Source organism: Sander lucioperca, chromosome 17 (genome assembly GCF_008315115.2).
Source record: "Sander lucioperca isolate FBNREF2018 chromosome 17, SLUC_FBN_1.2, whole genome shotgun sequence".
Taxonomy (NCBI): domain Eukaryota; kingdom Metazoa; phylum Chordata; class Actinopteri; order Perciformes; family Percidae; genus Sander; species Sander lucioperca.
The window spans coordinates 25,280,133-25,402,948 of NC_050189.1; the positions used below are offsets into that span (position 1 = coordinate 25,280,133).

At 40.2% G+C, this 122,816-nt stretch overlaps 4 protein-coding genes across 20 annotated transcripts; 3 read left to right on the top strand and 1 right to left on the bottom strand.

Moving 5' to 3' along the window:
• Positions 1–5,604: 5,604 nt before the first annotated feature.
• On the bottom strand, positions 5,605–29,679 carry LOC116039942 (B-cell scaffold protein with ankyrin repeats). Of its 5 annotated transcripts, none has more exons than XM_031285150.2 (17): positions 29,565–29,679; positions 28,306–28,412; positions 27,475–27,870; positions 25,471–25,613; positions 25,233–25,371; positions 24,965–25,107; positions 23,531–23,645; positions 22,456–22,652; positions 15,774–15,837; positions 15,309–15,524; positions 13,521–13,586; positions 11,067–11,251; positions 7,057–7,120; positions 6,825–6,854; positions 6,504–6,583; positions 6,298–6,332; positions 5,607–6,230 (listed from the first exon to the last, which is right to left on the bottom strand). In XM_031285150.2, exons 2-16 carry the CDS (start codon positions 28,316–28,318, stop codon positions 6,300–6,302), a joined length of 1,884 nt encoding a protein of 627 aa, XP_031141010.1. In that variant the 5' UTR covers positions 28,319–28,412; positions 29,565–29,679; the 3' UTR covers positions 5,607–6,230; positions 6,298–6,299. The 5 variants fall into 5 exon arrangements, with proteins under 5 accessions (XP_031141012.1, XP_031141011.1, XP_031141010.1 ...); XM_031285148.2 differs by having other exon boundaries at positions 5,609–6,185; XM_031285149.2 differs by lacking the exon at positions 29,565–29,679 and adding an exon at positions 29,011–29,129 and having other exon boundaries at positions 5,609–6,185.
• Positions 29,680–30,860: 1,181 nt separating this feature from the next.
• Positions 30,861–110,242, top strand: LOC116039874 (serine/threonine-protein phosphatase 2B catalytic subunit alpha isoform). Of its 13 annotated transcripts, XM_035993618.1 has the most exons (17): positions 30,861–31,146; positions 59,029–59,229; positions 70,040–70,164; positions 70,709–70,820; positions 71,272–71,417; positions 72,245–72,384; positions 75,895–75,972; positions 77,047–77,141; positions 85,418–85,543; positions 86,224–86,295; positions 87,953–87,979; positions 88,985–89,069; positions 89,647–89,744; positions 90,806–90,814; positions 93,328–93,357; positions 96,615–96,813; positions 108,738–110,242. In XM_035993618.1, exons 1-17 carry the CDS (start codon positions 31,086–31,088, stop codon positions 108,799–108,801), a joined length of 1,668 nt encoding a protein of 555 aa, XP_035849511.1. In that variant the 5' UTR covers positions 30,861–31,085; the 3' UTR covers positions 108,802–110,242. The 13 variants fall into 13 exon arrangements, with proteins under 13 accessions (XP_035849511.1, XP_035849514.1, XP_035849512.1 ...); XM_035993621.1 differs by lacking the exon at positions 93,328–93,357; XM_035993619.1 differs by lacking the exon at positions 90,806–90,814.
• On the top strand, positions 100,020–109,309 carry LOC116039875 (endochitinase A-like). Its single transcript, XM_035993628.1, has 10 exons — positions 100,020–100,326; positions 103,039–103,089; positions 103,381–103,656; positions 104,553–104,633; positions 105,947–105,985; positions 106,639–106,680; positions 107,181–107,279; positions 107,442–107,466; positions 107,558–107,640; positions 108,700–109,309. Exons 1-10 carry the CDS (start codon positions 100,266–100,268, stop codon positions 108,711–108,713), a joined length of 771 nt encoding a protein of 256 aa, XP_035849521.1. The 5' UTR covers positions 100,020–100,265; the 3' UTR covers positions 108,714–109,309.
• A 4,734-nt stretch (positions 110,243–114,976) lies between the features above and the next one.
• Positions 114,977–117,461, top strand: LOC116039935 (DNA damage-inducible transcript 4-like protein). The gene is made up of 3 exons (XM_031285138.2): positions 114,977–115,145; positions 115,400–115,544; positions 116,181–117,461. The coding sequence occupies exons 2-3, from the start codon at positions 115,454–115,456 to the stop codon at positions 116,669–116,671; spliced, it is 582 nt and encodes a 193-aa protein (XP_031140998.1). The 5' UTR covers positions 114,977–115,145; positions 115,400–115,453; the 3' UTR covers positions 116,672–117,461.
• The last annotated feature ends 5,355 nt before the right edge of the window (positions 117,462–122,816 follow it).

Below are 122,816 nucleotides of genomic sequence, written 5' to 3' on the forward strand. Positions count from 1 at the left end.
AACATAATACGATAGTCTGCCTGTTCATCTGCTACACACTGGTGACAGGCCTTCACTGAAATGTGAAGTCGTGTCTTGTGTTCATATTCTTAATTTTTTTTATTGTCAACAAATCCAAGAAAAAGACCAAAACCAACAATGAATTGATGCTACTAAAAAGTATTGTATATGTCTTGATATATCTTATTTCTCTGTGACATAGCAATTCATTCACAGGCCAACATTTGGGTATAGATGGTAGGGACATGTCCCTTAGTGGCATAGTGGTTGGTCAGACAAAAAAATGTCCCTACAATTAATGTCCAAAAACTATTAAAAACACATCAATGAGCCACTGTGTTGCACTGAGTAACACGTTCCTTCATTATAATGAACAGGGGCACTTCAGTTTATGTGTCAATCTAACGTACACCGGCCTGCTGCAAGAAATGCTCACAAGCACACCAAATATGTATTAATCCACAGCTGAAAATAGTCCCCAAAAATGCACTTTACTCCTGTTAAGTAATGTTTCCTAAAAACTACAGTGCCCAGCTGTTTTAGGAAATTACAGAGCACTTTAAATAAAGGAAACAATATAGTTGTGAGACATTTTTGTAGGAACCAGTTGGCCAGGGTAGGGGAAATCAAAGTATTTAGAAACAGGCGCATTCATGGGATTTCTTGACAATAAGAAAAATATAGAATAACACCAACCTTATTCTTTGAAATTAAATTCATAATACTTTCTTTTTTTTTTTAACAAATTTTATCACAAACAGGAGCAGGTAGATTGAGACACATTGTGTCACTAGAGTTGACGTATAGACACTATTGAGTTTGTGTAACAGCCCTCAACAATAAATGACACTGTCAATAAATTACACAGAAACATAACACAATGTCCTCAACATGTGCAATCTGTAGCAGAGAAGCATTTTTATGCTCTGTGAAAAGTACAACAACACCATCTGGACACAATTCACACAGAATGCACAGAACCTCAGAATTATTGGAGGCTCCAGGAAAGCAGAGGCTTAATTTTAATGTTGCTTCCTTTATGAAATGATATTAATACATACCTGTATGCATGGTTCAAAAGGTGTATTTTAAAATATAACTCATCACATAAACCTATTACGCTCCTCCTACCATGTTCAGTAACATAATAGTAATGTAATCTGATTATTCCCAAGCCCTGGCACATGCATTCTCATGGGGAGTCTGGGACTAATACCAGTTTCCTACCAGTCACAGGGGTGCAGTTTTGAATCCTAAACTTTGATCTCTGCTGAGGAGGTGACGGGAAACCAGCGTTTCACTTTGGAGATCAAAAAAAAGATTTCACATTGTTAATAAATCTCTACATCCATTAACCATTTCAAAGCGTAGGAAATATAGGCAAGGTGCTGCTCTCTTTGAGAGAGCTTTCCAAACTCTCTGCATAAATCAGAAGTAAAAGAAGGGAGAAGACTCTGTGCTCTCGAGTCATTTATCAACAGAAAGCTGTGATTTAAAATCTCGTGTTTCAATATTTTACTCCCAGGATGTGAACAACGGTTTGCTCTTATCTCGCCAGAATACATTTGTCCTTATTCACAAGTCAACATTTCTAAAATCAAAAACAATAATCACATTTTCCACAGTTGTTAATGCTCAAACAGCAAGCAGGAAACTTTCTATTTAACTTGATTACCTATACATCGTCTGAAAGCAAAACCACGAAATGATCCTGGTATCGTGTTAAAGCTTCAGCATCCTTCCGCCGGGTCTATTGCCTGTTAAACAAATAGAGCTTGCTCGGGCTTTTCAGTGTGTGTAAGGACTTGTCAGAATAGATGTACCCTGCTGTGGCTGCTGCTCTTTTCACCCCACAGCCTGCGAGGACCAAACAGAGCTCTACTGTGCCTCAGCGGACATTGAAAATTCCCCCAGCGTTTGTACAGTGAATTCCATTTCCTTGCCTTTTGATTCATACTTTTTTTTTTTCTCCCTTCTCTTTTTTTTTTTTGCTGTGAAGTACCTTTTTGTCCCCTGTTTGAACTTCATTGAAGAATTACTCTTCAAATGGAGGTTGGGGTCAGACAAAATGGATGAAATGAATTACTTGAGAAGGGGGAAAACTTTGAAAAATAATGGCATGCAATGACTTAAAGTCTGTAAAAACAAGGGCTACTCCTGTCAAGGCTGTGACGAGGAATGGGCTGTTTACACAAGTGCAAAATGTATTTTAAAATGATTTAAATGTGCAACCAATAATGAGTCCTGAAATTTAGTTTTTATTGACATTCTGAAAATCCAACCTATTAGTTGAATCTCAGAAACCATTATTCACAAAAACTGAATTTACTTTACTGCATTAGCTGTGATCCTTGCTTGCAAGACTGATGGCTGTTGATCGACACATAATTAATTAATTAGTGGGTTAAAAAGGAAGTGGAAGTCAACATGCTGCATTGGACCGGGCACTTCTTTCTGCACCCTACAGTTGGGCCGCTCAATGTCTCTATAGCCAATCGAAGGTGTCCACGTTGACCAAGGGGGTCAGCTCAGAACAGCTTGTTCTCATCGCAGTGAGGCTCATCTATACTGTATGCGGGGTGTGGATTAGGGGATGAAAGAATGCCACTGACTGTGAAATTGCCTGATTTTTATCAGGGATGTTGGGGAGCAGCTGTGCACAATCCTCTGCCCTAATCCTGGAGTCGGAGAGAGGACCGAGCAAGAAGGGGAGGTGTGTACGTGTGTTTTTGCCTCCCTGTGTTTGTTACATGCATGCCAAGGTGTATAATGGGGAAGTTCCGAAAGGTTGTGTTTATCCATGCTCCTTCAGTAGACTAGTTATCCCTGATAACGTATCCCAGTGTTTGTACTCTCGTGAGTGTTTTTGCAGCAGTGTGGAACCAGCGGCATCACTGGGATGCAGGAAGGATTCAGCAGATGACTGAGGCGACAGCTAGGCTTTTCATGTTTCAATTGGTAGAGGCCATCACCAGTTAAGAACTGTGTCATAACAATATTATTGATGCGTTGACGGTATAAGCCTGTCTCTCCACTATCTGAACAAGCCTGCTGCTGGAATAGAGAGGAAGAGGAAATCCAATTAAGAAGTTTGTCGAATTTTCAATTCTTCTATTCCCTGCTGAAGGGAAACTTAAAGCTGTAGTATCTTTTTTTATATTAACAATGGGTCAAATGACTGAATGATGTGTAATGTGAAATGAGACAAACCCACAAATAATTATCACTCAACTCTGCAGTTTTCCTCAGATCTATGGAGCGTTTTACGTTACCTGCTAGAGCCAGATATTTGTCTCAGGAGTCGGTGGAGACCAAACAACTAAGCTAAAAAGAGAGTGAATATTGGACTTTCTTTCATCTGGTTAAAGGGGAACTATGTTTTATGAACTAGTTTTTTTAGCTTAATTTACCTTAACTGAACAGCTTCGGAGTCATTGGAATGGTTATATGACTTTTTTTTCGAGTTGAATGGTGGTCATCTCGCTCCCCCCTAGAGCCTGTGAGCGGGAAAAAACACCCTTTGCAACTTTTGGCCAGCGAGCCGCCAGCCTCAGCATCAGGAAGTATCGCGTAATATCAGGTCTCGCGATGTAACGAATTGCTTCACGGCACTGCACACATACGCCCATTCAGGAAACGGCTAACAAGGTAGTGATGGAGTTTTTCACACTATTGTCGTGGCTGAGCCGGCAAAAAAGAAGCAGAAAGCTAGGAAAGCATTGTCGGAGGAACAGAGAAAGAGGAAACGGGAGACTGTCCGAGCAAGGAGTCAGACACAAGTAAACATAGAAGCTGCCAAATATCTATTCCGAAGCTGTAGGGGGAGCTCTATAGAGAAACCTGCGAGCAAAAACAGAGAAAACAGCGAATAAAAGGCCAAAACTGCATAGAGCCCCTTTAACAGGCCCTACTTTGAATGAATGCTAATGTTGCCCCGTGATTTCTGGATGTGTAAATGGGCAACTCCTCGCCATATCAACATTATATGGTGACATGATAAGTAAATATTTCATTTACAGCTTGTTCCACTGCTGTAAAGGTGCCAAAAAGTCAGTAAACACTGCTCTGTCATTTTATTTTAAAATATAAATCAAAAGTTGATTCAATTCAGAACTAAAGTGAGTCATCCATACAGGTTCATACTGTATGGTGGAACGTTTTAAAAACGTTTACTAAAGATAAAGTTACAATACCATAATGGCATACACCATTAAAAGTAAATCGTACGTAATCACAATAAAATAAACCTTTCATATTACCTATCATAACCCTTTTAGATGTATTAGTTGTAAAGTTTTAGAAAATATAGATGTGGAATAGAAAAAAGTCTCCCAAAATGAAAAAAAAAAACGTTGTACCTAAATAAAATACTTGAATAAATGCACTTTGTTGTAAAAACACATTTACAGGACGGAAAGACCAAATGATATCATAATTAGAGTTTGTTTGTGGATATTCAGCTCAGGGTTTTGAAAAACAGTGAATCTTTGATCCCTTATCTTTGATGTAGCGCTGCCCACATATTGAAGCATGTTTGGTGTGGGTGACACATGCCGCTGAAGCTGCAACTGACTAACCCTCTGCGACTGGGGAATCATTCCTTGGTGCGGTGCTCAGATGTTTGTATACACGATAAATCGAGGCCTATCTCGGTGACCATGCCTGACGCACAGACTGAAATATACTCAGCAGGTGACAGGCAAACATATGCCTCAAATGCCATGGGGTCCTGAAGCCGGATCATCTCCAAAGGCTAACTGGCAGGTCTAAGTAGGGATGGCATTAATACATATTATTCACAAAGAGCATGATTGAACAAAAAAATTTGCCCGGCGTGTACCCAGCTGCTTTGTTGGCACACAGCTCAGCCTCTGCCTGGGTTTCAAGACTGAGCTTGGATTTAGCCATGCATTCACTGAATTCCCCATGCAGCTCTTATTCATTCATTCAGGCCCGGGCTGGGCTGTACCAACAAACTGGTATCTGTGTGTGTGAGACAGACCGTGTGCATTTGTGCCAACTCTTGAATAGTTTTGTAAATCACAGCAAATTCTGATTTTTGACAAGTATATAGAGGAAATGTTTATTATTCCGAAATTCAACGAATGCGATTTAAGAAGGCCTCTTTAAGCTTTATTTATCAAGTGATTGTAAAGCTGTTTGTCACACACAGATGCTTGCACTATACAGCGGCGGAACAGAATGAGTTTTTCCAGGAAAGTTAAGCCTTTGACCTTTAATTGTACACACACTTGCTGTTACAGCACCCCTTCTGTGGACATTTCTATTCACCCCAGTGAGCTGAGTCATAATAGTCCTTTCATTTTATTTCAATCATACCTAACTAGTAGACTCGATTTGACATGTCTCGGGCTGATGCAAACCAAGACTAAACACGTTTCCTGTTTGTAACCAGACACAGTGAGAAGCACTGCATTGCTGTTCTCATCTGCTGCATGAGTATTTTAACATTCCGTTCACATTCATAAACATGTATGGATACTTTTTGTTTTTTTTGTTTTTTATACCATAGCTTGCCTTTAAGCCATCAGGAGGTCAGCAGGTGCTTCTGGGCTTGCCAGATGTCTTTGGTTGCTTCACACAGTGAGTGTGATGAATATATTTAGTGATACAGCGCCCTCTAGAGGTAAAGATGTAAAGGCTTTTCAGGCCAAGAAATTAATTCCCTTTCCCTGGAACACAGACCCATGGAAAGCTATTACACTTTTTAGATGTTGATTACTTTAATTTTTTCACTGTGTGAAAGATTTATGAATGTATTACAATTTCAGTATTGCCAATAGTGTTCAATGTACAAGAAATAGCTTTAATATGAGTAGTTTACTTTTCAGAATTAACATGGTAGTTGTTGACATAGAAACTTTCATGAGAGACACAAAATGAAGATAAAATGATACTGATTATGTAGATTTTTTTCAAAAGTAGAATTAGACATATTATACATTATATTTGTGATACTTTTTTACTTAAACCAGAATGTGCTTCCATAATATCTTATAATAGGCAATTAAAGCTAGGCAAGCAGTAGGATATACATTTAAAAAATCAGTAATTTCACTTGTTATTACTTTGACATATACAATAAAAATGACAGACTATGTATTCAAACAGATTAAACCGGATATAATTGGTGGAAGAATAGAGTCTTTGTAGACTGATGGTGCCTGTAAATATGGAAAATGTGACACAATTGATGGGCTTGAATAGATCTGAAAAGTAAGTTCAGTAGAAATGATTAATAGAAAACTAGATTAGATTGATTGATTGATGTCTTACCTTCACCGTTTGTCAGCTTTGGAGAAGAAACCTGACTGCAAAACAAGTCAGAGGGATGCTTGTTACAGGTGTGTTTGGCCTTTATGTTCGCTTACTGAAATGTCAACTCCAATAACATATCATGATCAAATATCATGTAAACGTTATATCAACACATATATGCTAACTTCTGCCAAGCTTTCCTTTGTCAAGTAAAGTAAACTCACATGCTGTCCTTTAAATGGCTTGCTGTAAAAATCTGACTCCACTGCTTTGCTTCCTCTTCGACTTTCACTCACTGTAACACCTGGAGGGAAATAATTCAATATGCTCAGCTAAACAGAGATATGCTCAGTAAAAGAAAATAAAAGACTCCCATTTAGTGCAAGTGAAACTCACTTCATCAAAACAGGGCACTGGGGATTTGATTAAATAACACTTCCCAGAGGATTAATTCCCCACCACTGCAACTGGGACTAGAGAAACTACAAAGGCATGCTAACACAGGGTTTCTCTATGCACACTGAGATACGTTTTTAAAGACTCACTTGGCATGTGATGAACGATGTTGATTTTATCTGGGGGGAGAGAAGAGTTTCTAAGTCATTTATAGTACACAGTTTGATACAGTCATTTGTAAGGTGTCTACTCGCTCCAACTTTAACTGCACTGTATACTATTTATTTTAAAGTTGAAATTCCAGGAAAGCTGAGCTCTGTGGAGCCTCTCTGTGATGACAGCAAAGCTTAACCCTCATATCCAGGATGGAGGAATATTTACCATAGACACTGTCATCATCCTCTCTGTTGTTGACGATACTGGCTCTGAGCTGACTCAACTTTTCCTGCAGAGTCAAGATCAGTGCTTGAATATTAGACCGACACACAGAAAATTGCCATTTATTTACAAGTTATGAGATTTCCATAAAGCTGTCTTTCGTTTCCACAAGCTGAGAAAAGGAACAAATCGCATATTTGCTAGCTCAGGCATTAATCTTTTGGTACCTTCATGGAGGTCGGCTGGAAAACTGACTGTCTGCAAATAATGTCTAAAATATGCAGCAACCACAGCAGCATGAAAGAGTGAAGGTAATTCCACCGATGTTTTTGATCAATAGACTCACTCGGTGGTGACAAGTACATTTACTCAAATACTGTACTGATGTACAATTTTGACATACTTGTATTTTAATTGAGTATTTCCTTTCAGAGGGAATATTGTGCATTTTACTCCACTACTTTTGTATAACAGCTATAATAACTTGTTACTTTTCCGATTTCACATGTCAAGTCAAGACAAGTCAATTTATTCATAGAGCACATTTAAAACCAACCTAGGCTGAAGAAGGTGCTGTACAAAGTTATATTATGTTATAAAAACAAAGGAAGACAATAACAATATAGACACAATGGACATCATACAAACAACACACTTCTATACAAATGTCCCTAAACTAAATCATACGCCAAAGAATTAAAATGTGTTTTAAGACGAGACTTAAAGATCTTGGCAGTAGAGGAGGACCTAATATGAATGGGAAGTTTGTTCCAGAGTCTCGGGGCCACAACAGAGAAGGCACAATCACCCTTTGTTTTCATCCGAGACTGTGGAATAGCTAAAAGGAACTGATTAGACGATCTTAGGTTCCTGGAGGAATGATGAAGGGTAAGGAGATTAGCAATATATAAAGCTTTGACAAGGCGTTGGTAGGATACCTGGTGATCTCTCAGTATCTCATAGGACACTTGCAGTTTATCTTTTTTCCATTTCCTCTCTGCTTTTCTACACTTTTGTCTAAGGGCACGAGTCTCACCGTTAAGCCAAGGTTGGGCTTTGACTTTGGGTCGCTTCAGTTTAAAAGGGGCAACAATATCACGAACATCTGTGACAGTGGTATTAAACCGAGTAACTAGCTCATCTGTAGACAGAGAGGCGGAGGTTATCTCTGTAGGACTAGCAAAAGGACAAGCTATGAAAGCATCAGAAAATTGCCTAGCAGTGGACGGGTTCAGTGCTCGGGTGTAGATTAATAAATAAATAAAGTGATGCATTAACAAATCACAGGTTTATGGTCAGATAGACTAGCAACATCCAGCTCGATATTTAAAACAGGAAAACCTAATGATAAAACAAGATTAAGTGTATGACCATGTTTGTGTGTGGGACCAGTTACAGACTGAGTCAGATTGAATGAGTCCACAAGTGTAATAAGCTATTAAGTTGTGTTAAAGATGAAACCAGTGATGTCTGGCTTGTGACGCATGTCTAGTTGGGGCTCCTTGTTGCGTTTTAGATATCTGGACCAAATTGGAATAAACTACCAAAGACATAAAGTAGTGAAAATCTCACCTCTACCATCTACAGCAGTAAAATACCAATACACTGATAAAAGTATGATTAAAAAAAAGATATTAGACTGCTTCTTTTACAAGCATAAAAGCCTCAACCTTTGACACCTTCTTCCCAGCCAAAAGATTTGACTTGTCATACCAATAACCTTAACAATGGAGCAGCTAAATGGAATTCAGCCATCATTCATTTTACTATTCACACCTGTGTTTTTCTTACTGTGATGTTACAAAAGTGTTCCATTAAAAAAAGGCCTATTAGGACAGCTGGAAGCCCAGGACTTAAATGCAAATTCACAAGCACTGTTAAGTTTATTTTTGTACCTTTTTGTGCCATTAGCCATATCTGACTGTTCTAACAACTCCTGTCATTCCCTCCACACCCAGCAGTTGTCCTCAGCTCTTCCCACCATTCCCCAACCACCTGATCGTCCCTTGCCTGCATACCTGTCCCTCATTCCCCTAATTAGCCACTTTGTTTATATACTGGCCTACTTTTAGATTGATCTTGTTTTTAAAGAGCCCCTATTATACTCCTTTTCAGCGTCCTATTTGTACTCTTGGGGTGTACTAGAATACGTTTACCTCTTTGGTGTTCAAAAAACATGCGTTTCTCATACTGCCCATTGCTGCAGCTCATCTGCCTGAAACACTCGGGCTGCGATCGAATAGTCAATTATGCTTCCTCCGTTCCTAACGGAGTGAAATGACCCAGAAGTAGTTAAGTGGCTGCCATGATAAGAGCCGTTTGAATTGTCTAAGTGATAAAGAAAAGGTGCTTTAATGCTTCCTTTATCATCTCCTTTAGCATAGGATACACTGGACCATCCTTTGTGAAAGGACAGGACATAATGCCATCCCACAAGTCCTTGCAGCAGCAAAATTTAAAGCAACGCATCACCATTTGGCTGTTCATAATCAGAATAGTTAAGGTGCGCAGTGGTGCCGGCAGCCATAATCCTGTACACACCGTGCGTACATTGTATTTTCTGTGGGACATTGCAACCCATCATATAATTATGATAATGTACTTTATACCACTGTTTGATTGGTTTAATAAACTGATTAATGCGAGAACTTTACTCTCGTCTCTGACGCATAGCAATTATAGTGAGCATGCATACAGAACTGTGAATGAATGGATCGCTAAATCCAAAGTTACACAACACAATTGTTCGCCCCTCAGTGGCTTTTTTCAATATATGTTTTGTTGAAAGTCACTACAGATATGGCTACATTATTTTGACCATGTGTGAAAGTAGGAATATTATGTGAGAATGCACAGATCAGCTCTGACGGTATCCGAATCAATTACCTTAAATCATCCACCCACACCCAGCCAAATAAATTATTTTCACTCCCCCTATTCAGTCCCTGTAGGCTATTGCTTTTTAAATGATATATTGTATTGATTTATGAGTGCTTTCTTTAAAGATTTACTTAGATGATTAGAGAGGCTGCTTTCAGTAACTGTAAACCTTTCCAAGCACGCAGTAATGTCACTGCAGCTGATAACGTGGGACATTTAAACAGCAAAACTAAAAACAGTAATTATAAACTTGACAGAGAAGGCACAACTCAACTTTTAGCTTCTGGAATAATCAATGAAGTAACGCTGTTGACTGCTGTCCTCGTGCGTAAATGTGCACAGCAACAGCGGACAGCTCTGCTCTGTTTACAGTTTAGAGAATATTGTCCTCATTAATAATGTATTTCTTTCTATATAACATATAATATGTACAATAGATTCGTAGGCCTAATACGTTCTGCTTATCTTAACAATTATTTTAATACAATAATCGGGATTCATGTAGATAAATATGAGTAGGCAGGAAAGTGAGCCTGAGCAACCAAGGTTAAGGAAAAGTGGTTGGTAAAAGACTTAGGAGATCTTTTTTTTTTTACTTTTCGACCGCAGCGCTTGGCTGGCCCCTCTCTGTTGTGATTGGTCACACAGGCCACCATAGGTGCTAAGGCAGCACTTATGGGCAGCACATATGAAAAGCTGGGCTGGCATTCTCAATCAGTGACATCACTAATTGAGGAATTTCAATCAGGAATGTGGACAAGGCGTTGCAGGCAGTTGAGAAAAAGTGCTGTATGTGGGAGATAAAGCTCCATTTGGAGTGAAATGTGTTTGTTTTTTAACTTTATACATGTATTACATACACAAGACAACGACATAACACACTGAAAGACAGGGAAATCCCAAAAACCACAATAGGGGCTCTATAAAGCAGCTAGATGTTTTAATAAATAGCCATTTTCTTTCCTCTAAGGTATATGCTTTCTTGTACCTTCATGCTCTACTTTGAGTAGATTGTTTTGCATCTTGGCATAGCTTGAGCAACAGATGGTTCTAGTTTTATTAGATTTTGGTCCTGCATGCTTTTTTCCTTCCAAGTCCAGTGTGAGTGCGATCACAGTGTGTGATAGTCCTACCTGCTGGACGCCATCCATGCCCTTCTGAACCCGCTGCCAGTCACTGAAGCGCTCCAGGGCCCCGTCCACAGTGAGTGAACCTGCCTTCACCCTCTGCTGGAGCTCAATGAGCTGCTGGAGACCGTTTATCTGGTTTGGCACAAAGGTATCATAGGTGCAAGAGATGCTGTTTTCTCGCCCGTGTGCTGCAATGAACAACAACTCAATAAAAACATCTGAAATAAATCGGACCAAAAAGTGAAGAAAAAACACAGAATAATCACCACACATGTGAGGGCACGTTAACAAGCTGGATTTCATCACCAACGTCATACATTAAACTGTTAATTTCTGTGACGGAAATAAGACAAGACAGGGTATAAAGCCACTCCAGATGGCATTCATAGAGGGGATTGGTTGGTAATGTGATTTTGCTCAGCACATCTGTAATGTCAGTGAGTCATGAAGATGGTAAAGTCATTTTGTGGGTGACTGTGATGATCTTTGGACCTGTCACTCAGTGTCACCAACAGTACAGCAAAGCAGGAAAATGGCTTTGTATCTTCATAGGTGTTCAATAGCAGCAGCAGCTCTTTCACACTATGATTTCATGATCATGGCACCCAAATGTGTTTAAATCCTTCTTTTTTATTGCTTTTGGGTTTGTGCGCCCGTTACTGCCGCAATAACTTATTTCCCCATGGTGATCACTACAATTGTAATTAATTTAACAAAGCACCACAAATGATCTAAGAATGTTAACTACATTAACTACTATTACTTAACTTAACTATTACTATTGTACTATGTGTACTATGTAAACCATTGGCACAGTAACTGTCCTGCTGTTATGAGTTAAAAATTACAATCTGCAGATCCCAAAGTAATAATACAAATTCTGCCCAGAAAGGGGAAATAAAGACAAGAAAATGGAGACAGTGAAAGCAGAAATAAATGACAACTGCCTATTGTAGCTGAAGGGGCCAGAGTGTACCTCACATTTTGTTATTTTTGCTCCAGAATTGATGGCTGCATCTGTCTTTTTGTGAATGATTGATAAAGCCAGACCACCCAGACTAGAGCAGAGTGATAATTAAAGCTTCAGTGCATTAATATGCAGATGGAAACTCTCAAGTCTGAGAAAATAATGGCATCCTGGTGGCCTACCGGTTAAGATTTTTGCAATGTCCCCAGTTTGGTTCTGACTGGGACCTTTTGTTGCATGTCTATTTCCTGTCCGCTTCTCTACTGTATCATCTAAAGGCATTTATTATAAGTCCACTGCCTCTTGCTAGTACCGAGTTGGACTCCCCTTTGCCTTCAGAACTGCCTTAAGTCTTTGTGACATAAATTCAACAAGGTGCTGAAAACATTCCTCTGAGATATGGGTCCATACATGATATGATAGTATCACGCAGTTGCTGCAGATTTATCAGCTGCACATCCATGATGTACATCTCCCGTTCCACCACATCCCAAAGGTGCTCTATTGGATTGAAATCTGGGGACTGTGGAGGCCATTTGAGGACAGTGAACTCCATGTTCAAGACACCAGTTTGAGGTGATTTGAGCTTTGTGACATGTCACATGGCGCATTATCCTGCTGGAAGTAGCCATTAGAAGATGGGTGCACTGTGCTCATTAAGAAAAGGGATGGACATGGTCAACAACAATACTTAACGTAGGCTGTGGCATTTAAATTATGCTCAATTGGTACTGAGGGGCCCAAAGTGTGCCAGGAAAAATGAACTGGTGATACAAGGCAGGATGGATGCATGCTTTTATGTTATTTATGCCAAATTCTGACCCAACCATCTGAATGTTGCAGCAAAATTTGAGAGTCATCAGACCAGGCTACATTTTCCCAGTCTTCTATTGTCCAATTCTGGAGAGCTCGTGTCAGTTGTAGCCTCAGTTTCCTGTTCTTAGCTGACAGGAGTGGCACCTGGCGTGGTCTTCTGCTGCTGCAGCCCATCTGCTTCAAGGTTCAACGTGCTGTGCATTCAGAGATGCTCCTCTGCATAACTTGGTTGTAATGAGTGGTTATTTCAGTTACTGTTGAGGGGTTAGGGTAGTCTTGTATTGCCAGACCTATCTCCACAGCACTGTGTCAGCTCCGCAGTAGGGTCTGGCTGTACTGCCTATCTATTCTGGGATAGGGGAAAAAACACTTTGGCATGTTTGTATTTTTTATTCCTCAGGGATAACACGCTTTATCACAGCACTCTACATCCGTTGAGCCAGACTAGGGTTAGGTTAGATGCTATTGAGCAATTTTGAAGCTATATCCATTCTAGGGACTAAAAGTCGAGATATGTCGGCCTCTGCTACTTTGGTATCGATCATTCTTTTTGTAATCTGTCTCTTGTGAATTCTCCAACTATATGGAAGTGCAATACTAAATGGCTGGAGTGATGTGTGTGACATTAGTTAATCAACCTTTTTTCTAGTGAGATCACATCACCTGACACTCACCTTGTTTAGTGGGAAGTGAATACAGATCAGCGTCGTGCTGTGGTGTCTTCTTCTTCTTCTGGAACACTGTAAACACAGAGGAGTTTACAATAACATTAAATAGCCTATTGCTCTTGCATTTTTACAATTCCTCCACAAGATGGCACCATACCCTAAACTTACAAACAACCTATTGACTGGAAAGCTAAAGATGAATAGCCTGAAGAAACCAACATCCAATTAATGTTTCAGAAAAATCCAATATAATTGAATCTAAATATCTGTAGAATAACAGCTATCCTGGTTGGGTTTGGCAGAGCTTAAATCTGTGTTTCTCTCAGAGAAAGACATATTGTACACATTCAGCTCTGGATTGAATTAAACACCATGAATGATGCTTTTGGTTTGGTAGTGAGGGCTCAGAATGAAAGGCTACACTGTTTAGCTGTCAGAGGCAGTGGAGCTGTGGCTGTGTGACCAACACTGGATTGAAATTCAACATCCACACCCTGCAAGATAATCCCACCTCTGACCATTTCCTCCATGACAGCGTCTCTCTTTTCCACTTCATGTTCAAACACAGCTTGCTCATAATACAAGCCTGGCTTTATGGCTTAACTCAAAATAAAATTGTGAGTGGAGTACAGCTCAGGGGCAGATCCACATGACTGTAGCTTTGCCTTGCTTTACATTTCTATCCATGTAGTTTACATGCATATTAATTCCACTCCATAAGATTGGATTTCATTTACATTATAGCATTTCAGTGTCATTGAGCTCGAGACGCTGCTGCTAACAAAAGAAAACTCCTCATTATTTCCACTTGTGCAGTGGTCTCCAATAACTGGCTCCTCGCCTAATCCTCCACCAAGCCTCATCTCTCCTCTCACATCTTTTACTGCGGCAGTGGGAGTGAGGAGCAAAATGTGATCCTTGTGTGGTTTTGAAGCTCCACTGTCTCAATAGATGGAAACCTCAAAATCCCTCTCCTTTCTCTTGTGCGCTCTGGGGACAAGGACGATGGAAAACATGTGTAATGACTTATTCTGGCTGACTTGGCCTTGGTCTGGCCAAGATTGGTTGCAGATGGCAGCCCGGTGGTTCCCTCTCTGTTAGTGAGGGGATGGTTAGGATGCAGAGAGTTCAGTGGTGCACTCAATTTCTTTTTTTGCTTTGTAGGTCCCATTGGGCAGAGACTTAGCTTACTGGATACAAGCAAGCTCAATAAAAAGCTGCATAATGGAGATGGGCGCCTGTTGCACACTTATAATCATTTGTGTGTGCTTTGAATGCGCAAGTGATGGTTAGCAAAGGACCAGTGTAATATTATCGGTGGGAATAACAATTAATTGTGGATGAATGTGTGCATGTTTGCATTTGCAAGATGAAAAAGAGAAATCACAGCCACTTTAATGATTTAAAAGCCTTAATAATACAGTCATTTTTGAATGTTTCATCTACATGAAATATTCACGCAGCCGAAATTGAACAGTTAGGGACTGTGGGCTCTGGATGCAGGTAAACGGGGCTTTCTCTTTCAGCACTTTTGTGTTTTGCAGTGGAGGGAGCGACCATGTTCGTGTGGTTTATGGGATCAAAACAAACTGCATTGCAAAAAGCATCTCGGCTCTATTCAGCAGCACTCCACTGACAATTGCACATTCCAGGCTTTTCCTCCCTCCCACATGATCTCCCAAACTCCCTTTCAATACTGTGCATAACTGTTGTTTTTACTCCAAATCAGCTCTATCATGTCTGTGCTTTGGAAAAAAAGGGAGTAAAGGATGCAACAAAAGGGTCATAAATTACCTTGGGTGATGTAAGGGGTTCCGCTCTCCATCCCTTGGGTGCTCTCAGGCCGTGGTGTGGGTGCTGGCGGGCGATTGGCAATAACCACTGCTTTTGTTGAGTTCAGGATGGTGTCATATTCATCATTCACCCTCAGTGGTGCATAGATATCCTCCTCCTCCCCCTCTTCATCCCCTCCTCGTTGTTCTGTCTGTTCATGTTTGGTGGAAGGAGTCCCTAGTGCACAAAGTGTTTACTGCACTATTGCCTGAGTGTCATGATGAAGTTCTGCATGTTGCTTTTGCTACCATCATTTCACAGCTAATCGGAAGCATTGCTACATGCTGTGCCCATCAGCAAGGGGAAAATATTCAGTGGTCGGAAATGAACAGCAACCCAGCATAATGATGTGCTGGGAGAAAAAAAACAATTCCATTACCGGCTTTCTTTTGTCCTCCTTCCACTTCCCATCAGTCCTTCACTCACCTGCAGCGCACATCATTTCGTACACACTGGCATCACCATTGTCCTTGCCTGAGTTGAACGTATTCTGCAACAACAGAGCGTGAAGAGATGTGTGTTATGCCCCATTCAAACCACAAAGAAGCAGCTCAATAGAGGCAATTTAGAATTCAAGGGAAGAAATGTTTTATCTGTTATATTGAAACCAGGGGTTTACTATGTAAGAGTGGATTTTTTTCTCAGTATTCATGCATGTTTGACAAATCTTGATACAAAACAGGTTGATTTTTGTATGAATATGAATCTCTCTTTGGCTGGCTCACTACATCCTTCCTGTTGGCTCATTTTCTCACCTGTATCCTCCTTCCAAGGCACAATAATAAAACATAAAAGCAAATATGACTAAGCCTATTTTAAGCTCTGTCACAATATAGGCTCATAGCTTCCTGAAAGCCATGGTTTAATTTTCAGTGTTTGCATGTCAGATGTGACAAAAGATTGAGATTTTTGATTGAGGTTTCTCATCGCATCTGCTAGGACTGCAGAAAGCAGTTTTCCCTCTGACAGCAAAGCTGCTGCAGAGTTGGCCTATTTGCTAATAGCATGCTGAGGGGTATGATCAGGGTAATTATGAAATCAGACAATCTTCCCCTTTCAGTCCAAACATATCATTTAGTTAGCAATTCAAGACCCTTGGCTTGATATCTAGACAGATCCGCAATTAGATTGAGATCAGATTGAGATACGGATATTAATTTACTGCCATAGTTCAGCTTCTGATAGAGATATGAAGAACTGAAGAGTTGCATCATTCATTTGGAAATAACTTACAGTGAAAATCTGCTTCTTAGAGTAGTTATTTTGACAGGGAAGCAAGAAAGGGAAAAGCAACAAAAGAAAATCCTGTTTGACGATGTACATAGATATTTTCTCAAATTTGCACAAACCACTTTGTATTTTAAATCAAAATGTATTTACTATGTATTAAAACAGACGCTGAGCTGTATTGTAGATTTTGCCTTCAAAAAGATTATGGCAACAGCATACTCTATTATAACACTAATGCCTTATGATTATATTTTATTCTTTTATCAGTTTAAAAGATATATTCTGAAATTAATGACAGAAAGCCCAGTCAGTTATATAAATCTTTGCAGAATATATGAGATACAGCTCACTTTGATCACAATATCCTCTATATAACCCGCAATGCTCTGTGTGCAGTTTCCAAGCAACACAGCCACTCATGATGACTCAATTACAATATTACACTGTTCCTAGTAGCCTACTGCAAATTACTTATTGGTTGCCATGAATGCATTACTTAACAGCGCAGGTTCATAACAAGCCTAACAGGTAGAAAGGACGGGTTAATTACCACCGCAGCTTGAACATTGAATTATAATAGTTGGATGCTGTGCTTGAGCACAGTGTGGTATTTTCAGAGGTAATTTCTGGGGAGGGGAATTTATTTACTAACCACGAATGCTAAATCATTTTACAGATGTCTGAAACTACAGGAGCCCCCGGGCATTCCAGACAAATTCAGTTTCACCGCTGCAATCCAAGCAGCAGTGCTTCAGACGAAAACAGCAGGCATGATTTTGTAGAGGGAATACAAATCTTAAAGTGAATCTAGTATAAGATAAGGAGTGTAAATCTGTTTTCAACAGCTGATATGGTCAGTTCACAGGCCGGCTAGCCTCGACTCTTAATGCCAGCATGATGAGTCTCTTCTGACAGTGGTTTCAGGATAATACTGTAGTGTTCGATGCATGGCAGATTGTTTGTTTTGGCCATGAAAGCCCAAATTTGGTGGCCTCTGGCACATTTTAATGGCACTATTCCATCATATACACTGATCTTAATTATTGCATATTTTAATGAGTTTTCCTCACTGATTGTAAATGTGGTGAATTATTGTAAAAGATAATTAGGCTTCTTGTGTGTTTTAGCCCACATAGTTTGTAAATAGCTATATTTCAAAACACGCCTATTCCTGACTGATCAGAACTTTTGTGATAAGAATCATTAGACCAGATTTATTAGCATCTAATATTAGCAACATGTATTGTTTTATATAGGTATAATACAAATGTATCAAAAATAAAAAAATAAATATGCCCCAAACGAGTCCACTGAACAGCAGTGCTCAAAGTACATACTGTACACATGCAGTGGATTGTAGAACTTGAGCCTCAGCATCTATGTCACTAAATCATAATGCCATGCAACATAAGTGTTTTATTATTAACGTGCCCTACAATTTTAAGAAAATTCACCTAACATTACCACTCGTCTTTGGACAGATAGTCTAGCTAGCTGTCTGGATTTACCCTGCAGAGATCTGAGGAGCAGTTAACTATAGTCCTCATAAATCCACCAGAGTTTAGAATGCCAACACAAACAAAGCGGAAGGTGACGGCTATCCGGCCTAAATGAGTGAAATCCGGCAGCATTTCCGTCGGCAACGGAGCAATCCCGGAAGTGGAACGTAGAGGATATAGACTAATGATTGTGTGAATCATGCTCATAATTCTGCAGCAACGGTGGGCACATAGCCTGTGATGGAAGTTTTACGACTCTGTCAAGGGAGAAAGTCTTTGCCTAAATAGCAACCTTTTCTTAAATACGGCTGGTTCTGCGATGTTGGCAATTCTAATCGGATGCACACAGTGCGCAATAGAATCAAATGAGGTGCGTCAATTATCGCTTTCAGTGCATTTGTGCCTTCATCAGCGTGAGAAATAAAAGGTGTGGCGTGTGAGCGTGTGAACATGGTGAATGCGTGAGACTTGAGAGCCCTGTTTCCCAGGATAGAGTGTTACCGAGGCCGACTAATATTTTAGCATCTTAGCATGCTAGCATTTGCTGATTAGCACTGAACACAAAGCACAGCTGAACCACAAATGTCAACCTGGTGGCACAAGAAAAGTCAGAAGATCACTAAAGTCAGTAGGCTTTGGGACCTATTTTAACGATCTAAGCGCATGGCGCAGGTGCATTTAGGGTGTGTACGAATCCACTTTTGCTAGTTTAACAGCGGAAAAAAGGGTCTGTGTGCCAGGCGCATGGTTCAAAAGGGTTGTAGTTTACTATATTAGTGTCTTAATTAATCATAGGTTTGGGCGTAACATGCAATAAACCAATCAGAGTGTCATCTCCCATTCCCTTTAAAAGCCAGGCGTGTTTGTGTAACTTGGCGCATTGCTATTATGATGGCGGATTTGCTGAGCAGGAAGGAGAGATTTTCAGGAGAAGAAACTGATCTGCTTGTGCGTGAAGTGAAAGTGTGCAAGGAGATCATATCATAATACTATTTCACCTTGTAATATTTTTATTTTTAATCTTCTGCATGTTTGTGTGCTGCTACGCGTTCCGGTGTGTGTAACAAGCATAGTGTGTGCGCGCTGTGCACGAGCCTAGGCGCATATTACTAATGCGCTGGACGGGAAATTGACAACTGCGCCAGTCTTAAACTAGCAAAGACACTTGCGTCAGGCTTTGCGCTGCGCCGGGTGCAAGATAGGGCCCAAATCTTCTGGAGAACATTGAAATACCAATCCATCTGACAATTGTTAAGATATTTTAGTCTGGAACAAAGTGGTGGACATCACATTGCCACCACGAAAACATTGCTGAAAATTCCAAATTAACCATTAACCATATTTCAGTAGTCCTGTGATACAGACGTAACATAGACTACTGAGGGATGTTTTTAACTGCGGATGGCCCTATAATTCAAATGACAAACAAATCTCTGGAATTTCCCGTTAATGATTGTGCGGTTACTAACCAAACAAACATAACATGAAAAATAAGACTTTGGCTCTCCTGCATTTGGATAGGAGTTTACTTTACACAAACACGTCATGCAGCACATAAAAACTCTTTGTAGTCTTTGGAGGACCATACATGCAAGCTGTATTTATCGAGCCCTGCTCTGTTCTATCTGTGAGCACATGATGGAATCTTGGTAGGGGCGCAGAGTCCATCTAAATGCCGAGTGCCAAATTTGTGACCCTAAATTAAAATATTAAATAAGGACAATGTGTTTGTGTTAGTAATTGTGATGATCAGGCACAATATTGCAGTCTGAGGACATTACCATGGTAGATAACAGTGGAGCATTTTCTATATTTGTATTCTAGTTATGCTCTCCCTGAATAATTTAGTTTTCCCCTCTGGAGCAGTTCACAGCTAATTAACAAAGAAGTGTGGTGCCAGGGCAGACTAGTGGATCTGACGCAGGCCCTGTGAGTGATTCAGTCTGTGTATGAAGCAGGGGACCCATCCATCTAGGATTTATTGACAGAGTGTTGCTACACTGACGCCCAAATCACTGATGCATCATGGCTTGATTAATTGGAGGTGGGGGAAACACTGCAGATAAGTTAATGAAACCGCAGTGCAAAAAAAGGAGCAAGTACAAAACCCCACCCCACATACTTCCTCTTTTATACTTCTTTTAACGCACCACACAAGCACAATATGCGTATAGTTTTAGCTTTTAATTACCCTCCATGAAAACCGAAAATGTCAGTTGCTTGTGCATGTCGAATCTGTCTGTTATGTTACATGTATAGGCTTGTTGAAGTCCCCATGGGGAGACCTCTGTTTGACTCTACCGCTCCCCTGTCAGCTCAGCCGACTCACTGCAGATTCACAGCGGGCACTTCGACTCACTAGAGCAGTCTAATCAAACCTTTCTCCATCTGCAGTCACTCTCAATTAGCAATGTTGCTAGGGGGATAGATACATTTGCAACAGCTGTTGGAATGTCTAAATTTCCCTCGAGGGGGAATTCTCTATAGGTTGATCCAAGCCATCAAGTTAAAAGTTGTCAGTATTATAAGGGAAGACGGGAGATAAGAGCAGAGCGTTTCATGAATGAAAGAGCATTATGCTACTGGATGCTACAAATTCATGGAACTCAAAAGGGGATTTTAACTGCTGATGCAAGCTTTAAAGTGTGGCCCCAAAACAATGGAGGTTAATGGAATTGCTTGTGCTCACAACATTGAACAATTACATTGAAAAACTTTTTCAAGTTCTGCAATTGAGTGCAATTGCGAGGTACTTATTTCAGAGGTACTTTTAAACTTCTCAACAGCATATAAAGTAGTTAAAAATAGCTCCACATTAACCTCCTAATACATTCAAATGCCGTTTTTATGTTAGCAAGCTATAGCACCTGCAGCCGCTTAGCTTAGCATAAAAAAATGAAACAGGGGGAAACAGTTAGCCTGGTTCTGTCCAAAAATAATAATGTCTACGCTAATTAATTAACATGTTATATACCAGTAACTTTGTGACGTTTCCCCTGGTTGCCTGGCAACCTCACGCTGACAACAAGACTCCAGAAAGTGACTGCACCTGGCGAAGAAATAGTCTGGCCATGGATGTATATTTTACATTTCAGTATTTGAATGAATTAAACAAATGAGATGTAATGTTTTAATTTAAAAGTGAGCTTTAGAGGTGCTGGTAGGTGGATTTCTTTTGCACTTTTTTAAACCATTGTACAGAGCTAGGGTAGCTTTTATGCTCTATTCAAATACAAACAGGCAGGATCTGAGGAACTGTCACTATTCTTTTTTTCCATAAAAAAGGATCCTGTGCATCTGTGATATGTAGTTAAGTATTTGGAAGACACTTTAGAAATGATATGGTGTTTACAGCCTGCCATCTTGGCTAACGTTATACCACTGGGCCGCGACATGTCTTTCTTTTAATGATAATGTCCTCACTGCCTAAGGAAATTAGCATCGGAAAATACATTTCATCGTTGTGTCTCTAGATTTATCAAATAAAGGGATGTGCATGCATGAAAGGGATCTATTAAATTTGTATTGCAGCAAATGTGCTGCTCTTGTGTTACTCTCTACACAATGAAATGGGAGGTTGAGCAGGAAGAGGCTCTTCATATTAACATGGGGAAATGGCAGCCATTATGCAAGAAAATCTCGACATTAGTGGCTGAATTAAGTGGCTGAATGTATGCTGACGACCTGCGCGCTGAGTCATTGTGCATGCATGAACAAACACAGCCTTTCTCGTCTTTGTGGGGCTGTTTCATTAGGAACCTCACTGGCCAAACATATTCAGGATGAGGGGAGGGGGACGTTGACATGAACCCACTATAACTGTGCCCTGAGCTGGATATAAAGACACTAGTTAGTAGAGAGTGAGGTCGCCCTTGACATACAGGTCACTCTCTCCCTGCTTTCCATCTTTCTATCCTCTCTATTCTGTTTATTATTGATCAAGCACTACTTAGTCACTCATAGTCCTAATGCTGTATTGGTGTAAGTAAGAGCATTCCTGAATGCTGCACTGCATCCCCTGGCTGTCAGATCTCAAGAGCCAAGGTGCATTGGGTTGTTTTCCTCAGCTGTCAGCAGGTAACCGAAAACTATGGGATTCCATTGAGGTGACATTGCATCCAGCCAGGTCTGACAAATCAATAGACAAATAATGTCATTGGGTGGATTTAATTAGCTCACAAAGCAATGAACATGACAAGCTGTCATCAGATATTGACATTTTGAGAAAGGTCTTCATTGTATGGATGCTCAATAAAGCTAATACAATATTTTCTAGAATGTTACAAGGACAAATAACAGGATCTGGAGCGGTGAAAATTTTCCAGGGGGGGGGGGGACTCTATTTAAGAGTTGCAAATAGTCAATATGGAAGTAGTTACCAGTGTTTCCTTTAATAAGACGTGAAGCTCTGTATGGCCGTGGCTCTTGGCAATCTGGGTGGGAGTCTGTCCATGGCGGTTGGCGGTGTGCAGTGCTCGCTCAGCGCCTGGACACTGCAGGAGCAGGCTGGAGACGCTCTTGAATCCATACTGGGCAGCAAAGTGGAGGAGCGACGGTGCATCTGCATGGTGAAGCTCTGATGTGGATATTTACCAGTTGAGTCAAAAATGAAAACTGACAGTACTAACAAGTCCAGTTAGGCCTAAAATTTAGCATTTGTACACATTATTTCCTCTTACAGCAACTATTTCACCACTCACCAATCACTTCCTTCGCAGGTGATAACTTGAACCCTGATGTAAGCAATCTAACACAATCAGGAGAGTCGAAGAAAGACGGCTTGGAGGCACTTATTGACCTGTTTGTCATGGAAACATTTCCCTATGCTCTTTTAGCAGAGTTAAAGATCAATCTCAGTAGCTGATGAAGCCATTAATCTCCTGCATAATGAGCCAAGAAATAGTGGAAGGCTTTCTTTTCATGGTGGATTATGTGTATCATGCAACAGGAATGCATTCCAACTGTGAGACTTATGTTCTAACCACATTGTTGCATAATGTTTGCAGGTAAAGGAGTGAATTAAATGGGCAAACTGTTGTGGTAAGGCATTTACATAAATTATGCTATAATGTCTTGTATTTAAAACAACGCATCATTTCAATTAAGCATCATCTGTAACAACATGTAAATGATAATTACTTATTGGTAGATTGCAGTAAGTGTTTCATCATAATTAGGGACTGTATAAGTTATACAGTATAACTACTCTGCTTTGAGTACCTTGTAGCCATTCATACTGCAATAATATATTTTACAGAATTCCTGTCAAGTACAAATAATTTGCGATATAATATACTGTCAGCTATATAGTTTGAAATATTTGATTATGTATCCCTGAACGTCCAGATATAATTTAAAGAAAGTTGTACCAGTTCGAATTTTTCTTTCAGTGTGATTACTCAGCAGATGTTTTTCAATGTAAAGTTCTGAGTAAGCAGTCCTACAGTGCTGTACCTCTTTCAGGTGTGTTTTCACACTGCAGTCCCCGAAATCCTCCTGTGGGCATGCCCTCCAACAACATGGAGGACAACTTCTGATCCAGCTTCTCCACAGAGGACTCCTGAAGAGCCTGACATCCAGAGAGACAGAAACTTCACAAGCAGAACACATTTTAAAATAATGTGTTGAGGCAAGGAAAGTCAGCACAAGCACAATACTTACAGCTTAAAGTTAAATTTGATGAGCAAACCCAAGCAGCACCTAAAGACTGTGGATTTGATGGTGAAATACAGTCTATAACGACGCGCACATGTCCAGCCGTGTCAGTCCAGACTTTTAGTTTGAAACTCTCTTGGCAAATTCTTCTTTTGGCATTGCCCAAGTTTGCCTCATCAGCAAAAGTGACCTAATCAAATCAAGTGTTTGTGGCACAAAACAATCAGCAAGACAAACATCAGCAGAAATACGCTGATTCAATAAATTTTCTGTTTTTCTGCGTCTTTCTAATGGCTTGAAGTGGATCGATTATAAGCAATGTTTTTGGGGCAGCAATTGACTAATTTCTATAACTGAGTTGCATAACAATGAGTCATTAAGTAACAGACGACGTTCAAAGTGCCTCAGACGCTCAGAAGAGTTGCTTTTATTGAGGAAGGAGAGAATAGAACAGCATTCAAATGTGTTTCCTACATTACTAAATCAATGATTGATTTAAGTTATGTATGTAATATATGTACATATATGTATGTGTGTGTAAGAACTTTAAAGTTTGAGGTATGCTCACTGCTTGTTCTATACAAACAATATTCTATTTACTTTTTTTTTTACCGAAAGTAACATTACATGAATAAAGTTTAGAAATATGAATGAACATCTTTATTACGATGTTGCTGTTGAAAAGTTTGGCTGTGTTGCCAGCTAGTCTGCAACTGCAGTAGCTTGAAAAACACTCAATCCTACATTTTCCATAATGCAACTCCATAGCATTTATTTGTTAGTCCCTAGTCTTGGTGATAGGTCTGGCTACACTGCCTATCTATTCTGGATAGGGGAAGAGACGATGAGAGACGATGTCACTATAAACAGATAGCTGCATGTAAATGCAAATTTTTTTTCTTTTTTTTTAAGTTAATAAAAAACTAAATTGTCGTCAGATGATGGCCAATGGGTTCCGAGATTGCATTTCGGCCAATGCATTCCGCCTCTTTTGCTCTTCAAATGGATAGTTACCTGCATGCAGCCAAAGCCCGCTCAAACTTGATTGGTCAATTACTACTCAGACTACAAATGGACTACAGTACAAACGGAAACCAGAATGCTTCCAATACCAAAATCGTGTCCCGTTGCCTACAGAATCTGCATTCATATGCAAACATCTGTTTATAAAGATTAATTAGACCCTCCCTGCCTGGTAAATACTCATTTGAAACAGCCCTTTAATGGCTTTACCTGACACATGAAATCTACAGGGTCTGCTGCCTTTGCCAGAAGGCAGGTTATTTCATCCATGTTGCTGTAGTACTGCAGCTGTGTCTTGATCAATGGCACCCCATTGCTATACACAGTCACTCTTACATATCCTGCTGGAAAATCTGCAATAGAAAACATACAGAAACTGTAAGCAGACAGGGCTAAGAAAGAATATTGGTGACTAAAGATGTTTTCGTAATAAGTAATTTAATCATACATGTATTATTTTGTTATTATTTTTGTTCACCTGGTGCATTGACACATAGGATCCGCTCATTCCAGCAGACAGGCTTCAGTCTCAGCGTCTGATTCTCACCAGTGAACTCCAGCTCAGCGTCGCTGCCAGCCGACTCATTTTTCAAAAGAATGAACACTTCCATAGAGCTCTGCCAAAGAGACAGTACAGTAAACTGCAGTGCAGTACGTGTTAGGGACGCTTTATTAAAAAAAAAAAGAAATGGCTTACTACTAACCAAGTGACTCACCCCGCATGGAACTCTGGAGGGAACGGCCACAATGCTGGATCTGACACTGTGGGCTCCAGTTGACTGCATTTGTTCCACCTTTTGCTCTGATCCTAATAGTTTACGTGTGAAGGGGTTGACATTTGCCGCTGAGGCTAACGCACCTACAACAGATGGGAGATTGAACCTCATACTTAATTATGCACCAGTGATGTCTACAAAATGGGTTTCAGAAACCATAAGCTGTCCAAGGGCATTTTTAGCCATGCTAGCAGCGTGGCTCTAAAAATGGCAATGTTGGTCAGTTGGTCCAAACAGTAATATCTCGCCAACTAAAGGATGTATTGCCAAGAAATTTGACTTTTATGGTCCCAAGAGGATGGATCCTACATACTTTAGTAATCTTTTACTTTAGCATCACCAACAACCGCTTTACAATTGCTATACAATTTGATGCACATATTTATGTCCCTGTCAGGGTAAAGTGAAATCCTTAACTTTTTTTATTGAGCACCATTAACAGGTCAAAAAAATCAGTGGACTAAATACCTGCAAAACTATTGACATTCCCATCAGCCTTTGCTGTACTACTTTGTATATATATATATATAGCAGTTTTCAGATTACATTATGTGCTTACATAATTGCAAAAGGGTTCTCCACTGTTTTCTCCGTTAGCCTTTTATAATTATATCAGATTAGTAAATGATGATGATGAATGGTTGCTGATAATGGGCAATGTAGAAATTGCATTAAAGATCAGCCACCCACTCAGATCAGCTGGTATTCTGTGTGTGTAATGGAGTGGAATGGAAATTTCTAAGTGACCCCAAACTTTTGACCGATAGTGTATATATTGGAGTTACGCAAAGAGAAAATAGAAATATAAAAGATCTTGTCATTTTCATCACTGTTGATTTAACTTCTTTGGCAGTTACCAGAGAAACCAGTCATGGAGTGCACTTTCTTCACCTGTTTACATGGAAACCCTGTCTGTTGCATGTGCTAACAAACAAAAAGCATAATCCTGAATAGGGCAGCCAGGTACTTGTGGGTTAAAATATAACTGTTTGTGGGATCCTGGCCTGAAGCACTTCATTGTATCAGTGCAATGAAGTGATGCAGAGTGCACTTGAATTTGCATGGCTCACGAAGAGTAGTCAGTGGTGGCTGAAGAGGAAAGACTGGCTATTTGCATCAGATGTTCCTCCTGCACACACACCTGTTTAAATACAAGCCCCCCTCCTCCGCTTTATAATTTTATACAAATAGTGCAATTAGGAAACACAGTGAAGGAGGCAGAGGATAATTGGCCGGGCCGATGAGGACTTGCTAGAGATACACACAGTTTCACCAGAGCAGTCTCTGCAACTGGTATTGTTATACTGCACGTCAATCTTTAGCACACACAATTTACGGGGAAAAAAGTCAGTAAACAGGTTTCCAAGCTGCTGCTCAGGCTTTCTCACCGATAATGAGCATTCTTTTCCCCTCGCGTTCATGGCAGGGGAAGGAAGGGCATGCTGAAGAGGGTGATTATGCTCTTATATTAGAGTTTCAGTGGGTGAAATAATAATGTTGGAATCTGCAGCATTCGGATTGGAATAACACTTTTCAGATTAGAATGTATTGAATATAAGTACAACATATTGGCGTTGTGGGGAAACTGAGGAGGGATTTCATAGCTCACTGGTTTCTGAAATCAGGGCAGGGACCTCCAGGATTATTTGTGGGCATCCTAGGAGGTCCCCAATAAATTGTAATAATTATAGAAAATAATTAGATTTTACTATAAATTAATTGATTCTGCAGAAGTTGGTAGAGGTGGAATAATGTGAAAGAAAGAGCATTTATTTTGCACTTTTAACTTGCTTTCTATAGCACAGCCGATACTAAATCATATCTAAAGCCAAAATCCTCTCACATGGTGCTCAAGACAAAATGTTTTCACACACAGGTGGTCAGGGATATTTGGTGGTCAACAGAAACACCAAAATAAAAAGCTTTTAGGACCCAATGCCCTACCTTTTCTCACAATATCTGTCACAGTAGACAGGTACTCATGAGCATCTTGTTCACTGGAGACCTTCAGGCACTCGTCACCGTTCAGGGGCACCAGCTCCAGCAGTGGGGTCAGACTCTCCACCCCACACAGCAGCACCACCACATGAGCTGCAGGACGCAATACACGGGCCAGGAAGAAGCGCCGCTTCTGGCACAGACCCTCCAGCATGCCCTTGGAAAGGATCAGGAGCTTGCAGGTGTAATGGGCCAGCCTGAGGAAGTCGTCCTGCCGGCTGGACACTGCGGCGATGTCATAGCAGCAGATCCCAGCCTCTGAGATTGGACCGGTGAAGACTGAATGCAAATAGGTGGCCCATTGTTCTGCCTCCGATTCATAGATGATTAACAGCTCCTCAGCTGCAAGAAAAAGTATTCACATATTCTAGGAAAGAAACTCCATATTCCTCCTACCTGAACATTGCATCTATGTTGCTTAAGTTATATTTATAGCAAAAGAGTCTCCAAACTTTTCTTCAACTGACCCACATAGATAAATGTACTCTTTGCTGTCACTCTCAGTGTTGCATCTTAAAATGTAACCTACTGTTTGTAGAGGATGCAGTAAAATGGCTTAACTGTAACACAAATCTGGTTGCTGTTGATGCTGCTGTAACATTGCCGTATACAAAACTTTTTTACTACAACATTTTTATATATTGTCCCAAGATATATATTAAATACTAATCAAAATGTTGCTCTGAGCATTGCAAACAATCACAAATCAGCAAGACTCATATTTCAAATCAATAATGTAATGGATAAATAGACTAATAATGCAAAGGGACAGCTTACCTGTCTGGCTCATGGCTACGGTGCTGTTTGTCGGAAGGTCTGACTTCACAGTGACATGGAAAACAGCACTGCTATTGTCAGGAGGAGCTCAGATAAGAGGGTGTTTCCTGCTCCACCAAAATGGACAAAGAAATGAAACAATCTTGTTTTTTTAAAGTGAACATAAAGCTGTGGTCTGGTGAGAAGGAACACGTTTGGATGTGGGGTTTTTCACAAACAAAACTTTACCACAGCACTAGTTCCATGGCAGCCATTCTAAGTAATTTAATCAGCGGACTTAAATGTATTCCATGTGATTTTAATGTGATGGAAAGTTCCCAAAACTGATTCTGTGGTTTGGATATGAAAAGCTTGTCATCCAAGTTTAGCTTTGCTGTCAACATTTTTACTGGTACTGGCACTACCAAACCTGGCATAACATGGGTAGTTATAAATGTGTAGTCATAAAAAGCCAATGTCTCGATAACGTTATTCACTAACGAGGGCGGCACAGTAAGATGACAAAATGGTCACTGTTTGTATAGTTATAATATTTTTCAGTTTTTAAAAGTGTACTTTTGGTGGAGAATTTCTGAGTGATTCCATATTTCCTCATTATATATTTGTATATATCTTTATATAATAAAAAAAACCTACTGTACAGTGGAAGTAGTCTAAACTGAAAAACATAAAAAATAACAAATAATAACAAAAATCATAGCTTACTGTTTTATGATATCCCATTAAAAAGACAGAAAAAATCTGCAAATAATAAACACAAAGGTCGCTGTCAAGCAGATCAGAAAGAAAAAAACTTGAGTCATAGACTTGACCAGAGTTTGATTAGGTTTGCAGAGCCGTGGGTGCAAAGCAGAGCACTAGAACCTAAGGTGTGTTTAAACTAATGATCTGGTGTGAATGTCTCCACTACAGGCAAAGATAAAAAGGCTGTGGGATGTTTTGACCTACTATGCACAAACACACACACACACACACACACACACACACACACACACACACACACACACACACACACACACACACACACAGTCCCTCATTGAGAGAAATGTTAAACTCAGGGCTTCATTAACTGCCTCCTTTTGCCACACAACTGACTCATACCACAACAGTGTCTCACTAATAGCAGTTTGCCTCAATTTATTTCCTTTGAGCAACCGTGGGTTAACTGAAATGCACAACTGTTGCATAAAAATGAGCAGGTGAAAGCTAAGGTGTCCTTCAGACAAATCGCCGGTACCGTGTACCTGATGAGGACTCACCATTTCCCATGCATGCAGATCCCCACTTCCACTCACTCACATTTTCTGTATGCCATACTCTGATCTGAGCACAAAGACAGGACATTCAACTCTCTTCTGGATCGGTAGTGAGTTCAACTGAGCAGGACAAGTCCTCTATAGCACACAACAAAACAATCAAAGCCAGCTACTTTTCCATACCCAGTGACATGGAAACAAATAAAATGGCAGATTAGCCATGACCTCAATAAGCAATGTTATTATCAGTGTAAACAAGCAAGACTGAAGCTGCTAATCTTGTCCTGAGGGTGGCACTACAGGAAAAGTATTTAAGAATCCTAACTAGAAAGATCAGTAGTTCACCAAAACTATCAGGATTCATCCTCTGGGAACTATGAAAATCCACAGCTAATTTTAAAGGAAATGTGGCCTTTAGGTAGAGGTTGAGATATCTTTCTACTTTCTACAGTCCTATCCGCTGATAGGACTGCTATTGTTATGTTGACTAAAAAGTAGATAAAAATGAAAATGATACAGATGATTATATTTTTGAATGGCCCTGATATACAGAACACCCATTTGGTCCAGTAAAAAAAGAAAGAAAAGTTTGTCATGACAAAAATAAAAATAATAAAAAACATATTTACTTTCTTAATTTTCTCAAAATGTTGACTGACTAATTCATAATGTTTAACTTACTATCTTAACTTTAACTTTGTATTTAATGATTTTGACTACCATCTAAATTTGACTCTTCATCTCATAATCTTTTACTTAAAATGTTTGACTTTTTAATCTCAAAATGAGTGACTTACTTTCTCATAAGTTTCCACTGTATATCTCATTAACTGGACTTGGTAAGTCAAGACTATTCAAGTTCATTGGTTTTAGAACATCTCGCCAAACACTGGCACTTACAGAAATGTTGATTAATGTATCTTTGTAAATAAAGAAATTAAATAAAGATTTACCTTTAGCATTTTCTTTTTTATTTGAAACTTGTTATCCATTTCTTCTTCTTTTTTTCTGGTGGGAATAGGCCCATACTGATAATGTATTTCTCAAATACATTCAAATACGGTCCAAATACATTTTCAATAGATAGATAATTTTTTTTTCTGTGCTCAATGTAATATATTATCTGCTTTTGTGAACAAATATTAGGTAAAAAACTATTCATACCAGGCCACATTGACACAGAAACAAAAGTGAATGTACAGGCAGAGTGGCAGCCTGCCACTCTCCACCTATAGAAAGAGTCGCTGTGAGTTGGGGGCGGGTCCTGTGGGTTAGCATGTTTGACTGCACACTGCGCTCAGACAACTTGATACAGAGTAACAGTAAATCAGACAGAGCAGCTCCTACAGCACCAGCAGTGAAATTGTAACCCCGTTGCAAGTATTTTTGGCCGCTGATAGGACCGAGTGAGATCACTGCGGTCTCTTTTCTCGGATAGACTCAAGAGTTGTTCGGCAAGAGCAACGTAGGGACCGTTTTCAGTCTCATTTCTGCTATATATCTCAATATTATATCACACTGGAAATGTCCGAAAACAAGCCGAATGATGAACCGAAGTTATCTACGACGGACAGAGTGGTGAAATGTAAGTGTAATTTTTCATGCCACGCTGAGCGAGACGCTACCACAGCTCTCTCTGTGACCACCAGCAGCACACTTGAAGAATTCTCTTTCGTAGCAGCAGCAGCAGCAGCAGCAGCAGCAGCAAATGTAGACGCAAATTGTTTGCTGGCTATGGAGGAAGAAGGGTGTTAGCCGAGCTATGACAGCAACAGTAAACTAGGAAGTGAGGGTAACTCCAGTTTGTGGACCAGAGCAAGAATATTTCTAGAAATGTGTAACATTCTGCCTGTGAGGCGTGATATAGCCGCTGCCATGTATGTGCACCGTTTTCACAACAGCCAGCAGTGTGCCAGATGCATGATCATTTGATTCATATAGTAGGCTACACAGTGCACAGCTTTACAGTATGCATGCAGATATTGTACAAGCAGTGCATTCAACCCAAGGGCGGTTTTCCCTCATTTTGCATGCATCACCAAACATAGTTTTACCAATGCTTCTTTTCTTTTTCTTTTTTACCATTGCATAATACTGCTTGATGTGTATGTTTTGTAATCTCTCATGAGTGTGTTCATCGTGTGCCTTTAGTGTTCATGCCATATGGGGTGGTTCTTCCTGCCTTCTGTGTTTACAGGTCTGACATTCCACCTTTGCAGTCTACCATAAGAATGCCATAAAGATCATAATCAAGTCGACCTACCCCGGTTTGAACAGGGAATAGGAGCAATGTAGCCTAGCCATGTTTGACTTTTAATGTTGACTCAAAGGCAGCACTCCACTTAAGTTGCAGCATTATTGCCAATTTCTGTTAAAATATGAGTCCTTAATGACATTCTAAGTGAAAATGTCCCATGTTGGAAGATAAACCCAAAGCCTTTGCTCAGAAGTGAGATGACAGAATGTGTTTATTTGTGCTGGTTGGTTGTGATCCAGCACTAGCACAACCATTATCCTCTCCAGCTCCAGTACATCACACCGGGCATGTGCAATGATCACATTGTGCACAATCACAGGAGGGAACCGTTGGGTAATTTTATTCAGGCTTAGCACAGGAATTTCCCCAGTGTGGGATTAATAACGTCTATCTTATCTATCTTATCTTAGTTGCAAGGGTTCAACCGGTTGAAATGATTAGATCATCAGGACCATTAAACATTAAGATTTTGTTGAAAGAGGAGGAAAGGCAATGCTACAGTGTTCAAAAGACCATGACTAGAATCATTGACTATATTAAAGGCAAGCCCGAGCTCTGGCTCGCCAAGCTCTATCGCAAATCTGCTTGATTGCTTTCTCAGGCTTAGCTTGTGCCATTTGAAACGTGGGGGGAAAAAAAAAAAGTTAAAAAGAAAAAATTATAACTGCAACAAAGTCTTTCATGTAGCAGGTCAAGCGCTAACCAGTTGTTTTATGGCTACATTTTGCTCAGAAAATGGGGTTCGGTGTTAAAAGCATATACTGTATATAAGAAGGTTAAAAGAGAGTCACAGAGCATGTCTTGGGTGCTTTTCGTGATGAATATTTCAAGAGATCATCCCCCTACAGTCTCCACCAACTTGAAGGGTAATGAAAAATAGATATGTCTAGTACGGGTTTGAAAGAGATTTAACATTATCACAGGGAGACTTGGCCGGTCTTGTTTATACAGATCTGAAGCTACAGACTACTTTTGGCCTTTGTCACGCTGTGGGGATGCCATCGTATTGCATCGTAGTGCTCTGCATTAGTGAAGCTCTGCTATGGGCTTAATCAGGTTAAAATGTATTGATTAGTCATTAGAGAGACTGTCAGGGAATCTGAGAGCCCAGCTTCTACTAGGGCTCACTCTTGAACCTGATGTCAAGATCAGCAAAGTAATTTAACTCATTATTCATTCAAGTTTGGTGAAGTCAGTGTTTTGGTAATGCATCAGTATTGTGACAACACAGACGCTGGCTGTGTACAAAGCACCTCTCCAAAATAACTGCAGGCTATAGGTGTGAAGTCATTTGTTTTCAGCTGCCGAGTTTGCCCTGCTACAAGGTGTCAGTCCAACTTATCGTAAGTGCTTTGCGTCCACCTGTTTTCAAAATGCATTATCATAATGCTCCTGAAAGCCAATGGTGCAGCATAGTAATTACTCATAAGAGTTTAATCAGCTGAGGCAGGTGAAGTTGCATAATGATAATCATGAACATGTCATGCCAGACAGAAAGAAACTGAAATATATGAGCCACTTTCAGCATTTAACTATTCCATTGAATGAGCTGTCACTTGTATGTGAGTGGTTTGGTATTGCTGTTGTGTAGAGTTCCTGCTCGCTGGTTAAGTGTTGCAGCTGTTTTAAGTTTACCATAAGTAACATTTGAGTAAGTAATTATGTTGTGACTCAAGTCACAATCCTGATTATTTGGTCAGATATTTATGGTCATGATTTTGTTACTAGTTATTAGCCATACGGCATCAACTATCGGCTATTTTCGTGATTAATAAACCTGTCGATTAGTCTTTGGTCCGTGAAATGTCAGAAAATACTAAAAGAAAATGAGGAAAAAAAATCGGAATTTTCCACAACCCAAATTTACATTCTGAAATTGCTTGTTGTGTCCAGCCAACAGTCTAAAACCCAAAGACGTTTACCTTATCATATAGAATTTGGAAAACCAGCAACTATTCACAAAAGACAACCTGAAACCAGTGAATTCTCTGCACTTTTGCTTTGGAAAAAAAAAATATCAAGCAATTTCTTAAACTCAAATTAGCTATTATTGTGCATCATTCATTGAACTTGTATCAACATCAGTTGTAGCTACTACAGTCTTTTGAATATATCACTATTACCAATAAACTATTCCTACTATTGAATGTGGACACAAAATATTGCTCTACAGTTGTATACTGAATGCTAGTTTGCACAAGAGCTACCCTCAGTTAGATATAAAATAAATAAATAAATAAATAAAGAGTTAGTAATATGGTCGTCATGGTGCAATCATGACAACCACCACGCTCCAAAGCAGAAGGAGCTCAGTAATGGTGTTTTTCCGTCACCAGCTAAGAAGCAGGGCCTCCGAGCCCCCGATGGTGGGTCCTTCTCTGTGAGTGGGGATGGATAACATCTGACATTTGACTTTTGAGGAGAGGCCCCCATGCTCAGACATGCGTGGGCTGGAGAGATGGTGGTGGTGGTGACAGCGGCGCAATGCCAGCCACTGATCCCAGCTGGATAGCCGAGTCATTTATAGAACAGAACATTAAGTAATGCCACATACTTGATCCTTGCCTTACATGTGATCACCTGCATACAATTCTGCTTCTTGTTCATAATCTGGCATGTGCGCCATCATAGTGTTTCTTACAAACACAGTGTAAATACAGAGATATGAAATTACCATTTGTCACGAATTTCCCTCGGGGTGTTGTCATTCTCTGTGATGTTTTTTCATTAGCATGCAAAAGCATCATCATTAGCTTTATTTGCAATACGATTTCTATTATAAAGTATGTGATTTGAATCCTGCTCTGTCGGTAATTTGTGAAGTTAAAATTTCCGTGGAAATAGCCTGCCATGTTTTTGAGAAGTCAGACGTTCATTGGTGTTACTAATCCTGGGTGACTCAGATTGTCAGTAACTACATCCTTTGTTTTTGCCACATAAATTTATACTTTTGCAAGACCATCCGTTTTAATAAAGAGTGAAACATGATGTGCATGTGCTGCTCTGTGGGACGGAGACAAAGCACAGTGACACTCTCTGTGTCTCTTTATGCAGCTGGCTTGCCAATATTCTTCGGTGGTTGCAAATAATGTGACTGGCTGCTCAAAAAAAGTGTTTATTGTGAGGAGACAAAGATACTGATCATTGATACGCAACTCTATTAAGTTGCTTTTCCTCTAATGGATCTGAATTGATCTCCTCTCTGAGAGTTGTCTAAGAATTTGATCATTCATTAATAGTAGATGCTTTAGCATTGACTTACTTCTAGAAAGTTTGAAAGGAAAAAAGAGGCACGATCACGCCTCTTTTGTTTAGTCTGATTATGGCAAAAATAATGAGGGTAATTATGAATGTCAATATTCCAATTATTAATCCATCTTTGGGAACAGAATCATTTTATTTGACCAGAACGTAATACTAGAGCTGATATGAAATCGACAGAAAATGTATTTGCAACAGTTTTGATAATTGATTACCGTCAGTCACTCAGGACTGTGGGTTTGGACAAAACAAGCAATTTAAAGATGTCTGATTGGGCTTTAGGAAATTGTGATGGGCATTTTCTGAAAATGTTATAAACGGAACTCCATTATTTAAAAACAATAATCAATCTCCAGATTAATTGATACTACAAGTAATCATAACTTGCAGCACTCAAAAATATTAATACTGCCAATAAATATTATTATGCTTCCACAGCAACAGCTAAATGGATTTAGCTGTCTATCCATGCAGGTGAAAGCGTGTTTAAGAGGCAGAGTGGTTAAATTGACCTGTGATTGGTCAGATAGTTGACCTGTGAACAGATCTGCTGCACCAGGCACTTAATTAGCAAACTGTCAATACCATACCCAATCAAGTTGCATTTTTTTGCAGGAAGAAAAATCTTGATCACAATTATTATTAATTGTGCAGCATAGTTTGCTTTTTGGCCTAGCTTTCAGCTGCTGGCCTCAATTTATTTCCAGTGTTTTCTTTCCAGGCTGCAACCTTGCCATGAACAATGAGCGTGCAAGATTTAGGTTGGTTGTGTTGCTCTGTGGATGTTTTTTCTGAATAAAAAAAAAAAAAAGTTAGTGTCATAAGTCTTCAGGGACTGCTGTCACGTCTCCTTTGCATGTGAAGAAGCCTGGGTGCTGGTGGTTGGGGGACCGGCCGCCTCCTCCTCAGCATCTTTTGACAGCAGTCCACTCAACCAGCTCGACCTGGAAATGTCGCCTACAGCAGAAACTGTAAGTTACGTGAAGATAACCAAACAAGCGATCAAAGCCGATCGAGTCGTGTACAGGATCTGCTTGCCTAGACTGCTGTGACGCGAGAGACTCTTTCAGAGATTTTTGACAATAATGTATTGCATCATGGCATGGTACTGTAGGGAAGACCTGAACTACCTCTGTTGTGATGTGATGCTCAGATACACAGTCTGTGGTATTCTGAACCTGAGTAAGTGCACCTTTACCGCTCATTAGATTAAAGAGGAATTAGGCTCTGTTGTGGATTTAGGGCACAGCAAAGCGGCGGATTTGGACAGATTAAGCTCCATATAGGGGGATAAAGGCGGCTCTGCACAGAGGTTGTAATCTGACTCCATGCATTAGCTGCTGCTCTTGCTAATTCATGTGAACAAATGGATGTTGGGTCTTGATAAAGCAATAGGTGGAGAAAAACTGTTTACCGACCTTGGCATTTTTAGGTTGTTGCCAAGCCTATGAGTACAGTTCAGGGATTTTTGCAAGCCTTTGAACTCACACTGTTGATACGTTTGGACTGGTACAGTTAGTTCAGCAGCAGTTCTGTAGCTTCTATGTCAAGGGACGGAGTTTTAATACAGCTTTGTACTATTGTGTCATAAGTACCTTACATGTGCCACATTTTTCTCTTCAACCAGAGGACCAAACTGAAAAATACCGCTCCTGATTGTCTGTACCCACAGTGGCATCCGTGAGCCATGGATCATAAAGTTGCGCTATCGTATGTGGTCAAAATCAGCCTTCGTATAAGAAAAGCGTTTTGGAACAGGGACAGGAGTCGTGTGTCATTAGGTGCCTCTCTGGAGCCGGTCACAGCACAGTCACAAATCAATCAATACATTGTCTACAACACGTGTAACTACATGTTGGACAACCAGTACAGTGAGGGTGTGTGGGGGAGGAACGGCTAACCCAGTGAACTGGGAGCAACTGGGTTGCTGGGTTACATTAGAGGCCAGTAGAGTAGTAAATCACCTCAAGTCCCAAGAAATTGGATTTTGAGGGTTGAGTATACACACTCATGTATAAATGAATGCCCATTAGCTACATGATGGGTCACTTTTTGTTCATTTAGGAAGTGGATTTTCTTCAAAATTCAAATATAGAAAACCATCTGTCACGGGATTGTTGCCAAATGCTGTTAAGCTAAAACTGAGAGCAAATGCTTTGTCAAGGGCTGTGAATCATTGGCTTAACAGAGACTCAATTCAATTACCAACTGAGTGGATTATGATTTGGGTCAGGAGCGATTTGTGATTTATTTATTTGTGCATAACTTGATTAATTATTTTGCATGGTGAATCGGAAAAAGACAACAGAATTATATTGAAAACATTATTCTGCAAGGGGAATAAATGTGTTTAAAAAGTTAGTTGGCATTTACAAAACACTGAACATTTGAGCTGAGCTTTTCCCTTGGTAATAGTACCACTAGTAGTAGTCGTGACAGCACCAATTTCACCTTAGTAGAGGGGGAGGGAGCAGGTTGGGGAGTGAAAGCCAATGAATGTGGCTGAGGGGGTGCTGTGGATGAGCAAGTGGGTATGAAGGCAGACTACTACTGCTCCAGCATCAGAAGTTAGCAAGTGGAAATACTGTGCCACCTTTACAGATAAAGATGCATAGATTTCTATCACTTACCTGTCCCATTCATTTCAGGGACAGGAAAGGCTGGGGATCTCTAACTTTAGGCATCTTTCGGTAGTTTTGTTCATCTGCAGTGCTTGTCTGTCATTATTAATAATAATTATGGTGATGTATTGACACCCAGGATGAAGGTGACCCAATGAGACAGTAAATGTATTGTTGCTGAAGCCACATTGATTCATTCTTTTTTTTTTTTTCTTTTAGCAGATTGGTGCATCATTTAAAATCAATGTATCGGTGTCCTTAAAGTAGACCCATAGCTTTATCATTAGCAAAATAATTGCAGTCTGTTTACATTTTGAATTGCCTTTTGAATTTATTTAACCCCAGCCCACAGGTATGCACACACAGCCACCTCAAACCGCATGCTAAATGTAAAACCATTTTAGCGGAACTGAATAATGTTTTGTGCCGTAGAGTAAAACGGCAATTTTTTTTTACATCAAGGACAAAACTTCTTCAGTTTGGGTGTCCGTTTTCCTGCTATACTTGTCTCTATTCCAAGGAGGAGGACGTTCCTTGTAGTGAAAACATACCTGTATGCTAAATGGGAGACTTGTCTTCATGGGTTGGGACAAGGCCCTGCATGTCGCTGTGGGACATATGCAAACATAGACACACTCCTGTGTTGTGCCAGGCGATGGTTTGTATTTAAATATGGGTAAAATGAGTAAAGCCATATGCGGGCTGCCTGTAAATGGTAGATTAGTAAGCAGAGAAAAGTCACCGCAGCGGGAGGGATGTTGTAACTCTTGTGTGAGCTCATCGACTCAGTGCATGTATAGGGGGGAATCGCATAAGGGTGCGCAATATCTCATGGCAACGGTTGAGTCGAGATTGCCTCTTCTCTGCTATCATGTAGGCATGGGTACTTGCCCACACACACACACACACACACACACATACACATACATACACACATATACACACACACACACACACACACACACACATATTGAATCGGATGCAAATGCAACCTGATGAATATGCAGATTTCTGTCATTTTCAGTATGTGGGCATGTGTGTGGGAGCACGAGCAAGAAACACAGGCAATATACAACCTGAACATTTTATTGGGCATTATGGGTGGACAAGTAAAGTCAAACCTTAGCTATGAGGGAGTTTGTTATGATGACCTTACTGTGTCTTTTTGGGGAATGACAGCCAGTGAGGCCTAATTTTCTCATTTCAGCCCAACGTTGTCTAATCATTACTCTCAATTTTTTCTTTTTTTCGTAGGGTGTTTGAGCTGAACAGTTCTATTCAGGTTGTAGCGCTTCAGTCCACTGCAGCTTTATTTTGGTGGGGGTTCGGTTTGACTGATCACTGAAGCACAGGCGCAGAGAACAGCATCAGCCAACATGGCATCAGCTCTGTGCATTCAGACGATTTGCCCAGTGGTTTCTGGCCAGTGACGGGCTTCAGGCCTTGAAATGCAGTTTGACATTTTTCAGGGCATTTTCAGCACTGGCAGCTTTTCACTATAAAGCAGGATACCTTTTTTGAAGTGAAGTATGTGTGGGACTTATAATGAATGTCATGTGTACCAGCTTGCCGGTTGTTTGCGCCACTATGAAAGAAGGCAACGGAGGGTTAACTCCACTTCCTCACCTTTTTATTTACCACTTCATCATTTCAGCTGCGGCTCGAGAAATTAATCTTATTATCAGACATAGAGAGAGATCATGTTGTATGCACAGTTCCTTTTTAATTATCAGACCAATCAATACTTTTAATCAAGTGTTATGGAATGGAATACTTCATTAAAGGCTCGAGTAACCGTGGGGGCAAGAATAAGAGAAATGTAACCACTTTTTAGTTTTAGTCTTGTATGGTGTGATTTAGTATTTTTAGGGCATTTAAGAAAAGAAATGTATTCTCACTCTCAACTGTGCAAAGCACAGGCTATTCTCAGGTTCTGGGTGGAGCCTTTTTAACCGTTTTTATTTCTCAGCTCCATTAAGCAAATGAAAAAAAATGTGCTTAATTGAGGAAAGCCCTAATTACATTTTGGTAAATAAGCGCATTATATGCCACGTTGTTTTGCCGTTGTTCATTCACTGTTGATCCTGCTCCTTTCTTTCAGGTGTTGTTAACTAACTAGCTAAAGTACCCAGTGTGTGGACGAGAGAGAAACTCCAGCTATACAAATACAGCTGGAGGTGAGTCGAGGCCCCAAGGTTTATTTACGCTCATTCACACGCGTTAATTATAGACCACCTGGCTGAAAATGAACCCTTTTATTCCACGTGGTGGTGAATTGGGTTGGTGTCTGCTTGTCTCCCATAGGGAAAAAAAATCTTTCATTGGATATCAGCTTGTTCTGTAATTGACCTGACAGGATGTTGCTTTTGGCATTTGTGTTACTAGACGAGACACTACTGGTGTTGGCTAGCATGTTTCTCATCCATATATTTATTTCCAGAATTCTAGTCAATCAGGACCTCATTTAAAAAATTGTACTTGCAAGTCTGGAAGGACATTTTGCATGAATTTACAATCAAGCCTTTTTTGAGCGAAAACCAGGCAAGCAGGGGTTAAGTTTGCCCCAGAGCTGATGATGGCAGGCCTCTCAGTCACTCCTGCCCACGAGGAGAGGAGAGGAGAGGAGAGGAGAGGAGAGGAGAGGAGAGGAGAGGAGAGGAGGACAGGACAGGACAGGACAGGACCATTCATTGCCTGGGCCCACTCACTCAAAACACACTCTGCAGAGGCTGGCCAGAGTCGTGACTGAAGTGTGTGTGTTGTGTGTGCGCGCTGTTTTGTCTGTTGAAACAGGCCCTAAGGGTCATCTCAAAAAGGACCACCAGGTGACATTTCATTCCTGGCAATAGGCCCTGAGCACTACATTTTCTCTGGGAACAGTCTGCTAGTGTTTGCAAGTTAAATTTATCTTGGTTAAAGTCAGATTTAATTTTCAATAGAGGGTTGTCTCCGATAGACTGTTGTTTGCCAACACAAGGTCGGTCACAGACAGTCACAACCCACCTGGAAGTAAAGCCGAGTCTGAGTTGGCCTCCACAGTTGCCAGGCCAAGGGGAGCGCGATGATAGTGCAAACTGATATCTCATCAGTCTGAGCTCACAGTGTGCCTCTGTTAGCCAGATTGTGGAGAGGTTAGTGTGTCCCAGGACTGTGATTGATTTTGTGCCTGTCCAAACCGCACCGGGGAGCCATAACTTACACTGATCAATGATTTGAGCGTTAATGCCGTCCAGCTCCCAATCGAACCATTAGGAGTAGAGGGAGGGCTCGTGGACTCCTATTGTATCTTTTTGCTGTCAAGTGGGCCTGCCACTTATGAGCGGTTGCATTTTGCTTTATTGATTGCATGCAGAGAGATCCTGTTTCTTAGTAGACAGTGGTTGAGTGATGCACTAGTTCAATGTTGTGCATGTTCATACATGCATCTGTGTGTTTTCATATGTGCGGTGATGACTAAAGAATGTCAAACTCAATGAAGTAGTAGGAGCCTCCCATTCCACTCATTTAACACACACATACACACACCAGACATGACAACTAACGAGCTGTAATGTTTTTTGGCATATCATGCAAGCCTTTAATAGTGGCCCAGCCCCCACAGCAACTGGCAAGGTTGAGAAGTGACACACAAGCTTACTGGCGTACTGTTACCGCTGTGAACAGAAGTATGGGTATGTCCATGACACACTGTCTCAAGAAGACTAAAGACTACAATGTCTTTGACAGCTTTTCTACTGGGGCTCGACAGTTACTTACTAGTCGACACTGTCTTTTTTCCTGTCAAACCTTTGAGACAGACTGTACGAGGCTGATTTTTTTTTTTTTTTCTTTTTCACTGGATCAACTATTTTCTATCTCTCTGTCATGTATTCCAGCCAGCCTCCAACTACATATTGCTCGTCTTTTTCCTCTGTTTAGTTTTAGCTTCGGTTCTGCCATCCCTGCTCTCAACCATGACTGCAATGCTTCCTCTAGGCAACTGTCTGCCATTCATTCAGCATTTCTTTTCATTCCTTTTTGCACAATCGCTTGCTAACGTTGCTGCTCAACTGTGTCAGACCCATGTTGTAAGACCAAAACACCCATAATGCTTCGGGCCCGTCTCCCTCTACAGAACGTAATCCGATCCCCCTGGAAGAATGTGGCAAGCCTTGGGGACACCAAATCGAGGTACAAATCTGCCAGTCAGCCGGCAGATAATGTATCTTCGAGTGATTTTAAGCCAGCACTTCGGCAGCTATTGGCAAGAATCTAATCAATTTAGCATTCCACCTCTACCAGACCAAATTCATTTTTTTTCTAACACTTGACAGTAACGTTGGCAGGCAGTAGTTGTAAGCTGTGTTAAACATTTGTTGAGAACTATCTGTTTTGTAGACCGCAGTTAAGAGGGCAGAGACTTCTTTTCAGCCTAACAGATGGTGTATATCGTACAGAGCTACGCACTTTCACAGTATTAGGCTGCCGCCCTGCATGGGATGTCTTTATAAAGCCTATTTGCTTTTGATGAAAGCAAATATAGTCTGTTTTAGAATCAGAAAACTGCCAGGATATATGGCAGCGTATGCTTTTGTGCCTCCGTTTGCATTTAGTGAAGGAAATTATTATTATTAACGTAAAATACAGTTGTTTAATACCACTTGTCCTGCATGTTCAGTCTTTTAATATACGTGTAATGGTCATGTAATAGTAATAAATGAGAGGCACCAACTGAGGCTAAGGGTAGCTCTGCAGAGGAACATACCAAGTGGGAATGTCTTTAAAAGTTCAGAAGTAAAGCCATTGAAAAAAGCTGAGCTACTGTATCTGGTCTGTAAATGTAAAAAGATATGCATGAACAGCAAAGGCCTTTGACCACAGCAGAGGAGAGTCTGGGAGTCTCCCTTCAGGCAGTCAAGCTGTCAAGTGTTCCTTCTGAGTCCTGAATTTACTCACTGACATGATCCTCAACGACACATGACCTTTGTGGCAGGCCTGTTTGGCCCAGAGGGATCAGGGGCACGACCTAGGCAGTCCTCTACAGCTTGACCCACACTACCCAGCACTACCCTGGCCCTTACTTACATCTCTTATCTTTGATCAGATGCTGACTGCAGAGATGGCTTTCGAAAGTGATGCTTTAACTGCCTTTAATCTCACGTCCGCTAGTAAAGCCTGTACAGATGGTGCCTTCAGCATAATACTCCACGAGTGAATTTTGAAAGTGCTGTCTCTGCAGTATGGAGGTCAGGCTGGCAGCAGGGAAGGATGATTTACGTTACAGTCACTTTTAGCCCAGAAGGGTTACATAATAGCAGCTACTTCAGGGGTTCCGTCACAGCTTCTCCTGATATATAGAGCTCATCCAGGGGGCCGGGAATGGCGAGGTGTGTGTGTGTGTGTGTGTTCGTGTGTGTGTGTTCGTGTGTGTGTTCCTTGCTGACTCAGAATTCCTTTGTTCATTAGAGAAGTAATTCCTCTGTTGCCCTCCCTCCCTCCTATCCCAGCCCAGTGTCATTTTCTTGCTTTTCATTCTTGGCAGTCAGGTGCCCCTGCTGGCAGGAGAACCCACCACACCCGCACAGTCATGGCCTAGAGATGGGCTTGAGAGGTGGGCGTAGGCAAGAGGGGGAAAGGAAGCAATGGCAAAGGAAGGGGACTCTTAGGGGCCTTGTTGTCTTGGCAAGAGGTGGGAGGAGGTGGCTGGCTGCGCCATCCCATTGCCTTACCACCTGTCCCTCAGAAAAACCACAGTCAGGCTGCCAGAAATTAAAACTCAACCATGGATCTCTTGGATACAAACATTTGATGCCAGAAAGATGCTTGTTACAATATTATATGTCTTATTTATACTTAAATGCTAACTCAGTACAGTTTCAACTGAGATATTTTAGCTTTATTTATTTGATTTGTGCTTGCCATTTCTGACCCTCCCTTGTCCTTTTGACACAGCATTGAGGAATGCCCTTTCACATATGTGATGGGGCTATTCTAGTATGGTTGGGAGGGTTTGCCCCAGTTTACAGATCATTGTGATAGTGGCAGAGAGGTATTCACTTTCAAGTCTAGCAGGTAACCTCCCCAGCTGAGAGGAGTAAGGGATAATTAAGGTTAATTAATAATGAGGAATGTTATCTACAGTTCAGGCAGTGTTTTTTTTTTTGGGTCAGCCTCAAGTCTTGTAGGCTCCGTTTACCAAGTGTGGGTGAAAATATAGACTGGCCTCAACCCCTCTGTATGCGTCTAGTAATTGCATTCTAGAAATGCCAACATCTCGGCTGCCAACGAGCCCTCCTTGGGAGGTGCGATCACGCCTGTTGAGGCATATTATCTCAGAGGCAAGCTGTGAATGACTACAGAAAACACTGAAGTCAGTTGGAGTTTCTGCAACATTTTCCTATTGATGTGCATATTAGAGCCCGACCGATATATCGGTGGGCCGATATTATTGGCCGATATTAGGCATTTTCCAAACTATCGGTATCAGCATCTATAATGACCGATGAATGAATATTTTAAAAAATAAAATAAAAACAGACCAAACACCCTTTAAACTTTGCTTCTTGTATTACAACCTGCCTCTGCTGGACTGGAGCTATTGAGGACTGACTGATTCAGTACACTACCTCATATACTGTATATAGTTTATATTTTGCTGTTGTTATTTATCAGAACGTATAGAACTTAACAGAATATTTTTTTCCAGTCTTGTTCAAAGTTATATTTATGAAGATTAATACAATATGTCTATTAATAATGTTGTGTTTTTGTTCAAAGGACTTTAAGTTTCATATCTTAAGTTTGTATTTTTATACATTTTATTTATCAGAACTTTAATATATTTTGATGTTCCTCTGTTCTGTTGCGAAGTTTATTTTTAAACTGCATTATCATATTATTTTAGTGAGGACTCATAAATAACTACAAATAACTAATGTTAGGGAAATCTCTTTATGTTTTGTTACGCGTTTTGGGATTTTTAATAAAAAATATATATTGCCCGATATATCAGAATATCGGATTTTTTCGATATCGGCCTTAAAAATCTTTTATCGGTTGGGCTCTAGTGCATATGTATGTTGACTGTAGCAGGCAGTGAAATTGATAAAAACAGCAACATTTAACAACAAATCCCAGGTGCAAAATGTAGAACTAATTTGCTTTTGGACCTGACCATTTTGCAAATGTTGCTGCAAAGCTGTCCAGTTTAATTGTGGTAGCATACTGCAATATATTTGTACTTTGCTGTAATGGTATCATTATAGTATTGAGTTTCACATGTTAAACTTAGTAGTCAAGCTTTTGAAGTCAAACCTTTGGTTTTGTGACAACTGCAACCCTAGCTGAACTGCACACAGCGGATCTGTATCGTGTCCAGCCACCCGTCTGTATGTCACTACACACTCATAGAACAAGCCACCAACAAGAACGCTTTGTAAAGTGGCTGTCTGTGCTCTGGTGAAGCTCTCTAGGGTTAGTGGGGACATATGTTCTCGATAGACCTGTTTCGTCAGTCCTTCCCAATACAAGTGCCAGTTGACAGCATGATGGAGAGTGGTGAAGGATTCACACAAAGGTGGTTCTGTGCACGAGTAGGGACAGGATTTTGTCCAGACTGGAATCCAAATGCGCCTCCCAATCCTTTCTTAGCTGCCTGACCTTTCTGTTTACCATCTGAAGAAAAGGTTGAAATTGTAGCCTTGAAGCCCTGCAGAAAGATGCCATCATTGAGGCCAAGACCAGACACGTGATAGCATAGACCTTATGGGGTAGCCTGATTTACTTTAATTTGATTTATGAATGACAATTTAGAGTTGTGATCAGTTGTAAAATTTGAGCTCACTGAATTTTTGACTCACTTTGTGCAGTTCCACAAAGAAAGACTAAAGCCAACAGCCAGTTGACCCAGTGAGCACATTGCTTTGCTTTGCATCAGTGTTAGCTCATGGTCTTGCTTGGGAGCAATTAAGGATAAACCAGACTAAATAGGTGCAATCTCAGATTCACTTGTCCAAACAGCAGCAGTCATATATCTTTCTCTCTTATTGTCTGTACACTGCCAATAATGGTCAGAAAATGTTAACAGCAGCTGACTGTCTGCTTGTTGTGCGAGGGCCTTAAAATGACAAGTCAAGGAATTAGTCATGTTTGTCATGATAGCAGTCTTTTAGGTGTAGTACATAACACTGGGGAATATGCAGATAAGTGTGGCTAGGAAGCTGTCTGGCTGTAATGTGCCACAGGTTCCATTTGTGGGAATAGCTTGCATACACCCGAGCATGCACCCATAGCACCCCGTCTTCCAGATCCTTTCTGCCTCCTCCATTGTTCCGTCTCTGCTATGCTCCAAAGCTGATTACAACGCCTTCTCTAATGAAAGCTAATCCTGTGTCACGGCATTGTGGAGTAGGAGGAGGGGGGCAGGCCTCAGCATGGCAAAGCTAGCAGGGAATATCTTCTTCAGGGCCTGTCAGAGTGGCTTTCAGAGGAAATGCCAGAGAGTGTTAACGTCTCCGCAAACCTGGAAAGCTGCAGTGTTTTACATTGAGATTGAGCTTTTTTTGTGCTGGCCTGTTGGCCCCTAACACCTTTTACACAGTACTGCCCAAACTTTTAATGGCCTGCATAATTCACTTTAACTATGTTAAGTCCAGTCATTCATCATAACTTCTTAGTACAGTAGTTGGAACGGACATGTCTAAATTACTTCTCTTCAGGTCTGTCTGACCTGTGTTGCACCTTTACCTGTACTGAAATCTGAACCCTTTCTTTCAAACACTTCCTATGTACTTGGTCTAATTACACAGAAATATTTACACATCGGCCCAGTTTCGGTGATTCAAGGTGATTCTTGAATGTATTTAGCCTAGGATAAGGCTTCACACTAGTCAGGAAAGCCAGCACTGAAATCATACCAATCGCACTTCTTGCTATAGATTGCTTGCACTTTTGTTTCCATGAAGTAAAAAGGAAATCCCATCCTATTTACAATCATTTGAATTTGCCAAAGTCTTTATATATTTGTATGTATTAGTGTAGTTTGTCTTCTAGAGATGTTTTTGAATTTTATTTTGATGTATGGGGCAACTTGTATAGAAATTGCAGTGGTGTAGACATTATAATGGCAAAAACTGTATGCCACAGTTGAAAGTTGGATGAGCTAAGACGGTTTTAGGGATGCACTAACTGTTTCTCCCCCAGTTCCAATGCTGATACCTCAACTCAAGACAGAGTACCTAGCTTATACCAGTACTCTCTTTTTACCAAATTACGTGTTCAATTAATTTAAATCATTTTAATGTAAGCTAACGTGAGGCCAGATATAGCAATGGCCCAAAGAACTCTGGCCCGCAATGACCGAAACACTGAATTTTATGACATTGATAAAGAAACCTAATGCAGATTGGTCATGTCTTGGCCGATACCAGATCTGTTTATTAGTCGGTATCGACACCAAAACTGATTCAGCGTCAGATTGGTGGATCTCTAGATTTCAGCAGCATGCTTTTAACATGATTTATGATTTAGCTAAATGTAAAAGCACTGAAGCAGAAAGAATCACTGATATGATAAAATGCTCACATATTTCCATCATTTTCCTACATTGACCATACTTACTATTTGAATCTTACATTGCTGAATAAAACATAAGCCACCCATTTTGCTTAGTGTCTTGATCAGTTGAAAAGTAGACCCTAAAGATTCCATCCAAAAAGCTGCTATAGCTAAATACTGCCACTTTTTGCTTAGAGAAGAAATGATAGCTCTATCATGGTGTCAATATTTAATAAGGCTTTCACAGTTTCACAGTGGACTGACTTGACTGTCTGTCGTCAGGGTGTACTACAAGTTGTGTGAGAATGGTAAATCTGCAGGGAAATCCCATCCCATCCCATCCCATGAACTGTGATTCAGGGAGTGGGTCGTTTTTGAGAGACTGACAGGTAGGGCTGGGCGATAAAACATCTCGATATGGGAATGCGATTAAACGCAGGTCGATAACGATGATTAACTTTGGTCATATTTTACTCGATATGGATGATCTATCACACAGCAGAAATAAACGCCATTCCATTTCAGAAGGTGGCGGTAATGCACAGCAAAAGTAGTTTGCCAATCACCAAAAAATGTCAATAGTAGAAGAAGAAGAAGTTTTTGGCTTGCATGTCAAAGTACACACCCATTTCCTACGCAGAGCATTGTTTGAGCTTCCGGCGGTGAAGAAAATGGAAGAAATGAGTGGAACCGAGGGGCATGGGCACGAAAGCAACGGTGAAAGTGAACTCCAAAGCTGAGGAAATTGTTGACAAAAATGGTAACACAACGTCAATTATATGGAAGTGGTTTGGATATCTCAAAAGTGACGAAGCGCAGATTAACACAGTCTGCAAAACTGACCAAGATGGGAAACACAACCAATCTTTTCTGTCACTTGAAAAGGTACCATCCCAGCGACCACACCCAGAGTTTGAAAATGCGGGCCCATGTTTACGTTAGTCCAACGTCTTAGTGGTTCTTCTGCTGTTAGCAGCGCTAGCGGGGCTGAAAAACAAATATCAATCGTGTCGTCTTTTGCGACCATTGCACCATATGAAAAGTGAATGTGATAGTAGTCACAGCTTTTAGTTTTAGTTACATTATTTGCATTTACATTACTAACTTGTACTGTTTTGTTAAGGCAGATAAAGCATATTTGCAAAGTTAAATGTTATTCAATATATTCTTTTATCACAAAATATATTCTAAACCAAGCCATGTTTGCACAGTTAAATGTTACATTATGTTATTTTATTTTTTATGTTAATAAACTAGATTCTAAAGTCTTAAAAAAAAAAAACTTATGAACCCTCTGGTTTCTTCAGGCATCAGTCATTATCAGGATACTCTTCAAACTGGCAGCATTATCAAATTATATATCGTGATAAATATCGATATTGATCAATATGGAAAAAATTATCGTGATCTTATTTTTTGCCATATCGGCCAGCCCTACTGACAGGTGCTCTGTACCCAGCACACTTTTTTTCTCCTTTCTCTTGACCGTGTGTGAATGCATTTTTATTTCATTGACTGATCATTTCACTCTCCCTGACTCATGCACCTCCCCCACTTCAGCTCCAAATCACTGAAGTCATTTACCAGCCGTGATCCAGGGCCCTGCCCGGCCTCTCGCTGTGTCATTGATCGGCTGCTACATTGATGGCTCGCCACACACCCCACCACCCCCCAGAAAACTAGTGTAGGAACATCCCTTAAAAAATGCCTATCAACCCCCCACCAAAGCATCCGCCGCCTACTCCCATCTATCCATCCTTACATACATACCCGTACATTTATCCATCCCTCCATTCACCCACGCCAGCCTCCCACGCTTCAGCCCTATCCTCACTAATTAATCAGGGACTTACTGTAGTCAGAGTGCTGTCTGTGCAGCGGTGCATTTTGATCACCTGCTGCTGCTAACGCTTTCTACATCTCTCATGTAAAATCTGTTGAGCCAGCAGCAGGATTAACGTTTGCTTGTCACTCACTCTCAAATTGCTGTTGCCCGGGTCTCTAAATCTCTGCTATGGGCTATTTTCTGTCAGAGTTTGATGGTCTTTGATAACCCTGACAGCCATGGCAGGATGGATGCAGGTCTTGGGTGTATTGTTGGCTTGTTTAGTGTTCGACCTGTCTATCTTAATAATGAGGATCCCGAGATAACTGTCATTGATGGGAACCTCTGTGGAGACAGCCACATGTTGTTGCAGTGAACAGCTGTAGTTTCAGATGCACCATCACACTTCTTATGTTTGTGTTCCTCACATTCTGCTATACAACAGTGGAATATGTATGATAAGGCTTCTGCTCCTATTTCCAGCCTTGGATCTAACATGCTGCCGGCGACTCATTTTTAAGCCAATAGTTTGATGGATGAAAGATTAAAACTGAGACTCTTCAATGCTGTTTCCCTGGCAACCCTTTTTACTCACTTGTATCTAATATCTCTCCTGTTTGTTTATGCGATGTAAAAGCTTATACCGCTGCAGCAGATGATGATGGTCAGCAACTCCAGTCCACTGGTAGCATTTAATGAAAGTTATGGTCATTACTAGAGGTGTTGAAATTAATCAAATAATCGATGCATCGAATCGTGGACATGGACGATGCTACATCGATAATCGGCCGGGCCATAATCGATTATTTCTGTTTACAATTTAATGTAGGCCTAACAACCTTTCTGTTTACATATTCTGTTATGTTTTGCACATTCAGTAAGTGCCATGTGCTCAGTGCTGTAGTTTTATGCATCCAATTTATTTAGTATTAGAGCACTGCAGAATGTTTTGTTTTTGAAGCTGGAAAAGCTATGAATTAAATATCCTATATGGCTTTAATAGAAAAATGTATTTGACGCATCGTGATGCATCGAGATATCGAATCGCTGACATGATAATCGTAATCGAATCGGGAGATCAGTGAAGATTCACACCTCTAGTCATTACAGCTACAATTAGCTATGAGATTGACCACAGGCTATTGACTACATTGAAAATGTGCAGTTTATATGCTTTCGAAGCTTGGGATGTGTTCTGTACCAGTACAAACAAATATTTTTTGTCTTTCTTAAATGTGAAATAGTTTAGGGTAATGTAATTTAATAAATAATTAAATATCCAAGTTGCAGCAAGTATCAGGGGTGAAATTTAGATAATTTGCATACACGTATAAATATAAGCACACAAATAGGTATAAGTAGCCTCAAATTGAGAATTTGCGAACATGAATTTACAGAACAGAAACGTTATTCCGCAAAATAAAAATTGGGGTGACAAAGATAAAAGCGTTGTCACTACCTGAAATAGATCCCCCTTTTTTTTCTTCTTTTTTTGCAATATCAGAATTAAACTATTAAACCCAAGTGGCCCATTTAAATTGTACAGTTTTTTTTCAGTGCATTACACAGCGGCGTCCGTGCTCCATGTAACCAAAGCTGAGCAGCAAGGAGGAATGCTGACACGTGTGGTATACTCGCTGCAGCCGACCTGTCGAGCGCCAGTGTGACGTCATGGGAGCGCCGTAACTGTTTATACTCGCGTGTGGTGGTCACTACACTAGTTGCACTCTTCTCCTGAACAGAGGTGGCGCTAATGAGGAAAGCCTACCGACTTTGCTATTTCTACGGACTAGAAGAAGAAAAAGGTAAACAACGACAGAACTGGCAGCAACAACGACAGAACTGGCAGCAGCATTGACGTCAATGCTTCGATTTGATTTGATTTTTGGAACGTGTTGCAGGCATCAAATTCAAAATGAGTGAATATTTGCAAGTTAATCGTTTGAACATTAAATATATTGCCTTTGTAGTGTATTCAATTGATTATAGGTTGAAAAGGATTTGCAAATCATTGTATTCTGTTTTTATTTACGTTTTACACAACGTTCCAACTTCATTGGAATTAAGGTTTTTAACTCAACTTATCGTATTAGACTATGATAGTGTGCTATTAATTAGAGGAAATTAAGTCATTTGAAGGCTCAATTTTGTAATTTTAGGGCATGAATTATTAATTACAGGGAGCAAATTGAGTAGTGCAGGAGCACAAATTATTAATTTGAGGACACGATTGATAATTTGTATGCACAAATGATTAAATAGGTTATCCTTAATACCTACTGGGCTCTGTAGCATTACTTGCCTTCAGGCACAATGCCCCTGAGTCTTTGTTGACAGTTCTGCTCTGTCCCCTTTTGCATTTTTATTTCCTCTGACGAAGCCAAGTGTTCTTTTTCCTCTGTCTTCCTTTTTCTCTCTCTTTCTGTCTGTCTGACTGTCTCTGGGAAGAAGAGTGCCATAGGCTCTGCTTTCCTTCCTGCCTCAACCACAGAGGTAACCCCTCCATTCCCATACTGCGCAGATATATTCGGAAGACTCAAAAGCACTGAGCTTCAAAGCTACGCTCTGTTAAGTGTGTTCAGGGCTGGCTTCTATCCCTACTAATGCATGGTAAAGAAGTTCACGCCAATTTCTAAGTGACCTTTTCACCGTTAGCCCTCAAGCCCGCCTGCCTTTTAAATCTCCGGTCTGTCCTCGGTGGCCAGATGGGAGGCTTATATGTTCTATAGGTGGACTTCCATTTTAATACGTTTTCATTTAACATAATATCTTTGCTGTACAGAGTCACAATTACCAATACTAGGTGTATGGATTCAGTTGTGCTGCTGAATCGGCTATAAAATAAAATAATAAAATAAGGGCTACCTTAAAAGACCAAATTTCCCTTGTTGTCTTCGAGTGCAATTCTTTTATTATCCATTAAGGCACACAATATTGCTTTTCTGAATCTTACATGTGGAAAATGGTGTATTCTATGCTGACTCAGAGCCGTTTTGACTCGTATTAAAAGAAAGAAGGTTGTTGTTCGCTGGCTTAGCCTACCATTCATTTCTGTTTTATGATTTCTTTGCTCAAGAATCATCTCTAAATTAAAATGGCAGCCTCCTAAAAACAATTAGGATATTGCAATACACAATTTCTACTGTGGACTGTGGGCGTCATTGTGTAACTGGAATTTATATTATATTAATTGTATGTAAGGGATGCATTATTTCTATGGACTTATGAATTATTGATTGACAGTGTTTAGGCTTACTAGATGTGTTGGAGAGGGAGGCACCAATTTCAGCCCTGACATTGACATCAAACTGGTTTATCCGGTGTGTGAGGTAGACCATATTGCAAATAATTTATCATCTCGTGAATTAGTGCATTATATGGTTCAGCTGCTGCAGTTCTTTGTAGTCAGCAAAGATAGCCTTTTGCATTATGCATGTCAGGTAATCAGCTTCTGAATGGACTCCATGGTGGTGTAATAGTGAAGCAAGGAAACTGCTGCCAGATGACATTTGAAGTCGAGGTGCTTTCTGATGTACAGCATGTCCTTTGTTTCCTACCGCCTACAGAAGTCATGCGTTCTGTTCATCCTGGACTCCTAAACATATCCTGCTCTAATTAAATGCGTAATTGAATTAACAAACCGAGGCTATCAGTGGAGAATGACTTGCACACTCTTGGTGCCCTATTCAATACTTGGCAGTCGTCCTCTGTGCGTTCACCACACGCAGTGGATGCTTTATAACTAAAAGGCTTCCACCTGAAATAAAAGTCTGAGTGTGATTGAATTTTTTCATTTCTGTACTGTCAATAGCAGATTCATCTCATGCATATAGTGCAGCTCCATTATACTGTTCTTTCCACATTTGTTGATGTGCTACTGGGTGTTTTTCTTCTTTATGTGTGTTGCCTATTGCAAACAAATACTTCCACATACCCCTCCACTTTGGTTGTGTTGTCTTACCCATGGATGGATTACTGAACAGGCCCGTATTCTGCAAATGCAAAGTGTCCCAGAAAGAGACCCAAAACGACCACAAAGAGACTAGGGGTAACGGTTCACAAAAGTCACATGCGAGTCTGGTACAGCACAAAAAACCCAAATGCATAAAGATAAGTTTCTTGTCATTTATTTTGAACATAACGTAGTGCAAGTGTCAGAGATGGACAAAATCATTTAGTGGGGACAGAGATAACATTTTGACAGCTGGCGACTTTGGTTTACTATTTTCATGATAAAAATAAGGAACATTTCAAACTTCGGTATTACACTGTACGAACACTGAACAAACTTTCCCAAAAGGTCACAATAGGCCATAAAACTAAAAAGCATTTCTTATGCTATGAAATTGAAAATACCAAAATACATGGAATAATACAAAATACTTGTGCATCAAGAGTGTTTCAATTAGTTCCACCTTGGCTAGATTTAAACAAAGCACCCAAACATTTTTCATTCCTGTGATCGGCACATCTGGGCGATGCTGTCGAATGTGCGTTAGCATGTCAGATGTGTTTCCTTACACATACCCTACAACGGTGGAGCAACGCTGACACACTTTCCTTGTCTTATACACAACTTTCTCTCTCTGTTGCTGTTGTAGCTGACCGGGAACTCGCTGGCGGTTCGTCCAGCTCCAGCATTTCACTTGCATTCGTTATGGTGTGATTGACTCACATGCCAATCCGTGTGTTGTGCTAACCTCAGCATACGTCTCTAATGGCGTACAGCTATTGGGACCTTTGGTTCCACATTACGTGCATCAATTTCCATACCATGTTTTCTACATGAGGCTGTCTGCACCAGACCGTGACCTCCGTACCATGATGGTTCGGTACAAATACACAAACTGTTACAGCCCCAGAACAAAACACGGAACGTCCACAAACGACACGGCTGCATGGTTCTGTGGTTGTTTTGTGTCTATTCCAGTCTGGGTGTTTTGCATCGTGTAGGAGTTGTTGGGGGCCTTTTACATATCTGTGCCAAGGAGCCCGTTGTGTCATAATCCGTCTGGCACTGGTATTTACGTACCATTTGATCAGATAGTGAGTTTCAACTTCTTGCTAATTCTGCCAGCCACTTAACCTTGCCCGAGGATACAGAGCACAACACCATTGTTCGAAAAAGGCAAATGGACCAGAGGAATTGTGACTGCTGTTTTGTGCGTGTAAGGAAGTAAAGATCAGTATCGCGCTTTAGATCAGACAGCACGCTGCCTTTGCATAACAACGTCTGACCACGCAGTCAAATTACTTCTGGTATTCTATGCTTTGTATGAACTGATCTTTGTTGCACTCGCACATAGTTCTGGAGTCTTTGTTCGGTCTCAGCTCCCTGTTGGTCATGCTGAGATTTCCACTGGCAATGCTGAGTCTTGGGGGAGGAAAATTGCTGGTGTGGTGGCTTGTCTGGCGGAAGGGGGCAGAGGGTTTGAGGTGGACAGTGACAACCCGAGTCTCGCCCACACTTCGCGAGGGCTCCCGCTGCATCATGCACCGTCAGCAATTTCTTGGGGGTCAATTTGGCATCTGATGGAAAAATGCTGTGCATCGCGGGATTTCTGGCCCTGGAATTGTAATAATTTATTATGGGTTGTCGCCTTTCTCGCCAAGCAGTCTGCTGTGTCTATACGGTTTTTAAAGGAATTCATTTGTTTAATCAATTCCCACTTATTGGCCACAGTCCCAACTCAGCTTGGACAGTGCTGACTTAATACAGAGGCAGTTATTCGCAGATAGCTTGCTCTTCATGGCCGTCTGGGGCAGCCACAGTCAATGTTTACTAAAGGTATTGCTGTGCAGTTGATAAAAATAAACCACCATGGCTGTTAGTTGTGGCACTATATCGATATATCGATTGACTGGCCATATTGTGTGAGCGGCGCTGTATTACCACTTTATCAATAAAAGCACTTCTTAAACAATTTCTGATGTTGTACAGACATGTTTTGTTGTTTGTTTTTTGCTCAGTAGTTGTCGTCTGTATTCCAGAAATATCTCCTGAATGTGACTGTACTGTTGTTTATTCTGTATTTCTAATGCAAGGTGTAGCACACACAACTTTCAGACAGCTGACAAGGCCAAGAAGGGAGAAGATCTGCAGGAATTGTAGACAGGCCTGCCAGTTCAACATCAAGGTTGCACTCCGTGTTCTTTGCTAAATGAAGTCAGGGGCTGCCTTGTGAGCTCTGCAGCAGTCCGTCTCACTCGCTCCAATTAGGCTGATCTGTCCAGCACCATACGACTGCGCACCTCCTGCTGTGTCGTTCCTCCGAGAGATCACATAAACTCTGAACTACATCAACCTGAACATTTCAAGTTGCCTGTTTCTCAGCAGTTTCAGATGCACTGCACCCGGCGTCTCACACCTGAATGTCTTCTATACTCTGGGATAGTTACTCTGCTCACGAATGTTGCGTGAACAAAGGTGGCTGCCGGGGTTGATGATCTAAAGCTTTGTGAGTTCAAGACCTAAGACTCGGCGCTAATCCACCGAAGAAGGAACTCATTAAATGTTGCTATAAACCTTGCTGACCAACACGAGATAGTACACTTTCATTAGATCAACTTTAAAGTTCATTTAGCACACCCTCCAGACATTCAGAGGTTTAGTGGTCTAGTAATCTTTAAACCTTAAGGCTGATGGATGGCTTTAATTTGTATCTTGGAAATTACAATACTAATCTGAGACAAATTACCAGGTAAAGTTAAATCAGACTGCAGATTTGTTTTTTTCATCCTCTCTGAACCTCTCTCACTTTCTCATCATTACTCTCTCATGCGAGATTCGAGGCTGCAGTGCAATTTCACAGTTACATAACAGAAGGGAACAGAGAATTGGAAAAATTTATGAAGACAATGGCAACCGACTAATTGAGACCGTTTTTAAGTTATACTTAGGTTTCAGGCCGATAGCCTCGGGTCAGCTTAACTATAAAGCTCTGTATGGAAGAATAGATGCAACAATTGCTGTGGGGGAACATTCTGATACTGCTGTTTGGGAAGAAAAGAGTTGAGATTTTTTTTTTCTGTTTTGACTAACAATAGCTCATATTTGAACGGTTAATTACAGCAATGACTGACAAAGATGTGGCCCGTTTTTTTTAATGCCATATTTGACATCACCATTTTCTTGTTCAAACAACGCAACAAAAGTTTGATGATTGTTCGGTCTTGACTGAGTTGTTAATCCACATTATGCTTTTTCCTTTGCTCAGGACTTTTAATTTTTGTCATGGGGGTAACGCCTTTTTTTCTTTAGAGCGTAGAACCAACCATTACAATGTGTCATGTAATGTTTTGGCAGCGGTGGGTGTTACTCCTTTTAATAAGAGGGTTGTTAGAAATTCCACAGGGGAAGAGTTCACAGTGTTTCCATTGTCAAGACCGTAGGAAATGGAAGGATGATGTGTTAAAAGGATGCCAGGGTGCCAACAACCACAGCTTTCACGCGGGTTATTTCTATTAAAGAATAATGTTATTCCTCAGTGTTTTTTAACGTAAGGATGTGTTATGTTTTGTCACTTCGGTTCGAGCAGATGTGGTCAACATCCACGGCTACTCCGATGCTACCAACCATTGCGCTGTTCTTCTGCTGCACTGAACTCCAATCTTCTGCAAAAGTGCTATATATTCAACTCAAAGGCTGACATTGGGTCACATGGCGATATTTTAACAGTTTGAGTGATGCCGATTGTTTTTCACGGAAACAATATTAAATAACCGTTACAACCATTAAATATGGGTTTTACCCCATGTTGTTACCAGCTACCTCTCCACACAGAATGTGTTTTGTTTTTTTGCAGAGAGAGTTAATAAATAACTTGGTTTAGTCTCATGAAGCTCCGATTCAAGAGCAGTGTGGTTGCGGCAGACTGCATTGGGAGTTTACCTGTCATTTCAGTAATGCCTAATTGGCTAACAATGTGGCCGAAGGAAAATACTGTAAGCACCGTACCCTCTGCCCTTATCTGACAGTTCTTCACATTTACATGGATGTCATATCATGATAGCCAACTCAAATCGATACCTCTAATTTGTGACTTAATATTTTGCAGATTCTTGACCTAGCTTGTCATGTTCAGTTCTTGAGGAAAATAGCCCCCCAAACAGGTTCTTAACAGTTCACACGAATGTTCACGCTGTATGTCTCCAACATCTCAGGGGCCAGTGTGGTGTAGTCGTACAAGTCAAAAGCCCCAAGGACCTGGCCTCGGGCTACAGTTGCACAGCAGGTGCTCAGGGGAGGCCAACCTGGGGCCTTGGGTAATTCTATCGCTCTATTTCTGAATGCCCCATATAACTTGTGGAGATTTAGGCTGATATTGTTTTAAAAGATTTGTTGAAGCACATGGAGTATTTATTTGGCTTGAACATAGTTTGTGTTAAGAGCCCATTTTGGTCATAAGTATGCAGATGGTGGCTGGAGCAAGGAGGAAAAATAGCTTACCAGCATCATAATGTTGACTTTCAGATATCAGAAATAGGTTTCCACTTCATCTGTTGTTGGCTTTAGGCAATGTTAAGAGTTTTATCTAAGTGGATCAAGCGTTATATTTTAGAATGAGTGTAGAGAAATGTATACATTCTCATCAGTCAGATAGCCTGCCTCTTTTGCCTTGGGGATTTAGACCGTTTAGTAATGCTGAAAATATTCAGGGGTACAAATCTGCAAGTCCAGTTAAATCTGCAACTTCAACATACACCTGTTTGAAAGCTTCAGATACTGTAGTTGAGATCCCAAATATCGTCTGTCACTAAGCATAGTGTGACACAGATAAAGTGCAGGTCTGATTACCGCTGATGTCACCTTTGGGAAGGATGGATGTTAACGCAAACACTCACACACACATAGCCATCAACTTAACAGTATTTGCCACTGGCTTAGTGCATTAGTCACACCCCGTATGCTATGTGCCAAGTCTGCATATGGACGCTAATTAAGAGCAAGTCTTATTTTTTTGAATCTGCTGAATTTAAAAGTCCACAGGATGTGGTGTTTAATTATGTCCTTTTTGTACCTTTGCTGTCAGTAAGTAATATGCTCATCATGGGGTTGTAAGAAATGAAGTATTAACAGACTAGGCTTTTGTTTAGGCAGAGTCCACTAAAAGTACCTTTTTAAATTATGGTTTTTTATTAAGTTCCTTTTTACCTGTTTGATGTCAGCTGCTAAAATGGCATTGACACGAGGTCTATTTTAAAGAATTGCATTGTGGGGTTTCTGCTCTTTTGTTACAAGACCACGCTTTCCATTCAATGTCTGTCTAAAGACTCACTGGGCTATTTGCATATAAAATGTGCACCATCTATTTCTTTGTGCTGTGATTAGATTGGAAAGTTCACTGTTTTAAATGAAAATGCATGCGAACAGCTTTCAGGCTTTTTGAATGCATGGCTTGTATCCAAACATTGTTGGAACACATTGGATTTCTGTGAAAAGCTATCCTTTATAAGCCACTAATTAAATTGACAGTAACAGAGATTTGTTGTGGATTTGTTTAGTCCAATTTCCACGATGCCTTCAAGGCTCTCCGAAATAAACATCATTTTACTCTTTTAAATAATTGTGACCGACAAATAAGTAAATGCATGTCACACTGAAGATGATGTCTCTCTTCTTCTAATCACGCACATAAAACTGAGCATGTTTAAATATAGAAGTTGTTACATATGCAAGATAATACTCAATATGAAAGGCTTTTTATGTTAGTGAAAGCGTTTTTCTTCTGTGCTTCATTTTCAAAGTGTAATCTCTCTGGCTATGAATACAGGCAAGCAAACTAGAAACTGTGTGGGTCTGTACCTGCTAATCAAACAGCTTAAATTCCTTTTGCCCAGTGGTATGGAATTAACTGTATCTTTTATAAGCCTTTTGTCAATGAAAAGTATAATAAAGCGCTGTAAATATGTAATGAAAGCAGCCGTAATGATGTTTTTTTGTTTTGTTTTTGTTTTTAACCCTTGCAGCTGTCCCGTTCCCTCCCAGTCACCGACTGACGGCCAAAGAGGTGTTTGACAGCGATGGGAAGCCCAAAGTGGACGTGCTGAAAGCGCACCTAACCAAGGAAGGCCGTGTGGAGGAAGCAGTGGCCTTGAGGCTCATAGGAGAGGGCGCTACAATCTTGCGTGCAGAGAAGAACCTGCTGGACATCGAGGCCCCTGTGACAGGTCAGTAGTCTCATTTAGCACATTGTGTTTGTCATCAGAGTCGAGCTTAAACAATGATTCCATTAGTCAATTGACTGAAAATTTGTCCACAAATATTTTGATCATCAATTATTTCGTTTAATACATATTTTCTAGCAAAAATACTGAACCTTTTTTTGATTCTAGCCTCCAAACTGTGAGGATTTTACTGCTTTTCTTTGTGACAGTAAACTGAATAGGTTCTGGTTTTATACTGCTAGCCAGAACATTTTAATTAATCAATAATGCAAATAATTGGTAGTTGCAGCCCTACAGAAGTCCCGCACAGTTGTATGCCTCCAACAACAAATGTACGAATAGTATTTTTCCCAGAGGAGACACTGGGATGTGAGGCCACTGACATTTGTGCCCTCATGCACTTCAAAACCCATTCAACTTTGTTGTGTGAACATTGCTTATTGCCATTCTGATACTGTCAGTTCTGATAATACTGGTTATTTTGCTAGATTGTTGTTATTATCATTGTAAGTTTTCAGTTTGTACCTTGTATTTATTGTTCCTTTGTACTGTTGTCGCTCCAAGGTCTTATGCCTTACCTATTTCCAAAATTAAAAGTTTAGGACCGCTTAAAAGGGCCTGTTTTTCATTTTCAACAAATGAGAGATGATGATTCACTTTAAGAGACAAAAACATGCATGCAGACTAGAGGTGTGAACCTTCACTGATCTCCCGATTCAATTCGATTACGATTATCATGTCTTCGATTCGATATCTCGATGCATCACGATGCGTCAAATACATTTTTCTATTAAAGCCATATAGGATATTTAATTCATAGCTTTTCAAGCTTCAAAAACAAAACATTCTGCAGTGCTCTAATACTAAATAAATTGGATACATAAAACTAGGGATGTCCCGATCAGGTTTTTTTGCCCTCGAGTCCGAGTCATTTGATTTTGAATATCTACCGATACCGAGTCCCGATCCGATACTTCTATAAAATATAAAAAAAGAATAAAGAAGAGCGGAAAAAACAGATCCAGGATGTTCCTTATTTTTTATTTAATTCACCTTATTTTAACATTCAACAACTCTGTTAACAAACAGAGCACTTCTGTTACATATCTCACAGTTTGCTATGGCAATGTTGTTGTCATCAACTTTATAATACCTCAGACATACAGACAGAGCGCAGACATACTCTTTCCGCTTCAAGCAGCTTCCGTTTTCTGCTTTGCCGGCATTTAACCAATAGCGTCTCTGCAACAAAGTGATGTCATGCCGCACGCGTTGCTGTTTCTGTGTGGAGTCAAAAGGGTCTAACTCTGTGCCACCGCATAACTATAGATGTGTTAAAAAATAATGAGAATATATATACATATATATCCGAGTCCTGATCGGGAGGTAACGTCCGATTCCGATCGAGTCTGAAACCACGTGATCGGGCCCGATTTCCGATCACGTGATCGGATCTGGACATCCCTACATAAAACTACAGCACTGAGCACATGGCACTTCCTGAATGTGCAAAACATAACAGAGTATGTAAACAGAAAGGTTGTTAGGCCTACATTAAATTGTAAACCGAAATAATCGATTATGGCCCGGCCGATTATCGATGCAGCGTCGTCCATGTCCACGATTCGATGCTCTAATGCAGACATTTACTTCCTTGTTTGTCACTGTGTTTTGCTAAAGTCAGGCGTTATTAGGACTGACACAGGAACTAACTAGTCATGGGTCCAAATCCCAATCAAAATTGCACTATATCTTAACCTAAAATAACTTGCGCAGCCGGAACTGTTTGTTTGATGTATTAGGAGATTTAGACAACTTGCAGATACACGTGTGTTAGATTTGAAACACACACACTCTGGGTTATTTTAAGAGAGGACTGCATGCTTACAGTCAAATGAAAACTTAATTTCCTTAATTAAGTGAGTCATCGTGCCTCCAGGCTACACATAGGCCATGTGGCTAGCCATAGCAGTGCATTTTATTTTAGGAAACACAGGTTTAGTGCATCCAATTAGCCAAAACGAACAAGCTTGGTTAAACTCACTCAGTTGGCAGCTTCATGCATTAAAAACACAGTTGGGTCACAGACTTCACAGACCTGACGGTTTGATACTCAGCTGACTTTGAAAACACCTTTTAACCTTTGGAATAAGGTAATATCATGAACTTCTCTCTTTTTATCTGAGTTATTAACTGTGAAAACAGCATGAACATTTCTTTGTGGCTACTAATCTTTCAAAAGATTTATTTTTATTTTTTTTATTTATTTCTTTTTTTACAGTTGAGTACTTATTCAAAGGCTTGTCTAGAGCTGAAGTTGAGCTCATTCATGCCTGCCTAGCTGAAGGAACATACTGTAGTAGGATGATCTGATGCATATGCACAGATCCAGTGCGTCTATTGTTGTCTTTCTTCCTGGTCAAGTGCCCTATTCCTCCATTAGACTTTCTGATGAGGCTTCTTTGATGTTGTAATCAGAGCCACAGACCTACTCAAAGCATCTATGGCAACACATAATTTCCTAATACGAGATCATTCTCAAAATCCAGTCCAGAGAGGCCTATTCTCATATTTGGCAGGCATCGTACTCACTTAAATTCATGAATGCACGGCCCTTTGTAAACAAAAGTGTGGGTCTCATATGTTTAACAGCCAGACAAAATATCCTATTATCATAATGGCCTCGGTAAAGAGAGTGAAGCTTAACAAGAAGATGCAAACGGGTTGGACAGGCAATTTGTTGCCTCTGTCTTTGCATTTCCCGTCACATAAGCATGGGATTAAGAGAAATCTTGTTCAACATAACTATATTTCTGACTATTCAGCCATATATACATGAAACTGGCTTTCATAAAGGGTTTTGAGTGATTCATGTGCATGACAAAGAACTGCTGTGGACCCAATGTAGAGGGGTGAAAGGAAAAACTGAACTTGTGTATACAAATGATTTCAATTCTAACTCAGACTGAACCTCAACCAAATTGTATTAATGTTCCATTTTAAGGAAAAACCACTAAATAAGTTCATTTTCACAGTGAAACAGTAGGCTATTTGCGAAACGTAAACACATATGCACAGTAAGGGAAAGCTGTGATCTTTCTCAGAGCCTGTCCTCTCACTGTGCTGGAGCTCAGAGCAAAAAGAAAGATGTTTATTATTAGGTTAAGATGTTTATTATTGCTTAATACTGGTTTGAACAGATAGGTAGGGGGATCTGACTACTGACAAGTGATGTAATTTGTGTTAATCTGACATGTAAAACTATATTATCATCATTAATCTGGTTGCTTGTGTGTGATACGTGCTTGAACGCTGACCTTCCAGTGTGTTCAGATTGCCATTTCTGAGAAGCTCTGTCACAAGCTGACATGTCTTGATTTTAGATTTCACACCAGTTCAACCTGTAGTTCTGCCAGTAAACCTCCTTCCTTTGTTGTGTTACATATAAACAGTGGACACCACCTGTTCTGTGTGCAGTCTGAGGATCCTGAGTGTGTGTGTGTGTGTGTGTGTGTGTGTGTGTGTGTGTGTGCGCGTGCGCGATGAAGCACTTCTTTCCCTCCCACTCAACACCCCTGTCTCAACCCCTCTCCCACTCAGTAGGCCTTTTCAACAAGGATTTCTCTGTTACACGTGCTCGTGATCCTGCTGTGCTCCCAAACTCACACAGCATTCTCTATAAACATTTCTTTCGTTTCTCTCCGTAGTCCCCTTCCCTCCGTCTGCCGTGTTGCATCCCTCTGTGTCATTCAAAGGGACTGGTTATTGTCCCTCTCTCTACCTCCCCTCTTAGCACACCTGCAATTCCAACATGACACGTGGTCAGCAAATTAGTAAGTCAATATTTATCATAGATGTAAAGCACCATGACATGTCAGCTATCTCACTCTCTCCCTCCGCTTCTCACATCCACATAGTCACTTCCTGGTTGGGCCAGATGGCAGGTGGGGTTTTCGTGGAAGGGAGGGGAGCGTGTGACGAACAGAGTTGGCTTTGGCGACTGAGTACAAGCTGCTCCCATGGCCTTCGCACACCCATCAATAGAGCTCCTACAGCCACATCACCAGGCAACAGCGAGCTTTTACACTGTTCATACACCTGTTTGCAGTGCGGGTGCCTGACCCTGTTGGAGCTTGGTCTCGAACATACTATAACACTAGTATACATGTTTTACTCAAGCCAAAAATGCTATTTTTCATTAGATGTTGGGGTAACCGGTAGAATCTGAAATGCTTCCATGGTTCAGTCTTTTTAGCCTTAGCTGTTTGCATTTCATAATGTTATATATTTCTTGTGAAATTGTGATTTATTCTTAGTAAGGACATGTTAAGACCTTGGTTGTGGAACTCCCTGTGTTTACAAAGGTCTTACCTTGGTGAGGATGACAATTTTATGAGTTTAATGTAAAGTGTGCTTGCTCTGTGCATCATTGCAAGGCCATTAAACGTTTTTCAGTAGGTTGTTATGCAACAGTCACTCGTGCATAGTAGAGCTAGACCGATTAATCAGCCGGGGCAACATTAGCTTATTGCAAATTTAGCGGTATCTGTAAAATTACTATTTGCAGATGTATCATTATCAGATTTTTTTTTTTACACTCAAATCTCAAAATCCAGTATCCAGTATGTATAGTGCCACCATTGTTTACACCAGTGGTTCCAAACCTGATGGTCAGTACCCTCTCAAGAGCCCGCAGGATAAATCAGAGGAGTTTGCGAAACGATAGATGAGATGAGAAGGACAAATTCTAATTTTAGTTTTATTCAAGTGAAATACTGGAAAGCTTTACCTCTTCATACCTGTAAAATGAAATGATCCAAAAAGGGAACTGCTCAGAGCTCATAGACATACAACACACAAGCTATGACAAAGGGCCACAATTTGTAAATGGTTGGGAACCAGTTGTTTCCGCCAACACAGTCATTTGAATTTGGTTGAGCTCTTCAAAGTCCAACTCTAAATCCGACATTGTAACATTTAATGTTGCTGTGTAGATTTCAGCTTGTTAAACATCACATACAGTTTGATGTTCATAACAGATTGCAAGCTCCACCTCCGCCTTTGCATAAATGCATGCCTCTGCAGGATGTAAGCTGTCAGAGAGTGCCATGTTAAAAACCGGGGGTATTGTTATCATCCAGTCTCAATCAAAACATGATCTGGCACAGTCCGCCTCACCGTGGATTTCTCTCGCTCAATGAGCCGGGCGTTTGAAATGGCCTGTGTAGGTTCTGAAGCCAGGTTGTGTAATGCCCACCACCCACTCAATAGCTGCTGCCTGCTGATATGCTGCTACTCAGGGAGATCACTTTAGCGCACAAGCCGGAGATGGCCAGAACGAATTGTTTCTCACTCCAGATAATGTACTCCCACCTGCTCTTCTTATGTGGGCTCTGGTTCTCACCTCGTTTTTGTGTGTTCTGTGACAAGAGGGAGGGAGGCAAAGCATGTCTGTAGGTGTACTGGAGCGATGGATGGATTGTGTGTTTGCTGTGATAAAGCAGAGCTCTGAGCCGGAGGAGTGAGCCGTTGTAGCGTTTCTGTTTGTTTTTCATCGACCAGCATTGTCCGCGCTCGCACAGATGTGGTTACTACAATTCACAGTGACCATCCCATCGGGTCTTTTTGTCCAGTGATTAAACTCTTGCCATCGCCGTGTCACCCCACTGTTTTCTTTGCATGCAAGTGACAGCTTTCCAAAAGGTCAGCTGGAGGTGCAGTCCTCCCACACACAGTGTGTTTGACGTTTGCTTCAGGTAAAATTACAGCCTCTTACTCCCTCGGCAGACTCCCTCCTGCAGAGCTGACTTCTAAAAACATGAAAATATTGTTAATTTCCCTGTGAACAATGTGAGCACTAAATTTTCGCAATAATTGCTCTCTTGGTGGCCATCCCTTCAGACAGTATTGTACTCTGGGTCACGGTGTAATGTGAGTGTTTTTACAACAGTTGCTTTACAGAGGAGATGGCTGCCTGTTGCGTCCATCTGTATGTCAGTGGATACATTGCATTGTTGCCATTAGTGACTCCTGTAGAGATCCTTCATCAGGTCAGCAGCAGCTTAGATGTGTTCGTTGGGTTTTTTTTCTCAGTAATATAACCTGCCATTGTTGAAAGGATTCGATCATTCGTTTCCATAGCAATAACCAGCCTCAGCATCACGCACCTTCTGGATAACGCCAGATGAATCACTTGGATTGCCTAGTTGTGTTGTCACTTTTCATCCTGACGTTGAGTAGTACATTAACAGTTAATGTGAAGCGGTAATGGTGGCCAGGATGAAAAAAAACAGGATATTACCAAAAAAAATATCTGCAAAGAGTGCCCTTTTTGTTTTATTTATTCGGAAGAATAAAGGAAATAGCACCTTTTGCTTTAATTGCCGTTTGTTTTTATAGTTGTACACTTGGGTTTTAATGCAGCTTTTGCAGATGCAGGTTTTAGTATCCTTCGAGTGTCAGACAAATACATGGTTTACCCCAATTCAAACTTCATTCAAAAAGTTAAATTAGCTTTTTACTTCACCACCCAAGTAAACCAGGTATTTGAATCATAATTTAAATAACCACATGCACATTATTTGAAGCGTAAATGAGATCACGTCCCCAACGTTTCTCTGAATTTGTCATTACTCAACAAATGGCCACATAAAGGTCAAAAGATGAAGCACAATACATTTGCACGAATTGAAGGCTTTTTTGTAATACAATCATATAGAAGAAAAAAAAACACAGTACTTGTATCACTAAAAAAGACAAATATCACTATCAAGTAGATTAAATAAATAAGGGCTACGCTTATCTTCTGACAACAGACTTTAACCTAACTGATTTTTATTGCAGAATATGATATTTACGTGGGCCGGGATGAATTTTAAGCGCAGGCTGCTTACAGACACCTATTGTTGATTTAAAAACAAATTAGAGGGATTGGTTTTGTAAAGACTGATATAACATGGGAGGCATGCTAATATAGAAAGCAGAATTTTTTGTCTAGTACATACAGTTAATGAGAGTGCCAATAAATAAGAGCATTAACCAAACACTACCTAAAATTTAAGTTCTCTTCATTCAAGCATTGTTTTGGCCATTTTTGCGCCAATAAATCAATTTCTCAGGAACCTTACAACCAGTCTAAAATAAACCAGCGCTACATGTTTGTACTTGACTTGATTGCAAGAGGGAGTAAGGACATCTTTAGAAATCGGACACAAATAACAAGGCTTCATTGTGAAGTTGGTCCCCACTGTGGATTTAAACAGTTACACGGTGTGGATTTAATAAAAGACAAATGGTAAAGCGGAGGTTTACGATACAGTCGAGAAGAGCAGATTCTCAGAGCCGTCTCACGAGGCTCGTAACTTGAGATAATTGCTCTCCAACGTTGTCCTCCAGCTCCCACTAATTGGGTATCTCTCTGAAAGAGTTTTTTTTTCCACAAGCTCCTATTGTAATTCTTCCTGCTAGATACAGTTCATAAAGCGATAAACAGCCTCGCGAAAAGAAAGTCTGTGTCCTTTTTCAAATTAGATTTCAATCTATTCACCCTGTTGTTAATTACTTAATTAGCTGATTGCTTAAAGAATAGATGAATTGCGGCACTTTGGCATCAAACACGGATGCCATGCTTATCGTTGTTGTCACTGCCATAGTGTTTGCATTTGATATCGCTGATTGTTGTTGTCGTGCTGTTTCTTTATTACAGCTCTCAGGTAAAAAAAAGGTGACTTTTCAAACTTGTTTACTGAAGTGGAAAGGCCTTAAGTCAGTTAAGCCTGTGAGTGTTAATTGATGTTTTGATCACGCTGGCTGTATAGATTTAATTCTGTGCAGTAAATGTCTTGACATTTGCCCACAATGTCAGAAAGTGGGCAAACCTTATTATATTAGACACCTTTTGACAGCCTTTACATGAAATGGGAAGCACTGCATTAAGAAAATGCAATTAACATACAATTAAGACCTAAACCCATCATTTAAAAAAGCATGAAAAGCATTGCAAAAAGTATGTTACAACTAATTCAGGCTTATTTAATCTACTAAAGAGTCTTTACAGCATCAGTAAAGTGGCCTGATGAAAAGAACAGCGCTGAAAATGAATAAAGAGAATAAAAGTTGTTTTCAAGCCAGGTTTCAACCCAGCTTCACTGCATAAAACCTTCTTTTCTTTTTTCTTTTTGCATTCACTGTCAATAAAAACGATTTGTGTCATGAAAGTTTCACTAACAATGTTTCCAAAACATCAAAATACAATTTGTCTGAATATTTGGCCAACATATAATAAACCATTAATATGAACATTAACACAACATTAAGATTGATTTATATATTGATTTATTTTATTATTCATCACCAGCTGTGTGGTTAAATATTGTTCAGGATCCACGGTTGAGCTTTCAATTACTGCTTTGCCCTTACAAAGGCTCATGTGTTTAAAATCAGAGAAATACACTGCATGCAGATGAATGCAGATTTTATAGGCGATCACTGCACACTGACCAATCAACCACTAACATATATCCATAATAAACATACAAAGTGCGCAAAAAAGCCCAAATCATCATACAGCAGCAGCAGCAATACGTGCATCTCTAAATTCCGAGATGTTCTGTATGCATTTCTATGCAATTGGCAACACCAGTCAAGTACGCTGTAGTCTCACTTTGCCAGACCCTTCCTCCACAGCGCTGCGGAGGAGGGTCTGGCTAGTCCACACAGCATTCCGGGATGGGAGAAAAACGTGCTCTGGTTTATTGGCATTTCTTTAAACCATTCACAATCGTCATGGGCGGTGCTAAGCGCCGGACAGAGCCACGGTGCCGCTGCAAAATAGTCCCGCGAAGGAACTTGTTTTGGTGGAACATGTGTACGTTCAAAAGTAGTTTTAGTCGTGCAACAGAAAACTCAGATTGGACAGATAGTCTAGCTAGCTGTCTGGATTTACCCTGCAGAGATCTGAGGAGCAGTTAACCATAGTCCTCAGAAATCCACCGGAATTAAATTTCGGAAGGTAACCATCAACATCAGGCCGAAAAGAGTGATATCCAGCAGAATTTTCCGGCGAGCAATCCCGGAAGTGGAACTTCGTGGATATAGACTAGGTACGCGGTTACACACAGTCTGAATTTAACAGTGAAATGATTTGTAACCAGTCCTGAGCTCCTTCAGAGCTATCAGTCCTTTTTTTTTTTACCTTAAAGTCTACTTTTAAAAGGAATTGCTGTTCTGCTATCACATAAACTACTAAGTTGAATAAATATAAGTATTATGCTAATTTATAGTATAATTCTTTAATGTTCTGTGTGTATTTATGCTGAGAAATCCCAGAATGGAACCATGGTCCAAAAGGTGTCAGTTGGGAGCCACCAATGAGGAGCTTTGTCAATATTAAATAAGTTCAGGTGTAGCCGACCCCTTGAACCAACCTTTAGAGTATCTACAAAATTGACCAAAGGCTGTTAAATCGGACGACCTCCCATGCACCCTGTGAGCTAATGGTGGCTAAGCAGCTGATCTTCAGTGGCCTTTGCTCCCCTTGTTTCCCCAGAGAGTAACAGAGCATAGGGTCACAGTGATAGGAAATCAATCCAGTTTGAGTGATTTGCGGTTCCTGATTTCTGACGCAGATGGGTTTGTCTCAGACCACTCCCCTGGTGCTATTTAACCGCTGCATCGCTGTTAGTAGCTGTACAGAATGGATATGACACAAGCTAGATAGCATAGATTTAACAGTGGTGCTGAATATACTGGAATTCCTGGAAATACCGGTGGGTGGGGTATCAGACTGTCAGTGCTATGAGGACGAAGTGAAAGTATTCTCAGCAATTATCTGTTTGTAATTGCTATGACAAGCCAGATTTGTAATCAGTTAACAGTACGTGTCAAGAAATGGATACAACTGAAAGCTTTCCAATTGTTTCGGCCAATGAACTTTTAGTGTATTTGGCAAGGATAGGTGTGTTCAAATTACAAGCCAGTTGAAACGCCTCAAGGTTATAAAGAGGCTGAAAGAGGATGTGGTGGAAAAGCAAGGCATGAAAATGCACACTGAAGCCAGTTCTTGTGATTCCTTTCCATATTGGACAACCAGTTTATAATGTGCACTTAAGGATTGTCCATTTGTGATAGTTGAGCTTGTAGGAAGATGGCAAAAACACTCAACAAGTTTGACAGATCTTGTTTGTGATGTGATTACATGCATCTAACCATACTGAATTGATATTCTAACATGCATCTGCTGCCATAGATACTCAAGGCTCAATGCCTGGTACAGACTGCAATTTGCAATAATATTCCCATTTTGGATTTTGGATCATGGATTCAGATTAAAAGCATACTTTTAATGAACGTTGAGTTCCTATTTGGTACAAAACCAGCATTGTTTTTATGTTGTTTTCGGTTCTATTCTTTGCATAATTTCCTGCAGTAAATGTGGGCAGTAGAGCTGACAAGGAACAGCGGTCCGCCTATAACAATGCCTTTTTCAGTTACAAATGAGAAATTTATATAAATAAATTAAAAAAAAATGATATAGTAAACTACCAGATGGAACAGTGCCTTCTATAATTACAAATATATCCACTGAAGTAGGTTTTTCCAGGATACTCCACATAAGGAGGACGGCCTCTGTGGTCCTATATTCCAGGTTTATTGGGATATCATGCATTGTCAGATGTCTTCCCATCTGACGGAAAATATGGAAATAAGCAAATAGCCTCTCGCAGTGTCATAGAGGCTTTCATCTGCTGTTTCTCAGCTGTAAAAATAGCAGTTCTCCTGATGTGCTTTTGTTCTTCTTTCTGCCTTATTTCAGTGTGTGGAGACATCCATGGGCAGTTCTTTGACTTGATGAAGTTGTTTGAAGTCGGAGGATCACCAGCATCCACGCGCTACCTTTTCCTGGGGGACTACGTTGACAGAGGGTATTTCAGTATTGAAGTAAGTCTGTGTATTTTATTTTGTCCTCACAAGGGCCTAATCAAGTGTGACACACTGTGTTTATTAATAGTTTTCTTTGAGCGTAGATCAAATCAGGCCGCAGATATTGGAGTAGTAATATGCTTTTGTTATAACTTCAAATGTAGCCTGGATAGCAAAATTCACCCTGTATCCTAGGGTTACGTAGAGAGAGATTTTTAATATAAGGCAAAGTGCATGTAATTCATCTGCGATTGCAGGTTGGAAATTACTTATATATGTATTCATTGCCTGAAACATTATACTTTTATTAATAAAATATATTGTAATGGAGTGTGCCGTGCCTGTCCTCTGATGATTCCCCTGAAGGATTGTCCTCTCTTCCAGCAAGCCTGAACCGTGCCACGAAATGTACTGCATGAATGTTTCATTATAAGCAGAATTCCTTGTATTATGCCACTCTGTGAAATTGACAAAGTCTGACTTGATGGTTCATGTTTCCTGTGTTATTTAAAGATGACAAGCTAACTGTTCCCCAATCCTTTTTTCTGCTTCTTTGTTTCAGTGTGTGCTGTACTTGTGGGCCTTAAAGATCCTTTACCCCAAAACACTGTTTTTGCTGCGTGGGAATCATGAATGTAGACATTTAACAGAGTATTTCACATTTAAGCAGGAATGTAAGTAATGTTTTGACACTTCATTTCTTTCTCTTTTACCTTTGTTCTACATTGAGTCTAAGCAGTCTGGTCTGTGAATCTGTCTGTACAGAGTGGAAGGAGAATTGAGTTATTCTTTTCAAAAAAGCTGTTTATTATGCATCCAGTTCAGCCATTGACCTCAAACGCTCACTTTAAAGTGCCCTCTAGCCTGGTGCAGGATTCAGTCAGACTTTTGCCATTCTCGATATTTACACTTGTCAGAAGTATTTCTGTTGGACTCGGACAGAGAAAGGGCAAAAAACCACAAAAGAGCTGTGAAATTGTGCTGTTTTTAAAATGTGTTTGGGAAGTTTTTTGGCACTTTGGAGAGCCTTTCCGTCCCAGTCTAGCACACTATCCCAATGTATGAGAGCTGTGTTGTTTGACTTGGCATGCTCTCCTTTCCCTGCCCTGTTTCCCCCCATGACAGGTAGAATTAAGTATTCAGAGAGGGTGTATGACGCATGTATGGACGCCTTCGACTGCCTTCCCCTGGCTGCACTTATGAACCAGCAGTTCCTGTGTGTACACGGAGGACTGTCTCCAGAAATCACAAATCTTGACGACATCAGGAAAGTATGTGTCTGATTCGAGACCATTTTCTCTATAATTTCATAAAGCTACAGTTTGTGTGTCTCTGTGTCTGTTTATAACAGCAGGTGGCCGTTAATAGCTTTAAATGTACAATCAAAGCTTCCTGTGCGCCTCATGTATTTTCTGCATTCATTCAAAGTTAATGAGGAAAACACTATTCGTTTTAGCATGATGTGCTGTGAAAATAACAACCTTAGTTGCAATGCATGAAGTGATTCTCCCAGATGTGTCTCAAATACTGCTCAGGACTTGGACATGAGGGAATGTAAGCACCGGGTCTGGTCTTCACTCTGATTAAAAAATGTTAAAGAGTCGGATCTTGCCTTCAAACTAATTCAATAATTCCAAATGGATTTTGTGGCTGCAATCAGAGGGCATGCATAATAGAATTTGCTCTATTGAAGTGTCCATCATGCTACCCATCCAGTAATCCACAAGCTTTTGTTCGAGAAAGAGCCACCCTTGGCTGAAAGCAAAGCCATTTATGTTCATTGCTCCTAAAGAATGGTTGCCATCAAGTTAAAAAATAAAAAGTACTGAAAGACGAGCGCTGTCTTTGACACGTCATCCATACTGTATATTCTAAATACTCCACTCCTTTCTACCTTGAATAGAATTTAAAATCACCTCAGCGAACATGTTAGTTGGAGTCACGATTTAATTATGGTCATGGCAGCAGCAGCAGCAGCAGCAGCGAACGTGCCTCTCACACAGAGAGCAAAGATATTTTCTCTGCAGCAGTATGCACGCTCCATGCACAATTTTCCAGTCAAACAGGCTGACAAGAGTCCTAACTTTTTCTTCCACAGCTAGACAGATTCAAAGAGCCCCCAGCATACGGACCGATGTGCGATCTGCTGTGGTCCGACCCCCTGGAAGACTTTGGGAACGAGAAGAGCCAAGAGCATTTCACACACAACACAGTGCGAGGCTGTTCCTACTTCTACAGGTGAGTGTTCTGTCTCAGACGATTAGAGAGTAATCTGATGTTTTATAACATTACTGCTTTAGAATTTTTTTTTTTTACTTATTTGGAAAATTGCATAAAGGATTCCTGCCAACAGCCAGATAGATAACAGCTTTTATTTACTACTAGCATCAAATGGCATCTGCAGTGTTCAATCTATATACCTCATTGGACCATGGAATTAAAAACATGATCTTAGTATCAAAAAGCTCATATTCTAATCAGGTGTTCTGACTGCTTTTAGGAAAAACCATCTACTGATTAGTTTTGGCTATGCTATCTGTGGAAACCTCATTGCCAGATTTTTAATACAATGAACATTTTTATAACAAAGACAGGTATGGAAGTTGCTGAAGTACTTTCGCAATCATAAACAAATGGTTTTTAGACATCATCTTGTCAAAGAGATGATACATCAAGAAACCTTACTGCTAACTTTCCATTTTTTTCTCATCTCTTCATTTTCTTACCTCTGCAATTACCCGACCGTGAGTAGGAGAGCAACAGTTAAAACACGGCGTACATAAGAGCAGTCACAAAGTCTCCTCCTTAGACCCTCGCCAGTGTTTATGTAACCCACTTTACCTCCAATTGAGCTAAGTAACTGAACAAACAGAGGAAATGCTAGGAGGAGGCAACTCACACTGTCACAAAATGTAATGAACTGGCACATTACCACAAGGCACAGTCCTGTCTCTAAATGTGCTCTGCGCTCCCACTGCTCATTATGGCCGAAGCAACGCTTACTTGGCCCCGGCGTGCCTCGGGCAAGCCAGCAGAAGTACTCCGAAATGTCCTGAGGCTCCTGATTTGCATTTTCTCTTTTTTTCAATAACAGGTGTTTCATAACTACTGACTTAATAGTATTTTAATGTCCGTGCTTCGAAAATGAACTCCTCATACTGCTGTTGTAGTGCATTTGTGAGGACCTGATCATCTTTACATCTTTATGTGAGCCATTAACACTGCAGATCAACAACGCTAATGTTATCACTTAACTGAAGAGAGACCCAACAACGGGAATGTTACGTTATGTAATGTTAGGTATGTGGCCTTTTTACCTCAGATGACTGGTTTTGACTGTGTTGTAGCAGTATCCTGGGCAGCCTTCTGCCATTCGGTTCAAATTCCTCTGCAGTCTTGTTTTCATCAGTGTCCCTCACTTCATCTGCCCAGGGCATGGTCGCTAATTGGCACCACGCTGGCATTCAGGATTTACGAGACAGTTTAAGCCAGACGGAGGGAGAGCCATTCCTCAACACCCCTCCCCAAAAACCATCAGCTTCTTTGTTGCTTCTGTCTTTCAGCAACCAATAATTTCCCCCAGTGCCATAGGAACGCTCGTAACTCTTTTGTAAACGCAACTCAGGCATGAAATTGCACATGTTTTGAATATGGTTGCTTTCATTTTAGCCTCCACTCAGCAGCGTAGATGAATCGGCCTAAAGTGATTTCCATTTTTGTCATTTTTCATTGGTGTTAATCCAAGCTAATGATATTTAACCAACATTAAAAGCTTTTATTTTAACATAGCCAACATGCAAAGTGCCACTTAGATTAAATGCGATAAAAGTAATTTTTTGCAGAACTCCTCATGTTGTCCAAGGAGCTCATTAACATTTGTGCCCTGTTGTTGGACAGATGGGAGATGCTCTAAACTCAAAAAAAATAAATAAATAAATAAAAAACTAGGCCAAAATGTGTCTTGTCTAGTGAATGGCTCCATATGGCATGCATCTACATCTGCTGCAGGAAATCAAGTGAGAAAAAAACACATTTATTCCTAATTTCTTCCCTCTCTCCCCCCAAAACTCATTGCATTTTTAATTCCGTCTCTGCGACCGCTCCCTCCTTTTAACACCCCTCCCAGCAGATGTTTTGTTGTGATTGTCTGGAATGCATGTGTTCTCATGTCGACATGATGGGTTTTCACACAATTTAAATTTAGAATAATTTAGCTCTGCACCAATCATGGTATCTGAGCATGCATACAAAAACAAGCCAGTCAAATTAAAGTGAATTTACTTATATAGCACTTTATTACAAGCCTGCCCCCAAATGACTTTACATTAGGAGCTGCTATAAAGCTGTTATAATAGTCTACTCTTGTCAGTCAAACTGGACCAAAACTCCACAGCAGTCAGCACAGTCATCATAACAACCTCAGCAGTGTTTTGCGTTGATTATAGAGACAGAATTGTGTCTAAAATCCAGCTAGTTTTGTTGTACAGCATTTTCTGGAAAAAACAACACATCTCTTGTTACTTTTCCCGAGAGGTCGTAAGCCAAAATATTTAGTTTGGTTTTGATTGCTGCATGTGGGTGTTGTTCATTGTTGTGCTCTTGATTTTTGCAGGGGCGTTGAGCTAGGATTACAGAACTTAATACAAAATCATAACCATTTTTTTTTTTTGTGGTATTTTGGGATTGTTTTTAACTGGCTAGAATTACCACTGATCAGAGTAATCACAATGACAAAGGCTTGACATTACACATTGTAATGGAGATGCCCTAAATCATCCCTATTGCTGGAAAAGCTGCAAGTGACTTTTTTTTTTTTTTTTTTAGCTCCTGTTGTTATTGTTTTTAAAAATCCTCCCACATTCACTAAGTCAGATGCAATGCAAATGTGTCACTCATTCATAGTGAGTTGTCACTCACTTTGTTCATTACACAGCATCCCACGATTCACAAGTCCTGGCGTCCACTGGGGGTTCGAATCATGTTTGTTAGAAGCAGCGCTCAAACATACCGTGGCAATGCCGTTTTAGTAGCAACTTGTTTTCCGATCGAGAGATTTCACTTAAGAAATGCTGTTTGCCACTGACTTGTCTTCTGCCTTTCTCATTGTGCGCTAAGAACATTTCCAGTGGAAGCTGGTGCTAAGGAATTAAAGGTTGTGGCATGGAAAACTCTAAAACCATATAGTTGGCAGTAAGGTTTTTTGCTCTTTCAGCTCACAGACTGAACAGATCAGCATGAGCATAAAACAGGCTTTAACATTCCCCAGCGCCTTTTTTTCTTGGAATAAACCGTCTGCTATGAATCATATGTCATACTTGACATTTTTTTGAGTTTTATTCTGAAATACAAAATCCACCATTTGAGAGGGATCACACCTACTCATCATACAGTATGGAAGCTTGTTTAAAAGTTGAGCATATTGTGGGTTATTATTATTATGAGTCATCATACCTTTGCTGGCAAAAAAAATGTTCCGGTTCCAGTTTTAAATTTCAGGCAAAGTTCAAAATTGAGATGAAAGTCTTAACTTACAGCCAGTCTATCAAGGCAATATAGCTCTTTACAAGCCACAGATGGTTTGAAGAACAAATTTAGCTTGAACCCATTGTTGGATATCCACTGTTTCTCTGAGCCAAATCAATAATACCCATGACATATTTAGTTATTTCTATTGCTCATTCCTCCTGATCTTACTGGGACTTTTCTTGATGTATGAGTAAACCAAATGTTTGTGTTTTTATTCAACAGCTACCCTGCAGTCTGTGACTTTCTACAACACAATAACTTATTATCTGTCATCCGGGCCCATGAAGCGCAGGATGCTGGGTGAGTGTTGTGGCATTTTGTCTTCTCCCATCACACTGTCGCACAGCAGAGTGAGTCAGACCAGGGTATTAAATGAAAAGCTTCCCCAGTGATCTGGGGTTTTTGCTCGAGCCTGTCTGGAAAGCCGGGTCGGTACAGGCTGAACTTTTAAAGAGAAGTCATGTTAATCCAAGAACTGAAAATTAATCCAGCATGAGGAGTTAGTTGGCCAGATGTGATGTGACAAGTATCATTCATGCAGACCTTGTCAAGAACTGGCTTAAAAAAAATTGATGGTGAAGTTTTCACTATACGTGCTTTACTTCACATTCACACAGTGCTTCTTGACTAGCCAACTCGTCTATTATTCATCAGGAGCTATCAGTTCACCCTGGGTTTCTAACAAAGGCACTGGAAAGCCTCTTTGAAAAGTTTTTTTTTTTTTTTTTTCAAACTGGCAGGTGGGTGGATGTGTCGAGCTGATCTCCCTCTTAGCGAGGTTAAAGCAGTGGGATGCACAGCACACAGTTGTTTACCATTGCACTCCCACAGTGTGCTCACATGGGACACCTCGCCACGTCTCCGATGAGGTTGCTGCCCCAAGCCACCTTAGACCACACATACAATAATGTTGTTGAGTTCCATCTGTTTTTTTTTCTTTTCTTTTTTAAAAATTTTTTTAATCTGTACTGTAAATAGTCGATGCAAGGTGTGGTGCACCAAACAAATCATCCAAATTCAGTACTTTGTTTACCTAAAGATCGATTCCATTCCAGTATCCAAACCACCAAACACACCCCAGACGCTTGCTGGGAGATCAGAGCTGTTGGGTTTGAATGCTGAGTTGATTCAGTGTGATAACTACTCCAGGGCATGTTTCACATAGGGATTTACTCTTCTGAGGCCAACCCCCCCATGATATTGCATCGGTTTACCAGTTTACAAGACAAACACACCAGCCATAGTAAAACAAGAGGCCATATAAACTGTCGCTGCTAATCATATCCCGAGGGTTGAACGCCAATGATTAATCCATGAGTAAAAATAGTGTAATGGTTTACTAATGCTTACCTCTCCTTTTGAACGTTGTACCAGATATCGCATGTACAGAAAGAGTCAGACCACTGGCTTCCCGTCCCTCATCACCATCTTCTCTGCACCCAACTACCTAGATGTCTACAACAACAAAGGTAAGGAGAAGGAATACTTCATTTTCAAGCTTCAGTGGCTCATAACATGAATACCACAGTGTCATATTTATGAGTTGCCTCAGGTGACACATCACATTTACAGACAGGTGGTTTAGGGTTTAAGGATCACTGTTGGTCTCAGAGTTGTGCATTTAATGACAGCTTCGGGACATTTCTAAATGCTTCTTTTCATGCCATTTTGACATCACAACAGGGGGCAGTTAATAGTGTAACCTTCAATAGAATGGAGATTTCATTCATGTTATTAGTGACACATATGCTGTTCCTGCAATGACAAGTAAAAATATGTGCATTGCAAAACAAAGCCAGCCTGTTTTAGCTCTGGTTTAGTCCACTTACTCCTGAGAAAAATCTCAGTGTTTTTCTTGTTTTTGGCTCTCTTTACCTTGGCTCTTCACTTTGCACTGGGCAAGTACCATACATTTGGTCATTTTTAACCAGGATTTTATATTCGGAAGATTATGAGAGTTTGATGACTCAATTAGAAAATCCGGTAAAACCAAAACAAAGGAGATGAAAGTGACTGAAATTTGCACAACCTTTTTACATTATGGGAGACCTTTTATTTTAGTGTCAATATCAACTGTATTGCTTAATGGAGTTTTAAAAGGCTTGCCTTGTCTTTTATTGGAAGTTATTGTGTGTAATAGTGATAACGGACCTAGTTTCCACTAGTTTATATTTAATCCGAAATGGTAAAAAGATCTTCAGGAGTCATAAGTTTCACTTGTACAGTGTATTGGACAACCATTTTACCCCATATCCATTGTACACAACATTTTGGTTGCAGTATTGCATTTGACAATTGTTCAATGACAAAAATCTCTGCAACTGCTAATTTTGGTGAGGTCAGCTCAGGGATGAAGCTGGTGAAGAATTAAAATGGCCTGGTGCCGGTTGACTTGGCACCTGGTGGTGCCCGATGCTGTGCTACAGTGCCCACGCAGCAAGATGGGCTTGCCTTTGTGCTGTGAGTCAGCACTTTTCCCCGGAGAACAGACAGTATCTGCTTCGGCTGTGGGGGCATGTTTGAATGGAGGCGGCAGTGGGCAAACCACAGGAAATGGAAATGGGAAGGAAAGAGTGATGGTGATGGTGCTGGTGCACGCTGTTTTGCAATTCCTCTGGTGATGAAATGCCATAACAGAGCTTTATACTGCAGTGCTGCTGGTGTGAGTTATTACACAAGGGAGTGAGGGTTGTCCTTTTCGGTTTCCATTTGGCACAGTTGCACGTGTGTTTCTTTGACTTAAGATAAGGTCTAATTTGTTTACTCTTTCCCCATGAGCTGCCTCCATGCCTCCCTCTCTGCACAGTAAGGATAGTCAAGAAACAGCATGGCAGTTTGCCTGTCTGCATCGTTGTTTATTATTAGGACCCCATTTGTTCCATGCCAACTAATCTTCCGAGGGCTCATAGTCAACACAACACAACACAATACAAACAAACAAACAAACAAACTGATGTCAAGCACATGTTGTTTTTAGTTTTGGCAGCCAATTGCCCGGCAAATCATTTGCACCTCTCAAGCTCAATATGGAACAGTCAAAAGTATGGAAAATGATTTGGTCTGCACCCTGTTCTTAGCAGCTACTGGCTGACCTTCAGTTGATAAAATGCCTCCTAGAGCAAGAGTGGTTATCAGAAAGAAAACGATTACTCTTGTGTTTGTTTTTAGAGCTGACTTCATTTAGGCACACGTCTACATCTTACCTGGCAGGACTACATGTTCTTTATTTTTCTCATTATTCACTGTCTGCTTGAAAATGAGACCCACTTTTCTCTTCGCCTAAATCTGTCATAAAGTGGCAAGATCTTAGGCTTAAAATGCAAATATGAAAGCAGAGAAAAAGAGCAACTTCCAAGCAAATAAATATCCCTCAAGCTAAATGTCTTGCCAGAGATTTTATGTTAAAGCTCTTAAAACTTCAACAAGTTGTGGTTATGTAATTACTTGGTTCCCATTTCCCTTTATCAATCATCTGCCTGATGTATTTCCCCCCCGCAGTTGCACAATTCCATGGAACAGGCACAGCTAACCAATACAGCCCTATCAGTCCTGTTGATGCTCTGTCATGTGGGTGGGGTTCACTGGTAGACCCAAAGCCTCTGTAATGAATTGGTCTGCTCTTAGCTTTTTGCCGGAGCTGGGAGCCCACTGAGCATGTCCCGTGATTGATGGCCAATCAATGGGACCATAAATCTTAAAGGGGGGGGCGGCATCAGTAGGTCCCATCAATATAGTGCTGGGAGTTGCCCAGATTAACCAATGAGACCTCCTCACGTGAGGGGAGGAGTAGCGACGAGTGCCCCTTTCTTCAAAAAGAAGGCGGAGGATATCTATGAGGCACCACAAACGGGCACGGAACAAGTGAATTTAACTTGTAGCTGAGTCAGGATAATCAACACATACATGCTACTCAGTATATATGTGATTCTATAAAGATAGGGATGCCACCCGTCCCTCCTTTTTGTTTCAAGTCAAAATGTTGGCTTTGCAGTAAGTGTCAGGCGCTGACCAGCTGTCCATCGCAGCTCTGACCCTTGCACACTGCACCCCCGAGCTGGCAGGAGAGCTGTGTTAAATGAAAATACAGCAGCAGTTTTCACTCTTTCAGCTTTTTAGTCCTGAAGTGACTGCAGTGGGGAGATGGAAATGGAGAAGGGGGGGGGGTGTAGTTGGCAGTTGCACACTTTGGAGATTGCTTGCGGTTTTGTATTAATGGTATGTTTTCTGCTGCATCATTATTGACTGGTCCTGAAAGCCAACAATTGAAGCCTAATGGTTATGGTGCTTGGATGGAATAAAAGCTAAATGACAGTGTGTTGCCAACGCTGTTGATTATTATTATTTTTTATTTCAGCTCAGAGACAGTGAAGGATTGGTTGTGTTAGAGCCATCTCACACCTGTTAAACCTTATATAACCAAATAAATCTCAAATCAAAAAATTCCTCTTTGGTGTAATTGTTGATGATGAGGTGGAAACAAGAAAGGACTGATGGAGTGGAAACATTTTCACTTGTTTTTTTTGTTTTGTTTTTCTTTTAAAAAGTGCTAAAGGGGTCACGGTATCACTCTGGTTCACTCACAGGTCAAAACTGGACAGGGTTTCCTGCCCGCACTCGTGTGCTCATTGGTAGGTAGTAGAGATGGGTGATTTGAAAAGAAAGGAAATGGAGTGCCATGATTGGCTCCTGGCCCTGCCACTGGAATAAATAGCAGGATGGAAGCTAGGTCAGTGTTGACGCCAGCACAGCAGGGAATTCATTTTCCCCCCTTGTCACAAGAAGGTACCGAGCAGAGTATCCCCGGCTGCAGATGCCCACCCATCTGTTATCACTCTCATCATTACTGGGCTTCCCTTCAGTTTCCTGTAAACATAGGGCAGTTACAAAACTTTTCATGCTGCATCAAACAAGAAAAATTAAAAACGTGTTCTTCCTGTTCCATACCAACTGGGATCTTAACCTCAGTACATTACAGTATATGACATGCCCAGGTATGGGTCATTGGTGAGAGTGTGGGGTTGGGTATCATTGAGGTTTTATCAATTCTGATTCCAATTGTGCTTATTGATTAGAACCATTGTTCCCATTCTCATCATATTTCTGAGTAAATTAACGTACCAACATATTGGGCTATATCCGTGACAACTGAGCCAATTCTGTCTACTAAAGAAGACCATGCCATGCAGTTAAAAGCCCTAGAAAAAGCTATTCAGTGGACCTTGAGTTCAAATGTTTTTTTCAAACCATAATTTTGAAGTCAGAAACAACCTTCAAGTTATCTTTATTTTTTAAGATATAAAATCAAAAGCCTCCTTCAGACACTGAGGAAAACCATGAGATGCGCTTGAAAGCTCCAGCAAAAGCTAGTAAGTGGATCTTCAGTTAAGAATTTATAACCAAAATAATTCAAAATCAAATATGGGAGCTGCAGTTTTTTGTGCTACTGCAAATGGTCTCCTTGATTTATGAACTGAAAATGAATTAGAAACCATTCATGCATTGTTCAGCTGTACACGGACTATATTCAGTCCCTACCAACCACATGTCTGACATCAAATTGAAGTAGAGTGCTGAATGTAAAAGGCCAAGCAGGTCTAAACGCTTGGCCTGGAATACTAATCCAGTGGAACTTGATACAAGAGGCCTCAGAGACAGATATGCAGTCAGCATTCAGCAGTCAGGGCAGGACAGTGGGAATCTCCCCCTCATCTCAAAGCAGATTTAACAGTCCTTGTTACCGGGGAAACCGACTCAAGGCACTCCCTTATGAATAATTAATGAGCGGGCGTCGCCTCGCAATATCTGTGTTACCGTGGCAGCAGGCTTGGCCTCAGCTACCCTGCTTACCAGCACCAGAGACAGTGACAACAGAGACATCTAGTGGCTGCCATGCAGTGTTAAACACAGAACTCACAGCTGGTCACCTCAAAGGCACTGCCCTCCTGCTGTACGAGAAATAACTTTGCATATAGTCATGCATTTGTAGCAAAGCATGTTCTGATAATGGGGAATCAGCAAAGTTTTGCTCCTGTCGCCCTTATCTGCATGTTTAATGCCATATCCAAAAAAGCAAGTGGGCCTTGACCTGCTCGTACCCAGAGCTCCACGAACATGTTTGTTTTGCTCGGGGGAGGTTGTCGGGTGTGTCTGTTCCTTTAAAGGGAAACCGATTTGAAGGAGGGACGGCGGGGGGGCTGACCTTCTCCCCCGCTCTGCCTTTTTTCCCTCCGGGCTTCCATGGCTGCATTCAATCAAGTGCCTCGACCATGTTTATGCAGTATGTGATGTTTATGCAACGCCTGCCCACGCATGCAACTGCTTTCACGCACGACAACCCACACGCATAAACACCCACTGCCCCGTCTGAGTGCAGTGTGTCAGAGTAATACAATGCTTTTCTTATTGGACTGGGTAGTAGTGTTTTTGCTGATATTGATTAGGATACTTAATACTTAAAGGGGTGATAGAGTGATTATATACGGTATTTCACACTGTTCCTTAAGGTCTCCTAATAGGGTATGTAACATTGGTTGGGCTGAAAATGGCCCGGTGCTATTTTATGGGCCCTTAACTACCCTGTGGAATGGCCCTATTTGGAACCAGAGCTTTTCTTCCAAATATGGTATGCTCATGAATATTTAGATGAGCTGCGCGCTGATTGGTTGAGCGAACCACATACACATACATTGGAGACGAGACAGCAGGTCTCATATTTCAGACACTGCAACGTTATACATTGGTTGTCTGCTATTTAGTTATTAAATTCACTTCTGAGACTTTTTTATGCGAGAAATCTACTATATAAAGCTCAAAGCTAACACTTGAATTTGAGGGGTCTCGTTAGGAGGAGCTGCTAGCTAGGCTATGTGTCCCATTCAATCCTATGGGAAAAGATCGCCCCTACACTTTCGGCATAACTATAGCATATTTACACTTTGAATTTCGTCACGGCATGTACATCACAGCTAAGGTCCCTAAGGTCTTACAAAGGTTAGCTAACACTTTTGTCCGATTTGTATTTAATGCATTTTTGTGTTTTTCAGAGGTCTCGTTAGGAGGAGGCAAGCTAGCTCTCATTGATAGAGCTCCCCAGCTCACTCGCGGACAAGAGGCGTTTATTTCCCCGATCGTTTGTTTAAATAACTCAACACACTTATCCATTATAAGATTAACTGGAACCTGTGGTAGGAGATTGCGGGCGTAACAAGCTCGCTGACCGCACTCTCACTCACACATACCGGCCATTTAGCAGGAAGAGGGGAGCTGCAGGTCCTGGAGCTCTGTCAGGGCAGCGGAGTTTGGTAGTCCAGTAACCCAGAAACGGTGACTTTGCGCGGGCTGCCGGCCGTGACGGAGCTCGATCTAGTTTTCAGAGGCAGTTTCAAATTGTGAGATTTGCAGAGGAAAGAGGTGTCAATGGGATTTTGAGGTTCTATGTATGTCCTATTTACCCAACTAACTGTTGTTATTCAACTATGACAAGGTAAAATCGGTTTTGCATTCTATCACCTCTTTAAAGGTCCACTTTGATTGCATAGTTACTGCACTACATGCATTACAGTGCTTTATTGATTAAACACACACACACACACACACACACACATACACATACACACACACACACCACAGAGGCAAACCCCAGCTGAGCAGAATGTTTGCTGACCTCATTTGTGTTGCGACCGAGGTTATAACTGCTTGGGATGCCAGGTTTGATGACTTGCTATTCCCGACCGGAGAGAGGCAGAGGCAGGAAAGTCCCCCATGGTGACCCAGCCACGGTGTCCGCTTTCCCTGGGTCTGGGCCACCAGACTGGCCTCGTGTATGTGAGAGGCTGGGCCCTCTATATACAGCATAGATATATTTATGTTGGGTGGCTCTCATGTTTTCCTCAGCACCCAAGTTCACACCGTGCCTTAATCATGGGTGAGGTCACACGGGCTGTGCTGTGGTCAGTGTTTAGGAGGTGGTTTCTATGTCAGCAGGGCACAGAGATAATTATGATCAGGCGCTCTGTAACGTAAATTGATATTTATATATATATATATGCTTTGTGCCATATACGAAATATGGCACAAAGAGAAATACTTTATACGCCTCCTGTCAGCAAGCTGGAATTTAGGGCTGCGTGATATGAGAACAATATGCGATAACGTTGAATATCACCAACAGAAAAAAATCTCTGAGTGTCTTTAGAGATATGTCGCAGCCTTTCCCGATATGGTTATTGCGGCAGTTAATTAATATAACTGCTTGAATAATTCAAAATAATTTCAAAGTATAATTAGCTGACTCTTCTCTGGTATGTACTTTATTTGATGATGGCAAAAGCAGGGCAGTAGCTACTCATGGTCAGATCGCCTGGGAAATGATCGTCATACAGTGATCATAATAGCAATCTATTATGATCATTACCTTAGCTTCTGGTTACTCTCTCCTTCCCGCCTCGCCAGAAATTGATGGTTTTCTGTTAACTAATGAAAAGTGCTAAGCCTATAGAGCCCAAATGCTGAGCCATGTGTTTCTGTGATCTTATTCATGTATCCAATCCTGTAAATGACAGACATGCTTACTAGGGGCGGTCGCAGAGGAAATGTTCCAGAGTGGGGAAAAGGGTGATTGATTTTTTTGTTTTTTAGCCTAAACCCTGGTTACCTTCATTTTGATGCTTGTGCCGTTTTAGAGTCTCAATTTACACATCACAGTTTGCAAGTCTGCGTATATATTAGTCCTTCTGTCAGAGTGAGAGATTGACAAATGCTAATGTTAATACATCACCTTAAAATGTCTTTGTGTAGGTAGTTTTATACTGGATCCTTCTATCCACTGTCATCACCCAGAGGTTGACTGACAGCATTTGAGTTACATACACTTTTTCTCGAAGGTTTTTTAGCCAAATGGCGCTCTGTAGCAAGTGGTGATTTTGTTTTGTCACAAGTCTGCACAGCACCTGCAGCTAATGAATCATTAACCAGGAAAGGAAAACAACAAAAACAGCCAAGAACTTTTCAGATTATAACTCAAAGTGTTTATTAATGTGGCATTGTTTCCTTTAATAATTAAAGAATAAATCCTTCAGCCCCCTCAGGGAATGACTTAACAAACCTCAAAATGACTGTTAATTAAAAGTGTATTTATTTACAAGTGGAGAATATCTTGGTCTTCTTTTTCATTTTCAGATTGTATTTCCAAAACATTCCATCTAACCATTATTTGGATGTCTCCGTTTAATGTGCATCCTGTTGGCTCCTCAGATAGTGGTATTCTCCAACAACCATCCCTGTTTCTTGGTATTTTAGCCTGAGTACTTTGTGGGTAACTCTCCGGGCTAATAACATGTTGGACCGACAGAGGGATATGTACCTTGGTATGTGAAGCTGCTGAGACCACACAGTATTTCTAAGTGGTGGTTTGGAACCGGATGGAGGCTGGAAATGGACCTGGAAATTACTCAGATCTGATGCTTTCTCTTGGTTTGTTGAAATATGGACTTGAGTATTGATTTCAGACTGCTGTGTACTATCTGAAGGAAATTGAAATGTCCCAAGTTTCAACATGTATTGTTATATACAAACACACACACGCAGTCAAACAGGACGTAGTAGTTTCTTGTCAGGGTCACTTTTTGTGACTATTCATCTTGTGTGTCCAGGGACCGGAGAGAAAGCGGAATGTCATTATATCTAACCTTACACATTTGGACATATTTTAACAACTACCTTCCTCGTCTTTCCTCACCCACCCCAGCGGCAGTGCTGAAGTACGAGAACAACGTGATGAACATCCGACAGTTCAACTGCTCACCTCACCCTTACTGGCTGCCCAACTTCATGGACGTTTTCACCTGGTCCCTGCCCTTCGTTGGGGAGAAGGGTGAGCACACACACACACACACACGCATGCACATACTTTTCTCAGTACGCTTTTGATGTTATATACAACAAATGAGAACATTGAGGACAAGCAGTTTTACCAAATGTTTGTACCATTGAGTTGTAATAAACATTCAGTTTCCTGAGTCAGTACTCAGCAGTATAGTCAATTACAGTGCATAAATACTAAACATGAGCAAAGGTTTGCGTTCTCTTACTGCCGTGAAGATTGTTCCAGACATTTAGTTTCTAGGCCAATGTCATATCTGTGTCAATGAATCCCACATAATCATCACTGATGCACTCACTCCAGGAAGCCTATTTTGGGTGTGACCCTTCCGCACAGGGCCATTTCAAGCATTGTTGGACACTGCTCACTGGTGTGTGGGTGGGTGTTTTATAGATTATTGTGAAGACCTGCTTCATGCCACTGGTCCATGAGTTTGCGTATTTATTGTACTGCATCAGTAATATTTGTGTCCCTGTACCATTTTTCTTCATGTGGACATAAATAAATGGTTAGAGTGTGGGTGGGTGGAGGGGCTCACCTCCGGTGAATCTTACCGCCACATTACTCTGTTATGGCTAGGCACACTCACAAGGTGGAATACATGCACTTACAACTCAGTTGGTATGTCAAAAAATAAGGTGTAAAATATATGTTTTCTGATTTCTTTACAGTGACTGAGATGCTAGTGAACGTATTGAGCATCTGCTCCAATGATGAGCTGACGACTGACGAGGAGCTGGACGGTAAGCACAGCAGACAGCCACCACAACACTACAGTTTGCTTTAGCTCCACTAGAGGGAGCCATCTGCTAATAGGAGTACCAGACACACACACACACACACACACTCATTCCTGGTGTTTTTGCAAATACCATGGCTGCTCTGCCCTATTTTCAGAACATTCAGTTTAAATATATTGCATTTTAAATCATTTTTTAACAGCAAAGCCAAATCAAAAAACACATCAGATTAAAAAAGTATTTCCTCTAGGTACCCAGGGTATCAGGGAATCCTGACAAAGTCTCAAACAGCACAGTTAGTCATACAGTATTCAAGCTTTTTATCATCATATAATAGTGGCAAACTAAAGTCCTCCGTCTGTCGCGGGTCACAGCTTATCTACAATGAGGTGACCAGTTTCCCTCTGCCTGCCCCACCTCTTACTGCCAAACAGGAAATGATCTCACCAGTCCTTCCCCCCTCCTCCTCCCTCTCTCTCTCTCTCTCTCTCTCTTTGTGTTTACGAATGCACACAGTTTGACTCTGTAAGCAGCACCCAGGGGTGGAGTGTCAGGATATCGCCAGGTTTCAACCATATTTTAAACTTTTTAAAACATATATATTGCTACCTTCTCCTTCAGCTAATTGAAAATGAAGCTTAGATGCTTGGCTAATGAATAATCATGGAATATAAATAGGCAGTTTATAAAAAGGGACAAGAGAAAAGTACATGTACATTGTGTAAGAGTTGCACAAGTAGCAACATTTAAATGTCTTCTGAATCTGAATTATATTATGTTATGTTATCCATACTGTCTGTGCATTAGTTTTGAAAAATAGTTTTGTTTTTTTACTTGCTTATTTGGGTTTCAGGTTTTTCAAAATACATTTTCAATTTCAGAAATGAAAAGAAGTAAGAAGTTGTACTTGTACTAGTCTTAACCTTTTATCATTGTATAAACATCTTAAGGAGTGGCATTCAATTGCAGATTAAATTAAAATTTTTATTAAAACTCAACTCAAATGTATTGATTTGGACAGTGGCACAACTCACACACTATACAGTCCCTCAAATAATTAGCTGTCCTTTAACATCTCCTGATTTTCCACCAACTTATTCACTCTTGCTTTTAGTTGATCTACCTTGTTTTCACATTTCCTCACTTTGATTTTTCTGTTTCCTCTTACGCTCCTTTCTTTTCCAGGTTTGCAGCCATTTCAAATCTCATATATTAAGTTTATTTTCACCACGTTAACATTCAGATTCAGATGTTTTTTCCTTTCTCTTTCTCTCTCATGATCTTGTTTTCTGTGACCTTATAATTATTTTGGTGCCCTGCTCTTTATCTGCTATTGTTTCCATGGTTTCCAATTGCCATTATGTTGATATTTCAAACCTCACTACTTTTTCACCTATTTGTTTTGCTTTCTCTCTCTCTCTCTCTCTATCTCATGCTGTGATGTTGTCACTACCTTGGTTTACCTACATCTAATTTCTCTTTTCTATGTGTTCCAGAGTTTTGTGTTCAAGGCATCGCTTTTCTTTACACTTGTTGTGCTTTCTTGCCTCTTATTTCGCCGTCTGCCCACTCTCCGCCACCTCCTCTTTCATTCTACTGCCATCCACTGATCTCTCTGTCCTTTCTCTTGTCTTCTCTTCTGGGGGTGTTTCATGAGAAGGACAGCTAATATATCCCCCCAAAAAAGGTACAGACATTAGCCGTAACGGTGTGTGCCGAGGTAGATAGACTTTTGTCCGGTGCTTGCTTTCTGCGTTTCAGAAGTCTGTCAACTAACGGCACTGTTTAAAGCACCTTCTAACACAACTACTAAGTCTTTCTATTGATCTCTTTTTAATTATTCACAAAGACGTGTTAGTAATGTTACAGTTACATGCTCCTGCTTCAGCTACTGTAAGGCCAAATCTGACAAATGGACAAAAAAAGATTTCCAGGAAGGTCATTCTCATTAGTAAAGTAAGGTATTTGCTGTACACATTAAAATAAGCAATGCTACTACTGGGGATTAATCCTGCGGAGAAACATATTTTAAAGTGTATTCAACGGAGGATGAGAGGAAGACATCAGACTGTCGGCTCCTTTCTTTACCCAACCTTTCATCACACATCAGCTTCATTTCCATCCTTCATACTTCATGCATTTTACAAGCTGGCTCCCTGGGGCCTTGAAACTGTTATTCTGCAACAACAAACAAAGTTTTGTTTTCCAGTCCAGGAAAATTCCTGTTTGAGTCTCCGCAACCATAACACAGCACAGGAAAATTCATATAGTGTGCTCATCCAACGTGCTGAAAAGACAAGGGCCATTTATAGATGATGTAACAAGGTTTGTAGTAGTACAAGTTCTGCCTGGGGAGAATAGTATGTAGGAGTTAAAGGGACTTTAATTGAACACGACTAGCGAAACAATACAAACAGGCAGCATGAGTGCACTGAATGCTGAGAGTTACTCAGTTGTTGTGATGTGTGGATTCTATTTTGTATGAGCTGAACTTTGGGCTTCAATAACCACACTGTGTTTGCATCGTGTTCGTCTGATGCACTTCTGGATACAACTTATAGTCCAAAAGACTCGCTCTGTCTTAGCCCATTTACTAAATGTTATGGTACACACAGATAATGCCATCTACACGTCCACAGGACACATTTTAGTATGCACCAGTCACAGTTTGTCTGACCTCTGACCCCTCCAGGTGCCACAGCTTCTGCCCGTAAGGAGGTCATCCGAAACAAGATCCGCGCCATTGGCAAGATGGCCAGGGTATTTTCTGTGCTCAGGTATGCAAAGATGAAAAAACTCCCTTGTGTCCTGTATGTTCTACCGTCGTCCCGTTCAGTAGCTTCAATACTATGCCATGACAAGAGATTGAATTAAATATTTTAAGCTGCACTACTGACGAACCACAGAGAATTATCGCCCAACTCTGCAGTTCCCCTCTGCTCTACAGATCATTTGGTTTTACAGCCAGCAACTTTACTGTTTCGGTTCACTGCTCTCATCATAAACTCACTCTACACAACCTGCACCAAATAACAGACAACATCAGCAACTAGCTTGTGGACATAGTGGAGCACTTAGCCGCTAGAGAGCCACATATTCCCCTCAGGTGTTGGTGGAGACCAAAAGAGAGCTAAAAGAAGAGTGAATATTGGACTTACATTCTTAAAGTGGCTTGGAACACCACATTAAATAAATGCTAATGTTGCTACGTGTCTGCTGGATGTGTAAATAAGAGCCAATAAGTCGGTATTAGATTGTCCAAAAGACATATTTCTGATTGTTTTACATATAAAATGAGCATCAAGTAAGTAATACCTAGTAAATAATGTGTATATTTGTGTGTCGATATTTCAGAGAGGAGAGTGAGAGCGTGCTGACGCTGAAGGGACTGACCCCAACAGGCATGCTACCAAGCGGAGTGTTGTCTGGTGGCAAAGAAAAGCTGCAGAATGGTAAGACTGTCACTAAGTACCCCGAGACCCCCAGCTTTGGCCCCCAGAATGGATTCTCACACACACAGAAATTCCCCTCATGCAGCAATCCCCTGAATAAAGTGGTAGCTCAGTGTTTAGGGGAAACTGTATATACAGACTTTTTCCCCTTTTCCCTCAGTGATGGTCCACAAACTTTAAATTGCTGCCTTATGGTGCTTACCCACTGTTGGTACCAGCTCTGCTCGGCTCAACTCGACTCGGCCGCGGTGCCCCGTCCTCCATTTTCCATTGCAGATTTAGTACCGCCTCATGCGTGATAGTGAACGTCATAGCGTCGCCGCACGAAACTGCCGTGACGTAACGCGACACACACACGTTGCCACAGCCAGAAGACAAATTTTGTTTCAAAAGAAGCTGGAGGCAGCAAAAAAAAACACCGCTGGCTAAACTATTTAAAAATGGCGGGTTTGTTCAGGACACCCCCGTCTGTCGCTAGCGATGATGACGCAGTGATTAGTGACGATTCTCTCTGACCAGTCAGTTGTCTGCAGGTTTTCACGTCACCTTTTGGTATTGCCTCAGCTCCCTTGGAACCTCGACGGAGGTGAAACTAAAAAAAGTACCTGTTGGCAGGTACCAGGGACTTTTTTTCATAATGGAAAAACAAAAAAGGCAAGTAGAGTAGAGTCGAGGCGAGCAGGTACCATGTAATGAAAAACGCCATTAGAGTAATACTGTTAAGTGTAGATAAATGTTTCTGGCAGCTTCACTCAGTATCCTTTCTATACATTCATGTTTTAGGTAAATACTTCTAAGCAATAACAACTGCTCTATGTAGCTGTAATGTGTGTCGTATTCTTTCCTGGATAAATGACAATAGAATTATATTTCCCATAGATAGTCTCCTCTTCCCAATCAGTACCAGATACATTCAGCAGATTTTCTTTGTCCCTTGTCTTCTCTAATGTGTCTCCCTCCTGATGTCTCGCTTTAATACCCTGTCTCCCCGTCTCTTTCTGTATTCCACTGGTTTTATCTCAAATATTACCTGTATCTTTTTCTTTCTCCTTTCTTTCTAGAAACTGCAGGTATAATCGGTTGTGCAAGTATTCTGTTGTGTTCTTTTTTTTTTTTCCTTCCTTTTTTTGTGAGACAAGTTTAGAGTTCAGTCCACCCTCTTATGTTGAATTCCAAACACTCCCTAAATAAGTTTGACAAGCAGCTGCAGTGTGGAAGTAAAGGCTTTCTGGACAACAAAAAAAAACCCTCCTTTACAAACACATTTCAAATTTACTTGGGACTCCTGACAGTAATGGTCATTTTTTTTATTGTCCAAATTTGAGTGCTAGTGTTGTGGATCTCAGCAGCGCTCCGTTGGGATAGACGCGAGACTCTCTGCGATTCAAAGGATGAATTGGAATTGACACAAGCAACTGTGAATGAAAGGGGGATAGCAGCTGTCTGCCTTTCCTTTACAAAATAAAGCAGAAATCCAAACAACCCTCTCCTCTCACAGGTTCTCACACATCAGCTGGCACTTTCCTAAATACGCATTTATCACTTTATAAGAATAGGTACGTCTTTACTTCAAAGCCAGCGTGTTTAAACATTTGTTAAAACTTCAAACCATGGGAAAATGGTAAAAGCTAAAATAAGACTATTTTTTTACAGTATGTTGTACTCTAGCATGCACTAGAATCACAAGTTGTATAAAATTTGCTAACATAAGCCACTGGAAGCTTCTCAAGTAGCAGCAAAACCCCTAACTTTGATGGAATTGAGCGAGAGTGGTTTATCACTGATGAACTCAACGTTTTTATTTCTAACATGTAAGAATGTGTCATTTTTTCATTTTAAAAGTTCCATAGTTTCACTTTAAAGGCCACTCGGCTTAAGCTTTAGCACATGACATTCACGTGATTTTGTTAGATGCAGTTGGCCAATAGAATGACGGGGAATTCTAAGCTGCAGGCAGCAGAAGAAATTCTCGTTGTTTCCACAAATCATGTAACAGAAGCTAAACTAGGGCCTGTTTGAAATTACATTCTGAGTTTTGATTTGTGACCTCCTGTGGGAGGGGAAGTGGCCAAATTGGAACAAAATAGCATCTGGACAAAGTTGGCAATTCTGCGCATCTCAATTAGGGAGGATGGGATGCTCTCCTCTATATCAGCCCCACTGATTTAGGCTGAAAAGACTGGGACTACTTAGCCTTATTTTTTACATTCAGGGTCACATAAAGAAAGCTACGGCTCTAACTCTATATTCATAGGTGGAGAATCTCCAATACAAATGTGTAGTAGACACGGAAAAATAAATAGCATCCTTATTAAATGGCTTTTAGCTCAACATTTGCTGTATTTCTGGACTTCTATAAGGGGTTTGAAACCACTTAACACACTAGCAACTCGAAAAGTGTGTTTCTCCTGATGACCTGCTTAACAATGGTGGTCCTAAGGGTGAGGATATTAACGTTAAAAGTTAGAGTATTTGTTTTGATGCTAATTTGGAAGCAGCTGACACTTAAGAGAACCCCCGTGAAGGTAGAGTGATGTTCAGAGATTCCTGTTGCAACATTGGTAGAATCACATTGCTCCCCTCCCTTTTAAGCAGACGCCAGTGTGCTTCTACTGTAATGTTGACTCCATCCACCATTCTGTTTACAGTTTGTTGCTCTCGTGCCTTTTTCGTAATTTGTTCTCATCCCCATGGTAGTACTGTATGTGCTGTAGTCTTCAGTACTGTACTGTACAGCCGTTACTTTGCTGTCGCCTTCTGCCTCATCCCTGTCGTCTGTGTAAAGCTGATTTTACACAATTGTACTGTATGTGAATTTGTAAGCTCAAGGATGACTGTAAGAAATTGGTAAGTGGTTAAAACGCCAAAAGGTTTTTTTTTATTTTTCTCCTCCCTCGCACTTCACAAAAGTAAGCCAGCATTTTTGATATTTTATATCAAAAGATGCAATATCCCGCAGTTCCAGATGCTGCTTCATGTTGCACACAACACAACAGTAACGCTGCTCCATGTGTCTACAGCGCTTGGATTCTACATCTTCAACAGTTAAAGCCACAGCCATAAACCCCCACAATCACACATGCACTTAATCCTTATTCCTGTTTTCCATTCATCCTATTTCAGCTCTCCCTTCTCTATGTATGCTCTTAATTGCATAATAGTAAAGAACTAATATACTCCCAGCTTTAACGTGTTGTTTTTTGCCATCAATGTCCGTCCCCGCAGTATTCATTTTTTTTACTCTCACCACATTGATCCATTTGTCAGACCATGTCAGACTTTTTCAAAGCACCTCAAGGATGCAATCCTCTCCACGAGGTCGTTCGCTGCCACAAACATGTGTCACCTTCCCTTTACAGATCTGGAACTCATCACAAAGCTAAGGCTCACCCCTCTCCTCTCCCTCCTCCTTTTCCCCTCTTCACTAACATCCATGTGTCCTTTGTCATAAAATGTGGAGATGACGTTAACCTTTTGTTGTCGGCATTGGCTGTCTTTGCTGCTTATTGAGTTGTTCCTAGGACAAACTGAACTCCTCTGCTCACTTCTCTCATTCGTTTTGCAACCCCCCTCTTCTCTTCAGCTACTATTGAAGCTATTGAGGCTGACGAAGGTAAATGGGTCTGGCTGCCCTCTCCTGTTGCTTTTTCATGGCAATAGACAGGGGGCTCCGCTGGGTTTTCATTCATCTCGCTGGTGCTTGAATAGAGTGTGTTGGGTGTTTGGGCTAACAAAATGTGTCATAGTATTAACGGAGAAAAAGAAGTAAGTAATTAGGAAATCCTGTGGTCACACAATGTTTTAAAGGGGAATGGATTTCATAGCACAGATTTTCAAACTCACACTGTGGTTTTGAGTGAGTGCAAAGCAAATACTACGAACCATTTGCAGGTTATTCTTCTTAGCTTTTCCTAGTCAACGTGCCTTAACACCAATATAGCGATACTTTATGCTTTTCATTTCAGAAGTTTAAACATCACTGTTAATGCATCTTTCGTGGAAGATTATCAGACAATCCAGGTTAAGAAAGAGGTTGCACTTGAGGAAGTGCGCATTCACACTCGCATAATGTGGGAGGTGTAAATAAAGGGGCAACATCAGGTCATCTGGCAGCTGTTATGAGTTTTTACCAGATACCAGAGGCACCAGCTGAACAAACATACTGTATCCAGTAGAGCTAGACCCCCGACAGTATCTAGAACTCATGCAGTGTTTGGTAGAGCTTGTCTAGATGCAACGTGTGATGTTGTGTCTAGGAGTACACAACCCTAATGTCCTGTAGAATACGGACACAGAAGGAATCTGCAGAGTTGTGTAAAATGTCAATAACGTTGTGTGAAAAGTTTCCCTTGTTCTCTTATCTAAAGCTAAACAAGTATTTAATTTCCATCATTCAACGTCCTAACTGTACTGTGGCTAAGATAGTGTACTCCCTGCTCTGCCCTCACACAACGCAGTAAAATCTTGCTATGAACGCTTATGATGTCATTTCCCCTTTGAAACAACTGAAGCAGTTGTGCATTGTTGTTGCTGTTGTATTAATATAATAATACTACGGTTTTCTCACGAGTTGAATCTGAATTAGTAGAGACAAACGCTCCACAGGAAGCTTAGAGAAATCCAAATTGGATTCTCCCTAAAAAATAAAAAATAAATAAAAATGTATTGACTTTGGCGCAAGAACAACCTCAACTGCGAGCTAAATAGTAGTTTGCCAGCTGCTATTTACGTTGGAATTGTCCGGTAGTTCCTCTTTAGCCTTATAGAGGGCAGTCCATTGTAGTGTGGAGACACGTCTCTGCTTCCCTTTCCATGTGGATCCTCTGTGGCCCTGTTGTGTCGTGTTCTTACCTGTGAGCTGCTAATAACCTGTGTCTGACCTGTGCTATGCAGCAACACAACTACGCTACCCATCATGCCCCTCTCCACGCTCCCCAATTTGTTGTCTAAAATTATGCCACCACCCACCCCCCTTTATTCTAGTAAAGGGTCGTCTTCTTTGGAACCCTAGTTGTTATTACCATTAAGACCCCCAGCCCTTTATGAACGGTGGAAGTAACGCAATTATGAAATGAAACTCGATCAAGCTGAATATTTGAGTAAAAAGGCAAAACTAAAAAAATTCCATTGAATAAAACGGTGTTGAGTTGACAACTGTGATGCCATTGGATCTGTATCAGCCTGGTTTTATTCATCTCAGTGATATTTTCATAAACCTTATTTCTTATTTTTTTCCTCTAATTCCATTATTCAGTTCAACTGAATCTTGTTGCCATGTAAATCCTATTGTGACCTCCACCCCTCATAACCTCCAGTGACCCCTTAATTGCTGCATGCTCCAAGCAGACTGAACACGTGGTTAGCACCCCGAGTCCCTCTGTAGTGTCTCTGTACGTGAGCTCAGTCTCAACGTGGTTCTATTTTGTGGAAGTGAATGTCTCAGTGGGCTCCACACAAGTGGTTTTTTTGTTTTGTTTTTGTTTTTTCCTCCCCTCTTTCTTTTTTTGTATCTTTGATCATTTTCCTTCTTCCCTTTTTGTCTTTTTTACAATTTTTTTAGAATTCTTTTTTTTATCTGTGACGTGATGGGGCGATCTGGATGTTTGGGGTCCTCAGGTGTTCTGGAATGTGCCCGAGTCAAGATATTCTCAAATAAGAGCCACATTTTAATGAGCAATACAATGTTTTATGATTTGCCAAATAGCAGAAACAAGACGGCCATTAGATGGTCCAGTATTGTACTGTAGAAGTCTTTTCACAGATAAGAGATTAAATCATGGATTGATGGCACAGCGAAAACCTGCTGACCCTGATTCCAGAAGCACCTGCTATAGATTTAGAAGGATTATTATTTAATCCTTTTGTCTGTGCAGTTATATCATTTTCAAACTCTGATAAATGGTGTTAATGTGTTGTCATTTCATAAAAATGAGTTCTATCCTTTCATATTACTCGTTCGATCTGTTTTTTAAAACTACTTAACTAACTTAACTCACAATGATGAATATGCAAATATGCTGTACGATATATGCCGTTATAAATGCTCATACTAAACACAACACATTTAAACAAGTATTTCAACGGCTGAAGATTTAGTTCAGCCTCATGAATACAGTAGTATGATGTGTGCATCATACAAGTGTCCAATTGAAGGAATAGGTGGACATTTTGGAGAACGTGCTTATTCCCTTCCTTGCATAGAGTTAGATGAGAAGATCAACAGCTGCTTATCTTAGCTTAGCTTAGCTTAGCTAGCTTCTACTCAAGTGTTACACCTTGCCACATTTAATTCCACATAATGTCAAAAAAATGTTTTGTTACATATTGTTTTTTACGGATTACACTAACCCAATTTACCATGTTAAATAGTGAGCTTTAGAGGTGCTGATTGGCTGATTTAGTTGTGTTCAGACACAGACCCAGGCTAGCTGGCTAGCTAGTTTCCCTGTTTACAATATATATGCAAATTATCGTGAATTCTTCTCATCCAACTCGACCTAAGAAAGCGAATAAGCGTATTTGCCAAAATGACAAAACTATTCCTTTTAAAGTAAAGTATTTAGGGATCAACATGATGCAGTTATTGTTAGTGCCAACAAGCCCATCAGTTACTCATTTTTCATGGATGACTTGCAGTTGAATTAGCCAACAGCACCTCGGATGCCGTCTGTATGTTGTCATTTTCTCAGTTCAAACGCTTCCATGAACCAAGTCCTAACCAAAGATAAGCCAAATCGTGTGATGTGTGCGTGAATGTGAGCAAGTGTGACCCCATTCTTTTTTAAATCATTTCATCTCTCCCCTCAAAAATCGCTCCTGATTTCTCCCCCTGTTTTTTTTTTCTCCTTCCCTTTTCTTGCATCTCAACAGCCATCAAAGGCTTCTCGCCCCAGCACAAGATCACCAGCTTCGCCGAGGCAAAGGGTCTGGATCGCATCAACGAGAGGATGCCGCCGCGGCGAGACGCCTTGCCCTCCGACGCCAGCCTCAACTCGCTCAACAAGGCCCTGTCCTCGGAGACCAACGGCACAGACGCCAAGGGAAGCACCAGCAGTGGCAGCAACATCCAGTGAAGGCCGGCAGCAGGTGCCACTTTGGCCGACAGGGCTTCATCACGACCCGTCAACGCAGAGAAGGGTCAAAGGGGTAAAGGAAATGAAAGGGAGTGTGGAGGGGAGGGGGGGAGCATCTATGGCTCACACTGGGGAGACATCTCACTTTCTAGTCTTTTGGATATGCCTTCAAAATATTAGTTCATAGTCAAATCTGCTAAGTTATTGCCGGGTCACATTTCTGAACGGCCAGGCCTTTCTTGTGCTTGAGTCTCCACCGCACCACAGTATGTCAGAGAGAAGACGAGGGATGGAGAGATCTTAAAGGTGAATTATTTTATTTCTTGAAAGACGCTTGCTCATTTACACCGAAACGGAAAGTCGTGTAACTTCTTACTAACTATTGTACGTTTACAAAAATACAGCACTAAAAAGGACAGAACATGAGATAATGTTTTTAACATATAAGGGTGTACAAAGTAAATAAGGACTATTTATTGATAACTTTTTTTTTTTTTTTTTTTTTTTTTTTTTTTTTGCTACTCTTATAAAAATAGCTCTGAAATTAATTAGGCAGTCTTAAAAAGAATGTTGCAATGTTGTCGAAATGCCAAATAATGGAACGTTTTATGGTTTTGTACATATTATTATGCTTACCTCAGGTTCTTTTGGTGTGTGCTTTGACCTGATTTTTCTGTATCATGGCTAAATAACTCGGTAATGAATACCTATTTTCTTGAGTTTCATAACTGGAATTTACATTTACCTATCTATCATTTGCAAATATGTTTATTTTTTTGTCTCTTTTGGAAGGGCGGGGGGGGGGGGGGGCTGGGGTAGATTTTTTTGTGGCTTGCTGGAATTGAGTGTTAATTTTTCTCTTTTTAAGTATTGCGAACAAAGTAAAAGTAGAGAACCTATATTGTGTAAAAAAAAGAATACAATACACTTCAAAGTTTCTGCCTATGCATGTTTTATAAAACTCAAACAAAGGAAATAGAAAATCTGAATACCTTGGCTGTGGAGGCCTGTTTTGAAACGTATTGCGCTTTAGTGAACATATACTGGAAACGTATACCTGCATCCTTTCAATTAACACCATGATGCTCTATGCCTACAACTTCTTTTGTAATTGAAGCATTTAATTATCTAAGATGGATGAGGAATCATATTTTTAACCTGCGCTTGTAAGTGCACACAGTCCAATTAAGCATGTTTGACAATTCTTGTGAGGTGTGTGGTTACATGTGTAACTCAAAAATGCATGATTAGCTGTTTGTGTCATATAACAGGTAAATCGGTTTAGTTCTGTTTTGTAAATGTGCCACAGAAAGTGTAATTTCATTATTATTATTATTACTATTATTATTTGGAACTCTGCTTTGTATATCAGTTACAGGTTTGATACTGCTCAATACTTTAAGATGAAACAAAAAATAACTTCGATCTTTTTTAAGAACTGCTTAAGTGCCCAAGTAATTCACTACACGACATGAAGCCTTGCTTTTGTAATTTAACTTCAAAACTGTTGGCAGATGAGGCATGCACTTGCAACTATGAAAAGTATTTTATATAACTGTTCAATAAAATTGTGCATGAATTGCAACTTGAAATGAGTCTGCTTCTCGTGTGTGTGTGTGTGTGTGTGTGTGTGTGTGTGTGTGTGAAATCAAATACATAATTCACAATACACATTGTCCTTTGGGCATTTCTCTGCATCACGAGTGAATAAAGCTGTATTATAGAGCTACATGATTGTTTGTGTTTTCCAACAAGATTACAGGAAATGCACTCGCCGTCACCCATAATTCTAACATGCAAGGAAACCACAGACACAATAGAGTTAGAACATTTCATTTACACCTGTGACAACAACCGTAAGCCAGTTCCTGACACACCTCAGAGGTTGAGAGGGGGGATAGATGCCCAAAAAGAGCTTTAAGAATCCCTACACATACTCTTTTCCATATAAAGCGCTCATCCTTACACTGCTAGGAGTTCAGTCTCTGTAAATGAGTGTTAGTGTGTTTGCTCTGCTGTTGCAGTTCCTCTCAACAATTTGGCATTGACTGGCCAGAAATGTAGCTGGAAAAATGCTCCTTGGCAGTTCGGCAACAAAGGTGTTTCCTCTTCATCAACCTTAAGCCAAGACAAGCTACACACAGGAGCCAGAGATCTGCAGGCTTCCTCCTTTATACAAAGATAGAAATATGGCATTTCCATATGTGGCTAAGATGTTTTAGATAATATTTTTATTGGTTTACATTTTGTTTTATTTTATTTTTTATTCAGGGGCACCTCTGCTTCTTAGAAATGAACATCCAATCTTCGAGCACGAGTATACTTAAAGATCAATCAAGCTCTCATAGTTGGCCAAATAAACAAAATACTCAACATGAACTTACCTCTACAATTGAACTAAGCAGCCTACGTTTTCTTGTCCTTGGTTTCTGAAGTGTTTCTCTTCAGCTGAAATCAAACACAATGCTCAAATGAAAGGAAGTAAACTCCGGCATCCTGTTTTTTTTCGGGAGGGCCTAAAAAAACAGGAGCTAGATTTTGTAGCCTCGGAGGGATAATCTGAAGACTTACTAAAACAAAGACATTGTCGAAGGGAAATTAACATAAGCTAATGCTCAGTGGCAGAAAACCCATTGTTGGTGTTGTGTCCACGGCGTCCATAACTGAATCCAAAAGCCATGACAATCATGATGTTTTTTTTTGTTTTTTTTTCCAAGAAATACCTCAGAGTCACATTCTCTAACTCATAAATAGAAACGCAGTGCAACAGTCTGCATGGAGACCCATCTGAGGTCATCTCCATGCTTTCTGGAGGCTCTGTCTATGTTAACAATGAAGAATAGTAAAAAATGTCCTGGCTGGTATTTGAGCAGCCCCCCTGGGCTGTCAAGACTTGCTCTGCTCCAATCATTATTATCAAAACAAACATTTTGTAACATAAAGTTTGTTTTGTTGATGAATGCATGGGACAGGGTGAATCTGAAATGTGTGGCGGTCAGTGTGTATGCATGTGATACAAGTGGTTCCTTCCTTACATAATTACCTACATACAGTTCCTGGATGCCATTTTGTTTATTTAAAGCTTGGTTGACATCCTTCCCCTGAGTGATCACAAATGAAAATGTTTTTGTACCAGTGAGTCCCAGTCTCCTCCCAACTGGTCAAGTGGTGTCAGAGCAGAACAGAAAATAAGTGATGGCCACTACTCAAGACTCCTGAGATTCCTGTTAAAAGGACATAGGTTTTGCACCCACTGGCTGCTTTGTGCTGGTCTCCACAGCCACCCACTTTTACGTCAGCAAGGGAAGCCAGTGTATTTCCTGCCCTTCTTTATCTAAAGGAAGTGCCAAAATAAGCATCAGCAGCAGAGCGCCCAAGCACCTTTTCCACTGGCCACTTAGTTGGAGTCCGAGGAAGAAGTCGGGAGGTTTACAACCACAGAATCACCATGAAGACCATCAGGGTTCTTGTCCTCCTCCTGCTAGCATCTGTCCATGTCTTCACACCAGGTAGGGGAACCATTGGGACTGCATTTGGCTGGGATACATGCCGTTAGATTTAACACAATCCAATCTGAGGGCCCTTAATATTCTAAAAAAAAATAGTAGTCATCCAAAACTACATTTGACCATTTCCTTCCATTTTTTTGATCTGCAGACTTTTACATCAGTGATGCCCATGGATGTTTTTTTTCAACTACAAGCTCTGAATTGTTAGGAAGTGCAACTTTAAGCTTAAATTTCAGTCATATTTTACTCAAGCAGTTTGTTAAAGAACTGTAGAGTAAAGAGCCTTTTGGTTGACCCCTTAATTCAGCCATGGCACTGAGAAGACTGGAATTTCAGTTTTAAAACTTGAAATCTGCTAAAGGATTTAACATCCCACAGGAAAGAACTGCATACTCTAATCCTGAGCAAGCACACTGATGTTTACTTTTTAAAGGTCTTCAGTTTTGTGTAACTAACAGTCTTGATTCTTTGCATTGTCAGTGAGGGGTGGGGGTGGGGTGGGGTTCGGGGGGATGTCGGGGATTGAAAAGGTAGACTTCTATACTAATGGGTGAAACTAATTTGTATCTAATATCTTATAGTGTCAAAACATTTCCTATCAAGCTGATTGGCCCTGCACTGTGAGCAAATTAAAGCATTTACTTGTGTGTGTGTTTGCAGCAGTATTTTTTCTGATTGATAATGTTATAAGTTTTGCTCATGTTTTATTCTCATGTAATATTTCGTTTTGTTTTGGTATTTGCAAAGATAAAGATCACAGTGTTGTTCTAAAGACTCTGAACGGTACCTTGGAGACATCCACTTGAAGAGTGTATTTCCGTTAATTCAGTCTAAGATAAGCTCTGTGTGTGTCTGTATGTGTGAGTATGTGCATGCCTTTAGTTGTCCTTTGTACTAGCAAGTAAGAAAAAAGTAGTTTATTATTTTGCCATATTTACTCAAAGTGAAGGTAGAATATATTTTATGAGCATAATATAGCAAGCACAAATCAAAACCTCAGGAATGAAAAGATCCCGAGTGCCAATGTGACATACGAGTGTCTCTTCATTGAAGGAAAGGGGGGAAAAAAAGGGTGGCTCTTGATTTGTTTGTTTTCCTTGTGCGGGGCCATAATAACTTTTATCTGTTCTGCGCCAGGCAGATAGGTGATCCAGTTCCCAGTGGGAACCAAGCTGCCCTCTCTCTCACAGAGATAACAGATCATTGTCCTGAGACTGAAACGTCCCAACTGGCAACAAATCTACTTCCAGCGTTTAGCAGTAAACATCTGGAGGAAACACCCTCGCCCTGGCTAATTGTCACACAGCAGAGGCATTTTTCCGAACCTTTATGAGCTCTTTTTTCCACAGCACATAAAGCAAAGCAATGACAAGAAAATTAACAAAGATTTCTCTTAAGATTGGCATTTCAACACTGACTTGCAATACTTGCTCATGGAAAAAAAAGCATGCAACTTGACTTGGACTTGCCCCAAAGGACTATAGACATGACTTGAGGCTTTTACTCAAAGGACTTAAGTTGACTCGGACTTGTCTCTATGACTTATACTGCAGGACTTGTGACTGACTTGAGATTGGCTTCTAGACTTCACGGTCAAATTACTTGAAGGACTTGTGACTTGCTCCAAAATACTTAAGGCATGGCATGACTTGTCTGGAATGATTTTAAGGACTTGTGACTTGACTCGAGACACGCTCCAAAAATACTGGAGACTTGACTTGGACTTGTCTCTATGACTTATAGGACTCGTGACTGACTTGAGATTTGCTTCCACATTTCACTATCAAATTAAATGAAGGACTTGAGACTTAACTTGTGACTTGCTATGAAATACTAGAGGCTTGAAGACTTGTCGAATTATAGGACTTGTGGCTTGATTTGTGACTTGATCTGACATACTTAGGACTTTGTCTGACTTGTCTCTAATAACAGAGGACGTCAGACTTGAAAATTGAGACTTTACTGGACACATGGTCCAAAATACTTGAGGTTTGACTTGGATTTGTCTCAAATGAATTGAAGTACTTAAGAGCTGACTTGAGGTTTGCTCTGAAATATGTGAAACCTGACTTGGCCTTGTTTTGAATGGCTTAAAGGACTTGACATTTACTTGGACTTGTCCCAAATAACTGCAATGACATTAGGATTTAATGACATAGTCTTAATAACAGCTCTAGCAAGAATGGCTGCTTTTTCTTCCTGATGACTGATGAAGCAAGACAGAGCAGCATGTGGTCAGTGCTTTCGGCCATTGGTCTGGGGAGAAATATGTTGAATGGGATCATAATTGGCAGCAATGAAGACAGGATGCTTGGCAACTTAGGTCAGGGGACAACAATAGTATGTCTGGGACAGGATGCAGCTTTCACACTGCTGCAGTGTTTTAAGAAGAGGATATCCACCTCAACACGCCGTGACCCCCAGCACTGTCTTGACTTCTCATCCCTAGTCTGACACTTGGAGCGAGACGCTAGGCTTTAAAGCCGTGCCAAACAGGAATGATGCACATATGCAACTGTGAACCTAAAATAGAGTATCTGTCTGAGGAAATATTTTACGTAGACAAACTGATTGTGGTGTTTTCGTGATGAAAGCATTCTGAATTCCTAGACAGCACATTCGGTTTTTTTTTTTATATTGCACTCTCACCTCAGACAGTGAGCATGTGAAGCGTAAAAACAGTGCTCAAATAGTTGTGTTTCTGCTTTACAGTTTTATCATCAGATCAGGAAACAGCACCAGCAAACACAACGTTGCCAACAAGTAAGTATAGCATTCAAGTTATCGTTCTACAGTTGGGGAAATACATTTATTTGCCTGGCTGAGAGTAAGATGAGAAGATTGATACCACTCTCATATGCCAGTAGGCTATCGATCTTCTCATATAACGCTCCGCCAGAAAGCAAGTTGGTTTTAAGCAGTAGACAAACAGCTCCGAGGGAACTTTGGGCTGGGTCAAATTGTAAATTGAGATTTATACAGATCTTATGCAATTTAAATGCCAATGCAAATGCAATTTAGATGTCAGTGTCTCTCCTTTTTGTATATCAACAGCAACACAAACAGCAACAACATCAGCACCAGCATTGGCAGAAGCCTCAACAACATCAGCAGCAGCCTCAACAACAGCAGCACCATCAGCAACACCCTCAACAACAACAGCAGCAGCCTCAACAACAGCACCAGCAGCAGTAGCAGCCTCAACAACAGCACCAGCAGCCTCAACAACCCAAAAGGTCATGGCAGCACCAACAGCAGCACCAAAAGCAGCAGCAACATCAGCAGCCCATGTATCTACCCCTGCTCTTTCTGATGCCAGCAACAACAACAGTGAGTGTGCATACAAGTTAAGTGGACTGAAAAATAGATGGATAGACGAATAGACAGGGTAAGTTAGGTTTATAAAAAAAATAAGTCCTAACACCCTCAACTCACATTGAAACTTAGAGGACTTTGAAGACTGGGTGCTGGATTCTTATTGTGGATAATATCATGTAAAGGGAATTTGGACAGCACTCCAATTCATTCTTTTTATTGCCACACAGCTTCTTCAGCGTGTTTCACAGGCAGTCTCTAGGTTTACACACATGCTGTGGCACAAAGATGATATAAATGAGCAGTTGATTGAACTCTGTTTACATCAACAACACAACATGTCAAGATGTGCTTTGTTGCACCATTGACCATCCTGAGTCAGGAAACCAGACTCAGTCTACCTCCAGTCTCTTACCTTTGTCTAAAGGTAAGAGGAGATTTAGTAGGCTACAAGTAGTACATCATCAGTAATGAGCAAGCTTTTCATTTTGTTTAATCAGACAGATGATTACAGTATGTAAAAGTAATAAATGATGTATTTTTTGGGCATGAGAGCAATGCCAGATTCAATCTCTTTTAAAATGACAACTGTATTTAAAGCGTATTGAAACTGGTTTCACTTTTTCACAAGACAAGCACTTCTCTTTCTTATTCTTCTTTTATTCTTTATATTTATGCATTTACATCCATATATACAAATGAAATGCCAACATAACATGATATATACAGATATACATATATATACATATATAATATAAATAATAATATAAATATATATATATTTTTATATACATATATTATAACATATTATATAGGATAATGAAAACTGCAGATCAGTCAAAAATTACAACAACAAAACAAATGACTGAGATTTGTTATATTTACATGATATTTTTTTCCTTTTGTCTTAGCTCCAGTAAATGGCTCTGTGAACCCAAGATCTTACAACCAGGAGTCAGGAAACCACTCTGAGACCCAAACTGGGTCTAAAAGTAAGAGGAGATTTAGTAGGCTACAAGTAGTACATCATCAGTAATGAGCAAGCTTTTCATTTTTTTTAATCAGACAGATGATTACAGTATGTAAAACGTAATAAATGATGTATTTTTTGGGCATGAGAGCAATGCCAGATTCAATCTCTTTTAAAATGACAACTGTATTTAAAGCGTATTGAAACTGGTTTGACTTTTTCACAAGACAAGCACTTCTCCTTCTTATTCTTCTTTTAATCTTTATATTTATGCATTTACATCCATATATACAAATGAAATGCCAACATAACATGATATATAGATATACATATATATACATATATAATATAAATATATATTTTTTTTTATATACATATATTATAACATATTATATAGGATAATGAAAACTGCAGATCAGTCAAAAATTACAACAACAAAACAAATGACTGAGATTTGTTATATTTACATGATATTTTTTCCTTTTGTCTTAGCTCCAGTAAATGGCTCTGTGAACCCAAGATCTTACAACCAGGAGTCAGGAAACCACTCTGAGACCCAAACTGGGTCTAAAAGTAAGAGGAGATTTAGTAGGCTACAAGTAGTACATCATCAGTAATGAGCAAGCTTTTCATTTTTTTTAATCAGACAGATGATTACAGTATGTAAAACGTAATAAATGATGTATTTTTTGGGCATGAGAGCAATGCCAGATTCAATCTCTTTTAAAATGACAACTGTATTTAAAGCGTATTGAAACTGGTTTGACTTTTTCACAAGACAAGCACTTCTCCTTCTTATTCTTCTTTTAATCTTTATATTTATGCATTTACATCCATATATACAAATGAAATGCCAACATAACATGATATATAGATATACATATATATACATATATAATATAAATATATATTTTTTTTTATATACATATATTATAACATATTATATAGGATAATGAAAACTGCAGATCAGTCAAAAATTACAACAACAAAACAAATGACTGAGATTTGTTATATTTACATGATATTTTTTTCCTTTTGTCTTAGCTCCAGTAAATGGCTCTGTGAACCCAAGATCTTACAACCAGGAGTCAGGAAACCACTCTGAGACCCAAACTGGGTCTAAAAGTAAGAGGAGATTTAGTAGGCTACAAGTAGTACATCATCAGTAATGAGCAAGCTTTTCATTTTTTTTAATCAGACAGATAATTACAGTATGTAAAACATAATAAATTATGTATTTTTTGGGCATGAGAGCAAGGCGCAACCATGCTGAATGCAATCTCTTTTAAAATGACAACTGTATTTAAAGCGTATTGAAACTGGTTTGCTTTTCAGGTCATGATGACACTGAATATTTTTTTGACACAAATGAAGGTAATACTGTCTTCATTTTATAATTTTCTGCAGGTCCAACTACTCCTGCCTCAGGGACACTATGTTATTAGTACACATTTTGTCTTATATAGGACAAGCACTTCTCTTTCTTATTCTTTATATTTATGCATTTACATCCATATATACAAATGAAATGCCAACATAACATGATATATATATATATATATATATATATATATATATATATATATATGTGTGTGTGTGTGTGTGTGTGTGTGTGTGTGTGTGTGTGTGTGTGTGTGTGTGTGCATCATAATCTGCTATACATCTATCTTCTCTATCTCATCTTATCTGTGTGGATAGTAGTTGGATGGTGAAACAATTAAACATGCAGATTTACAATCTTTGTAGACTCCTTCTGATGTGTTGATGTGATTTTGACTGACTTGTTATCATAGCTTTATTTAAGTAATTCATTCATTCATTTCAACATCATAACACCGCATCAAACCATTGTACCTACAGTGATGCAAAATCATCCGAAAGGAAAGGATATAGGTGCTGATAAGTTCTACTGTACTACCATTCTGTACTGTATATGGTTATAATGAAGCCATGAATGAATGAAATCAAAGCATACTGTTTAGAATCAAGAGGCAGAAAACTAATCCAAAAACACATTGTTTTGAAAGGTCGTCAGGCTGGCAGTGATGACAAAGTCCCCCCCAAAGCAGGTAATGTACTGAACTGTACTACTGTCATACCCCACAAACCATTCGACTAACACGTATTGGGGTGCTGTGACTGCTACAGTGCCCTGCTATGCCCTGCAGTGCTCTGCTACGCCATGAACTACTACAACTACTATTTCTAGTCAATAGTCATAGTTCCATTATCTTTATAGTTACTATAATTCCCACTGTTCATCACACCCCCAACCGGCACCGTCAGACACCACCTACCAAGAGCCTGGGTCTGTCTGAGGTTTCTGCCTAAAAGGATTTTTTTCCTCGTCACTGTCGCACTAAATGCTTGCTCTTGGGGGAATTATTGGGTCTTTGTAAATTATAGAGTGTGGTCTAGACCTACTCTATCTGGAAGTGAGTGTCTTGAGATAACTCTTGTTATGATGTGATACTACAAATAAAATTAAAATTGAATTGAATACATCACTGGTCTGCCAAATTAATCTTTCAGAGAAAAGTCTAAAGTTGATGATGAATTTTACCCTCAGACAAAAGGCTGTGGTGGATTGTGTTGCCTGCCCTCCTGGTTGGAGCTGCTGCTGCCATTGTGCTCAAATTCAAATGCAAGAAGATCCATGATCACACAGGTACGTACGTAAAGGCTGCACAATGTACTCACATTTATCATGCCGGTCATCTAAATATCCTGTCAACTCTGATTATTGTTGATATTGTTTGATTTTGTAATGAGAAGATTTCTGACATTGAATGAGATCAGCAGAACAAATAAGTTGTCTTCTCTTCAACAGAAACCATTGATACTGGAACTGAAAAGTAAGTCTGAACTTTGTAGCTATGGACTGTATTTGAAAAGGCGTGTGAACAACTAAAGCATCCATCCCTTTGTCTCTCTAACTCTCCACAGCGCATCTTTCCAGAGCAGACCCGAAAGCACTAAAGATGGTGTCATGCTCCTCGGAGTGAAGTCATCAGGCGGAGAAGAAAATGGTGAGCCGCCCTTCCGTCTATTTCCTGCGAGAGCCGCTTCCAACTTGATTCTGTTTGTTCATTATTCCATCACTTGGTAAAGCTGTTTCTCCACAGTCTTGCAATGATTCCAGGGGAGTTACAGGCTTTTAATATCTCATTGTACTCTACTGGCTTTTGGGGCTTTGCTGGGCAACAGAAGGTGTTTCCTGTGATTTTGTGTCCCCCCTCCCTCCAACAAGCAGCAGGGCTTGAAAGATAGGGACTTCCCAACATAAACACAGATTATTTTGGACAGGAGCTATTGTGTGCTCAGTAAATGTCAGTGTGGGCCAGACGTCTGTCTGTCTGTTTGTTGATGGGGTGAATGCATGTGCGCATGTGTCATATATGGTTTGTACACAGACTGAGTACCCCTTCACCCCACCCATGAAAAAAATAAAAAGAATCTGGGCACTAAATGTCCTACCTTCCTTCCCTCATACAATCAGGCCTAGATGACTTGGCTGCGAGGGTCAGAGGGAAATTGAGTCATGCTTTAGGAATTTTGCTGAGGATGAACGTGTTTATGTTGTTACAACTACTGGAGATTTCTTTAGATTGTAGCTTTACAAATTCTTATCTGAGTGAAAAACGAGTTACTCATACGTACCACACTGCGCAGATAATCCCACACTCAAAGCTCATTAACTAAAACTGCTTTTTTACTGACTTAATGAACTTAAGAAATCAATATCAGCAAGTATCACCATAAAAGTCCTACATCTAATGTACTATAATGACTTAACAAAAGTTTGGCTTCAGGAAAATGTACAAATGGTTTTCTTTTGGGTCAGAGAGCGAGTGGGAAATGCATGTATGTATGTATGTATGTATGTATGGTGACATGCTGTCCTGTTCTGTACAAAGTCAGTGCAGCACCACCGTCCAATGTTGCCTTGACAAAAAGCACAAGTGATCTTCTCAAAACACAATTCAGAGCATTTTTTTAAATCATTTTTCAGGTTGGATGAAGGTCTATTTTCTTTGATCACACAGATGTGGTTTCATCACTTTTCTCTGTCATTATCTATGTTTCAGCTGCTGCGAGATAAAAAAAAAAAAAAAAAAGAAAGAAGAAAAAGCCAGCGGATGAGTCACACCTGTCACCCACACACTGATGGTCTGGAGGAACTGTTTTAGATGTTTATGAATTCTGTGGAACATTTTGTGAGGCAGAAAAGTATGATTATGTATGCTAAAAGCTGTTTAGTTTGCAACTGTGATCATAAATCTCAGAGTAAGTGAACTTATTTTCAACCAAAATATGTTCCTACAGACTTAATACAGTACATCTCTTTGAATTGTTAGCATAGGCTAAATTCTGTAAGCAGATGCAGCATTGTCTGTGGAATGTATTTAATGAACCTAGTCTATGCACCCTTTTTTTCAGTATACTGTTGACAAAGACAAACCTAAGTACAGCTGCATAGCTCATCTCCATGTTGGGCCTAACACGCTCTCTGTACAGTGCACTGACCTCAGATATTTATCACTGTTCATTTCATGGTTTTATAATTATCCTTTGGTTGTGTTGTTACTAGGGGTGTAAATCACAAGTTGTATCACGATACGATTTTAAATCGATTCTTTGGACAACGATATGATATTTGCTGATGTCACAAAGTCTGCCACGATAACATTATGATTTGATTCAATTCAGGGGCCTGCGATCAATATGAGCCGATATCATATGTCCATTTAACACATTCAGTTACATTTATATCAACTCACAAAACGCAACTAAAATATGATTTGACAATTGTAATACTGAGCTTGTCCAGACATTTAAATGAATAACAAACCAAACAAAAATATAAAGTTGGAATTTTAAAATAAAGGCGCATTGATATTTTCACTTTGTAGCGATATTGGATCGTTGATCATTGAATCGATATATGGATCCAGATCGATTTATTATTACACCCCTAGTTGTTACCCATCATTTATGTGCCTTGAACTATTTTGTAGATTGTGATGTTTTTTTTGTGTGGGGCTTAACACTAGAAGTGTTGGAATTCCATAACTACTAGAATTGCCATGAGCGGTCATTTTGACCGCCAGATTCCAAACTCTATAATCTCTTCTGATAAATACCTAATTGTGATATTAATGCATGTATTGTGTTAAAATATCTTCAGGAAAACGAAATAACACTAAAATGTACATTTTAACGAGTTTAATTATACATTTGAGAAGTAGGCCCAATAGGCTACGTGTTTCAATAATTCATATCATGGCATAGTAAACCGTAATTATTTCATAGGCTACATGGGGGGGTATAAGAACAGGCTCTTTTGTACTCAATTTTACTTTTCATGTATCTCAGTAAACAAAGATTGTTAAATATTCTTCTCCACTGGAAACCTTTTCAAACCAACAATCTTTCCTTGCATGGCAGTACTGTACATTCACCAGCAATTTTGTGTGTGCATATAAAGGAGGAATTTTTTTTTTTAGTAGTAAATATAACATCCAAGCACAAGAAATAAGTAAAGAGGATGCATTTAAAGACACTGGAACTGCGTTATGGCTGATGTGTTGCTCTCAACCTCAATTTCCTCAATAAATCACTAGAAAACAGTTTGGTTGTTGCAGCTTCACTTCATCAAATCCAATCTTAAACTTTATTTTTGGTTATTAATTTGTTTGTTAGTTTGGGTTAATAGCACATATGTTAAAAGACTTGAAATAGTTCTTTGAGTTTAGAAAGATTTACTCTACAAGATATTGTAGTAAAATCACCGTCAACAACTTCACAATCATAATTTTCAGCCTCTATATTTATCATTAGAAGCTTTTCTTATGGGACGTCATTGAATTCAGTAATTTTGCCAGATTTAAACTGAGAACATTCTGCCATGTTGTTCTTCTTATTGCTTGTAAAGGTGGTATAATGTACTGTACTGTACTCAAGGGTGTAGCTCAAAATTCTGGGCCCTGTAGAAAGGCATTTTCTATGGGCCTCTCCCCGCATCCACAGCTATTTATTCTAGCATCTTTTTGGGCCCTCCACACATGAGGGCCCTGGGTACTCAGTCCCCTTTTTCCCCTAAGTCCAACGCCCCTGACTGTACTGTATATGAAACCTGGATCAGCACCAACAGTGTCAGTTCAGTGATTCACCACTAGAGGGAGCAGAAGGGCAACACAAAGCAAAGAAAGCGACCATGGTCCCCACATTGTAAGCTAGAGTTTGCTGCAGAGAGGTTACATGAGGTTTATATGACAGAGGAGTGAGATGTGGGCAACCGGTGTCAAAATCACACTCTGCTTGATCTTCATAACAGCGTTCATACAGTGCAGGACAGATACGCTCATAACCAAGATCTGTTGATGTTTCATTAAACTAATTAAATGTCATTAATTCAAATGACTTTTGCCATTTTGTAGTCATGATTCATGACCTCCATTTTGAATTGATTCACACATGCAGGGCCGGCTCTTTCTGTGGCCTTTGTAAGCTGAGACTGGGCAACAGCTTTGACTGTGGGCACATTTCCCTCAAAGAGACAGTGAGCAGATTGGCAGAAGGCCCATCACACACAACTCCAATGCCAGCTGTGGCATTGGACTGGGACTGGGTTACATTCAGGATGCCTTTCTCCTTCAGCTTCACTCAATAACTCCCTCGCATTTACTGTCCCTCTTTAGGTTATCTTCATTTTCAATTTTAAAGTGGATCTTAACGTGTCTGACAGTGAAAAGTCAATATAATAATTAATTTCATTTGAGTGCCTTTTGCTGTTGTTAGTGAGGGAGCCTTGCTGAATATTGCCTTAGTAAGGCAGCAGTCTTATTTATTGACAACTACTGCATGATTCAGAGAACTAATGAGAGGGTAAGTTCCACATATTAAATCTCTGAATCAGTAATATTTGCAGCACAGCACACATTACAGATTAAGAACATTAAGAGAAAAACATAACTTGACTTAACAATTTCCATCAGAAAATGGGATCCTCAGATTGTCTTGATTGTCTAGTAATAGGATCAAATGAAAGCTGAAAATGAATATTTTAGTACTACGTATTCACTTACTTATTTTCATTTGTTTTTAATTACAGAAGTCCTGAATTAGACATTTCATCAAATGTGATATTATTGCAAAGAAAATGTCTCTAAACGGAGCCCTTGTGTTTGTCAATCAAACATAGTCCACTGGCTTCAGGTGGCCTTTGGTCTATTCTATTGCCTCATGTTGCTCATTTGTGCCAAAACTACACAGCTGTCTCAGCTTCCAAAGTTTAATTATTCCAACTGTAAGATATCGTTACAGCAAAGCTGCATTAAAGCCAGCTGTTAACAAAAGCAGGATAGGGTTGCAGAGACATCTTTGTACAATCAAGTAACAGTAGATGCTCCTTTTCACAATTTAGGTTATGAATAAATGATGAATAGTTGAATGTTTTGTGTGTTGACTGTAACAAAGGAAAACAAATTATTTTTCAACTTCTTTTACTTGAGTGAACTTCATGTCAGCTGTGTGCAAGGCTCTAACATGCACGAAGAATACTCCTGCACATGCAGCCAGCTATCTCCTGTAGAGAAGTGCAACTCTCTCTAAGTGCAACAAAAAGTCTCCTGTTGTTAGATTTTATGGGAGGAGGGTGCGGCAAGAGGCACGTTTCACTGAACGGAGATTGGTGCCAGCCTGGCATACCGGGCATCATGAAGGGGGATAACAGAAGGTTTATGGATGGATTAGTAACCTAAGACCCAACACGTCTTATCTTTTGCCTCAATAAGGGAAAGGAGTTGGCACATGGGAGAAATTCACAAGCAGATACTGGTTGACTGCCTTACAAACAGGGAGTGACGGTCAAAAGCAGAGGTGCTTCACACATTAGCCTGCTGCTCTTTTAATCTAGTCTATATGTTACTGTCATGGCAAAGATTTATTTTACTTTTATTAACAGGTGAAATCCAACTGAGATTAAAAGTCTTTGCCAGTGTGACAGGAGCACAGAAAGCCAAAGACAGATCAGGCCACACAGTTAGTATAGAGGCAGAATGTAATACATCTTAAGCACTGACAACAACAAATGGATTGATCTTCCAGAGATCTGACAGTTACTGTACACATATTAGGTCTCTGGAGCTTTTAGCTGCAGAGTATTATTTCATGCATGAGTTCAGAGATCATGAGGACTTTCTTTCTGTTTGAGCTGTAAGGACAGTCAGAAAAATGGGACCCCTAAACTATACTGAGCTCCGTACTCTCAATTGTAACTTTCTTATTCTGCACACTTGACTTATTCTCAAGATAGCATGTTGATCAGTTCCCAAATTACTTTTAGTTGCATGAATCTGCTGCTGCAGTCTTTCACTTCTTAACATTGGGAGTAATTTTGCTCTCACATCTAAATAAGGTAATTTCATTGCCCTGCATTTACTGCTTTATAAATGATTGTATGCATGTTGCAAATGATGACAGCATCTGCAGGTAAGAGTTGGACACTTTAAAGACAGGTTTCAGGCATTGTCTCTACTATAAAAAAGTACTTGTTGCAGTGGAGCTAACTCTCAAGATTTTTTTTTGATTATTATCAACTTCACTTCACTGTCCTGCATAAATGTTATTTTAAACACTTGTTAAGTTTTTTTATGATACAGGGTAAAATGTAGGTCAAAACCTCATGGAAACCACATGATAATGAGAGCTAATAAAATGCATTTTTGAGCTGTGGTCTCAACACCTGATGACTGATCAGAGGTCAGTATGGAAAACATTGATTTTTCAAACAGAGTACTTTCGAGAAAACTGGGCATAAAAATTGTGCCTTGAGCATTCATGACTAAACCCTTGATTTCTTGGCAACAGCAAATGTAATAGCTATTTCAAGTGTAGTAACATGACAAAATATTCCAGTAAACCTCAACAAACTTTTTCATATTTTACATTTAAACTTTTTTTCCACAAATAAACTGTTAAGATAAAAATATATATATTCACATTAAAAGCTGCTCAGAGTCCCACACTATGATAAAATTGATCAAACAACCTGCTTCCTTTTATTCCCGGCTGCTAACATCCAAGCCTTTTGCACGTAACTTAAACAAAGCCTTGCTTATCCCGCACTTTACACAGTATAGGCCTGCTGCATCCACAAAGGCGGTAACACTAGCTAAAGCATGTGACTTTTTTTCTGAGGCATATCTAGTTCTCCCCATGTGACTGGAGGAAAGCACTCTCTCTCACTCTCTCGCCCACTGGTATCCATTACCCTTTAGCCAGCAGAACTGCTGGGGGTAAGAGGGGCAGATCCAGTTACTGGGAGAAAATGTCTGTTGAGACAGTGGATGATGAGGGATAAACTACTGATGAGCTGAACAACTGTGCTCAGTGTTTACCTGCCAAATGTACAAACGCATATGCATACAAATGCAGTAAAATCAGACATCTTGGCTTAGTATAGCTGGTCAAGCAGAGGCTTCCTCCTTCTATATGTAAAATGAGCAACACGTGTCTGTTTTGATTTGTTTTAGATGTTCATTCGGGGAAATGTTTTGCTTAGGCTACTTTACTTTAAGTAGATGCCTGTCTGAGGTGAAAGCCACTCAGAATAGATTTTGTTATCTGAGTTTCTATTTGGACATGTTTTTTCATATGGAAACCGCTTATAATGCTTGATTTTGCTGCAGATCCCTGGGCCCATGAGGTTAAAGCAATGCTCTTGCGGTCAAACTCGATGTTATTTCAAGACCAGTACCATGTATTCATCTGCTGAAAATGCTGTAATGCTGAAAATGGAGATTGTGGTTTTCAACAATTCAGTTGGAAGAATAACAGCATTTTATGTATGATGATAGTTGTCTAAGCAAAGGTGCAGGTAGGAAATATGAACAGTTTGGTTTAAAAATAAAAAATAAAATTCTATCAGCAAGGCTGAAATATATTTTTGAGGGTTTTGTCTATAATAAACCCTAATAGGTAGTAAAAAATACTAAAAACCAACACAACTCGTATGAAAGAGAGACACAAGATTAAAGTGTTTCTTTGAGCATCATTCCACAAAATCAAAAAAATCTACAGTCTAAGTGTCAATCATGGTCAATATTGTATATTCTAAGGTGGATGATGCCCTGCATGAAAATAAAAAGCAGGGTCAAAGTGGATTAATCCACAAAATCCGTTTTTTCAAAGCAGGTACCAAACTTCACTTTACAAACTTCATCTAGTATGTTTCCTCGTCCGTGTAGCAACACAAATATTCTCCCCAAGTATTGGTCAATTTTTTAATTCAACCGCTATTTCACAGCCAATCAGGCAAGTTTTACGTCGATAGGCGTGTTTTTATTGGTCAAACCCTCGGGTCAGCTGAGTTGAGTAAGGTATAAATATTCCTCAGAAGTTTGTCAGCTCAGCTGCAGAGTGTATGTGTGTCTGAGTACGTGGGTCATTCTCGGAGAAAAAACGGTGTGTGTGTATAAATTTATGAGCAACCGTCTAAAACTAAATTAGTTTGCACAAATTAATATTTAAGGTAAGCTATTTGATATTCTAAGCAAATTGCTGTTAGCTAGAGCTTAACATCTAAAATAACGTTAGTTAACTCCTGTTTAGTAGGGGGTGGGTAAGTTGTGTTCTTAATGGCTAACGTTAACGTTAGCTACATTTGACAGCTTAAGCGTTCACATCATAAGGTACGGTAACTGCCTTAATAAGCCACCTGTCTCTTAATGAGCTAAACACAGCCCGCTTCGACTGTTGCCCTGACGCTGCTACGTCGTTTTTCAGTCAGCATCGCCTTAAACCAGAAGAAAACAGCCTGGAGAACTCAATACTGTCACCATGGTCGCCACAAGCACATTGAAGACGAAAAGCAGCGAATGTATTTCCGAATTGGTTGACCGAAGATATGACCAGGCTTGCATTGAGAAAGGTAAGCGTACTGGCTTTTTCGGTGTGTTTTTGTCAGTATAGATAACCTGCTAGATGCTGGATACTTCCAGGTGTGTGCTTGTTTATTACTCCTATGTGGTGCATGGCTGCAGCACTGAAGGGGAGGGGTGCGGGGAGAGGGAAGTCAACAGAGGATGAAGTCATCCCTTCAGCCTGTCTTCACAATAGCAGCCTGTGTATAATAGCCAATCTAACAGCAGTTTTTTTTTTTGTCCAGAGCAAAATTATTGTATGGCAAAACCTATATTGTGATTGATATGATTCGTATCTTAAGGTTTTGGACAGTTTGTTTGATGTTCAAATCCTTCCTTTTTTTCTCATGTGATTGTGTTGACTCATATCCACACACTGCAACCAGAGGGGATGCAAAAGCAGATTCCCTCACTTATTCATTCAAACCTTTATTTATTAAGCCTCGGAAATAATTGAGGTTTCCCTCATTTGCAATGACGTCAAGATACAGAGAAATTCCTGTAAACAATTTAATTTGCAGTTTAGGACTGGTCAAAACTAAATTAAAAAAAATGTGCTTTGTGCATGTTTTTTCAGGGTGTAATAGCCATTTATTGCCCTGCTGAATTGATCCCTAAATGTTTAACTTCCATTGTTTTCCCAGAACTGGATTTCTGGGATCACTGCGTGGCTGAACCCCAAAGGAATGCAGATGTCACTGAAGACAGAACCTGTCAACAGCTGGCCAAGATGTTTGAAAACTGCCTGTCACGAGCTAAGAAGACAACGCTGCACTGCTCCTCTGTGCTGGTACCAGAGAAGCTCACACGGAGAATAGCTCATGAGGTCCTGCGGCTGGCATCTTGCGAGCCCTGCGGCCTGCGTGGCTGTGTACTCTACATCCACCTGGAGCTGGACAAGGGCTGCAAGCAGCTGGAGCGCATCGTGTACGATGCCACCGTGGTTCCCACATTTGAGTTGACTCTTGTTTTCAAGCAAGATGGCACAGCCTGGCCCAGCCTACGGGACTTCCTCTTTATGGGAACCTGCTTTGCCCCGACTTTCAGGCACGTACTTAAACTGAGTCCAGGTTTCCGGCTTGTCAAGAAAAAACTGTACTCATCCTCGGCTGGTACCGTGGTAGAGGAGTGCTAAACTATGGGAGGGATTAAAGTGGGATATCAGGTTTCCTGTGGGTAAACGCACTTCTGCCCAAATGTAAGTGACACTCAAGTGGTGTCATTGTCGACCGTGTTTTTGCACAATACAGTTTTGTCAATTCAACTATTAGTAGCCAGTCAGTTCAGTTTGGAACTTGGGATGTAAAGTTTAAATTACCCTTATAGTTCTGGGTTTGGCTTCAGTGTTTCTAAGTGCATTTTTTTTTTTTTTTTTTAAATCGGCAAAATTGTACGATTCTGGATGTTTTTGTTTTTCTAATCAGAGCATTTGTTGCTCAAACACAATTTTAAATTGTACATTTTAAAGATGAATGTAAAACCATGTTCACAATCAACATGTTTGAGAGGGACATACTGTGGGTACACGTTAGTTAAAGACACTAGCCACTTTGTTGATGCATCTGTGTGTTTCCAGATACATTGAATGTGTTCAGCAGCAGTAAACCTACCTGGGCTTGAATAGGAGACTGAATTGTAGTCTTTGGGGGCCATATGTAGCTTGTTGTGTAATGCTGTATTTAGGGCTGTGGATGTTTAAAGACTGAATGTCTTGGGAAGATGCTGCTGTCATGGTGTGGCTTCTCACACTAGGGGAATTTGGATGCCTTAAATGTCATAGAAATGCACTTTTTTTTTTTCACTTGGAGCTGTGTGTTTAGTGTAAACGTTTTATTACATTTTTATACCCTCCCCCAAACGCACCTTTTCAATGCAGAGCCTTTGTAGATTATTAAAAGGATGGTTCACTAAAATGTAAAAGCTTATTTTTCGTTTTATTTTTTTTAAATTTTTTTTTAAATGTAATTTTGTTAACTCGGATGTGCAAAGAAATGGTACATCTAGTAATTTGAGAGGTTTTTGTTTTTTAAATGCCATCAACTTTCTTTTGAAGGAAACTAGGTCTTGTCTATTAGACAATAAAAAAAGCTGAAACTTTATTTTACATTTGTAGACTTGATTCAGTGCAGTTTGTTCAAAGTCAGAATAATTATTTGTTCAGTCACAGAACATTACTGTGTGTATTCTGGAGCCATGACCAAGACGGGAGTGGGCAGACAACAGTGGTACAATGCAGGCTTTCTAAACTGGGACAACAAGATCTCCACAAGAAAGTGATGTGGTTATTCTGCATGGTCCTGGCTAGTATGACGAAACAAACTTCAGCTTGACATCACGGAAGCCACCAGCAATCAACTGTAGTACAACTTTGTAGGCATCATGTTATTTGGCATAACTACTATAACTTAAGATGATTCAATTACTGCTCTTGGCACTATTCCTTTTGATTTTGTGAGTCCTTACACTTGTATTCATTTACTGATCCCGTCTGCTGCTCCAAGCCTGTAAGATCACATAACTAGCAGTTTGTGCACTGCACACACACTGCTGTGTTTATATAAGCTCATTAGCTGCTTGTGGTGCAACCCTGCAGAGTTTGTGTGACATTTCTCTCACTGTCTTTAATGGAGGTGTCTCCATAGTGATTGTGTAGGCCTCAGTTTGTCAGCTACACAAATGAGATTCAAATGAACTAAAGAATGTAGCACTTGTGTGGGACATTCAAGGGATGACATTTTGTGCTTGTGACCTTTTTCTTCAATTTTAGCCTCTGATCTTTTTGTAAATGCATGATCTGAAGTAAGTAAGCTACTGATATAATGGTGTGTACTACATGCTGATTGCATAAAGGTTTTTACCAGTTATACTGTTGCGTCATTCATGCACAAACAATTGAACAGGGTCATGTGGTTACAGTAGTTAATGACCCAAGCACGTGATCTTGTGTAAGATCCATCACTGTCATTGTGAAGGCACAAAGCACCAGTGATCCTTTACTTGGTGTCTCACATACAGCACAAAACCCGGCCTGACCACTTTCCCTTGCTGTGCTAATGTGGGCCAGCAATACCAGTTGGCATTGTGGGGCCTATAAAAGTACCAAACACTCATCTGTCTGGAGAGTCACTACTACTATATGGAATATATAAAAATAAATTATATAATGTATACCTTTCATTACCATATTTAACACCTAGTTGAGATTTGATGTACAAATAAACTATTCCTTTAAAAAGTACTTTTAGCATTTAACCTAATCTTCCAGTTTCTGCAGCCAGTAAAGAAAAATTGGTGTAGATTCATTGACACCCACGCTAAGCCTTCTGATAATTGCTGAATTTTATCAGCCTGCTAAGCCTTATAATGATCTTTGTTAATAAGTCCCTTTTTTAAAATGGCATTTAAGAGTATTTTAGATCCTAAGTTAATGCTGTATGTCCAAAGAAAGGCAAAGGCAGCAAATGCTCCTCCCGAAGGACACCGAACATGATTAATCTAGCCTCTTGGAAAAATACTGAAGGCCTTTGGACACTGCTACCACCAAAAGTATCTGAGCTGCGCTGTACTTGCTAGGCAGCTCATTCACTGGCGCTCACAATCTGTTGGTGGTACTTGAGATTCTCAGTGTCAACATGATTCATCTCGAGCAGCACAGTGTGGGTTTCAGTGACAGTGGCATGTTGTGAAAGGAGTACGTGCTTCCCTGCCACAGCTGCAGAGTCAGTCACACTGATCAGAGTGGTCGCACATTCCCACTGCCTACACATCACCTTCTGAAGCCTTTACAGCCTACAGATGTTTACCAGCTTTGAGTCCGTCTCCATCCCCAGGGGATTGTCCGAGTCACTGGATAGGCCTGTTTGTTGCTGAGATGAACGGGCTGTGATTCCATGTTTCCTCCTGACCAACAACCTCTTTCTGGGAAGGTGGAAATCTGATGAACATGGCTTAAGGGTGCATGGATGTCACACTGGGATCAAGTGCGATCCAGATACTGTATGTTTATCTGTCTCCCGAGTGTTTGTATATGATCTATGTAAACAATGTTTTTTTTTTTGGCTTTGCATTATCCTCTATCTCTTAATTTTAATTTACAAGATATTCCCAGCCAATGTCAGACTTGGCTGCTTTGTATATCTACCTTTTAAACATGTATCTACTGTAGTATATGTATGGTAAAAAAAAGTATAGTGGATATAAATGGATATAGAAATTAGATCCTTGTTTACCCATTCACTATTTCCATTTGGCATCAGGAAGCAATAAGGGACTGCTTTTTCTATCTAGTCTATTGATATGCCAGTTGCCCTGTGAGACTGTAATGCTCATTTCACACCAGAAAACAATTTTTTATGTAATTGAAATCAAAATTCAAATGTAATTTTTTTTTTTCAGGTCACTGCCAAATCAATACACATACACACAGACTCCTAAACAGCAGAGAATCCATCCAGACAGAATGGTGGGGTTGTTAAACATGAGCTTGCTGTTTGCTCTTTACTGATGTTATTCCTGGGTATTGAAATTCAAATCTTTCTAAAGACTGTTGCAGTTGAGCTGGCACCATGCAATGTTGGTGAGTGGAATTTAAAATCTTTTTTGCAACGCCAAGTAGCAGAGAAGCACGTAAGTAAACACTTTAGCACCAAGGACAGTCTGATAGAGGACCCAAGCTGAGGGACAGCGCAGTGTATCACTGTAGTCATCAGTAATAATTTAAACAGGAACACATGCTAAACGTAAAATATTGTAGAATTGTATTTCTGCTAATGTTAGCATGATAGTCACATGAGCCTTGTTCTGTGCCATTGGTAACAAATGTTACCAAACATGCTGATATGTTTTAGTAGTTTTTAGTAGTAACTGTAGGCTATGTTCACAATCTAAGTTTAGGGTGAATGCTAACATTTAAAAAATGAACAAAAATATATCTAAAAGAAATAAAATTCTACAATATTTAACGTTATGCTTGTGTTCATATGCTTGCATAAAAAAACACCTGTTGATGTTATGCAATACAAAGAAATACCTTTGCAATAAAACGTTAGCCTACTACAGTTAAGTGTGTTTTTAGGCTAAGGCGTTAAGTGTTACAAGTTTACATACATGTAGCTTCTGATTGGGTAACATCTCTGACACACCCACCAAACAAGAGAAAACATACCTCAAAACGGGAGCGTGTCTATGTTCCCAGGGTCCTATGTTCCCTGGGTCCTATGTTCCCCTCTTTGTATGAGACTGGGGAACATAGGACCCTTTTTCAAAAAAAGGGTCCTATGTTCTGTTACTTTTTCCACCATTACTGCCAAATTCCATGGCAAATAGGCCTATATAGGGTTAACCCTAACCTAACCCTAACCCCCCTAACCCTAACCTGCTCGGGGAACATAGGACCTTTTTTCTAAAAAAGGGTCGGGGAACATAGGACCCGGGGAACATAGAGATGACCCCCTCAAAACTTATTGCACACCGTTTCACAACGTAGCAAAACGGTGCACCGTTGAGGTTGAACGCGCCCCCTACCTCAAAGTCCGTTGCGCGGTTGCACACCGTTTCACACCATTCCGTTTTGAGATTGAATGTGCCCCGATAACGTTAAAGGCCAATTTATTGCTGAAAAGTTGGACATCAAGCCAGGCGGCACTTTCCCCTTCACAACAAGAATAACCTCTGAGCTAGCAAGCTAACTTTACATGCTGAAAATGGCAAGTTTTGACAAAAGTTTGAATCGTGCAATTAGGCAGGTCTGGTTCTTTCAGTGAAGGATTGTAAAGATTTACAAAGAATATATGTATGGCATTTAACTGCGACGTTTTGAGGACCGACGGGAATTGCTATGGACGAAGTAGGCTAACGTTACACACAGCAATGCACTGGCACACATTACGTTTAACCATGTAACGTTATCCAGTTAATTTATAACAGCTCACGTAATGTTACTGTATTGTTTGAACATTTAACGTTTTTCTTTTGAGGGCTGCAAAATGTTCCACCAAAACAAGTTCCATCCCGAGGTTGCTACATCCGGAACTTGCGGCCTAAGACGATTGTGATTGGTTTAAAGAAATGCAAAAAAAAAAACAAAAAAAAAAACAGCGTTTTTTTCTTCCTATCCCAGAATGTATCTGTGGTGTAGCCAGATCCAACTCCACAGTGCTGTGTGAAGATAGGTCTAGCAATGCAAGTATAGTACATGAGATACAATACAAAATCAGTGTGTTTCCCTCACAGCCTCTTGCACTTAACAGCCAATGCAGCACTTTAAAATGATGCTTTATGAGCTGTTCATCAACTTGATATTTGAAAGAAGTCCGACTACCCAGCATCTAAATTTACAGCATGAAAATGTTTACGAGCACATGATTTAAAATTGATTGCTGCATGTGGTCACAGATACCTTGAGGTCCTGAGTGTAACAGAGTGTAAAGTACAGGCAGTGCCTTCCCAAGAACTTGCCGTCTCATTTTATTTTCTATTTTAGTGGCTCAAGTAGTATGTTTTGGTTTTGAGGGTTGATCGTATAATAAGAACTTGAGTAAGACACATTCTTTTGAGTAACTAAGTAAAAAAGTGGATGGCATTTTTAAATAAACCATTACGTCTGTGTGTAATGGAACAAAATAGCCCTAACAGACACATGATGCACATGTTTAACAGAAGTGTATTCCTGAAAAAAATAAGGATATTTTGAGATGTTGCTATGCTATTCGCAGCAGCGTGGATAGAGTTTAATTTAAGTGTCACTACAGTGTTTAACTGGCTGGTGTGTGACCTTCGTAGGACGCTGCCTCTGGAAGGTTTGGAGCTGACAACTCCTCCACAACTAATGCACTGCTGGCTGCAAACATGGATTTCTCTGGCATCTGACAAGTGGGCGTTGTCTCACTTTTGACCTTTTATGGGGAGCTGCTGGAAGTAGGTTGTTGCCTGGGTGAAATCACCTTCATGACAATGGCCCCTTGCATTAGTAAAACTGCTCCAATGGGATTGGTTGGAAATCTGTGCCAAATCATGACTTTGGTGCAGAAACATGGTGCATGAAATGATTTATAATAAGCGTTAATGAATAGAGCAAGAAGCATTCCATAAATTCCGTGCCATTGAGTCATTGTTAACAGAGGCCCAGTGTATATACTGTATTGAGTCATTCATTTTGAAATGGAGCATCTTTTCTGGCTCAAAAAGACCTCATTGTGACAGCTCTGCACAGTCCAAAAAAGCCTCTAGCATGCAAAAAGGGAATGTTTGTATTAAGTGTATGTGCCAACACGAATCCCTCA

Excerpts from the sequence above, each read along its gene's own strand:
- LOC116039942 (XM_031285150.2), bottom strand. Across the intron at positions 13,587-15,308 it reads AACCCCTTACATCACCCAAG|TGTTCCAGAAGAAGAAGAAG; the intron begins GTAATTTATGAC and ends CTGTGTTTACAG. Across the intron at positions 6,333-6,503 it reads AGCCATTTAAAGGACAGCAT|TCAGGTTTCTTCTCCAAAGC; the intron begins GTGAGTTTACTT and ends CTTGTTTTGCAG.
- LOC116039874 (XM_035993618.1), top strand. The coding sequence starts at position 31,086 with ATGTCCGAAAACAAGCCGAATGATGAACCGAAGTTATCTACGACGGAC. Across the intron at positions 59,230-70,039 it reads CATCGAGGCCCCTGTGACAG|TGTGTGGAGACATCCATGGG; the intron begins GTCAGTAGTCTC and ends GCCTTATTTCAG. Across the intron at positions 89,070-89,646 it reads AGGGTATTTTCTGTGCTCAG|AGAGGAGAGTGAGAGCGTGC; the intron begins GTATGCAAAGAT and ends TCGATATTTCAG.
- LOC116039875 (XM_035993628.1), top strand. The coding sequence starts at position 100,266 with ATGAAGACCATCAGGGTTCTTGTCCTCCTCCTGCTAGCATCTGTCCAT. Across the intron at positions 100,327-103,038 it reads TGTCCATGTCTTCACACCAG|TTTTATCATCAGATCAGGAA; the intron begins GTAGGGGAACCA and ends TCTGCTTTACAG. Across the intron at positions 103,657-104,552 it reads TGATGCCAGCAACAACAACA|CTCCAGTAAATGGCTCTGTG; the intron begins GTGAGTGTGCAT and ends CTTTTGTCTTAG.
- LOC116039935 (XM_031285138.2), top strand. The coding sequence starts at position 115,454 with ATGGTCGCCACAAGCACATTGAAGACGAAAAGCAGCGAATGTATTTCC. Across the intron at positions 115,545-116,180 it reads CCAGGCTTGCATTGAGAAAG|AACTGGATTTCTGGGATCAC; the intron begins GTAAGCGTACTG and ends TTGTTTTCCCAG.